Raw genomic sequence first — 144,179 nt, forward strand, 5'->3', positions numbered from 1 at the left:
ATGTAGCTATAAAAAGGAAGGTTCGCCAAATTTCTAGAATAAAAATATTATGTACGCTAAGTAAACAATGATAAGCCCTTTCCATGTGGTTTATAGAAAATGTACAAAGAAGCAATGATTAAACTCGTGGACACCATATGCAAGCATCCACACACCGCGTGACACACACACCGCGTGACACACACACACACACACACACACACATATATATATATATATATATAGAGAGAGAGAGAGAGAGAGAGAAATGGATACGTGCTAAATTGGTTTTTCTGTTTTGGTATTTTTTTCACAGTTTTGACCTTATAAATGTGTTGGACATGGTCGATTTACAAGGAATTCACACTTGGATCATGTGTTGTCGATGGAAAAAATGCTATTTAGAGCCTAAAAATTTTACAAAGATTTTGGACCGTTGATTTTTTGAAGCTTATAAAAATCCACCCATGTGTCGGAATAGAAGACTTCAAGAGCTGATCCTTATAAAATCAACTACATAGATCACATCTGTACTGTCAGAATTTAAAAATAAAATGAAAAAAAAATCCTGAAAAACTCATTTTAGCACATATCATTTAGCATCTATCCCTTAAAATATATATATATATATATATATATATATATATATATATATATATGTGTGTGTGTGTGTGTGTGTGTGTAAACGTCCATAGAGTGCACACAACACTAGTTTTTTTATGTTCAATCAAATGTTTTGTAAATCAGACCACACAGATGTCATGATCTCTATATTAGAAGATTTTTATATCTACACAATTATAAAATAATCTAAAAATTGATGGTTTATGTTGCATCTAAATTTTGCAATAAAAAATTTCAGGCTTTCTTATTGAAATAATTCCAACCAAAGCATGTTTGCCGGTAAACAAGCAATGATAAAAACATACTCCGATTCAGATTAAGCAGAAACTGCCCATATATAACATTGAAACTTGAGCCTTCTGCACATTTCTCCATGAAAGTCCTCAAGAGGGTGCTTGTTCCACGCATCATGAGGACAATAATAAAGCAAAGGTCAGGAGAGAAACTGTGGATGAATATCATATTTGACAATAATTATGAAGCAAAGGTCAGGAGAGAACTGTGGATGAATATCATATTGTGAAGGGCAGCACTACAGTGAGTCAGTGACAATGGTGGGGACATAATGTGGCGATTGAACTGCAGGATTAGATTCTTTGCTTGGATTCCTTGTCATCCTCTAGTGACAGCCGGTCACAGTTGATGGGCATTCATGATTTCATGCAATCTTTGATCTGTGTCCATATAATTATTGAGCACCAATCAGGTCAGAGTGAGGTCATCCTGATGCCGTTTTCCCATGCGACGAACGGCACCCATAACACCATGGGAATTGGACTCAGCATCTCCTGATGCTATAGATGAACGGCATCTAGAGCTTACAAAATGAACCGCTGAAAACATAGTTCAGCCATTGTATTTTGGATGCCGTTCATCGCATGGGTGACCTCTGACAGGTTACTGTCAGACCTGATAGGCACCCATAAATATTTTTCTTCTCCAGACAAGTTTGGCAAAAACTGACAAGGCTGCAATGTACTTGGTAGTGACTGCAAACAGGGATGAAACTGCAAGATGTTGCTTCCTTGAACACCATATGACAGAGCTCGAAGAACGAGGCTGAATGTGTGTTGTACTTTAATTTGCCGTTGTTGGTGGTGGTGGTGGTAGTCCTATTTGCATCAAAGAAAGGTTAGGACAGCTCCTTACATGCTCAAGCACGCTGGATTGCATAAGAGGGTACTTGGCTTCCAAGAATAGGAGAAAATATGATTATCAGCTTCATTCCCTAAAAAGCAGACTCTGAGCGTACACATCCATTCGATGCCTGCAAAAGTAAAAGGAAGTTTCTGGCTTTCTAAAACCCCAACAACTTGTTGGAAAACAGGAATATCTCAGACTTTCTGGATTTTTGTTAACGACCGGGCATGATTCTTTGCAGCTGTATATTCAGAATTTTCAAGATTTTCGATGCTCCCACTAGTGACGGGATTGGAAAATCAGGGAACCTGTGGTTTTTTTTTAGTTGTGATCTAAATGCGTTTAATAAGATGGATTTATGTACTAATCGTTCTTTGTAGTCCTCATCTCGATAATAAGGAGGGCTTATATGATGGGATTTTCATGTTGTCGATTAGTAGGAGTAATACTTCTTCCAATGCCACAATTGGTACTAGTATAGCACCACTGGCATGCAACACAGAACCTTCAGATGCAACCTTTCAATCAGTACTAGAGATTCTGTAGCAAATAACAATAACTATTTGGAGTGAAACCTTTGATGGGTAATAACTGAATCATCGTTTAACCAAGTCTCCTTTAGGGTTTTTAGATAAATCAGAACGGCCATTTAGGCTCTCTTTGGGAGCTCAAGGGATCTTATGCTCTTTTTTTTTTTTTGATAGGCAAGCTGGTGATAATCCCGTAGATTCAAACTCGAGTCCCCTCTACTATGATAGTGCAATCTAACCATCTAGCTATCTTATTCGACCCAAGAGCTTATGCATTTGGAAAAGTGAAAGCTATTGATTCTCAGAATTGGACTTTTTTTTTTGGATTTATATCCCGAAGAAACCAACACCCAGCATGAAGACCTGGTCGTACTGGCTCAGCCTGACATACCTAAGGTCATCATGTCGGCAGCATAAAACTCCGAAGCTAGGACCCTTGCCCCCAAGGCCTATGCTACATGTTAGCTTGCTCAGAGGGTAGACCCTCAAGAGAATCAAACCTTGACTGCCCGTCTAGCAGCCAAGGCTCCACCCCACTACACCAACCCCCTTGGGGCCCAGAATTGGAGTTACAACCGGTTAGGAGATGGCAGTCACCAAGCGCAACTTTGAGAGACCGTCTCACCTTCTTTCCCGTTTCCACAAATTACCTTCTCAACTTCACTCGCCCAAACAACCACCACCATAGTAGTCTAACCAAATTTCAACCCAAATACTCAACTCCCATCCCAGCTACCAGCTTCCATTTAGAGCCTTTAGTGTATCGACGAGTTGTTGTCACTTTTGCATTGGGTTCCCTCAAGGAATCATGACCCTCATCCAGTGGGCACCAAAGGTCGCACCATATCTGTCCACTTTCTGCACCAAACCTGCAGAGGCCGCTCCTAGTCTCATGTTGTCCAAACAAGAAACTGAAGGGTTGGCACCTCTTGGGAAAGAAAAGTAATACGTTTCATCACCTCCAGCCAAAAATACATTGTAAAGCATGGACTTTTCTTTTTTCAAAGCCAAGGGGAACCCCCATCACCAGCCGCAGATTGGTAGGTTGGTAAAACCCTTGAGTTCCCTCCTGCCCACCGGGACCTTGTGGTAAGGGACACCCTTGTGAGTTTTGAACTTGTAACGTCCCGTCAACTTGGTGACATTCACAAGTAGCCCCTACCAGATCAGCGGAGTCCTTGTGGGCTCGATAAGCATGCCTTGATGATACACAACATAAAACAGGGGGCAACCCCAAGTCCATATTTTGCCCTTCCAATTCACGCAACTCAAAAGCATTACATGAATGTCGAAACACACACGCACACACACAGAAAACAAAATTGCATGGTACAACATTGAAAGATAAGCCATGCGCAATTATTCACCTACATCAGGTCACTTGGTAGCATCAAACTCCAGATTTTGAGATAAAAGGAACAACTAGATTACTCCGTTTTACAACTCACAAAGACCAGCTATATGCAATTCCAAAAACACCTTTGAACCATTCTACCCCGGGCACTGGGAAAGGCTTCCAATCAAAACCCACACTTACATAGGATTAGAAATTCAAAAAGAAAAAAGATAATGCGCACAAAAACTCACTTAAATACAATGCCTACCTGAGACAAGTCTGTCATCATGTAGCCCTGTACTGAGACCAAGACGATGATATGAGCCATCCACTAGAGCATGGGTCTTCTACGATGAACAGTTATTACCAATAGATATGTCCATTCTCTTCAATGATTCCCGAGGCTGCCTATACCAAACAAACGCGAACCAAAGTATTCTCCACAGTCCACCATTAGCAAAGTGTGGTATAAATATGCGCCCCCAGTATGGGTAGTATGGCCCAAGTAGTTTGAGAAGCACGAACACAGCTGCAATGGCTAACAAATGCCATGGCAAATCTCCTTCCTGGCAATCAATTAATGCAGGATAAGTTGCTTTAAACTTGGACAGCAATAGTGTGAACATAAGAACAAAAACCACACAAATTATCCTGACCTCAAGATCTTGGGAAACTTCAACCATCGAATCCTTCAAAATTCCTGCTACGACAGCCCCAGCCAATAGCGGTATAGGTATAAGTCTCATTTTCTTCTCATGCGCACAGTATGACATTTCACTTAGTGATGAAATAGCAAGCAAGGGTACACAAAGGCACTTGGTCACTACATAAACAAGCCCCAAGATGAGATGCAAATAGTTGACAAACGCTTTCTTCCATGGAAAACTCTTGACAGGTTGTGGGCAACTTTCGCACAGATTTCTCACTGCATCAACTGCCTGACTGAAATTAAATTTTTCAGGGCCTTCCATTGGCCCTAAAGCAGAATTTATTGCACATGGCACGGTGCACCTCAAGTTCTGGAAATACAACAGTGACGAAGGTTCCCTTGATAAAAGCCTTTGAGATGTCAAGGACCGCTCCTGTTAGAATAGGTATTGCCCATAAGTTACAAGAACACATGAACTGACCATATGCATGACTAAGTTTAACAGTGATGGACTAAAAACTTCCTTTGGTTTTGCTTGTTAACCTGCAATATTTCTTTTTCGCAGATATTTTAGACTTTTGCAACCCTTAACTGCTAACCTGTGCATGTATTTTTACTCAAGGGTCAAGGGTACTCTGTTCTTCATTGCTTCCCTATATCTAAATAAAGGCTTAAGCTTTGGTCATGAGTTAAAAGGAAGTGCCCTCATTTTGAATCCTCGCACCGCATGATATGGTACTAAAGCTACAGATATATTCAAGCATCATCTGAAGCACGACCAACTCATAAACTTGGTTTACCATGTTCTGCCAAAGGCACACCTAAATGTTCATGCCATAGCCTTTGTTATCTTCTCAAACCCTGAATCTCAATCAACCATTCACAGCGAGAGTCAGTTAGCTTATTTTTCCCCTGTTGTAGTCATATAGTTGCTGATGCTGCTAACCAATTTCAAAAAGTTATTAAAATAACCCAATTATTATTTGAGTTCCAACTATTCCATATTCTTGCTTCTTCCATATTTTGACATCTTTGTTAGCACACTTGAAAGTGTTTACTTTGGGCTAAGTGTACATGTCAGTACTTCTGGTAGACAGTACACTTGGGCTTCGTTTGTTTCATTCCCACCAAACTACCATGGGAAAGGCAGTCCATCATGGGAAGGTCATCTGTTACGGTCCAGAATATGACACTAGATCCAGATTCAGTGATCAAGATTTAGACGTCACATCCAGAGCCCTATGGGGGGTCACTTAGCATAGTGCGGGTCTCAGGTTGATAACATGGTAGCTGACATGACTTCCCTAATAGGTGATAAGTCAAAGATCCAAAGTCCAAAGCAAGACAAAAAGAAGCATGACACGTGTCAAGCATAAGAGACAAGTCAATTAAGAAGTGGGGTCCACCTAAGGGGCATGGCATACTAGAGAGTTCTTTAGGACATCCCTTAATTCTAGAAACTGATTAGAGTTAATTAAGTTAGTTAATTATGAAAAAGTCCTTAGATGATTTGTTCTTGTGAGGAGTCCCTATTAGAGAAGGAGTCCTGTCAGAAGGACTTTAGAGTCTTTGTTTTATCTTTATTTTTCAGTAGGATTCTTTGTGCCTTAAGATAAAGTGATTGTATAGAGACTATAACTCAGGTGTCTCACATATAAACAGAGGTTTGAGGTTCCTCTTTATGCATTGATTAAGTGAAGTTCTCATAACTCTCACTCTCTCTCTCACGTCTATCTCTCTCCCTTCTCTCTTTCTTGTTTCTCTCTCTACTGTCTCTCCTCTCTCATGACCTCTCTAGTTCTCAACGTACCAGACCTCTTAGGGTTGGACGTCCAGCCTCCTTTAGGAGCCTGAGCTCCCACAGTGTCCTAGATTGTGTGTTTTTGCTATCCCGACGAGCCGAGTAATATCTCTGCATTGTTGATCGTGTGTTCGAGTTCCAGAACGTGGGAAACTCTATATCAGCCTGCTACAAACCTCTAAGTTACCTCTACAACTCTTTCTTAGCCTTAGAATAGCTTCCGTTGAGTTCCTAGACCTCAAAACCCAAAATTGCATCATGTCAAGTACCCGACATACCCGAATTCTCTAAACTGATAACTCCTGACAATCAACAGCCTCTCTGTGTATTTAAAACATATTTCAGACACTTACACATGTTCCTAGGTGATCTTAGAACCCCTATACAAGGTCCTTTCAATTCTTGACCGAAACTGCACCAGAAACGCTTACCGAGTCCAAACTGCACCGACCTGATTTAGCTGTTTAACCTTGTTTCCACTGTTTTACCCAATCTACAACTACGAGAAATCTCGGACTTCTTCCCCACCGTGTACAACAAGATTCATCACCTCTGACAAGTGTACCACAAGTCCCACGATCCAAGAATCTCAGGTTCGATCATCTTGAATCCTTCATGCTTAAATTGTAATTCCCGTCCATTAAAAGTGAGCCTCATTTAGAGGATCCACAAAAATATATAGTATATCCCATGATGCATACCTTTCGAGCCTTCTTCCGAACCAGCTACTTCGGAAATTTTGAAGGGTCTAACACCATCTCATGTGTGAAAAAATTCATACGTAAATCCATTCGCAGTGGGGTGGTGTGAAATGATTTTCGTATTAAATGCATGGACAACGTGAAAAGAAACGCTTGTTGACTATGGGCCCCACAGAAAAATGGAGTTGGCATTGGTTTCAGTTCGTACAATATCAAAGACGAACTTCCTATAAAAGACACCAAAGCATATCCATCCATGAACCCAATATACCCACAAAAACGCCCTTAAAAGGAAAGCAAAAAGAAATAAAATACTGAATTTGTAGAATCTACAATGAAAGGGATCAGCCAATGAATACTAACTAGGAAAATGACGAACCTTGAGCCTCCAAAAACAAATGCAAGGGGTTCTTGAAGATGTTCCCGTTGGAAGTCTACAATGGGCCCAACCAGGCATATACAGTGAAGGAACTGGAACTGCCATTTTTACCAGTATCGGGCTTCCTACACCTGTAACCAGGTTCAGTTTTCAGTGCATACTGCTACAGTTAACAGACTAAATTTTCATTTTATAGACATAAGCTGGACTACGACAAGAAATGTAACGCCTAAAGAGATAACAGACTGTCAAATCTCAGAGTAATAAACAAGATCGCATAATACAGACTTTTCATCGTGAAGAGAGAGAGAGAGAGAGAGAGAGAGAGAGAGATGGGATTTACTGCTCTCTAGTCGACAATAGCAAGTTTCGCCTTATTGGTTTTGAAATTAAAGTTAGAGAAGAGTGCCTTCCCGTTGTGAGAACTTTATTTATCTGATCTAAATGTCAGATTTTCTTTCTTTCCAGTACATTTCCACTTTATCTCAAAATAAACATGAAATTTCAGAGAGAGAGAGAAAGGGATCATAAATAAAATCTCTTTCAACTTCTTGATGGCTACTCAAATCTCTGGAAGAAACTGAACAAGCTTAGCTTAATCACACAAAATCCGACCCAAAAAATTATAAGCAAACAATTCCATCACTCATGTTTTTTCATCTCAAGCGTAGAGTTGGCTATCATCAAAATAAATGGCTGTACATGATTCCCAAATCTCCGTTTCGACCAATGCTGCATCCCAACCACAGCATGCCACCGATTGATCATGGCTTACTATTGTTCGCCCCACAGGAAATGTTAGTCCGACCGATGGTAATCACCAACACAAGAGGACAAACTCTCCCCAAAACTTATCTGGGAAAACAGACACTTAACGAAACCTCGTCCAAAACAATACTTGGCCCTAACCATCAACTATCAAAACCAAAAACAGAAAACAAATAACCATTCCACATCGCCATGTTTGTCTCAAGAATTTCATCGAACAAGTAATGTGCACCAAAATGAACACACAAAAACATTGGGGGGGCTCCCCACGTCTCAGCACTACGTTGGTGCACAAAATCTTGAAATAAACAAAGATGCTCCAGCAATTAAACCATAAAATCACAGACACCCACATGGAAAAAATAGGCATATTGGATTAAATTTAACAAAGAAGAGGGCTATTCACCATGGTTATGTTGCAGCACGGTACCTTAGCAGATAGAAGTGTTCCCCTCCAACTCCTCCGCTCCTCACAACCAAGATGAGCAACCCCTCGGTAGGCTATACATAGTGTGTCCGTTGCACCACCACAGACCCTGTTGGCTCGAGCCCAATTGCCTCGTTAAGTCTCTTCCCGGTCCCAGTCAAGTGGTCGCTGTTTCGCTTTATACTTTATTATATTAGGTCTAAGTTCTAACCATAAAGTGTTGGATTTTGGATGCCAATGGTTTGGATATTCAGCCGAAACCGAATCCGTTTAGTCGAATTCGATGGAGTAAACAACGATCTGCATAATAATCGGGTTTGGATTCGGTATGGAGTCTTATATCGGAGTGTAACGGATATTTGAATCCGATTACACATAAAATGCATATCCACAAACTTTTTTTGAGAAAATATTGGTTACACTCATGGGTTCCAAATTCCCTAGTCGAAATTCATAAAAGCAGGTCATTTTGACCAAATCTGACTCCGTGGATGTGTTAGACGTGGTAAAAATGGTAGGAATCAACCATTGGATTGTATTTTTTGACTTAAAAATATGATTTTCCATGGTTACAAATTTAGTACATTGTAAGCCGTTGATTTTTCAACTCCAAGAAAATCTGACATACACATCGGAAAAACATGATCCAATGATTGGTTTCTACTAAATCAAACATATTGATTACATCTACATGATCAGATATGCCAAAATTTTAAAAAAAATAAAAAGATTACAATTTTTCACTCATGGGATTGCAACCCACGAGTTTAGCCAACATTTTTCCACTTTTTTCATCTGAATTTAAGTCTTTTCTTTGAATCCAATTAAACAATATCCCATTAGGTCAGATTTAGTAAAATGACAAAAATCTAATTCAGAACTAAAAAAACCATTTTGAGGTTATATTCTGCCCTGAACCATATGTGCCCTGAACCATATGTGCACAATATTTCAATGCACAAATGGTTATGTATTATATAACACTTCCCCAATAAAAATTAGTGGTTTGCAGCACTGTCAGCGGAGGGCCTTAAAACATGGTTTTGCAAAACATAAAAAGTTGTACTCACACTTAAAAAATAAACTATGTGCATTGCACTCAATAATATCGACACTTAAAGAAACTATGTGCATTGCATTCAATAAGTTTGAATATTGGCATTTAAGAAATTACTAGAGAACTGCCCATTCTTGGGAACGGGTCACATACATGCACATAAGAAACACTCACATACATTTATACACACTCTTTAATTTGAAGAGTATATGTAATTTAACTGATTTTTTTATTAATAATCGGTATATTTGTTCTCTCTCTCTCTCTCATTTGCAAATCATAAACACCTGATTCAAAATATTTGTATTATTAAATAAGTTATATAAATCATATTTATAGGGCTTAATAAAAAAAAAAGGTTCAAAAAATCTTCAGTGACGTCTACTAGACAATATCGTACTCAACATTATAAATATATAGTAGAATGAACGATTAACCATTTGCTCTCGCACTTCCTTTGGTCGGGAAATGCATCTCACAAAAAGACCTCACTTGTTTCTTGGCAACAGATCGTTCTCTCGAGGCATTGAGGCGGCTTGGAGATTCCAACTCAGAGAAAGAGGAGTATCATTTTATTCTTGAAGTGGGCTTGGGTCGCTTCCACATCTCCATCTCCTTGGGCTACGTTTGTTAGGGAAAAATATGGTAATCTACCTGACTCCCTTCTTTCGATGCCCAGTTCAGTGTGTCATTCGTTCCTCTGGTTTGAGTGGCGGAAGACACTTCGCTCCTTCAGTGGCAGGGATCTTAGGCCTGTCCATGATCGTTTGTGGCTTCAATGGGTCATTGTGAGCGGAGATAGGTTCTCCATTAAGCAAGTTTATCATTCCTTGTTGCCTTTCGGGATGGACTGGTTTCCCACTAATTGTATGTGGGGTAAGGGGCCCGCTCCAAGGGCCAAAGTTTTGGCGCGGGAAACGGGGGATATTCAATTTCTCAGCATGTGTGTTCTTTGTGAGAAGGCAGAAGAGGGCACGACTCACCTATTTTGGTTTTGCTCGATCATTCTAGACCTATTTTTTTAAACTTGGGGTGCACCGTCTGTTCAAATTCGTTCGAGTTTCGTTATTCAGGACCTCTTGCTTGGTCCCATGATTTTTACGACACAAAAATAAAGAGAGATTATTGTGGTGGGTATGGTTGTTTTCAGTATGGTGGGTGATATGGACTGAAAGAAACAACATCTTCTTCAGGGGCATCAAATTCGATTTTGGAAGGCTTCGCCAGCGGGTTATGTCTGATGTGTATCTGGCTCTTCAATTATATAGTAGAGACGAGGGTTTGATCAGCTTGTACTATGAACTGTACGTGCACAGTCACCATCTAGATTGTGGTTGTCTTACTCCTATGTTCTCTCATCCAATATTTTGTTGGATGTATTTTGGTAATGTTGAATGTTCTCTCTCTCTCTCTCTCTCTCTCTCTCTCTCTCTCTCTCTCTCTCTCTCTCTCTATATATATATATATATATATATATATATATATATATATATATATATATTGATAATTCAATATCTACATATAAATAACTTTCTAAACTACCTAATTCTCTCTCATATATCCATAGCATCCTCTCTCTCTCTCCTGATGGGGGCATCCTTATCTCAATAAAAAGTCAAAAATAAATATGTAAATGACATGTATACCACAATGCATTGCATGTTATATATATATATATATATATATATATATATATATATATATATATATATATTGCACAATGATGCCCTCCATCTATCTTTAAGAAGTATTATTAAGTATTATTATTTGCATTCAATGACTAAAATTTCTTCCCTCATGGAGAGATATCAGTTGATAAGCATTGTCACTATCAACTGGCAATAAGGTATCAACTTCAAAGAATCCTAGCAATGTGGAAAATTAGAGGAATCCCGTTGACCCCTTACAATCCTTGTCAAAACTTTGGCTCTCATTACATGAAGGGTTGGCAGGAGCAGTTAGTGCACGTCACCTTGTGTTGGGATTCTAATCCCAATGGCATATGGTTGTATAACGGGTAGGGGTGTGCCAAACCCTAACTTTTTATATCGAAAAAAAAAAATCGACTCTCATTCCTGTGAGCATTTTAAAAAATAGTAATGTGTACAAAAAATGCCAAAAACCAGAAAATCCTACACGCACAGCTATATTTTCTGTGTTTTGTGTCTGACAGATCACTGGATCTGCAACATTTAAGAAATTAAACCAAGCTAGACACGTTAAATGAGACTCATGTGAACCGTCACTAGAGGACAGATTCAGTGATTGGACCGGTCCACGGATCTCTTAACTTGACCCCAGCCAATCATATGACAGCCATGGTGAAGCGGATTTTTTTTTTGCATGAAATGCAAACTACATTGTTGATATTTAATGCTTGTATAATTGCAAGTTGCAACATTGGTTCCATAATACATTATCAATCATCATCCTTGAGGATCAGGGAGCCTCACCATACGCCCTTATCCCTCTTGGCAGATACATCCCATTGGAAGGAAAAAAAATCTGAGTAAGAGAGCAGGAGGGGATGGAGGCAGCAGCTAGAGTCATGATGGTGGTGGTGGCGCAGTAAATTGAAGAAGTAGTGCTCACAGTCTCAACAGACAAACCTAGTTGATTCTCAATGAGTGCATAACTCTCACCTGAAAGTTGCTCAAGGAGAACGGGGCCACACCATGGCTCTGTCCAGAATGAGTCCATTTGCTATATTACAAACTCGCCAGGAAATAGCATGTTGAATAGTCTTTCAACTCCACAAAATACCCTTCAAAGATATTTGACTTTAATAAATCTACACCTTTCAAAATAAATAAATAAATCTGCACCACAATGAATCATAAGGACATCGCAACCCGAGAAGGCCAAATTTGCCATGTTAACTTCAATCAAAGAATAAACCCGGACGTCCTTATGATTCAAAGAGTAAACCACCCAAAAAATCGAGCAAAGTGCTTCACTAGTAAAAGAGTTGATGAAAAAAGGGATGAAGAGGGATTTAAAGGGCCATAGAAACGATTGTAGCACATATATATATATATATATATGAGAGAGAGAGAGAGATGCATAGCTGCTCACTCGTTAGGTGCTCAAATGGAGGTCACTCATGCGCGACAAATGCTGAACGCCAACTTTCGTAAAAATATCTTCAAAGCGTACTAAACTTGTGTGCCAGTAAAGGTCTGAGACATTTTGCCCGAGACTTTTACTGTTTTTAATGCGCCACTAAAGGTGTAAGATCTTTACAGGCGCATACTTTTATTGTACCAGTAAAGGTCTTTTGTAGAAATTGATGTTGAGCGTCCATCACATCCGTTTGAGCACCTACCAATTTTTTTATATATATTACTTCATGGGGTTGGACGTGCAATTTCATGTCCTGATGGTAACTATGCATCTCAAATATGTGATCATTCTTACGGGCTCAGGCGGACACAACTAAAGTTCAAGTGTACATTGACCAAGAAGGAATGGTGGGCACTTGGGCTTTTGTTTGCATCACTCTTTTTTTTTCTGGATAATTAGTAAGGTGTTATGCGGACTCCTACCAATATGCATGAGGATAAATATAACCGCACGAAAACCAAAACTACAGTTCCTCTGAGCCAATAGCATTTTCCCCTAAAAAGATGATGTGCATGGAGCACTGTTCATCTTTGAGATGGTTCACTTGGGCGGTTGGATCCTGAGGTCATCCTCTTTGATTTGAGATCGTGGGTGTTTTTCTATCTCGAGTATCTGGTATCTTTTGTTATGGTTTGTTTTCTCTAGTGTTTTTTGGATTTCTTATTGTTTAATTTGTTAATCTCGTTTGTTTAAATTATATTGATTTGGGTATCTCAAAAAATGGGTTGGATTGAACCAAATGGTTCGTAAACATGGCTACCGCAAGTTGTTTTTTTAACTACGTAAAATGGTCATATTGTACGATAAAATTATACATTTCATGAAATGTCTTGTAATTTTTTAAATCTACCGGATGTCCAAATTTGTACATTTATAGATTTAAAAATACCTTTTTACCATTCAGACAAACAAATTTCTTTCAGATACGAGAACTTCCTCCCAAATATGAGAATATGTCAAATTTATCTTAAATATGCGAATTTTTTTCTTATATATGTGAATTTTCTCTCAAATATGTGAATATACAATTTTTTTGTTAAATATGTGAATTTTCTCTTAAATATGTGATTTTCTTCTTAAATATGCAAATTTTCTCTTGAATATGTGATTTTTTTAAATATATAATTTTTTTCTTAAATATATGATATTTATTTAAAAAATACAACAAAATAAGACATATAAACATATACCTATGAATGTCCCTTCTGCATTCACAACCATGAGCTATGATGTCCCCAAAATGTATGCGCTTTTTTTAACTAAATATTTTCACATTTTTTAATGTCTTGACCTTCGCACGTGAATGTCTTCACACATTTACGAATGCCAGGCAAAAAACCTAAAGGGTGCTGCTAAAGTTTAAAAAACCTTTAGCGATGCTTCAAAAGCACTAAGTCTTTTAGCATGCAAGAGTCCACTAGGATATCGCCAGGTGAGTAGTACGCAACTGCCACTATATATATATATATATATATATATATATATATATATATATATATATATATATATATATATATATATATATATATATGACCATACTTTTTGGCTGAGAATATCTCTAAAATGTGTGAACTTTCTTTTACTATATACTATCATATTTGTGAATGTCTTCACACATATGTGAATCTCCATAAAAAAATTGAATATTCTCATTTTTGAGAAAAATTTTGCATATATAAGAGAAAATTTATATATTTATGAGTAAATTCACATATTTGAGAGCAAATTCACATATTCTCATATTTGGAAGGAAGTTTGCATATCTGAAAAAAAAAAAGTTTGTGCAAAGGGTAAAAGAGTCTTTTTAAATTCAACAATTTATGAATTTGGGCATGGGAGATTTCAAAAATTATGAGACATTTGTAAGAACACATCATTTTTGACATATAATACAGTCATTTTCTATTTTAACAATTAGTCTATTGTCTTTGAGAATTTTGTAATTGAAGATTATCATTTGGATAATCTTTGATTCATAAGTGGGGTTGATCAAGAAGAGCATGACTTGGTTAGGATGTTTGATTGGTCCAGACTGGCATTACTGTCAGGTACCCCTGACCTGATCTGCTCTCATATAGGGGTGGGCAACTGGCCCGGTAACCTGATGAGCCAAGCTAACCCAGCATGCCATGGGCTGAGTTTGAGTCATGATTTTAGGCCTGAGCCTGTTAGGTAAGCCAAAACCAGGCCTATTATATACGTGGGCCAGGTTTGGGCTGGCTCACGGTCTACTAGGCAAGTCAGATGGGCTTAAGTTATTTATGATTTTTTTAATAATATAACTTTTTTTAATTAACTATTACATAGTAACTTGAATAACTATTCTATTTTACCTAATTAATTGCATGAGAACTTGCTATTTGTTAATTATTACTATTTATCTAATTAGTTGCCTTAAAACTTGTTATTCTCTCGTTAACACAAAATTTCAATCAAGCATTTATGCATTTTAAGATTGGGTAAGGCCAGACCTGGCTCGCTTCACATAGGCCCATTGGGCCAATGGGCTGGGCCATGGGCTTCTCTTCAAACCTGAGCCTGTTAAGAATCGGGCCAGCCCAGTCCGTTTGCGGGTCAGGCTGGCCCAATGCCCACCCCTACTCTCATATTGGTGGATAATTGAGTTCAAATGGTACACGAGTTTCTTTCTTGATAAGAGACTATTTCTAATAATAGGGGCATCACCACCACCGGGGTCGCCCATGTGGGCAGCGGGGTGGTTGTGATGGTGTTGAGACGAAGGCACCAGATCAAACCCCACAGACACACGAGTATGTCCTTAGCTTTCAGAGGTGGGCCACATAAAGCAAGGTGGTCAATGGGTTTGGGTCGGACCTATGCATAAATAGGTAAATTGAGACTTGGATCAGACTAAGAAGTGATGGTACTAGGTTTGAAACTTGGCCCAATCTACACACATACACACCAAAACTTGTATCATCTAACGATGCTCTGACGGATGGCCACGGGCCGCACATCCAAAAAATGCCAAAGAGTCTTGAGCAGTGTTTCTTGACCGCCGCTAAATAGGGTTTTTCTGCCTGGTCTTTAGTGGTGGTCAACACTGCCACTAAAGATTCTCTCTCTCTCTCTCTCTCTCTCTCTCTCTCTCTCTCTCTCTCTATATATATATATATATATATATATATATATATAAACACACTAGTCTATAGACGGTAGAATAATAAAATTTATGTTTTTTTACATTGCATATCTTAATTGAAACTCGGGTTTAGTATGAAATGTCATAAACCATACCCAACTGTGTGTGGCTTCAGGGGCTCAGCTAATCTGGTAGAGGAGACTTGTGAATGTCACTAAGTTGACGGGACATTACAAGTTAGAAACCCGTGGATGGCATCCCTTGTTGCAAGGTCAAAACTGGGTGTACTGAGCTGTGGGTAAGGAGAACATTTAAGGGTTTTACCAATTGGAGGCCAACAAATTAGCAGTTGGGTCCCCTTGGCCTATAAAAAAAAATCTCAGCTCTGTGTAATAACCGGACCTCACGGGTCTCACTTAGATATTTAATCAGACTCCTTAATTACAAGCCCTGACCCTACCGGATTCGATGAGTTGGGACTGAATCATACCGGACCCTTGAAAACCCGAATTTCTATTCAACACTACAGTATGCTTGTTTAACAATAGAAAACAAGCAATAAAGATATTACATTATAATAACAGAAAAGACTCAATGGCTTGTCCCCACTTAAATGGACCTATGACTGGACCAATCACTGAAAGATTACTGTCAGGGGTCCCTCTAATGCCACCTCATCCTTTTGATGAACATTTCAAAAACAAGTGTTTTGAGTTTATTTTCACTTGTCCCTATGTTTTAGATGTCATTCATCTTCAACATCAACATCAATGGCTCTAAAAAAAATGTGTGTGACCCATCTAAGATATATATCTCACAGATGAACGGCATCAAAGGGACAGTTGACGGTAATCCATCAAGGGTGGCCCCGATCTAATCTGCTCCTGTCTACAGGCACTTTTGAATGCAAGAAAACTTTTCATAGGAATCTTTTTTTTTTTGCCTATGAGAAGTTTTGGCGAACACAGATGAATTGCAGAGGCTTTGAAGAAAATGAAATCAAGAAGGGCTGTTGGCCCAGATGATATACCTATCGAGGCTTAGAAATGCTTGGGAGAGAAAGGATTAGAATGGTTGACGAATCTTTTTAACAAGATTTGGCGGACAAATAAGATGCCTAATGAGTGGAGGAAGAGTACTTTGGTGCCTCTATATAAGAATAAGGGTGATATACAAGATTGCACAAACTATCGTGGTATAAAACTCATGAGTTATACTATGAAACTTTAGGAGAGGATGATTGAGTCTAGGTTGAAGAAGGTTGTCATGATATCGGAGAATCAATTTGGTTTTATGCCTGAAAGATAAACTATGGAAGCTATACATCTTCTTAGACAACTTATTGAGAGAAATAGATAGAGGAACAAAGATTTGCATATGGTTTTTATTGATTTGGAGAAGGCATACGATAGAGTACCTAGGAACGTTCTCTGGTGGACAAGGATGAAGAAAGGTGTTTCTCTCAAGTACATTAGTATAATTAAGGATATGTATGAAGGAGTAGTAACCATTGTCCGCACTTGTGGAGGGGTGACAACCAATTCTCCTATAACGGTTGGGTTACATCAATGATCTGCTTTAAGCCCTTTTCTATTTGCTATAGTGATGGATGAGCTTACGCGATCAATTCAAGAAAATGTGCCGTGGTGTATGTTGTTTGTTGATGATATTGTTTTGATTGATGAGTCTAGAGCTGAGGTTAATGCTAAGTTAGAATTATGGAGACAGACATTGGAAACAAGAGGTTTTAAGTTGAGTAAGATTAAGACAGAATATAAGGAATGTCGGTTTAGTAAGCAACGAAGTAGTGATGGGAGTGTAGTGAAGCTTCGTGAGCAAGAAATACCGGTGAATGATTGTTTCAATTATTTGGGATCTATCATTCAAAAGTATGGAGAAGTTGATAGAGATGTAAATCATAGGATAAAGGTTGGGTGGATGAAATGGAAAAGTACAACTGGAGTGTTGTGCGATCATAGAATGCCATTGCGGTTGAAGGGAAAGTTTTATAGGACGACTATTAAGTCTGCTTTAATATATGGTACGAAATGTTGGGCTGCCAAGAGACATCAAATTCAAAAAATGAGTGTAGCTGAGATGCGTATGCTTAGATGGATGTGTGAAAATACAATAAAAGATAAGATTCAGAACAATGAGATACGTAAGAAGGTAGGCATTGCACCCATTGAAAATAAGATCAAAGAAAATCATTTACGGTGGTTTGGACATATTCAACGAAGGCCTAATGATGCTCCAATTAGAAGGATGGAGAAATGGGAAACTATATTGGTTAAAAGAGGTTGGGGTAGGCCTAGGAAGACTTGGATGGAGATGATAGGAAAGGATATGAAGGCTTTGAACCTCACCGAGGACATGGCATTGGATAGAAATGATTGGAGGAGAAGGATTCATGTGGAAGACCCAGAATGATTTTCTTTGTTGGTTCATATCGCCGACCCCAATTGTTTTGGGATGAAGGCGTTGTTGTTGTTGTATGAGAAGTTTTGGTATGATAATTTTTCTAAAAATGAGTTTTTTTTACTTGTTTGAGTGCATGAGAAAAATAAAATGGAAACCATCCCTCTCCTTTTTCTTAATCTTTCTTCCTCCTACTCTTTTTCTTCTCTTACTCATCCTCCAATTGAGGTTGGTTGGACACCTCTTTCTCGTTGCAGTTAGCCCAAGAGATGATGGTCCAGGAGCTCGAGAGGCTCTACAAGGCCGACAATCCGGTGCTCTGGAAAGTCGGGCCAGGAGATTCTCCCAGGTTTGGATCATCCGACCAGCCTGTGTGCATCGCGTACCAAGGCTCCTCTCCTCCCCAGGCACCTCTCTCTCTAGTGTGAAGCTGGTTGTCAGCCACCCATAGGCGCTCGATCACTACCAGTCTTGGATTGATGCCCTCGACATCGAGGTCGAGGAGGTGTCCAACTCACTGAGGTGGCCTCGTTCCTCTAGGTGATGGTGAGATGGTAGAAGGGAAGGTCTCAAACAAATGAGAGTAAGAGGGTTATGTTGAACTCTCCCCTTCTTCTACTCAAAAAGAGGGAAAACTTTTCTAGAAACATTCCTCCACACTCCCTAGAGAATGTTTTATGTAAAAAAAATGTACATTTAGACAAACTCTCTCAGAGAGAAAATTTCTATTGTTTGAAAGGGTAAAAAAAAATGTCATTTTTTTTTTACTTTGTATCACTTTTCCTACATCTTTCTCACTTTCAAACGCGCCTTAAGGGTGCATTTGAAAGTAAGAAAATTGTAAAAAATATGCAAGTAAGAAAGAAAAAAACTGCAACTTTTCTAAGCATTCCAAAACAAGAGAAAAATTTTGAAAAAAAAATCTAAAAGTGTGATTTTTATAAGAAAATTTCTCTATGATGGTTTTTTCTATCAAAAATTATTTTTAATTAAGGCAACCATTCAACCACAACATGTCTCATCCCATCGGCTGCCACAAGAGGAGTTTCCTTCATCTTCCTTCCACCCACCACCATTTTCAGGTCTCTCTCATTTTTTCACATTTTTCATTATGTTTTTCTAATGCTACACAAACAAGTGAATTTTTTTTATTTAGAAAAGTTATTATATCAAAACTTCTCATAGCCAATTTTTTTTCTTGCAAAAATTTTCTCACTTCCAAACATACCTTAAGAATAGCCTTATGAGACCGAGCTAGATACCAAAAGGGTAAAATTAAAGATCAAATGGCTAACCTACTATGCTACCATGCAAGAAGAGGCCAATTGCTATTTTGAATTTATAACACGAAGAAACCACACCTGGCATGAAAACCTTGTCACACCGGCTCAGCGTGACATACCTACGTTCATCATTCTGGCAGCGTAAAACTCCGGGGCCAGAACCCCTGTCCTGGGGCCTATGCTATGCGTTGGCTTGCGCAAAGGGGTGACACCCATGAAAATTGAACCTTGATTGCCCGTCTAGCAGCCAAGCCCCCCCCCCCCCCCTTTGGAGCACCAGGCCAATCGCTTGGGCTTCAAAGTTGAGCTTGAACCTGATCTGACTAGGCCTAATATGGTATCAAAGGCCAATTGGATAGTGAGTGGGGTCCAGATCCATGATTTAATTTTCTTCAAGCCCTTCACTTACTATGAACTGCCACATGGCATAGGTGCAAACAAATGGGATCAGTTTGAATCATGTGACCTGAATCCAAATCTGAGTTGTATGCAATAGAGCCACATTAAAGCCCAGATCTGATAAAATAATGTTGAATCCAGATCCAAACTGTAAATAATCATAAATACTGGATCCATAAACGACGACTGGAAACAAGTAATTTTACATGGAACAATTACAAATTGAATTGGATTTTAACCGATCGAATCCGTGCATAAAACTGACATAAAATACTGATCCAGATTTGAAATAATTTGATTAAGCCGATCTGAATGGATCCAAATTGACACGTAGTTCTTACTTAGGGTGATATGATCTTACTCCCAACTCTCTCTCTCTCTCTCTCTCTCTCTCTCTCTCTCTCTCTTTATATATATGGTCGATTTGGACGCAGTTATAAAGGTCTTAACGACAATCAATAATTCAATGCCTTTTCTGTTAGGTTTTGTTTTAGCTTCTTTAGTGGTTATTGCTTCTTGGTAGCTCAACACATGTACTCTTATCAGAGCAAACCACAAGAAACAACTACATACAGTATGACATTTTTGGCACTTTTTAGTAAATCTAACTCTAAAAATGTCTCCCATGGTCTATTTGGTAGGAATCTTTTTTTTAACAAACTATTTGGTAGGAATCAACACTTGGAAATCTTTTTTTTTAACAAACTATTTGGTAGGAATCAACACTTGAATTGTACTTTTTTTTATGCTTTAAAATTTGCAAAAATTGTGAATTGTTGATTTTAAAGCTCTAAAACATCTGATCATATTTTGTAATTGGATAATCTAAGAGTTGGTTTAGACAAAACCAAACATATAGATTACATTTGTATGGTCATATTTGAATAAAAAAACCTAAGAAACTACTAACATAATTATATATGTGTGTGTGTGGGTTAATATTGGCTACTAATGAAGGTACCTAACTAATGAGCTAGAAATCATAGGTGCAAGTTGTAATGCCTTGAGATTTAAAATCTTTTGAAAAATGAGTAAAAATTTTAAAATTTTATTTTCTTTTAAAGTAAATAGCAGAAAACGTTTTAAGCTTTGGTTTAAAACATCGGGTGAGTTACATTCTATAAACCACAATATAAAGAAAGACATAATTTAAATTTAAACAAGCATTATATACACAGTCCTTTACACAAGGTCCAGATAATAAAATATTTAGGATTAAAATTTAAAACAAATCCTAAATTAATCTCGAGATCTTGAAAATCTGAATTATTCAATGTCACTCATGTCTAATATCTACTGCAACATAGATTACTCCACACCTAAACATGTATTCTCCATAAAATGGGGTCAAACTTATGACGGCCTGGTAAGTAATTACCAATTTCAAGTAACTTAAGATATCAAACCATATTCAGGAATCTTGATTTAATTCTACTTATACAATTCATATTCAAGTCATAAAAATAAGCATAAATGTATTTAGTATCATGCAAATAATCACTCATATAAATAACATTGTCCATTGTTTTACAAGTAGTTATTCAAATTTTTGAGTTTTTGTTTCGATATTTATTAACCCTGTAGGTACTCGCAGGCCACTAATCGTCGTACAACTGAGATCATCTGAGGGTTCATTATGTCATGTGTATTTTAATTACCCCAAATGACTAGTGTACGGATCCCAAGGAGAATGGTTTGCAACCAAAAGAATTCTCCCAAAGGCCACTATAATGTTGCTTCAAATGCATCTTGAAACCTTTGCAAAAGTTTGGACAGTCACTTATCCCGGTCTTCAAAACTTGTGAGTGACTCGAGACCCATGGGAATCCATTGTTCTCAAAAATATTTTTACATGTCACTCAAAGCTTGTAACACCTACCCTTTCCAAGGTAAGCCACAACTATATTATGTCATGTTTTTTTGTTAGTTTTTTCAACACATTCAATGTTGCTCTGTATATATAGGCACTTCGCCTATGAAGACAGAAAATCACTTTAAGTTTATGTGTAAGCATGATTCATTTAACAATTAATACATAAGAAAAATTTTAATACAATGATATTTTTCAATAATAATCACATGCTACACACTCATCAATATGCTTCATGACAATAAATGTCACTCGAACCTTGATCATAGCCTAGTCAAAAAAGTTTATTTTATACACAATAATTTCAGGCATTTTAATTCAAAGCCTATAGGGTTTCATTAAACCCTTATCTTATTATTGAACAACAATCTTTATAACAAGTATTCAAAGCATACTAACCTAAATGAATACATGTAAACATGATTTAATGTATGTGAACATGGTTCAAAGCATGCAAATATGGAATAAGGTATGCATATTGTTCATGCTAACATAATTCATATTTATAATTCTGATACAAGTATCTAGAATATATTTAATATTTTAAATTACAAGCTTTTGATATAATAACTTACATTGTTTTTTGATATTTTGAGGTAGAACAAAAGATCACAACATTCTTCAATTTATTTTGGTAAATTTTCTATTATATTAAACTATATTTTATATTAAATTTTGGGCAGTATCTGCCCTATAAAAACTAAAGAATTTTTTTATTTTTAAAAAAATATCTAAAAACTATTTTTAAATGATTTTAAATCTTTAAAATTTTTTTACAAAGTTTTCTCTGTAATAACTTAAATGTTTAAAAAAGGTTTTGAACTTGAATTTGAGTTATGAAAATTTTGACATGACTTTACGTCATAAATATTTTTATAAAGCTTTTTTAAAGAAATTGATTTGAATATCTAAAAAGGATTTTAAATTTTTTTTGATAGAATCTCCTTTATAAAAATTGACATTTTTAAAATTACATTTTTTAAACATAATTCCTACTAAAATAATTCAAAATTTTTAAAATGTTTGAAATTTTTTTGCCTTAACTTTGATTATAATAATTAAAAAATTCAAAAATCTTTAGAAATTTTTTGCTAGAACTACTGCTATACTAATTCTAATTTTTTGAGAAATCTTTAAAAAAAATTGCCAGAACCTCTGCTATAGTAGCTCTATTTCTCAAAAAAATTATATATATTTTTTAAAACTTTTGCTATAGTAATTATATTTTTTAAAAATCTTTAGAAGAATTTTGCCAGATCTATTGTTATAGTAGTTCTGAATGCTAAAAAATATTTATAAAATTTTAACATAACCTCTCATGAGTAGAAGCGGGGTTAGATTAAGTTTTGGCAAAATTGTCTCAATTTAAATCCAACTTAAGCAATGCTTTCATAGTACTATTTTAGAATTTTTGCTAACTTAAGCAGAACTTCTGTTGGCAATACTCAAGAGGCCAATTCTGGCCCGTCAAAACTCCTTCAAGGGAATGAAGACCACCTATGAAGAGAGGGAAGTAGCTAGAAAGGTTTGTCATAAAAAACTTTGGGTTTCGATGGAGGTTCAAGATAGAAAAAATAGAGAGAAGGGCTTGGGTTAGAGAGAGAAAAATAGGCAATTTTTAGGAGAGAGGGAGAGTTAGAGAGAAAATGAGAGTGAGAATTATGTAAGAGAGAGAGGGGGGAGAGGGATATTTATAGAGGAGAGAGGAGGTGTCGCCCCTCTGTGATAGGGTCCCACTAAAATTAGGGATCTTTGTCACGCTTCAATGTGCATGCAGGCACTAGTTATAAGTCTTCGCTACTCAGCGCATGCAAGCGCCTTAATTGCAATGACAGTTTATGCACACAGACCGAACACTACAGTCGTTCGCACGACACAGAGTAATCAGTTTGCTTGAGTTGTAGTGAGTAACACACACCAGTGTTTCGAGCACTTAGTCTTTTGCAATAGACAAACATATGGAAGCCCTGAAGCTCCAGTACTTGACGTTCTGCTTGTAATTAAAAGTAATCATCGAACTACAGTATGGACAGAGGAATCTCAGTCGATGATGCACTTAGCTCATTTGATTGTAACAATGACTGAGGTTAACTCAATTCACTGATGCATTTGGATGTTGTTCGATGTGAATGCAATCAACTGAAGTGCGCTACTTGCTATTTGATTCTCAGTAATTTCCTGCACGAAATCACACTTAAACTAGAGCTTAATATAAAACTCATAATCATTGAGAATGCACTTAGTTGAAACACTAAATCAGTGCATTAGACAAATTATAATGTCATCGAAAGTGAAGACATTCAACTCAAGCATGATCCGGCCATAAACTTCTCGCTGATCAACTTTAGAAGAATGAAACTGAATTAAATTCGATTGAATGTTGTAGAAGATCGACGAAGCAATCTAGGTGAATCTTCATTAGCTTGTGGATGAGCTAAGAAGCCTGTCCTCACGTGGAAGACTCTCTAAATCTGGAGCCAAAAGGGAAAATATTTTTTTATTCCTAGAAAACCGAACTTCACAATGATCAAAAGTGCTCAATACAAAGTCAAACATGTATTTATAAGCTGAGTTGAAGTGTGCGCCAGCTCATTGAGCGGCTTTCACTTCAAGTTCCACTGTGATGCACTTATTCTCTGGTTGCAAACCACCTAACTTCTGTTGTTGATGAAAATCTTTCTTGTTGATTGGGCAGACCTCACTAACTGCACATGCATTGCCAGCTACAATCTGAACCCTTAGTTGTGCACTCATTCGGTTGCTCTTGTTCCTGCTAGGGAAGCTCCAATTAGGCCCGTATCAATCCCCCCTTCTTGAAATGATCCTAGTCCTGTAGGATTAAATTCAGGATATTTGTTCTTCATGTTATAATCCCATTTCCATGTAGCCGATGCTTCTCCTTCATCATCTCATTCAACCAAATATTTTCTAATTCTTCTTATACCTCTATGCACTAATTTGGATTTTAAAATGCTCGTGGGTTGTCTTGTGATATGCTCAATTACTTCTTCACTTGGAGGATGTCCATGATATGGCTTCAATCGGGATACATGAAATACCGAATGAATGAGTACGGTTGGAGGTAATTTCAACTTATAGGCTACCTTTCCAATTCTTGCCACAACTTGGTAAGGACTAAAGTACTTAGGTGAAAGCTTAGTTATAGGGTTTTTGCTTAATGAGAACTGTCCATGAGGGATGCGCTTAAGCCATACCCAATCACCAATTTGAAATTCCCTATCCTTCCTTTGTTTATTATAAACTTGTTTCATTCTATTTTAATCATTCTCAATATTTCTTTTTAAGATCCTTAAAATCTCATCTCTCACTCTCAACTGCTTGTCAATTGCAGGTATATTGGTCGTTCCTTCTTCGTATAAAAGAGTTTGAGGAGGAGGTCTTCCATATACTGCTTCATAAGGTGTCATTCCCGTAGTGGTGTGAAAGGAGGTATTGTAACACCATTCTGCCCATGGTAGATATTTCATCCAATCTTCTTGCTTCTCACTTGTGAAACATTTCAAGTAAGATTTAAGAGCTCTATTGACTATCTTTGTCTGCTCATCTGTTTGAGGACGACTTGTTGTACTAAAACACATTTTGGTGCCCATCAACGTGAAGTACTCCTTCCAAAACCTACTAAGGAAGGTTGGATCTCTATCACAAGTGATGGTCTTAGGCATTCCATATAGCCTAGCCACATTTTGCAAAAATATTTTTGCTACCATTTTTACTGTATAAGTACTTGGTAAAGGTATAAAGTAAGCACTCTTAGAAAGGCGATCCACGACTACAAGAATTACCTCTTTCTTTTGTGAAGATGGTAATTTTTAATGAAATTCATACTTAAATCCGTTCATGTATGTGAAGGTATAGGAAGGGGTTGAAAAAGACCGGGAGGCCTAATTCTCTCATATTTGCTTGCTTGACAAATTTGACACTCCTTCACATATTTCTTTATGTCTTTTTTCATACTGGCCCAATATAGTTCATTTCTCGCGCTTTTTCAAGTTTTATGGACTCCTTCATGGCCTCACACTCTCGAGTCATGGAAGTATTTCAACCTCTTTGATAAGTGAAGAGTCATAAGGTATAACAATTTTATCCTTGAAAAATAATTTGTCTTCCTTTACCATGAAAGAAGGATGACAAGTCGGGTCTTCTCGCAACTCATGTATGATCGTTTGGATCTCTTCATTTTCTATTTGCGCTTGACTAATTTTTCCCACGAAAGAACAAGCAACATTAGAGATGACCAAGAGAGTGTCATCTTTCATTCTTCTTGACAAAGCATCGGCAACCACATTTTTCACCCCTTTTTTATACTTGATTTCAAAATCATAACCCATAAGCTTGGTAAGCCACTTTTGTTGGAGAGGAGTGGAAATTCTTTGTTGCAAAAGGTATTTAAGGCTTTGGTGATCCGTTTGAATTAGAAAATGCCTTTCAAGTAAGTAAAGCCTTCATTTTTCCAAGGTCATGACAATAGCAAGGAGTTCTTTTTTATAAGTCAAAAGGCTTTTGCTCTTTCCGAAGATGGCTTTACTCAAATAAGCCAAAGGATGTCGTTCTTGCATGAGCATGACTCCAATCTCAATGTTGCAAGCATCAGTTTCTAAGACAAAGACTTTGTCAAAATTAGGTAAGGCAAGAACCAGTGCCTCCACCATAGATTGCTTTAGCTTAAGGAAAGCTTGTTCCGCTTCACCATTCTAACCCCAAACATTCTTCTTTAACAAAGTCGTGAGAGTTTGAGCGATGACACCATAATGTCTAATAAATCGGCGATAGTAGCTGGTAAGACCCAAGAAACCTCTTAAAGCTTTAATGGTGTGGGGTGTTGTCCAACTAGCCATAGCTTTGATCTTTTTTGGATCGACACTAACCCCTTCACTTCCAACCATGTGCCCAAGGTATGACACACTTACTTGCCCAAAGCTGCATTTACTTTGCTTAGCTAAGAAAGTGTGTTCTCTTAAGGTTTTCAACACAATTTTGACATGTTTGAGATGTTCCTTCCAATTAGCACTATAGACCAAAATATCATCAAAGAAAACTAACATGAACTTCCTTAGGATTGGTCTAAAGATGTCATTCATGGTTCTTTAGAAAGTAGTCGAAGCATTTGTCAACCCAAACGGACTAAGAATTCATAATGACCATCATGTGCGCGGAAAGCGGTCTTATGAATGTCTTTATTTGCCATTCTAATTTGATGGTATCCGGCTCTTAAGTTAAGCTTTGAAAAGTATTTTGCACCATATAGCTCATTCAATAATTCATCAATAACCGATATCGAATGTTAGTCTTTGTAAGTCACATCATTAAGTGCTCCATAATCGATGCAAAAGTACTTGTCCTTCTTACATACAAGAAGAACCGACAAAGAGTAAGCACTTAAACTAGTGCGAATGATGCCACTCTCAAGCATCTCTTGCACTAGTTTTTCAATTTCGCCTTTTTATACAAAAGCATACCGATATGATCTTACACTTATCGACCATTGTCCTTCCACAAGGGGAATGTGATGATCTTGGGATCGTAAATGAGGCAGCCCTTTAGGTTTTCCAAACACATATTGGAATGACTCAAGTAAATTCTTCATTTCCGGCAGAACTTGTTCTTCTGACTTGGGCTCTTCTTTAGAAGTAAGTGGTTGGGCCAAACATATAAAAGCCATGTGAGTAGCCCAAAAAAATTTTAATGCCTCTTGGCTATCCACAAGTTCTCCATCCAAAGTGTTATTAGCTTTTAAACTCGTTGGTTTCTCGGCTTTGGAAAATGTCATTTTCATACTCGTGAAATTCCATGTGATACTTCTAAGTGAACATACCCAACACATTCCAAGCACAACATCGGCCCCATGCATTGGTAGAGCAAATAAGTCTAACTTGAAATGAGAGCCTTGAAGGTTAAGCTCAACATCAATGCAAAGGTGAGCACACTTGAGGTGGCTCCCACCTTCAACCATCACATCGAACTTCGGATGTTCATGAGGCTTGAATTTAAGTTTAGACACGAAGTCCTTTCTCACAAAATTGTGTGTAGAGCCCGTGTCTATGAGTACTTCAACTTTCTTGCCACTAAGAATACCGAAAACTCTCGTAGAGTTAAGAGAAGCTTTGCTTCCCAAGGCATAGCAATGTGCAATCGTTCCTTGACTTTCGTCAATTTCCTATTGTTCCACTTCTTCTAAGGAATCATCATCTTTCAAGTCACTTTCTTCTTCTTGTGGAGTTACAATCAAACACTTAAGTGCCTTGCATTTGTGATCGGGCATCCAATTGCATTTGCAATTAAAACATAGCCCTTTCTTGTGTAGTTCATCCATCTCTTCTCTAGAGATACAATCTACTTTGGACTTGGGAAAATCTCTAAACTTGATCCACTTGTTAATTGGGGGTTTTTGAAAAAATTTGAAGTTGGAATTTGAATTCCATGAACCCTTGAGCGTCCCATGCATCCTCTTGTGTTTTTTTTCAATAATTTAAGCTTAAAGATAACATTCTATAAGTGTAGTGAGATTTTAAGCTAGGAGCTTATGTCAAATCTCATCTTTAATTCCTCTAATGAAAGAGCTCAAGAGTGCTCCTTCGTTCCACTCTCCACATAAGGAACATAAGTCCTTAAATTGAGCTTAGTACTCTTGTACGATTTTCATTTGGCAAAGTTGTTTCATCTCAACCCCATGGTTGATGAGAGGTGTAGGACTAAACCTTTTTATGATTTATTGTTCAAGAATATCCCAAGTTGGATATCTATTCCTTTGATCAAACCATCAAAATAATTTAAGAGCTTCTCCCTCAAATCTCATAATGACACAACTCACCATGTGCTCATACCTCACATTGTGGCTTATGAAAAACTATTGTGCCTTGTAAAGCCACTCTATGGGATTCTTTCCGGAAAATGTAGAGAAAGAGAGCTTTACCGACCTTGGGAAATTTGACTCATTCCAATTGTCAAAGTTTGTGTGTGCTCTCCCATGTCTTGCAAACTCGGTTGCATGTTCGTAAGCATGCCTATCCACATCGTATGGAAGATCATTGTCGAAGTTTGCTTCATTTGAAGAATTTGCATCTACTCGGTTCCTTTGCCCACACTCACCCTGTCCGCGTGGGCTGTGCATGACTACCATGAACAACAAAGGTAGGCTCTGCTCTACCAGTCGCATGTAAATCGCTGTGAGCGTTATGCGGTGGTGTTTCACACCTCTCAGCCCATGGCACTAAACCTTCTTCCGTGCAAAAAACACCTTGCTCATCACGCGTACCATGCACATCACGACCAGTTTGCGCCATGCGCATGCCACGCACGCTCGACGTAAAGTGTGCTTCACGCAACTTAGTCGCATTTCTTCTGTCGCATGCGTTAGCTGCTTCATGCTTGCTGCGCGCGCCAATTGCATAGCGCTCACCGCGTGCGTCATGCGCATAGTGCTCGTAGCACGCACCGTGCGTGCCAGTCATATAAAGCGTGTTACGCGCGTAGTGCTCACCACACGTGATAGTCGCATAGTGCGCATCACGCACATTACCCGTGTAGCACGCGCCACGCACATCAGCCGCATAGTGATCATCACGTGCGTCACCCGTGTAGCACGCATCGTGCCTACAAGCGTCGTACGCTTGTCTCATCGATGTGCCAACTGGAGGATCCTCACCCGGTGCATCCGACTTTTTGAATGCACCTTCCGTCATAGGCTGTTTTCCCACAACACACAGTTATAACATGATTTCCTCTAGCTTTGTTGTCAGATCCCGTTGTAGGCTGGACAACTTGCTGTCGAACTCTTCCAATTTTCCATCAACCGTGCGGTATGAGCTGTGATCAACTCATGCTTTTCATCCAGGCATTGTTGAAGCTATTCCAGCACGTCCTCTTTGAACGACATCACTTTAGGCAACATTGGCTCTGATACCAGTTGATAGGGTCCTACTAGAATTAAGGATCTTTGTCATGCTTCAACGTGCACGCATGCACTAGTTACAAGTCTTCGCTACTCAGCGCACACAAGCGACTTAATTGCTGCGACAATTTATGTGCATAGACCAAACACTATAATCGCTCGCATAGCAGTGAGTAATCAGTTTGCTTGAGTTCTAGTGAGTAACACACACCAGCGTTTCGAGCACTTAGTCTTTTACAATGGACAAATAGATGGAAACCTGAAGCTCCAGTACGTGACGTTCTGCATGTAATTGAAAGTAATCAGTGAACTACAATATGGACAGAGGAATCTCAGTTGATGATGCACTTAGCTCATTTGATTGTAACAGTGACTGAGGTTAACTCAATTCACTGATGCATTTGGATGTTGTTCGATGTGATTGCAGTCAACTGAAGTGCGCTACTTGCTATTTGATTCTCAGTAATTTCCTGCACGAAATCACGCTTAAACTAGAGCTTAATATAAAACTCAAAATCATTGAGAATGCACTTAGCTGAAAACACTGAATCAGTGCATTAGACAGATTCTAATGTCACCGGAAGTGAAGCCATTCAACTCAAGCACGATCCAGCCATAAACTTATTGCTGATCAACTTTAGAAGAATGAGACTGAATTAAATTCGGTTGAATGTTGTAGAAGATCGATGAAGCGATCTAGGCGAATCTTCATTAGCTTGTGGATGAGCTAAGAAGCTTGTCCTCACGTGGAAGACTCTAAATCTGGAGCCAAAAGGGAAAATATTTTTTTTATTCCTGAAAAACCGAACTTCACAATGATCAAAAGTGCTAAATACAAAGTCAAACATGTATTTATAAGTTGAGCTGAAGTGTGCACCAACTCATTGAGCAACCCTCACTTCAAGATCCACTGGTGACACACTTATTCTCTGGTTGCAAACCATCTAGCTTCTGTTGCTGGTGAAAATCTTTCTTGCTGACTGGGCAGACCTCACTAACTGCACATGCACTGCCAGCTGCAGTCTGAACCCTTAGTTGTGCACTCATTCAACTGCTCATGTTCCCGTTGGGGCTGCTCCAATTAGGCCCGTATCACCTATGGGCCCCACACCCAGCTGGGTGTCCTATTTTCAAAGAGAGAGGTGATGATTCACCCCTCTCTCTGCCAAGTGTTGGCAAGAGAGAGATGATGAGTGTCACCTCAAATCTATGGTTTTGAAAAACCATGTCTGGCCATATAAAGTTTTGGGTAGATGGTTTTCTCAAAACCATGGGTTGGTGAATATTATATATTAAAATAATATTATATCTTATTTTAATAAATAGTTTTTATACTTAATTTACCCCTATCTAGGTCCCATGTTTCAAAAATGCCATTATAGAAATAAGAAGGTACTCGTTTTACCCTTTAATAGTTCAAAATTTTACTGGACTTGCCATTGGGGCTTGGCAAATTACTGTTTTATCCTTGACAAATTATTATTATTTTGAAAATATTTTTGATATAAAAATTACCTTTTTACCCCATATAGTTGAAGAATTTACTAAAAAATACCATTAGAGTGGCAAAATACTATTTTACCCTTGATAATTTAATTAATTACAAAAATATCTCTAAATTTTGGATTCTAAACAATTTCATGTTTTGATCCATCTAGAGTTCATATATGAGTTCAGATCATTGTTTGGATCTATTAATTATTCAAAAATTAGGGTTTTTAGACTTTAAATCATATCCAAACTGCTTCAGAATTCATCAAGAATTGATTTTCAGAATTTATTAAACAATGAAAATTTTCGAATGTTTCACAAGTTGTATCGACTTAATCTAACCACATAGATGTGTTTAACATGATTTTTTTTTTTGCTAAGGATCAAGCCTTGGATCATGTTTTTATGATGAAAAAAATGTGATCTTTTGAGTTATGAAATTTTGGTACATTGTGGGTCATTGATTTTTGGACCCTTTAAATTCAAAACAAGTTTCTTACTAAACAAAACATGTACATCATAGATGTAACATTTGATCGAAAAAAGTAGAAAATTCTGAATTAAAAATGATCTCTATATATGCAAACATATGAGCAAGACTGGTGATACTATTGAGGCAGACTTGGGTAGTTCTCATGCTATTTGGTTTGTCGCCTACCTTTAAGTGGGCTAACTACTAAAAGGTGCAAAAAAGAAACATAAAACGGAAGTGTACGTGTATCGGCCGGTCTGAAGCCATGCCCGCGCCCTCTAGACTGCCATGCAGACTTGGGTACCATCCAGGATTACCGGAAACTTCACTTACATGTAAAAATACTCATTTTTTGGGAAACCAATTCGGAACCACAAACCATGTGATTCTAAAACTTGTGGGATTCAAAAAAAATGGTTTCCCTTTGAGTGGGAAAACCTTTTCATATCACATGAAAAGCTTACTTTATATGGAAAACTTGTTATCTTTATTTGGGAAGCATGTTTCCATGCATTTTTTCAAGTTTTTCTTAAATAAAAGTTTTCTTCAATGAAAAGTTGAGATTTATGTGTTATTCAAAAATTTAATTACTTGTTTTAGCTGCAATCAGTGTAATCATATATTTTATAAAAAACATATTAACCCTTACTATTTATCATAATATTAGTAAAAAGCTAAAATTTACGTAAACTTATAATATCCTCCGTCCATATTGGACATTTGCACTTTTGCTCGTACACAAAAAACTATATATATATATATATATATATATATATATATATATATATATATATATATATATATATATAGAGAGAGAGAGAGAGAGAGAGAGAGAGAGAGAGAGAGAGTAATGCGTTGGTGCTGCCCCTTTTCTCATTATGCCCTGTTAGTACCTTTAAGAATTTGTATTTTTTTGCGATTTTTCTCACATCTAACACAATAGATGTGATCTATAGGTATGGTTTAGTGGGAACTGGCTCTTGTATCAATGGAATCTGACCTGTATCCAAGGTTTTTGGTAATCCAAAATCAATGGCTATGAAGGCATCAGTTTTTTCTGGATCATAAAATCACATTTTTTGTTGAAAAAAACATGATACAAGAGTCTATTCCCGCTAAATCCAGCATGTTAATAAACACATCTAACGGTTCAGATCTATCATAAAACACTTCAAACTATGGAGCCTAATGGGGCAGAACAAGAAAAGTAGGCCTAATATGTTCAGTTCTCATATATATATATATATATTGTTATTGTTTCGCATTTCACGTGAACTTTAAAAAGTATGTTTCTGGTTTTCGTTTTCTATAATCCATTCTAGCAGCTCAGTTGATGTCAGCCCATCTACAATTGGGGTTTGAACCTGCAACGTCTCACCACAAGGCCGAGTTGGTCAGCCCATCAATAACATGATAAATAAATCTTTGTAGAGTTTTATTATCACTGTTTAAGACCAAGCGAGCTAAGCACAAGAGACTATCCGTCTTCTTCCGTTCACAAAGAACAATATTTTTATATACATCAAACATGGTTGGAGTTGGCTGCAGCTCTCTTACCTAATCCCTTTCATTCTAGTAGCAAACCATAGTTGACCAAGAGCACTAGAGACCTGACTGTGACATTCTTTATTGGCGTTGTCTTGGATGGACTACCACCAACCCCTTCGACTGGTCGATCCATCCCTACCAGGATCACTACCTATATTCTTCAAATGATCACACCACAATCATACAGACAATGACAATTTATAATATGATAAAGGAACCTGCCTAGAAACATGAGTCATTTAACGAGACCCATCTTAGATAGTAAACCCTAAGGAAGCGTTTGATTTGTAAAACAACCCTGGACAAAAACACCATGTCCTGTACTCCTCTGCCCTGTTATGTCCACAGACAGCCCTGAACAAGAACACTCAAAATCACCTTTTTTTTTTTTTCAAAAGTATTCATGGTGTCTTGTCCTCCCCTGTTCTAGGGGAGAGGCAGACAAGAAAAAACATCACTGTGTCTCGCCCATCTGCTCATCCCGTGTTTATGTTGGTGCACATAGGCATTACACATTGCACGACGGACACCACCATCTACACAATCAAACACCCCTTAAGTGAATGCCCTTGCTCACAAAGGACACCCACCGGTATGATTCATGGAGAGTTGATTATAAGAAGAGGTTTACTGTCTTCCCAAGAACCACCCTAACCATTTGGACATGGGGCAGACTATCTTACCAACCTTATTTTATAACCTACGTATAAACACTTTGCTAAAACAAATTTTTTCCTTGAGAATTACTAAGGAAAACATAGAATATAAAATATGGTTAAAATTGTTTTAGCACAAACAATTTTAAATACAGTCTTAGTTCCATATTCTATGTTTTCTTAACTACTTATTTGCATGATTTGAACAAATTATTGAAGTCCATTATTGGAATACAGGTGTGTCCCTCGTCATAAAAAAAATTGAAAAAAACATTTTATAGAGGAAAGGAAAGTGGGGTTAAGAGAAGACAAGGATGGTCATGTCCATTTTTTTATTTTTATTTTCTATTGAAAAGAGACAATTTGACAGTGATTATCATCTTGTACATGGCCTAATTTGTCCAATTCATGTGACAATTTTGCATATTCTTGCTAAAGATAGGTGAGTACTGGGTGGACCAAAAAGACCCATGAGCTAAAAAACTTAATTTTCTATTCCATGAGCTGAACATCACCATGTTTAACCAACCCCCTTGTCTGGTAGGAGCAGCTAGTGCACTTCACCTTGTGTTGGGACGTTGCAGGTTCAAAACCCAATGATATAGTTGTATAACCGGTAGGGGTCTACCTAACCCAGCTTACCTTTCAAAACAAACCATCTCTAATGTTGTCATGGGCCCGCCCGGGGGTTTTCTCGTTTTCCGTAATCAGAAAGAAAAAAAAACATACAAGAGATTCAAGGGCTCAACATATTCCCTTTCTCCTAGTTATCACTGACATTTATGTAGGAAGATTAACATAACGAATTAATCAACACCAAGTAGGGAAGTAATGTTGGCCTTCTTGAAGTGATTTAATTGAGATTTAGTTTCTACCTTTTGTCTCATTTTTTATTTTTCTCAAACGAATCATGGTCTACAATTGTTTTTGACATCCATTTGCATTAGTGAATCTTATGATAGTGATGAGTTCGATCAGGGGTGGATCCAGGGAAGGCGAGGAGGGGCTCGAGCTCCTCCTAAAGTTTTGAAATCTTAGTTTTGAAAATCCCCCCCCCCCCCCATACAAGTATCATGGTCATCCACAAGTTTTAAAATTTTAGTTTTATATTTTATTTTATTATACTTTTTTTTGCCCCCTTTAAGCAAAATATAAAATTTTATATTGCCCCCTTTATATTTTATTTTATTATAATTTTCCCCCCTTTAAGCAAAATATAAAAATTTATATTGCCTCCCTTTATGTTTTAGTTTTATATTTATTTTATTATAAATTTTTTTGGCCCCCCTTTAAGTAAAATATAAAAAATTATATTTCCCCCTTTATATTGTATTTTATTATAATTTTCTTTTGCCCCTTAAGCAAAATATAAAAATTATATTACTCCTTTTATATTTTAGTTTTATATTTTATTTTATTATAATTTTTTTACCTCCTTTAAACAAAATCCTGAATCCCCCACTGAGTTCGATGATGACTCATGGATAGAGGCTCTATAACAAATATTGGTGATATTCTTGAAATATCACGCTTTAATTACATTAAATTCATAAATTAAAATTATCTTGAAAAATCGCAACATTAAGAAAGTATCATGCAGTTTTGGATTTTATTATTTTATTGTAAGATCAACACGTTAATTGTTTTTTAATAATTTTGTGTTTTTACAGTTTTTATAATTTCATTTATAGTAATAAACTGAGGCCTACCAATGGGGGCTCTGGTAGGAGTAGCTGGTGAACGTTAGCTTGTGTTAGGACGTTGCAAGTTCAAATCCCAATGATATCGTTGTATAATTGGTAGGGTCTACCTAAATTGGGACCCACCACGAAGCCCTTGACCGCCAAAAGAATTCAACCGTCCAGATCAGTCGAGATTTCCATGATATTTTATTACACGTCGGAATCCAAATCAAGAAAGGGTGATATTGTAATTTAATCTCAACACGAGGGCATTCTTGAACATCTTTGTTACCCGCAGGCCGTCGTCTTCGTGAGGGGCGTGCGTATAAAAGGCGCTACATTTCAAGCGGGAAAGGTCCCTCTCTTAAAAGTTAAAACCCACAAAAGAAAAACAAAAATCTCGCTCTTCCACTCCGTAGCCTTCAGAGGAGCGGAACCGAGCAGAAACCCTAACCTTAACTTGATCGGGAGGCAGAAAATCGATCGTTAGATTGTATTCTTTCTCTTTATTCCTGCGAATTTCTGAATTGCTCGATTTGATTTCAGCAGAATCGGGACAAAAGTGCGTCTCTGATTGCGGAATCCAATTCTCCAAAGGTAATTTTCTCCGCAACCTCCAATCTAATGGCTAATCCATCATGCGATGCCAAGGTTTCGGATTTTGTTGGGAATTTTAGGATCTAAGTAGGCATAGGAATCGATTCTTACCGGAAAATTGAGAGCAATACCGTTTGTTCGTTTTGGATCTTTTAAAACTTCTAGTGAAATCGAATAATTTCCGTTTTTCTGAAACGATTTTTCGTGCATTTTGATTTTTCTTGGAGTACGAATCTTTTGGATGAGGAGAGAGGGCTAGGTTATCAGAATGTTCGAGTGACTATAAAAATATATCTATGCTTCTTTTTGGTTACTTTTTCGGATGGGAAGAGTTTGAGAAAGTGTTGTTGAGATTGAATCTCTTGGATCTAACCTAGGGGTTTTCGTTGCAAATTGCGGAAATGAGCTTTGTGACGTTCGGATCGGTTCGTTTGGACCATGGATGCACATGGAAGGTCGGTATATGAAAATATCATTCGCAGGGTCCTGTGCTTTCTTGTGATTTTTTTTTTAATTTCTGCATTATTTTTTAAGTTTTTGCCTGTAGTGTTCATTTTCTTTTCCATTTACGATAGCAGAATGAAGGGAAGGGTTTTGGCCGTTTTGCACTTCCAAAAATTGGGAAGCGGAATGCAAACATGCTCCTTGTGAGAGCTTCAGTAGCTTCGTCTTCACTGACCTTCCCCTCCACAAATCTAGAAAGTAAAAGATCTGCAGAGATAGTTCGGGTGGGTGTGCTCGGAGCTAGTGGATACACAGGTTCTGAGGTAGGGTGCTCAAGTTTTTTCCTTATGCAATTGATTGGTCTCTTATGCAGTTACACAAAAGCGGCCAACTAAATTGCAATTGCTAGACTACAGTTTGGAATTTACCTTTAGTTTCATATATTTTTATCATCTAGATTACATGCTTTTCTCAGGAAATAAATATGTCGATTGTGACCAAATAAGTGTTGTCTTTAAATGTGGCAGATTAGCAGCCTATATTATGCTTAGATTAATAAACGAAATAACCTAAATTGTTGTATTTTTCTCAATAATCAGGAAACGGAAATGATAAACAATCAATTCCGAATATTTTACAATGGTTATTCTTGATTTTTGGTGATTGGGTACATGCAAACCAGGAATTTACCACTATCGGTTGTCCTGGGCTGTGCGTGTCTCGTATTAAAAGAACTAGTTGGGATAAGGCTTGACAATGACCTCTCTCTGACACACACACACACACACGAAATAACCTAAATTGTTGTCTTTAAATGTGGCAGATTAGCAGCCTATATTATGCTTAGATTAATAAACGAAATAACCTAAATTGTTGTATTTTTCTCAATAATCAGGAAACGGAAATGATAAACAATCAATTCCGAATATTTTACAATGGTTATTCTTGACTTTTGGTGATTGGGTACATGCAAACCAGGAATTTACCACTATCGGTTGTCCTGGGCTGTGCGTATCTCGTATTAAAAGAACTAGTTGGGATAAGGCTTGACAATGACCTCTCTCTGACACACACACACACACACACACACACACACGTCCATATTGGAGGTGTAGGGTTTTGTTTTATATTTAGCTATCAAAGATATGTTCGTATTCCAATACAAAAAATTCCACAAGGCATTGGCATATCAATCATCCTTTTCTCCAATATACATTCTTTTAAAAAAAATTATCGAAATGATTGTAATGAAGTTTTTGAATAGGAAATGGTGCAGCTTAAGTGAGGTTAAGTTGCCAGTTGTAAGAGGCTACCGTATCTATTCTTGTTTTGGCTCTTTGTGACATGCTTCTTACAATTGGGTTCTCAGCTTTTGTCTTTTATTCCTTGTCATTAAATTGGATTATGTGAATGCAATATTTATTAATTCTAAATAATTGTCTAATTCTATATTTGTGATTGTTTCTCAATATTTGCTTCCATTTGGATGTTTTTGTTTAAACAGATTGTGAGGCTTTTAGCAAACCATCCAAGCTTTAGGATCACACTTATGACTGCTGACAGAAAAGCTGGTCAATCGCTTGGATCGGTCTTTCCTCACTTGATTACACAGGTAAGAGCAAGTCACCATGCAAGTTCTCAATTTTTTTGTTTCATGTTTGGGATGGGAATTGGATACTATTGAAACTAAGCTTAGACTTCATTTTTGTTGGGGCTAACAACCATGAATTTTATGTTTTATTTTTTTCCATATTTACTTCACTAGTTTTCTTTTTTACAATATTTTTGTCCTTTGTTTGTCTGCTAGTTTATCTGATTGATTTCAAATTGTAACTTCTTGCTACTAGTGTTATTGAACTGGTTGGCTTGCCTGTGTTAAGCTTTATAGTTTCAAGTAAAGGCATGATTGCATGCAACAGGAGGAAACGTTCTCAAATATATGCAATTTAAACTAAAAAAAACTGGGAATTTATGCCTTTTGTTTTTGACATAGTAGCTGGAAATTGAGACCTATATTTTGGATAGGCTGTTAAGTATGGGGATTCTTGTAAGTTATGGTTGATTTTGCTAGTGTAAGGAGTCAACTTGTCGTTTCACACTCAGGACATTTGTCCTTTGCAGTGTATAAGACACACTTGCATCATTTGTGTGTTGTATATGCAGTAAGTTACCCTCATTTCAACTAATATATTCTGATACATGCTCAAGCTTCCAATATCTATACATCTGATAAATGCCATCTTTTATGAAAGTAATCAGCCTCAGAATATAATTTTGTTTGACCTAGGGATTCGCGACTACCCAGATCTATCACTTGAAAAGTGTACATCTTCATGCTTAAGAGAATAATGCTTAGCTACTTATTGATTAAAACTGCAGGACTTGCCAGAGCTAGTCGCTGTCAAAGATGCTAACTTCTCTGAAGTTGATGCTGTATTTTGTTGTTTGCCACATGGAACAACACAGGTCCTTTTTCATTTCCCCCCCTACTTTATGGTGAAATTTATGAAAAAGGAAAATGATTATTTAAAGAAGTATCTTGAAATCTGTTTTTTTTCTTCTTATTGATCCTTGTGTTTTGGCTATTAACTGATACAATGAAATGGACTGTTTTCATTGCTTTCTTACTATAGGAGATTATTAAAGGTCTTCCAAGGGAGATAAAGATTGTTGATCTCTCAGCGGTACACTTTGTTTGCAGCTTCTATTGAAAACATTTCAAATTTCTTATTAGATTTTGGTCATTGAACTTTACTGTGAGGTTAAGATAGTAAGATAACACTTTGCAGGATTTTCGACTCCGTAATATTGATGAATATGAGGAATGGTATGGTCAGTCTCACAGAGCACCAGAATTGCAGGTAACTGTGCTCTTTCTGGCTTTGTTTATAGCAAATAAAGGGATAAATGTATTTGGCACCACTGATAATACCATCCTGTGTAGCCAAAGGTTATATTTGGAGGTGTTTTTTGCTTAATCTGACCCTTTAGGTGTGTGTTATTGTTTATTTACTAGAAAACATGCTTTCAATCAAATAATTTCAATGAAAAAACCCGATACCTTTTGCTATCAAGTTTCGGTGCAATAGGGCCATTATTTTTAGATTTCTTTAAAACCTGCCTAAACATTATAATTTGATAATCTAATACATGTTTTCTACTAAATAAACTATATAGACCATATCTGTAAAGTCTGATCTACCAAACAAGCAATACCATATTAAAAAACTAAGGGGGCCTACTAGAGTATATTTGTTATCAATAACACAAAATATGTTCTTGCATATTCTATGGTTTGTGACTAGGATTCAGCCCTAGATAGAAATGATTGGAGAAAAAGACCTTTGCAAAGCCAATGCCTTGTATACAGGACAAGGCTTGATGAGTTTGATGATTCCATAGGTTGATCTATTTTTAGTGGATTGTCTTTTTCCTAAAACTATAATTTTGGAGGATATTTAGTACTAGTTACCCTTCAACTGAATATTTCCCATCTATAAGTAGTAGTTGGTTTCATTTTAATATCGTGCACAACTGCACATCCATGCATGTGTGTTTGTGAACTCTATATTTTCTCACCAAAATGTTTGAATTGTGTTTAAGGAAAAATTTTCTGTGGCATATCTTTTTCTTTATTAAGGAGTGCTGCTATATCTTCAGTATTGCAACTGATATTTATCTCAACTTGGTATGCATTTGGTACTTTTCTTTTATAGGGAGGAGCTGTAGGCAAAAAATCAAGTTAAGTCGCTAAGAGTTTCTAATTCACATTTTCTGTACCGTATTGTATCACAGCATTCTATTCCTTAACATTTTTCTCTGGTGGTGAACACTGCAAATCTTATTTATTCTGGCTGGTAGGCTTGTTGCTTGAAAAGCTACTGATATTCTCTTTGTTTTGTTTTATTGGTATGGGTATGATTTTAATTATCAGAAAGAAGCTGTATATGGATTAACAGAGATTTCAAGGGAAGAAATCCGAAGTGCACGTCTGGTTGCTAATCCTGGTTGCTACCCAACATCTATTCAGCTTCCTCTTGTTCCTTTGCTAAAGGTTCTCAGTCCTTCCTTCTAAAGCACTATATGACTGCCTAGCGATGATAATGCAAACAATTATTCTGCATCTTTTTTGCATTTCATTACTTCTCCTTCAAATTCCAATGCTAGGTTGAAGTAGAGTTAATCTACTATTAAAAAAGGGATTTGGAGTATAAAATTCAAGCTTTTTGTCACTTTTGCATCTTAGAAGTTAGAACTCAATAGACAACAAAATCTGCATGTGTGTGTGTGTGGGGGGGGGAGTGATCTGATTGCTCAGGTTGATATGTTCGTTGATCAAGTTTTCTCTGCTCTGTTTTTGTTTTTCTCACTTTTTTAGGAGACAATAAATAAATAAAAATGTCTCATTTCAAATGAATAAATAAGTGAGCTTAGTTTGTAGGTCTGTCTTAAGAGTATTAGAATATACGTACCAGGGTTTTGTCAATGAAAAAGAGGGAGAAGGTGCATTGAGCAAGGGGCGTCAGCTGCTGAAAAACAATCCATGCACGCTTTGTCGTGCCCTATATTTCCATATTATATATGTTACAATTTGGATCGGGTTTGTCAGATCCAGATCGGGTCTGGCAGACCCAATAATGACAGCAATGAATAAACAACGTAAACAACGTTCAGTCTCAATACCCTCCCTCAAGTTGTGCATGGCCTTGCACCATGGACAACTTATTCTTCAAGAACCAAAACCGTATGCTTGTAAGCCCCTTAGTGAACAAATCAATCACCTGATCAGTCGTCGAAATGTACGTTGGTTCCACTTCTCTATGTTCTACCTTTTGCCATATGAAGTGTTGATCAATTTCTATATGCTTTGTGCGACTGTGGTGAATAGGATTTAAGGCAATCTGTATGGCGCTCTAATTATCGCATAAAAGGGTAGTGGGTAGAATATTTTCTCCTATTTCAGTCAAGAGATGCCTCAACCATGTAACCTCTGTTGTAGCTGCTGCCATGGATCGATATTCAGCCTCAGTGCTGGATCGTGCAACCGCATATTGTTTTTTGCTACTTTATGCTATCAAGTTTCCATCAATGAAAACACATTACCCCAAAACCGACCGTCTATCATCTGGATCTCCAGCCCAATCGACGTCTATATATACAACAAGTCGATGTCTCTCACCGTTAGATTTAGACTGATGATAGACTAGGCCATCTTCAAGAGTTCCTTTTAAATATCAAAGAATTCTCTTAACTGCATTCATATGTCCTGTGCATGGGTCATGCATGAATTGCGAGACTTGATTCACTGCATACACAATGTCTGGTCTAGTGAAGGTGAGATATTGGAGCATACCCACAAGACTTCGATATTGCCTAGGATCTCCATATGTCTCCCAATCCTATGAGCTGAGCTTGTGATTAAGTACACTAGGAGTGGACAATGGTTTGCAGTCTTTCTTACCTTTCTTATCTAATAGGTCTAATGTAAATTTGTGCTGAGTTAATAAAAGATATCTGTCATGCCAATCGACCTCAACCCTCAAGAAATAACGCAAAACACCCAAATCTTTCATCTTAAACTGCCGACTCAACAAGTCTTTTGTAGCTTCTATATGTTCAGTAGAGTTCCCAGTAATAATAATATCATCCACATATATGAGAAGTAAAGTGTTCACCTAATGATTTTGGAAAATGAACAATGAATGATCAAGATGAGACCTAAGGAACCCGTGCTGTTGAATTTCGAATGAGAAGCTATCAAACCACGAACGAGAAGCCTGTTGTAACCCATAGATGGCTCTTCGTAGTTTACAAACATGTGTACTGGGATTATGTTCCGCATAACCAGAAGGCTGCTCCATATACACTTCTTCTTTCAGGGTACCATGCAAAAAGACATTTTTTACTACTAAACCGATAAAGACAAGATTAATCGAATGGTTTCCATCTTGACCACAGGGCTAAAAGCAAGGTTTTAAAACCCGTGACTTGGAACTCGGCTCGTTCTTTATTGACTCGTGACTCGGCGGGTCAACTCGGTGACTCGGACCGGGTTTTGTTAACTTTTGATTTTAAAAGAAAAACAATATATAATTTGTCTCAAACCATGTTTTTCAGTAAACATATAGTCTAAAGAGTTGACAATAAAAAATTGCAAGTTCAGAGTAGAAAAAGTACAAACTTCTTCATAACAAGGTCACATGGAAAGATCAAGTTACATGAAGAAACTTCTTCATAACAAGCATATCTTTGGTATTCAATGAAGGCTCCATGTAACTGAGTCTAGAAACATACTTAAACTCAAGTTTCTAAATAGAATGGTTTAGGAATTTTAGCTAAACTTCTCCAGAAGACACCCTAGCTTTTGTTAGCTTTCCTTTCTAGTGATTTCACCTCATTGAGAACAACAACACATCATCTTGCATAAAAAGCCAGATTGAATTAGTTGCAACAAGGTAAAACAACAATAAGAGAATGAATCACCAGAAGAAATTCCAATTATGACCAAGGGAAATGCTGTCACATGGATACATGTACAAGCATACTGTACAAGATCAGCACAACTGGTATGATATGGGTGTTTTTGTTAGATCTTTGAATCATTTTTTTTGCCAATATGTTTAATCAACACATAAAGATTGATAGATTATTGTATCTTTGAACTGGTTTGTCTTGTAATTTATTATTTATTATTAAACTGTTATTTTGAAATACCCAAAAAATCAAATTTCAAATATCCCAGAACTCGGCCGAGTCAGGTCGAGTCAAGGCCGAGTCAAGGCAAGCCGAGTTTACCCTGCTGGGTTGACTCGCTGGAGGGCCGAGCCGAGCCGAGTCAACCGAGTCACCGAGTTGACTCGGCGAGTTTTAAAACCATGGCTAAAAGTCTCCTCATAGTCTTGTCCATATTCTTGAGTAAACCCTTTGCTACTAGTCTCACCTTGTAGCGCTCAATAGATCCATCAGGTTTATACTTTATCTTATAAACCCATTTGGACCCTACAACATTTTTGTCTGAGGGTCTAGGGGCAATCTCCCAAGTCCCACTCTCATGTAAAGCCTCCATCTCCTCATTCATGGCCTCCACCCACTTGATTGACATAGAAGCTTGTGCAAAACTAATGGGTTCATCCTGTTTTTTAACCTGGGAAATGAACAATTGTAATTCTGTGGAAAAGTTGTCATCACTTACCCATCTTTCAATGAGATGATGAATCCTATCAGACTTTCTAGGCTGCACATCAAGACGCTGAGCATTATTCTTATTCTGTCGCACGTAGACAACCCCTTGATACCTTGTGATAGCTAGGACAAGAATATGCATAAAATATATAAATGACTAAAATACCCCTACAACTAATACAAGAAATGTATATATATATATATATAATATATAAAAAATACATTGTCTTATGAATTACAATTTAACACCCCCCTTAAACTTAGTGCATAATGACCAAAAGTTTGCCAAGAAGGACGTTGAATCGTGGAGAGCACAACGATTTGGTGAAGAAATCTACCAATTGATATTCTGAAGTTACATATGAAAGATCTATGACTCTTTTCAGATATGCTTCTCGGACATAGTGGCAGTCCATCTCAATGTGTTTGGTCCGCTCATGAAATGTGTGGTTTTGACAATATAAATTGCACTCTTGTTATCACAGCATAGCTTAGTGGGTCCTTCTACATTAATCTCCATATTTTCTAGTATATGATAAATTCATACAATCTCTATGGTAGTAGTCGCCATGGCTCGGTATTCAGCTTCGATAGAGGATAACGATACCTTTTATTGTTTCTTACATCTTCATGAAATTAGTGTCTCCTAAAAACACACAAAAGCCAGTGGTGGAGTGACGGTTATTTGGATCACCTCCTCAATCAGAGTCAGTATAAGCTATTAAATTTAATTCAGAAGAAGAAGATAAAAATACTCCCTTATTCAACGATCCCTTTATGTATCTGATGATCTGCATAATTGCACTCATATGAATGAATGTTGGTGTATGTTGAAATTGACTGACAATATGAACTGCATGTGAAATATCTGGTCTAGTAATGCTCAGATACATCAAGGAGCCTACAAGCTGTCTGTAGGGGGTGGGGTCCTTGAGAAGAATTCCATCATCAATTTTCATTTTGGTTTCTACCAGTGTTGTGAAAAGCGTTGAGGCGTAGCGAGGCGCTCCACCAAAATCTGAGGCGAGGCGTAAGCCTCAAATTTTTTTTATTAAAACTAAAAAAAAACTATAAAAATTATCTAAAATTATAAATAAATAAGAAATGCTTTATTGATGATGCAACAACCAACAAAGAATAAAAAATCTCAAATACATAAGGGAAAAATATGAACTGCAGCATAGAATATCAGTAAGCATCCTTGTGGACAAAAAACAAACGAATTATTCTTTTCTAAAAAGAATCAAAACTGTCCTAGAACTTAACACATAGATCACTTTCTCTCAATGTGCTTAATAAAAAAATTCAAAACTGTCATTAGGCTTAATACATCTATATCCTGTTATGGAACTTAACATAAATAAATTTTTGTCAATATCCTTAATACAAAAATTCATCAAAACCGAAAACATGCAAAGTAGGGATTTCTACGTAATCATTCTTTTTGTCAAACACACGTATCAAATTATTAAGCCTATAAAAAAATTTTAATGCTGAAAAAGCATATCAGATAGACTTGCAGATTATCATCACGCAGATGTAGGGATTTTGACTTATTATATATTTTTTCCTCAATGTCAAATCCGCATATCAGAAATTTTCCCTAGGCTGGTAATGCATATCAGGTGTATTTGCAGATTTTCATTAAAAACAAAAACACGTAGATGCCGCAATTTCAACATATTATATCTTTTTCACTGTCAAACACGCATATCAAAATTTTCCCCAATGCTGGAAATGCATATCAAGTGTATTTGCAGATTTTCATTAAAAACAAAAACACGTAGATATCACGATTTCAACATATTATATCTTTTTCACTGTCAAACACACGTATCAAAATTTTCCCTAATGCTGGAAATGCATATCAGGTGTATTTGCAGATTTCTAGCAAAAGCAAAAACACGCAGCTGCAGTGATCGTATCCATTAACATACAAAAAAATTAACCATCTAATGAAACATAAAACACAAACATTTTTTAATGTAACACCAGGTTTCTGTACATAAAAGAAAACACAGGACCCCTAGCAGAAACACGACAGAATGTATTTGGCACAGAATCATCCTGACGAAAATAAATAAAATTACGCCTCATAGCAAAGTGCGCAGGTTTCTAATCTTTTGCTTTTCTTTTATTTTCAGATGCATATTGAGAATGCCGAGCACATTCAGAGGTGTATTGAAAACGCAGAACACCTTTGGATGTGTATTGAAAACGCAAAACATACTCGGAAGCATCTTGAAAACGCAAAGCACATTCAGAGGTGTATTGAAAACGCAGAACACATTAACCGAAAACAAAAAGAATAAATTAGAATAGTTGAATGCATTTTCTGTGCATGAACTACGACAAAAAGAGAGACAAAATCTGTGCATCTGTGCATTTTTTTGTATCACGCGAGAGACAAGAGAAGAGATAAGAAGAAGAGGAGAACGAGAGAGCAAAAAAAAATCCATACTTGTTTCGGGCTCCACCACGCGAGAGAGAATGTTGTGAGCCTGTGAGAAGGCTGTCGTGAGGGAGAGAAGGCTCCGAGAAAAAAAAACAGAGATAGGGGGTGAGAAAAAAAATAAAAACACATAAAAGGGGTCGGTAGGGCTTTGTTTAAGCCTTATTTTTTTGGTCGAATGAGGGTTTTGACCCTCATTTGATTAAATAAATCGAGGCGTGTACGCCTCAGTCCGAGGCGTGTATGCCTCAGTGTTAAAATATAGTATCCATACGCACGTTAAATAGAACACGCTGAATGATGTTTCATTAGTGGCAATGTTGTAATATCATCCCATTGTATTCGTGCTTATGTTTATATAAGAATTAGGGCTTGGAGGTCGCGTGAGTCCTGCTGCCCCAGCTTTGTGCTTCTCTCTCTGTTTTCTGTGCAGGTGAGGCGTGAAGCAAACCTATCTCTCACTTGTTTTCTTTCATGGTATCAGAGCCACGGGTGTGGAACCCTACCAGCCACACATTCAACGAGATCTGAAAAAGCAGCCGTGAAGACTTTTTCAGCCGTGAAGACTCCTTCATCCTGTTCTTCGGCTGCGTCTCTTCCTTCTTTCTTTAACATCGTCTGTCAATATCTTCTTCAACATCAACATCTCTTCTTCTTCACCATTGTATGTCAACATCGTCTGTCAATATCTTCTTCAACATCGGTTGCATCTCCTTCTTCTTCTTCTTCAACATCAGCATCGACTTCTTCTGAAATCTTCAACATCATCATCTGATTGTATCTCCTTCTTCGATATCACTTCCTTTATCCTCAACTGCACTTACTGTGTTCTATACTTCTTCTGAAATCTTCAACATCATCATCTGACTATATCTCCTTCTTCGATATCACTTCCTTTATCCCCAACTGCACTTACTGTGTTCTATTTAACATGCATTAATATTTTCCTAAGTCTGTGCTGTGAATACTCCTTGATTCATACTATTTTGTTTATTTTTCATTGCCATAGTCTAGCATTCACCATCGTATCAGATTTTCTTGAATTTGTTTTGATGTTTTCCATCTTTTTCAATCAACAGTGAAATCAGAGTTTTCTATGCAACGTCTATAGGCAGACTGTAACAGATTACATTCTCGTTCTAAAAAAAAAGGAATTCTCTTTCATGGTATTGGTTGCACAAGTACATATTCTTATTGCAGCCTTGTTGATTGATTAAGTGATCTCAACTCAATTTGCTTTCTTCAATCCTTTTTTGTTCACCTATTCATTGTTGCCATCGATATGGATTCATACTCGTCATCCAGTCCCTCTGCAAGTTTCTTAAATCAGCTTGTTACAGAAAAACTTACTCATTCTAATTTCTTAACATGGAAGAGACAAATACTTCCGTTTATACGGAGTCAGGATCTCGATGAACATCTGGATGGTTCCATTCCTGTACCACCACGATTTATTTTGCAGGAAACCAAGGATGAAAGGGGTGATGCATTTACCAAATCTATTAAGAATCTGGAGTATACCACTTGGAGAAAACAGGATCAATCTTTGGTTGCGTATATTACGTCAACAGTCTCTCAAGAAGTGTTTGCTACTCTTTCAGATGATTGCACTGCGGAAGATTTATGAAGCTCTCTCAGACATACTCTCAGATATCAGAAGCCCGAGTTATGTATTTAAAGAATGAGTTTCAAAGTTTAAAGAAAGGCTCCATGACAGTTATGGAATACATAGGCCGCTTGAAGCGTATTACTGACCAATTGGCTGTTATTGGGAGTGCTATTTCAGATAAAGACAAAGTACAACAACTCCTTAATGGGTTGGGCTCTGATTTTGACATGTTTACCACATCTTTGACATGTCTTCATCACTTGCCCAATTTTGACGATCTTCAAGCGAAACTTCTCCAGCATGAGATGATTATGAAACAAAGAGCATAAGGAAATGAATCAGCTCGTTCTCATTCAGTTTTGGCTATGGAGACTTCTGTAGGTTTTGGACGAGGGAATGCAGGGCATCAAGGGGGCAGTGGTCGAGGCCGCTTTGGACAGGGAGGACGTGGTATCTTACCTACACCTAATATTTCGGGTGTCTCTAATGCAGGGAATCAGAGGAGAGTGCCCACTTGTTTCTTATGTAACAAAAGAGGACATGTGAAAGCCAATTGTTGGTTTAACCTGCAGAATAGAGGAAAAATAAACAAAATTGAAAATAAAACTTCTACTGTGGACATGAAAGCGCCATCTACAGATATGCAACAACTTTTGTTATCAGCATTGTCACAGATGACGATCAAGCAAAATGAGCAAGGCGAGTGGTACGTTGATTCTGGTGCTGCCACTCATGTCACGGATAATGCAGGTAAGTTATCTCACTTATTGCCTTATTTTGAAAAAGTTAGTATAGTTACGGGAGATGAAACTTATCACTCCATTAGTCATACTGGCATTGCACATATCCCTATGTCAAAGTCCTCACTTCATTTGTCTGATGTCCTCCTTGCCCCTAATATTAAAAAGAATATTGTTTCTGTGGCTAAACTTGTTGATGATATGAATTCTTCCGTCGAATTTACTCCCTCTTCTGTTTATGTTAAGGATCTACGAACGAAGGAGACGTTCGCTAAGGGGGAGCGTTAAGGAAACATGTACGTCTTCAAGGAGATTCCCTCAGTGTCTTCGTCTTCAGTCCCAGTTCTCCAGTTGAAGTCGTCCAAGCATTTTTCAGTGTCTTCGTCTTCAGAGCCTTTGTTTTTTTCTTCATTGAAAGTTTTTAATTCATCATATCATTGTAATAAGCCAGACATTTGGCACAGTCGCTTGGGACATTGTAGTCGGGGCTTTGTTGAAAATCTTGTATCTGATGGTCTTCTTCTAGAGTCTAGTTTATGTTCGTTTTTAGAAAGTAATAAATGTTCCTCATGTGAACTCTGCAAAAGTCATGTTCTTCTGTTTCATATCATTAATAAAAGAGCTTCAAGGCCATTTGAGATTATTTGTTCCGATGTTTGGGGACCTGCACCTATTCCTTCTCTTTCTGGCAGTCGTTACTATGTTATCTTTGTTGATTCTTATTCCCGTTATACTTGGATATATTTCTTGAAACATAAGTATGAAGTTTTCCAAATATTTTGGGAATTTCATTCGATGGTCAAAACCAAGTTTTCCTGTGATATTGTGCATTTACAATATGACGGTGGAGGAGAATATTCATCGAACGAGTTTATTGCCTTTCTTCGGGATAAAGGAATAAGTCGACAAGTTTCTTGCCCTCATACCCTTCAACAAAATGGGGTTGTGGAGAGGAAACACAGACATATTGTCGAGAGTGCGATGAGTATGTTACGTGATAGCAATGTGCCCGTTACTCTCTGGACAGAAGTTTTTCACACATCTGTTCATATCATAAATCGTCTTCCTATGGCACTTCTGGATCAGAAATCTCCCTATTATACTTTATTTGGGCAACATCCCTCTTATGATGAGCTGCGTGTTTTTGGTTGTGTATGTTACGTATATATTGATTCATCACTGCGAAATAAGTTTCAGGATAAGGCCGTTAAGTGCAGATTTGTTGGGTATGCGGATGAATACAAAGGCTATCGATGTTATGACCCTACTACAAAACATATTAGAACCTCCAGGAATGTTGTTTTTGCTGAACAAAATTTTTAGATCAATGACTCCGATGAGTTGCCATCTCGAGAATTAGAGGTATATGATCCATGGATGAGCGCATATCTTGTTGCTAATACAGGAGAATCATGTCAGGCGAATTGTCCTTCCTTCGGCTTGAGTAGAGAGTTGGATGACTCACAGATGCATGTTGAACCATCTCCAGTTGAGCCACCTCCAGTAGAACGCTTTTCTGGACAGATATACACTAGGAGGGACAAAAATACAGGGCCCAGGAATGTGGAAAGCATCGCCAATGATCCAGCTCAAAGGTTGTCACGCACTAGGCATCCTATTCAACGATGGGTGAGTTATGGGACCTTTTCCCTTGACTTCCAGTTGTTTATGTCTCAACTCACAAAACAGGAGGAACCCACTTGTTTTAATCAAGCCCTTCAATCTCTTCATTGGACTAAAGCTATGAATGAAGAAATGGAAGCACTTCATGAGTGCCAGACTTGGGAAATAGTACCTCGACCGGAAGGAAAGAATGTTGTTGGCTCAAAATGGGTTTATAAAAAAAGTATAAACTCGAAGGTAGTATTGACAGATATAAGGCGCGACTTGTTGCTCGAGGGTTCACACAACAATATGGTGAAGATTACGATGAGACCTTTAGTCCGATAGTCAAAAAGGGTACAATTCGTGTCATCATATCCCTAGCAGTCGATCGAGGATGGAGGCTTAGTCAGATGGATGTTAAAAATGCATTCTTGCATGGAACTTTAAAGGAGGAAGTATATATGGAGCAACCACCTGGATATGCCGAGAAGGATCCTACTGCCTGGGTGTGCAAACTAAGGAAATCTCTGTATGGGTTGAAACATGCGTCTCGTTCTTGGTTTGAAAGTTTCTCTATGCAAATCCAAGGCTATGGTTTTAGAAGATGCTCTCTGGATCACTCGCTCTTTATTTATCAAAAGACAGACATCGTTATACTTTTTCTTATATATGTTGATGACATTGTGATCACTGGGAGTTCAGATAACATGTGCAAGACGTGAAGCAATTTTTAATGAAAACTTTCAAGATGAAAGATTTAGAGGAGCTGAGGTACTTCCTTGGTGTGGAAGTTGACAGACAACAGGACACATTGACACTCATGCAACAAAAATACACTCTTGATCTTCTGGAAAGAGCCGGGATGACGAATTGCAAACCAGTCAGCACTCCCAGTGTATTACATCAAAGGCTGAGCTCTGAAAATGCCCATCTTTGTGTCAACCTTACAACGTATAGAAGCCTCATGGGGATGCTGCAGTATTTGACCTTTACCAGACCTGATATAGTTTATGCTGTCAATCAGGTATCCCAGTTTATGCATGCTCCAACAGAAGGTCATATGAAAGTTGTGAAGCGCATTCTACATTATTTAAAAGGAACTATAGGAGACAGCCTTGTTTATCGCAAGAACAATAACCTACATAAAGGGCATGAACTCATCACTTATACAGACGCAGATTGAGCAAGAGATCCAGATGAGAGACAGTCTGTCTCTGGATATTGTGTATATATTGAACACAATTTGGTGTCCTGGAGCAGCAGAAAACAAAAGGCAGTGGCACAATCAAGTACAAAGGCTGAATACAGGTCGATGGCTGCAGGCACGACAGAAGCTACATGGATTAGACACTTATTGAGTGACCTTGGAGAGACAATTATTCGATCATTTCTTCTATGTGATAATCAAAGCGCAATAAACATTTCGTGTAATCCTGTTCAACATAGCAGAATGAAGCATATTGAGATTGATCAACATTTTATACGGCAGAAAGTCGAGATGAAGGAGATAGAACTACGTCATGTTCAAACAGAAGATCAAGTGGCAGACTTGTTTACCAAAGGGTTAACAGGATGCCAATTTTGGCTATTGAAGAGCAAGTTGTAAATGCTTCAAAATCACGTACAACTTGAGGGAGGGTGTTCAAATATAGTATGCGTATGGATCTGGATCCAGATCCATACGCACGTTAAATAGAACACGCCGAATGGTGTTTCATTAATGGCAATGTTGTAATATCATCCCATTATATTCTTGCTTATGTTTATATAAGAATTAGGGCTTGGAGGTCGCGTGAGTCCTGCCGCCCCAGCTTTGTGCTTCTCTCTCTCTCTGTTTCCTGTGCAGGTGAGGCGTGAAGAAAACCTATCTCTCACTTGTTTTCTTTCATTAGTTCGAGGCACGCCTCACCTTAAGGCATGCACCTCAAGGCCTATGAGGCGCACGCCTCTAGGGTATTGCGTTTCAAGCCTGCACCTCAAGGCACAAAGGCCTTCGCTTTGAGGCGAGACACGCTTTTTGCGTCTTGAGGCACGCTTTTAACAACACTGGTTCCTACTATAGCAAGAGTTTTACAAATTTTATCATCAGTAATACCTGACCTGTCAAGAATCTGAGAAGTAAGTTTAGTTTGAGATAGAAAATAACCTCTATGTGAATATGCAACTTCAATTCTTAGAAAGTAGGTCAAAAATTGTAAGTTAGATATTTTAAATTTATCTTTTAAAATAGATTTTATGCTCTTAATTTCTTTAGAATTGCTTTCAATTATTAGCATATCATCGGCATATAAAAGCAATATTACTATTCCTGCATTGGATTTTCTGACAAATAAAGCGGTGTCAGTAAAACATGAGAAACCATTTTTCAACATTATAGAGTTAAATTTGTCATGCCAAGCCTTGGGGGCTTGTTTTAGTCCATAAAGTGCTTTCTGGAAACAAAGTACTTTTCTTTTAGGAGTCTCCATTCCTGGAGGAGCATCCATATACACTTCTTTATTAAGATTGCCATTTAAAAAGGCGTTTTTGACATCCATTTGGTAGATGTTTCATTTTTTAATAGAAGTGATGGTAATAAGGCATCTGACAGTAACCATCCGTGCAACATGGGCAAATGTTTCTTCATAGTCAATCTTGTATTCTTGACTATATCCTTTGACTACTAGACAAACTTTATATCTTTCTAGAGATCCATCGCTCTTGGTTTTGACCTTAAACACCCATCTACACCCTATAGTTTTCTTACTCTTAGGAAGGTCTTGAAATTCTCAGGTCTTCGCTTTTTTGAGGGCTTTAAGTTTATTCTCCATAGCTTCTATCCATTCAATATTTTTTTTGGCTTCTTCAAAGTTCTTGGGTTCTACGTACGAGTGAATGACACTAAGGCAAGCTCTATGTTTAGGTGTGAATGAATCATAAGAAATGAACCTAGCATGGACTTTTCTATTTCTCTCAGTTCTTCGTGGATTTTCTTCATTTGAAGAGGTAGTTTCACTAGATTCGTTATATTTTTCTATTGCACTTTTAAAATTATTTTTATTTCTATAGGAATATGTGATAGGATCTCTAGATGTTTCTTCATCAATAGGTTGATAGGTAGATGGGTGTAGTAAAGAGTTATTTTCCTCAAGTTCATTATCACTAGAGTCATTACGTGAAAACTGTTAAAATATATGTAATACCTATATATATATATATATATATATATATATATATATATATATAGTTCTCATTCACTACCCGATAAGGGGTAGTTTTGTAATCTCGCCCAATAGGGGCATTTTAGACTTTTTCCTTTTCTTCTTTTTTCCTTTTTCTTTTTCTATTTTTTCCTTTTTCTTTTTTGTTTTTTTATTTCTTTTTTGTGCATTTAATGCACAACCATTGGGGGCCCCAACAAAGAGTCGTTGGGCCCCCAACGGTCACAATTGTGACCGTTGGGAGCCCAACGACTCCTTGTTGGGACTCCCAATGGTCCCTCTCTCTTGCTTTTCTAACTCTCCCTCACTCCTCTCTTGCCTATAAATAAGTGGGGTCTCCCCCTTTGTAATGTGTGGCTTCTTCAAGCCCTTTTGTGCATTTATAAGATTTTATGCTTTCTAGCCATTATTGGCTTTTGTGTACGTCCTCTTTTGGACTTGTTCTTTGATTTCTATGTGTGAATGTCCATTGTAGGACATACATTTCTTTTCCGCATATTTCATTACATGGTATCAGAGCCTTGGTTGTGCTCTTGATTCATATTGCTAGTTGTCTTGTTTTATCTCTCTTTGTTTGTCCTCCATTCTTGATTATATAATGGAAGGAGAACAAAAGATTGATCTCTCCTTCAAGCTCAATGGTACTAACTACATGATGTGGGCCGCCGCCATGGAGAACAACCTCAAAGGTAAAAAGCTTTGGGGATACGTTATGGGCACAATTAGGGAACCTCAACTTCAACTTACGAAAATTGATGGTGATCAAGAAAAAGCTCTAGAAGGAAATGCTCGCATGGAAGCTATTGAAGATCACCAATCCAAGGTAGAAGATTGGGAAAGTAAGCATGCAAAAATTCTTGCATGGTTCATGAACAACGTGGAGTTAAAGATTTGCGCCAACATTGCTAAATTCCGCCAAACAAATGAAGCATGGTTCTTTATGAAAGGTATGTATACCCAAAAAGACCTTGCTCGTCAATTCTTCATCCAAGAAAAAATTCGTACCATTAAGCAAGGTGAAATGAGTGTAAGAGATTACTATAGCACTCTTGGCCCTTTGTGGGATGAGCTATCCCTTCTTGAACCCAAATGGGTATCAACTGAAGATGTTGAAATGAGGAGAGAACAAATGGAGAAAGAACACTTTTTCCAATTTTTACATGGGCTTAGGCCCGAATATGAACAAGTTAGGTCCTCCCTTATTCATAGATCCAAACCACTTCCATTGGAAGATGCCATAGCCGAAATATGCCAAGAAGAAACACGTCTTGGCATGATTAAAGGAGGAGATGAAGTTCTTGCCGTGTCTAAACCCGGCAATCATATGAAAGCATATAAGCCTCCACACTTTGGGAGGCAAAATAACTATAATGGCAATTATAGGAAAGCCATTTGCCATCATTGTCAAGAACCGGGTCATATAAGACCTAATTGTCCAAAGATAAATGAACCTCCAAAAGGTAAAGTTGCTATTATTGAAGAAATCCCATAAAAGGAGGAGACAATGAAAGGGAAAGAGTCCTTCTCCCTTGCTCAACTATCCGAAGCACTACAAATTCTACTCAAGTCGCCATCAACTTCGGGAGCCGCCATTGCCTCTTCTTCTCCTCCAGGTACGCCTTCTTGGATCCTTGACTCTGGAGCATCTTTTCATATGACCCCTATTGAAAATGGACTATCCAATGTATGTAGCAACTCCAAAAATTCCTTTGTTTCCACCGCCGATGGTACCTCTTTACAAGTTAAAAGTTTTGGAACCTTAGATTTTTCAAAAGATTTTTTTGTGCCAAATGTAAGAGTAGTACCTCAACTTAATTTAAATCTTTTATCGGTCTCCCAAATATGTGATCATGGATGTGAAATCTCCTTCTCAACCAAGGATTGTTCTATACAGGATCTCCAGTCCGGGAAGCGGATTGGGCAAGGCCATAGGAGGGGAAATCTCTACTACATGACCCACTTGAAACTTCCTACTAACTCATTTTGTAATCATGTCCAAGATAAAAATATAGAAACTTGGCATCAAAGACTTGGACATCCAAGCTTCTCAAAAATGTACTCCTTTCCCTTTGGAAAGAAATTTTGTAATGAGAAACATTTTGTTTGCAAGAGTTGTATTTTTGGAAAAATGAAATCCACCCCATTTCCAAAGAGAACATTTGTGTCAAAAAGACCCTTTGAATTAGTTCATTCGGATGTTTGGGGTCCTTCTCCGGTCATGTCAAAAGGAGGATACTCATATTATGTTACTTTCATTGATGATTTCACTCGATATGTGTGGATCTATTTTCTCAATCTAAAATCCGAAGTTTTTAACTTCTTTAAAAAATTTCATATGATTGTCAAAAATCAATTTTCAACTAATATCTCCATTCTTCGATCCGACTCCGGTGGAGAATATCTATCAAATGAATTTCAAGAATATTTGGAAACCAATGGAATTTGTCATCAAAGGTCATGTCCTAGGACTCCCCAACAAAACGGTCTAGCCGAAAGAAAGCATAGACACATCTTGGAAACCACTAGGACTCTTCTTATTTCCAAAGAAATTCCAAAATGCTATTGGGCCGAAGCCGCCTTAACCTCCACTTATTTGATAAATAGAATGATATCCTCATCCCTACAAAATATATCTCCATATGAAAAACTTTTTGAAAGAATACCCGATTTTAATAGATTAAGAATTTTTGGGTGTAAGTGCTTTGTCCTTACACATAAAAGAGATAAGTTATCTCCAAAAGCTATCGAATGTGTGTTCTTAGGATACGGAGAAAATAAAAAAGGTTTTAGATGCTTCGACCCCAAAAGCAACAAACTATATATATCCAAAGATGTTACCTTTTTAGAAAATGAGAACGGCTTTGAGAAAAATAAAGATATTGATGAAAGCGAAAATGCTTTCTTATTTGATCTTCTCTCTCAAGAAGATGTGACTCCTCACGAAGAGGAAGTTCCTAATGATTTAGAGGATACTCCTCTTAGTAATGTTGAAAATGAAAGTAATAATTTTGAGAATAGGTCAATTCAAACCTATGCTAGGCGTGGTCAAGAAGCTCCCATAAGTGCTTTAGAAAAATATTCTCAAAATTCCAACATAGAAGAAACCTCTTTAAGGAGATCTAGCCGAATCTCCAATCCTCCTAATAGGTTTGTTTCCTATGAGTCCCTAACACCTAAATATAGGGCATGCCTAATTGCATTACACTCTTATCATGAACCATCACACTATAATGAAGCCAAAAACATTCCTCAATGGGTTGAAACCATGAAACTAGAACTTAGTGCCCTTGAAAAGGCTAAAACTTGGAAAATAACTTAATTACCCACTGGAAAGAAGTCTATTGGATGTAGATGTGTCTTCAAAATTAAAACTAAAAGTGATGGGTCATTAGAACGTTATAAAGCTAGGTTGGTAGCCAAAGGATATGCTCAAGAATACAGAATAGACTATGAAGAAACCTTCACTCTCGTAGCTAGAATGACTAGTGTTAGGACTCTTATTTGTTAAAACATATGTAATAATACCATAATACCCGATAGGGGTATTATGGTCATTTCACAAAGTACCCCATAGGGGTACTTATTTTGTTTCTCGTATTTCACTATTTTTTATTTTTCTTTTTATTTTTGTATTTTTTGGATACCGAAAAGGGGCCCCACAATGGAGTCGTTGGGCCCCCCAACGGTCACATATGTGACCGTTGGGGGCTCCCAACGACTCTATTGGGAGCCCCTTTGGTCTCCTCTTATAAATAGGGGGAACCCCCCATGTATGTAGTATTGCTCTTGAGAGCTCCTCTTCAATAATAGTGATATTATTTTTCATGTGTGTAGCCTTTTTATAAGGCCCTTTGTATATCCCTTAGTGGATTTTCTCTCTTGTGCTTGTTGCATTTGTCCGTGTGGGACATAGTGAATGCTTTAGCATTCTTGGTTTTTTCCGCTTATTTTATTACATGGTATCAGAGCCATAAGATCTTCTAAAGGTAAAATCTTGTCTCTCTCTACTTCCTTTCTTTCTCACATCTTCCTTGTGTAGCAATGGAAGTCAAGATCGATCTATCATTCAAACTCAATGGAAAAAATTACATGATGTGGGCATCCGCAATGGAGAATAATCTCAAAGGCAAGAAGCTTTGGGGTTATGTAATGGGAACCGTTCCGGAACCCCAACTTAAGCTCACAAAGATGGAAGGAGATCAAGAGAAAGCACTTGAAGGCGATGCTCGTCTCAAGGCCATTGAAGATTATAATCATCAAATGGAAGATTGGGAGAGCAACCATGCAAAAATCCTTGCATGGTTTATAAATAATGTCGAACTTAAGGTATGTGCAAATATTGCAAAATTCCGCCGGGCAAATGAAGCTTGGTTTTTTATGAAGGGTATGTTTACCCAAAAGGATCTTGCAAGAGCTTATTTCTTGCAAGAAAAAGTAAGAACCACAAAACAAGGCGACATGAGCATACAAGATTACTATAGTGCTCTAAATCCTTTGTGGGAGGAATTGACTCTTTTAGAGCCTAAATGGGTATCTATGGAGGATGTGGTTCTAAGACAAAAACAAATGGAACAAGATAGATTGTTTCAATTTTTATTTGGGCTTCGTCCCGAATTTGAACAAGTGAGATCCTCACTTCTCCATAGATCCACGTTTCCTCCCTTAGAAGAAGCTATTGCCGAGATTACTCAAGAAGAGACTAGGCATAGCATGGGTAAAAGCATAGAGGAAGTTCTTGCCGTATCTAAACCCGGCAATCATGTTAAAACATACAAACCACCTCATTTTGGTAAGCAAGGGAGTGGTGGAAGAAAAATGATTATATGTCACCATTGTTATGAGCCGGGACATATTAAACCCGTTTGCCCAAAGCTAAATGGGGCATTCAAGCCAAAGGTGGCTTCCGTTGAAGAATCCACCACCAAAGAAGATGACGGCAAGAACGGGGATCTCAAAGACACTCTTGGACAAATCTCCTTGGCTCTTCAACAAATCTTAAAGGTCACTTCTTCCACCTCCGGTGCCGCCATTGCCTCATCATCACCTCCCGGTACGTACTCTTGGATTTTAGATTCCGGAGCTTCTTTTCACATGACCCCTCATGAAAATGCATTAACCAATGTGCACACCAATTCAAAAATGTCTTGTGTCTCTACGGCCGATGGAACTTTTCTCAAAATAAATGGTGTTGGAACTCTTGATTCTAAAAATGTTCAAAATTTCCTTGTTCCAAAAGTTAGAATAGTTCCAAAATTAAATCTTAACCTCTTTTCCGTTTCTCAAATAGCCGACCATGGATGTGAAATATCTTTCTCATCCCAAGGGTGCTTTGTGCAGGATCTCCGGTCCGGGAAGCGGATTGGGCAAGGCCATAGGAAGGGAGACCTTTATTTTATGGATAATTTAATGCTTCCAAATACCTCATTTTGTACTTATGTCCAAGACAAAAATATTGAAACTTGGCATAAAAGGCTTGGACATCCAAGTTACTCTAAAATGTATTTTTTTCCTTTTGGACACAAGTTTTGTAAAGAAAAAGATATCAATTGCAAAGATTGCATTTTTGGCAAAATGAAGTCTACTTCTTTTCCTATTAGATCCTTTGTGACAACAAGACCTTTTGAATTGGTGCATTCCGATGTTTGGGGGCCATCTCCGGTTCTATCTAAAGGTGGTTATTCATATTATGTTACTTTTATTGATGATTATACTAGATATGTATGGATTTATTTTCTTAACTTTAAATCGGAAGTTTTTAACTTCTTTAAAGAATTTCATGCAAAAATTCAAAATCAATTTCAAAGTCAAATATCCATTCTTAGATCCGATTCGGGTGGAGAATACTTATCAAATGATTTTCAAGCATATCTAAAACAACATGGCATTTGTCATCAAAAATCTTGCCCAAGAACTCCTCAACAAAACGGTCTAGCGGAAAGAAAACATAGGCATATTTTGGAAACTACTAGATCCTTACTCATTTCTAAAAATATTCCTAAAAATTTTTGGGCCGAAGCCGTGTTAACCTCCACCTATTTAATCAATAGGATGCCATCTTCAAAATTGAATAATATCTCTCCTTATGAAAAACTTTTTAATATGACACCCGACTACAATCGTCTTCGGATTTTTGGGTGTAAATACTTTGTTCTTTTACATAAAAGAGATAAATTGTCACTTAAAGCAATATAATGTGTATTTTTAGGATATGGTGAAAATCAAAAAGGCTATAGATGCTTTGATCATAAAAACAATAAGTTATTTGTCTCCAAAGATGTAACCTTTTTAGAAGATGAAAATGGATTTGACATATTGGAAAAATCAAATGAAATTGATTATATGTTTATCAATGATCTTTTAGAAGATTCAAATGATGACTCTTTGAGTCATCCGGAAATTTTAGAAAATACTCATGATTCTCATGATGATGATGTATCACCAACTAATGGTGACAATCTCCAAGTATACACTCGGCGTGAGGAAGCCCAACCTATTAGTGCTTTAGAAAAATTCTTGCGGCTTAATGAACCCCTAGAAGAAACCTCCTTTAGGCGTTCTTCTAGAGAATCAATTCCACCTAATAGGTTTGTCTCATATGAAACTCTTTCACCTAAATATAGAGCTTGTCTAATAGCCTTGCATTCTTACTATGAACCCTCCCATTATAATCAAGCAAAAAGTATACCTCATTGGGTTGAAGCAATGAAAGTTGAACTAGATGCTTTAAATAAAGCTAAAACTTGGGAAATAGTTCACCTTCCTCCAAATAAGAAAGCTATAGGATGTCGATGGGTCTACAAAGTCAAAACAAAAAGTGATGGTTCCCTAGAGCGCTATAAAGCTAGATTAGTTGCTAAGGGATACTCACAAGAATATGGCATCGATTATGAGGAGACTTTTGCTCCCGTGGCTCGCATGACAAGCGTTAGAACTTTAATTGCGGTAGCATCATCTAAGAAATGGCCTATATTCCAATTAGATGTTAAAAATGCCTTTCTTAATGGTCAGTTGAATGAAGAAGTATATATGGATCCTCCGCCGGGAATCAGTGTTAACCAAGGTCAAACCCTTCGGTTATTAAAAGCCTTATATGGTCTTAAACAAGCCCCTAAGGCTTGGTATGATAGATTTAGTGCTATCATGTTACAATTGAGATTTCGCTCATGTTATACTGACATTGCTCTTTTTGTTAAAAATGCAGGTAATAGTATCATCATCCTTCTGCTTTATGTTGATGATATGATCATCACTGGCAATGATGAAAGCGGTATTCTTAAAGTTAAAAATATGTTAAAACATAATTTTGATATGTCTGATCTGGGTTTTCTCAGGTACTTTCTTGGCATAGAAGTTGCATACTCTCCTCGAGGGTATATACTGTCACAGATGAAGCTTGCTGCAGACATATGTTCCAAATCTGGGATTTCAGATGATAAAAAGGTGGAGACTCCCGAGGTTATCAATGCTAAACTACGACTGGAGGATGGAGTTCTGCTGGACGATCCTACGCCCTACAGGCAACTCATAGGCTCCCTCACCTATCTGACTATCACCAGGCCCGATATTGCTCATGCTGTGCACTCTGCAAGCCAATTTCAGCATGCTCCTACATCTGTGCATATGAGTGCTGTGCTCCGGATCATTCGATATATTAAAAATACTTTGACTAAAGGGCTATTCTTATCCTCAATCTCTTCCTTAGATTTACTAGCTTATACTGATGCTGACTGGGGAGGAAACCCAAATGATCGAATCTCAACTACTGGCTTTTGTGTATTCCTAGGAGATTCGCTAATTGCTTGGAGGTGCAAGAAACAGCAGAAAGTCTCATTGTCTTTTACTGAAGCAGAATACAGGGCTATGGCAACCACTACAATGGAGCTGGTGTGGCTTCGAAGTCTTCTTCAAGATATGGGAGTCGAAATTACCGGGGCTTCGAAGCTTTGTTGTGACAACAAAAGTGCTATCTACATTGCCAGCAACCACACTTTCCATGAGAGGACGAAACATATTGAAATGGATTGTCATTATGTACGTGATGAATATCTTCGTGGGACAGTAACACTGCCATATGTCACTTCAGAATATCAACTTGCTGATTTCTTCACCAAAGCCCTGCCTGCTCCTCGCTTCTTGTTCCTCCTTGGCAAACTTTCGGTCATTCCCCCGTAAAGTTTGAGGGGGGGTGTTAAAACATATGTAATAATACCATAATACCCGATAGGGGTATTATGGTCATTTCACAAAGTACCCCATAGGGGTACTTATTTTGTTTCTCGTATTTCACTATTTTTTCTTTTTCTTTTTATTTTTATTTTTGTATTTTTTGGATACCGAAAAGGGGCCCCACAATGGAGTCGTTGGGGCCCCCAATGGTCACATATGTGACCGTTGGGGGCTCCCAACGACTCTATTGGGAGCCCCTTTGGTCTCCTCTTCTTATAAATAGGGGGAACCCCCCATGTATGTAGTATTGCTCTTGAGAGCTCCTCTTCAATAATAGTGATATTATTTTTCATGTGTGTAGCCTTTTTATAAGGCTCTTTGTATATCCCTTAGTGGATTTTCTCTCTTGTGCTTGTTGCATTTGTCCGTGTGGGACATAGTGAATGCTTTAGCATTCTTGGTTTCTTCAGCTTATTTTATTACATTATTGTGGTTGCATCAGTTAAAAAATGGCCTATCTATCAATTAGATGTTAAGAACGCATTTCTTAATGGTGAATTAAGTGAAGAGGTTTATATGGATCCTCCACCAGGAGTATCTATTGGTGAAAATAAAATTCTTAAACTTAAAAAGACACTGTATGGGTTAAAACAAGCTCCAAAGGCTTGGCATGACAAATTTAGCAATGTAATGGCTAGCTTAAATTTTCGTTCATGTTATACTGACACTGTGTTGTTTGTGAAAAGTGCAGGGTCCTCAGTAGTTATTCTACTACTATATGTTGATGATATGATCATCACTGGAAGTGATAAGCAAGGAATCCATGATATTAAGAAAATTTTAAAAGAAAATTTTGACATGTCTGACCTTGGTTTCTTAAGATATTTTCTAGGTATTGAAGTTGCATATTCACCTCGAGGGTACATCCTCTCTCAGATGAAACTTGCTGCTGACATCTGTGCCAAGTCTGGAATTTCGGATGATAAGAAGACAGAAACCCCTGAGGTTATCAATGCAAAGCTGAGACTGGAAGATGGGACACTTCTTGAGAATCCTACTCCCTACCGTCAACTCGTTGGGTCTCTGACATACTTATCCATCACTCGGCCAGACATAGCTCATGCAGTTCACTCCGTCAGTCAGTTTCAACATGCACCTACAATTGTGCACATGAGTGCAGTCTTAAGAATTGCCAGATATATTAAAAACACCATAACTAAGGGAGTTTTTCTTTCCTCTTCATCATCCCTTGATTTAATTGCTTATACAGATGCTGATTGGGGAGGAAATCCCAATGATAGAGTCTCAACCACTGGTTTTTGTGTTTTCCTAGGTGACTCTATGATTTCTTGGAGATGCAAGAAGCAACATAAAGTATCATTGTCCTCAACTGAAGCCGAATATCGTGCAATGGCCACTACAACAATGGAGCTTGTGTGGCTTAGAAGTCTCCTCTGTGATATGGGCATCGTCATCTCAATTCCTTCGAAGATGTGTTGCGATAACAAGAGTGCTATCTATATTGCAAGCAACCACACCTTCCATGAGCGTACTAAACACATTGAGATGGATTGCCACTATGTTCGAGATGAATACCTAAAAGGAACCATAGCACTGCCCTATGTCACATCCGAGTACCAGTTGGCGGACTTTTTCACCAAAGCTCTTGCTGCTCCTCGTTTCATGTTTCTTCTCAACAAGCTTTCCGTTGTATCCCCGTAAAGCTTGAGGGAGGGTGTTAAAATATATGTAATACCTATATATATATATATAGTTCTCATTCACTACCCGATAAGGGGTAGTTTTGTAATCTCGCCCAATAGGGGCATTTTAGACTTTTTCCTTTTCTTCTTTTTTCCTTTTTCTTTTTCTATTTTTTCCTTTTTCTTTTTTGTTTTTTTATTTCTTTTTTGTGCATTTAATGCACAGCCATTGGGGGCCCCAACAAAGAGTCGTTGGGTCCCCAACGGTCACAATTGTGACCGTTGGGAGCCCAACGACTCCTTGTTGGGACTCTCAATGGTCCCTCTCTCTTGCTTTTCTGTAACTCTCCCTCACTCCTCTCTTGCCTATAAATAAGTGGGGTCTCCCCCTTTGTAATGTGTGGCTTCTTCAAGCCCTTTTTCTGCATTTATAAGATTTTATGCTTTCTAGCCATTATTGGCTTTTGTGTACGTCCTCTTTTGGACTTGTTCTTTGATTTCTATGTGTGAATGTCCATTGTAGGACATACATTTCTTTTCCGCATATTTCATTACAAAAACTCATCATCACTAGCATCATCATTTCTAGATAATAACTCAAATAAAAGAGAATAATGCATATTTTCTTTGTGAGGTTCACATTTTTCAAAGCCACTAACATTTTCCATAAACCTCACATTTTTTGACACATATAATTTGTCGTTTTTAATATCATAACATCGAAACCCCTTTTGAGTTTCGGAGTAACCAAAAAAAGCACATGTGATAGCTTTTTGGGAAAGCTTGTCATTCTTGTCCATAAGAACAAAATATTTGCATACAAAAATTCTTAACCTATTATAATTAGGTTCTTTTGTGTACAACATTTTAAAAGGTGAAATTTTGTTTAAATTTTTGGATGGAAGCCGATTTATGAGATAGACAGATGTGAGAGCTGCCTCGGCCCATAATTTTTTTGGTATGTTATGTGAAATGAGAAGGGTTCGAGTAGTTTCAATGATATGTCTATGTTTTTTTTCGGCTAATCCATTTTTGTTGAGGTGTTTTCGAACAAGATTTTTTATGGAGAATACCATAACTCTCAAGATATCTTTTGAATTCATTTGATAGGTAGTCTCCTCCAGAGTCGGTTCTAAGAATTTTTAAGTCACTATTAAATTGGTTTTTGATCATCATATGATATGTTTTGAATGTCATAAAAACCTCATGTTTGTGCTTAAGAAAAAATATCCAACAATGTCCAGTGTAATCGTCAACAAAAATCACATAATACGAAAACCACCCCTTTTGATAAAACAGGTGCCAGTCTCCATACATCCGAATGGACAATTTCAAATGGTCTTGTTGTAAACATAAATCTTTGATTAAAAGATAAACTTCTCATCTTTCTAAGAGTAAAATCATTACAAGTGAAATCACTTTTACAAAGATATTTAACAAAAGGTAAATAAGAAATTTTAACAATATTGGGATGTCCAAGCCTTTTATGCCATACATTAATATATTTATGTTGGATAACATTACAAAAAAGGGTTTTTTGAAATTTGAAGGAAGTTGACATAGTATAGATCTCCCTTCCTAGAGTCTTTCCCAATCAACCCCCCAGACTGACGATCCTGTATCCAACATTTATCAAATGAAATTTTTATATCACATCCATGGTCCGAGAGTTGAGAGACCGAAAATAAATTTAAGTTTAATTTTGGTATAAATCTAATTCTTGGGATAAAAAAATCTTGTTTTTCAAAATTTTCAATTCCTTCGATTTCAAGAGAAGTTCCATCCGCTGTTGAAACAAAGGATGGAGATAATTTTTTTGAATATTCGGAAAAAGAACAAATACTTAGAGACATATGAAAGGAGGCACCCGAATCTAAAAGTCAAAAAGTTTTACTCGGAGGAGAGAAAGTTAACATGGCGACTCCGGAAATTGCCCCTTTGAGAAGCGGTTGAAGTGCTTCCATAATTTGATGCAAATAAAGAGCTCCATTTGAAGAAGATGGACTTTCTTCCTTTTGGGATTGCGATGTAGTAGCCATGACCAGTAACTTCTTCCATTTTGGACAAACCAGTTTGATGTGCCCCGGTTCCTTACAAAATTGACACACAACTTTGCTATAATATGTTTTTCCGCCTTGCCTACTATTTTTCCTTTCTCCTTGATTTTGATTTTTGAAGTGGGGAGGTTTCTAAGTTCTCAAATTGTTTCTCGGTCTTGAAACGACATTAACACCTTCACCTTCTTTTTGGTTGGAAGGTGTTGTAAGAACACTTGAGTTATTTTTGCTTATACCCATACGAGTATCTTCCCCACTTAATTTAGTAATTACATCCTCAAAAGAAGGGGAAGTAAAGGCGGATAAAAAAGATGATCGTATTTGTTCAAATTTGGGTCAAGCCCATTTAAAAGTTGAAAAAGTGACCATCTTCTAATTGTTTATGCCTAAGCTCAATGGCTTCACCACTCCATTTGGGCTCAAGCATTGCAAACTCATCCCAAATAGAGGACAACTCCGCAAAATACTCTCTAACAATCATTTCGCCGTGTTGGAGGGTCAAGGCCCTTTTTTTAAGATAGTACTTGTGAGACAAGTCTCTTGAAGTGTATATTTTTTTAAGATATTGCCATGCTTGAGAGGTCTTTTTGAATTTGATAATGTTGGCATTGATTTTTGTTTCAACACATGAGAAGATCCATAATAGGATTTTAAAATTTCTCATTCTCTCTTCGCCTTCAAGAATCTTTATTTCTCCTCTTTCTACCAAGGTAATTATTAGTTTTGGTTCCGGTATTGAGCCTTGGACATATCCCCAAAGCCCTTTACCCTTGATATGGGCTTCCATATTACCATCCCAGACATGATAATTTGAGTCATTGAGTTTGAACCCAAGCGAGAAGTGAGAGTCTTTTTCTACCATTTTGAGAAGAAAGAAAATATAAAGTGAAGAGGATCTTACCACAAGCGAGTCTTTAGAGCCTACTTGATGTGGTATGATTCTTTCGATCTATATTGCAAGGAGTCTCCAAGTCGAAGATCAAGAGAAAGGTAGGTGCATGCCTTTCGAGGCACACGATCTTCTTCAACAATCACCTTTCTTCTTCAATAATTCCCAACGGCTTTGATGTGGTATGATTCTTTCAATATATATTGCAAGGCGTCTCCAAGTCGAGGATCACAAGAAAGGTAGGTGCACGCCTTTCGATGCACACAATCTTCTTCAACAATCAAGTTTTCAAATAACTTGATATTTCAAATGATAGCATAAAATAGCATTCAAATGCTTTATACCACAAAAGAAAAGAAGTGCACTAAATGCATTGTTTTAATAAATGTGAGGAGACAAAACTCCTCTCTCAATTACACTTTACAATGGGCTCACATAGCCCTTATTTATAAGGCTTACAATCACTTAAAGATAAAGAGTCGTGGGGCTATTCCCAACAGCTCTTCAGCCCAATGTCTCTAATTTCAGACAGTGGCTGACTGTTGTACACTGTACACAGTCAGCTACGGACTGTGTACAGAAATATTACATAAAAAGAGAACAAAATTAAAAATGAAAAAATTACAAAAATAAGAAAAAGTAAAAAGAAAGAATTACAATCATATTAAAAAACATGAATATTCGTAAAATGTAGAAATGACTAAAATACCCCTACAGCTAACACAAGAAAGAAATATATATAGAAAATACATTGTCTTATGAATTACAATTTAACACAAACAACGTACAGAGTTCATGGTTAATGTTACTAGTAAAATTTAGCAATTGTTCACTTGGCTGGAGCTTACAGTATTCCACTGACTCATTGAGATTGATGCCACACATTCAAACATCTGTTCCAGTTTTGTTGTTTAACTGAATCTTATTAACATTTGTATGCAGCAGGATATCAAAATAAAGAGCATTTTGTGTTATATTTGGGGTGCTCATCTTTGACATTGATTTTTTTTCCTTCTGTTGCTTATGCATGACCACAACATTGTTATCCTTTAAAAGTTTTTTGAATGGAAGTGTTGATCTGGTGTCTACAACCTACAATAACTGATTGAATCACTCAACGTATTGTTGCACCTGGGCAAACCTTGATTGCTTGTTCTCATTGTTCTTGTCTTGCTTTTGTGATTTATCTTACCTCATGTAGCATAAGTGTTAATGGGAGTTTATTTTGTTTGATTTTTTCATTGGTTGGTCTTTTGATTCTCTCCAGGCTCGACTGATTGAAGTGAGAAATATTATTATTGATGCAAAATCTGGAGTAAGTGGTGCAGGTAACAGTCAATTTCCCACTAATCTAGTTCTATGTTTTGCTTTTAGATACTGTAGTTTTTTTTTGTTTTTATTATCATGTTTTATTAGATGCTTAAGGTTTTACTAGTAATGTGCGGGTGCTCTGCACCAAACTAAGAACAGGAGAGAGAGAGAGAGAGAGAGAGAGAGAGAGAGAGAGAGAGAGAGAGAGAGAGAGATTACCTGCCGGAACTTTTCCCACAGAAAATGAAAATCAAACAGATTGTGTATGTAAATCTTTATATATATATTCTCAGCCTGACCTGGCCCAATTATGCTCACAGACCTAATGGGTGGGCCGTGGGTTGAGCATTTTCTAGTGGGCCGGGGTATGACATGGCCAAGCCAGGTCAATGGTCTGATCCATTAGAGGGCAGGGCTGGCTTGTTGCCCACCCCTAAGTGAAGAGTAGCACAGTGCCATCCATGCAGTGCCACATTCAAAATAATGATCACAGAGTTTGGTAGGACTAACCACCATGCCATGATCAACAAATCAAACCACTGCTCAGTTCCCCTGAGTTTATACAGCTTGAACCACAAAATGCATCCATATTGATCTCTATAATCTACTGATCACTGCTAGAGTTCCAAACAGAACATCTGGGACCCATAACAAGAATTCATGAACTCATTGCATGAAAAATCACAGCCCCACCCAAAGCCCCCTGACTTAGTGTTACGAAAAAACCCAAAGCGCACCCTAACTGTCCTTGAACCACAAAAACTCACATGATAGAAAACACACACTCAAGTAGCCCATACCCATTAATCTGGTGTAAGTGGTGCAGGTAAGGGTCAATTTTCCACTAATCTAGTTCTATGTTTTGCTTTTAGATTCTGTAGTTTTTATTGGTCTTTGCAATCATGTTTTATTAGATGCTTAAGGTTTTATTTCCCTTATAATATGTGTTTGATACTTAATAGTTTCACTTTTCTTTGTTGACTATGCAACCTTTTTTTAATAAACTTACAGGATTGCATTGTGGAACATTCTTGTAGGGCGTGGTGCAAAGGAGGCAAATTTGTATACTGAAATTGCCGAGGGAATACACTCTTATGGAATCACTAAGCACCGTCATGGTATGCATGGTTGAATTCACATTAGATAACATTTTTCAATTTTGTAGTTGCAGTGCCATAAACCTTCTTCCTCACTTTTTTTTCTCTCATGTGTGCATGCATTTTTTTTCATTCCATTCAACTCTCACATAGGTTATGCTATATTGAGTTACTAGCTATTGCTTACACTGGCATGTTGAGTCCAATTAAATGGATTTTTTCATGGTTTATGTATCTATGTATGTATGTATGTATGTATGTTTTGTATATAGTTTTTGTTGAAGATGAGTGCACCACAAATTTGTTTTTGGAAAGTATAATCTCACTAATGATTTTTTTATGTAGATATGACCATATACATGGGTTTATCATGGTTCATTTACCATGGAGCAGGCTTTGAACCAATAAATTCAAATATTAAAATATATTTTGATAAGCACACAGATGGATGATCCATATTGTGTTAAAATGTGACCATCAGAAAAATGACTTTGCATCCAATTTGCTAAATGGGAAACGTGATTGAAATGCTACTCATTCAATGAAGTACGATCATTTGCATTGTACTTCTAAATCCTTCTGCAATCCATAAATCCATTTTGCAGCCTCACCCTTTCCACATTCACTTGTGGAAATTTAGTAACCTTCCATTGGAGAAGACCTAATGTGAGTGATGTTGCACTGAAAGCTAATAATCTACTTCATACCCATAAGTTTGTATACCTTTCCAGTTGGGGCCTAGTGATATTGTAATCATATCACCCTTATTTTCATAAATTGCGAGCCGTTGATTTTCACTGTCTCAAAAGTAGGATCCTATGATGTATTAGACATGATAAAACCTTCTAACATATTAAATAAACCATGCTAAACATATCTGTATAGATCCACCATTTGATGGCCGGATCCATGCAAACAAGAGTGTGTACCACCGTAAGGTATATGGTATAGAACCACCATATATCTCCCCCCTCCCCCACCACCACCACACACACGCACACACGTGTCTGTAAAGCAAGATTATTCATAACTGCCCAAACTTGCATGATTCTTACACTGTTCATTCCTTTTTAGTTTTTATCATAGATCAGGGCTTCAAAATGTTTGAATTAATTGGCTTTTATTTATCGTTTGCATTCTAGTATTCTACCTTTTCAGATCTTTGTTAGTCTTTGTTTGTTAGCTGCTAAATATGTTTGTGAACTGCTAATACGTCATCTCAAGGTTTGTTTGGAAAATTGATTGCTTGCATTATCCATTTCAGTTCCTGAAATTGAGCAAGGGCTCTCTGATGCCTCATCTTCAAAAGTAGTAGTCAGTTTTACGCCACATCTAATGCCAATGGTAAAAATTGCCTTGAACACTGGGTTGTTCAATATGAGTTGAAATTGCTTTTCTTTTCCTTCTTAAGCTGTAATTTTAAATTTCTATACTGCAATCTGTGTTATAATATTTTGATATTTCATCAGAGTCGTGGCATGCAGTCAACCATATATGTGGAAATGGCTTCTGGAGTGACAACAAAGGACTTGTACCAATGCTTGAGTTGCCACTATGAGGTAGTTTTTCTCCTGAAATGTTTTCTTCTTTCCTTGTGTTCTCTTTTGCTTTGAATGGCCTAGCAATTTACGCATCACAGTAATCCTTCAGGTCCCTTTGCCTCTACTTTTGTCAAGGATGGGCAATGGGCTGCCCAGCTTGTCAATGGGCTCTGGCCTGGCCAAAGTTTCCTGTCAATTTGGAGGGGCCAAGCTTCTGGGGCTCAGAATCTGGGTCAAGGCCTGGCTGGCTGAGCTATGGGTGGCCTGTAGCCTGCCTGCTAAAGGCAAGTCCATGCCAGGCTGGGTCCCCTAAAACCCCGGGAATGGACTGGGCCATGGACTGCCTGGCCCAGTTCCTAGTGCTACTTTTGGCTAGATGGTAATTCATATTTTAGAAACATGTATCTGACTGTGAGAACATTTCAAATCCATGGATTCTTCTGGAAAAGTCCCATTCAATTTTAAAGTATAGGCAACATTTATGCAAGAGTAAAATGTGATGGTGGTATGTTAAACATTTAAGCCTGCTTTATTGACAATTTTGAAACTCAATTATTGTCAATATATTCTATGCAACGATGAAAATTTCTGTGAGCTGTTCAGGCTATTTTTGGTAGCAATATTTTGGAGTCAACTTTGTCTTGGCCCCAAATATCCTCTCTGCTTCCAGTTACCAATTGATTGGGTGATTGACCAAATCTATGGAGACCTGAAACCAAAATTTCAATGTGTGCCTGACCAAGTCCATTGTGATGAAAGCCACTGAATAGTAATCTCACCTGTCCTTGTAGTGATTCTTAACTCTCAACATGAGTTTCAGTTTGGGTTGTTGGTTGTCGAGTCTCTAATAGGTCATCACATGAGCCAAACTCTGGCTGTTACCTGGACTCTATTTTAGCTCGAGTTTGTTAGGAGTAGGCTTGGGTTTGGCTCAAATTCAACCTAGTTAAGCTTATTATAAAATTGTATTTAGTATTCTCTATACACGCCCATGTGCACACACTTAATGAGCTTATTTGACTCTTAAGTCTTAACAAACCTAAGGGGTTTTTTGTTTCATGCTATTTTCATATGAAACAGCTCTGGTTCATATGAAAATGAACATTTTCTGAGGCGGATGAAACAAATACGCTGAAGCTTGGGATTTGGTGGGGCTACCGTTGACTGTGGGTTTCATATGAAATACATTCCATTTGACCCCCACCTCCGGATCAAATTTGCCACCATCTTTTCTGACAATGGCGTAGCCTACTTTTTTGCATGTGGGACCCCATTAAGTTTGTCACTCTCGTTCAAAATGAGTGCACCTCTCTTGCGGTAAGTCATAATAAATGAAAAAAGTTACTTTTTGCATGTGGGTCCCACTTTACCTTGTGAGTTTCCCATTTAACATGAAACAAACAAAAAACAAGTTTGTTTCTCATGAAAATTATTTGACAGGAATCTACCATCAGTGAAACAAAAATTTCATGACATTTGTGTTTCTCTTTTTCACGCCTGAAACAAACGCCCCCTAAGAGTTTGCTTACTGCAACAAACAAGCTTGAATAGCACTCATATCAAACTGAACTCAGATAGTTCTCCAAGGACCCAGTTTGTTGCTCAACTATAGTATGAAGCTCCTATGAACCTCTCAACACTTAAAACCAATGTGGATTTTATGGAAAATATGAGATGTTAGTTGCACTTTGCTATACTCAAAAGAAAAAGTACGAATATATGCCAAAGGTTATCTTCCATATTGTAGTATTTACTACCCATGGATCCTTTTAGGCGTGCCTTTTCCTTTTGTGACGTATCGTTGATTACATTGTATTTGTCATGCTTCAATGCATCCAGAGAATTTGGCAACTGTCTTTGCTTACTGAATTAGAAAGTTTACATCATTAAAAGTGTATGGCATGGATAACGACTTTTGCATTTCATTCCTAACATGTTTCAGAGTGAAGAATTTGTTGTTTTGTTGGAGAAAGGTGCTATACCTCATACTCGAAATGTCCGAGGATCGAATTACTGCTTCATGAATGTATTTGATGATCGGATCACTGGAAGAGCAATAATAGTGTCTGTTGTAAGTTGATATATTGTTATCCAGTTGCAAGTATATTTGCATATCTGAAGATGCATAAGAAGTCAACCAGTAGTTTGGTTTCCATGTGTTGTAGTCATGTTTGACTGAATTTTGCTCAAATGCAGATCGATAATTTGGTGAAAGGAGCTTCCGGGCAAGCACTCCAAAACCTTAATCTGATGATGGGATATCCTGAGAGCACCGGACTACGTTATCAACCATTGTTTCCATGAGATGATTTATTTTAGACTTTACATGATGTAGGTAGGCTGAAATTTCTGCCTTCTGATTCTCATAACTGTCTAATATCTTTACTTGCTGATCTCCTTTCTCTGGATAAGCAGCAAATGAAGGGGTACAATAAGTGCAGTACAAAGGTAAGCGCACATGCACCTTCCAAGAGGCTCACGGGGAAAAAGTGGTTGATCTGGATAAGATCTGCGGTCGCAAAGTCTTTGGTTCTTCAGTCAAGAATTCTGTAGATTTTTTCTTGAAATTTTGTTGTCTTAGTATTTGAATGGTCGTGTATAACTTATCAAACGCTTAGTAAAAGGGACTTGTACACGAACTGGGAATGTTACGCAGAAGCTGCCTGCGTTATGAAACTCAATTCTCCTGGGTGGTTAGAGAGAAATTTAAGAAGGTATAACAGAGAAAAAAGACAACCGTACCGCCTTAAAATTATTGGTGCACATGCTTAATAATTTCCTGGCCGCCTTTTTTTGATAGGCAAGCTGGGGTTAGGCAGATCCCCACCAGTCATGCAACGATACCATTGGGTTTTGAACTTGCAACGTCCCCAACACATGGTTATGTGGCGGAGCCCCTGTTGGTATCTCCTGGCCATCTTATTATGCGGGATAGGTGGAAACTCTGGTTAGATGGATCTGAGTCCTTGATGGTTCATGTTTGGGTCTCCAGGATTTACGATTGAGCCATAAAAGTTGGTCAAATTGTTCTTCCAGTTGTAAACCCATGATCTGAGCCCTTAATTTCTGTGGCTAAGATTATACTGGTATATCAAAGCCTAGTTCGTCTTATGTGAATCTTCACGTAGTCTCTAATGGGGTGGAAGTGCCGTCTGCTAACTCTCTCTTGGGTTATGTAGCTCCAAGGGGTTAAAACTGTATTTTACCAACACAACGTAATCACAGAAGTGCACAATGTCAATACACGTAATGAATTCATGTCGGTAGTAGCTTATTGCTAGTAGGAGTTAAAGAATTCCGAAATCAAGCTTTTGTTCTCAGACTAATCACAGGTTTTGTTTCCATTTTATGTGAGATTATTATTTCTTAAAATAAAATGATTTCTAACAGACCGTTTGGCTTTTCCACATTTTATTTACATCTCCATACAAGGCTCTGTTTGGGAGCCGGACTGGAGAGGGTGATGGAAATTCATTGATTCGCCTGCTGTTGTTCAGAAGCCCAGATTTGGGACATTGGCCTCCCATCTTCCTATTTTCGACTACATCCTCATGGGGATGTAGTTGATAACTCCACTCCCATCACCCTTTCATTTGTGCTCCAACACTGGCTCCCAAACAGAACCTTATTTTGATGGAGGATTTTAAATTCAGTGACTCGTTAAAGGCAATATGCATTCCATGTTCTGTAATTACCTTGAGAAGAACTTGCAGACCACAGCCTTTCGAAAACAAAACTTGCAGACCACGCCCACTGATGTCAGACCAGCAAAAAAGACATACGCTTAATAGTCTTGACAAGTCTCTAAATAGAGACTGACAAAAAAGCATTATTTGGTGCTCTTTTTCATTCAAATTCTTGGAAGATATGAAGGCGATTTGCACCTTTTCCATTGCTATTGGATAAGCACGAAAGTAGATCCGCTATCAAACAAACGAGAGAGAGAGAGAGAGAGAGAGAGAGAGAGAGAGAGAGAGAGAGAGATCATTCACCATTCAACATTACCAAAATACATCCAACAGAATATTGGATGGGAGAGACAAAAGAGAAACATAAGAGCAAAACAACCACAATCTAGATGGTGATTGTGCATAGATCAGAGTACAAGTCGATCAGCCCCTCCCCCCTACTATGTAACTTAAGAGCCAGATACACATCAGACATGACCCATTGCCGAAGCCTTCCGAAATCGAATTTGATGCCCCTGAAAAAGATGTCGTTTCTTTCGGTCCATATGACCCACCATGCTGAAAGCAACCAAACCCGCCACAATAATCTCCATTTTTTTTGTGTCGTACAATCCTGGGACCAAGCAAGAGGTCCCGAATAACGGAGCACGGACGAGTTTGAACAGGTGGCGCACCCCAAGTTTGAAAAAATAAGTCTAGAACGACCGGGCAGAACCAAAATAGGTGAGTCGTATCCTCTACAGCCTTCTCGCAAAGAACGCACATGCTTGGAAATTGAATCCCCCGTTTCTTGACATTAATTTGGGTTTGAACACGGTCCAGAGCCACAAGCCACGCCAAAGCTTTTGCCCTTGGAGCTGGCCCCTTACCCCACATACAATCACTGGGAAACCAGTCCATCCCGGACGGCAACAAGGAATGGTAAACTTGCTTAATGGAGAACCTATCTCCGCTCGCCATGGCCCAGTGAAGCCACGGCAGGCCATGGACCGGCCTAAGATCTCTGCCACTGAAGGATCGAAGTGTCTTCCGCCACTCCAGCCAGAGGGACGAGTGACACACTGAACTGGGTGTGGAAAGAAGGGATTCATGTAGACTACCATATTTTTGCCTAACAAACGTAGCCCAAGAAGATTGAGATGTGGAAGCTTCTCAAGCCCACTTCAAGACTAAAACGATGCTCCTCTTTCTCAGAGCTGGAATCTCCAAGCCGCCTCGTTGCCTCGGGAGAACGATCTGTTGCCAAGAAACAAGCGGGTACTTTTTGTGCGACACATTCCCAGACCAAAGGAAGTGCGAAAGCAAACGGTTAATCGTCTGCTCTACTATCGTCAGTATAATAGACATGCTCATTCGAAACTCTGGTAATCTGGCTAAAACATGGCGAATGAGCGTCACTCGTCCCGCAAAAGATAAATATCGAGCCTTCCAAGCCTGCAATCTCCCTTGCATCCGCTCTATGGTAGACATCCAAGTAGAAGTTCCTGCTGGCTGCAGAGAGTGCAACGATAGACCCAAGAAATTGACAGGAAGGTCAGATATTGGGCAATTGAAGATCCTTGCAGCAGCCGATTGGAGAAGAGGATCAACATTGAGTAAGACCAGAGCGCACTTACTCTCGTTCAGGCGAAGGCCTGAAATTGCAGCGAAGACTTTAATAATGAAGCACAACCTGGACATTTGATTAACATTCGCATGTCCAAATATTAAAGTATCGTCTGCATATTGAATTGTGTGACCAACAAAACCAGGAATGCCCAAGGATTCCAAGCCTGTTTCTTCTGCCCTTTTCATGAGAATAGGTAAACCATCTACCGCGATATTAAAAAGGATAGGTGCTAGAGGACAACCCTGTCGTACACCTCTAGCCAACTTGAATTCTTCCCCTCTCATTCCATTGATGCAAACTGATGATACAGATTTTGTGACCAACTCCTTAACCCATGCTATAAACCGGCTGCCAAACCCCATATTTGTTAGAGATTCAATCAGAAAATCCCATGCCAGACTGTCATAAGCCTTGTGAAAATCCAATTTTAGCATGAAGTGCGGTGATCCAGTCGACTGTAAAGAGTGAAGAACCTCAGTTGCACAAATAAAAGATCCTTGCAAACTTCGACCTGGAATAAAAGCACTCTGGTTCGGAGAAACAAGTTGATCAATGACAGCGCGCAATCGATTAGCCAACACCTTAGATATAATGCGATACAGAGCACCCATCACCGAAATCGGCCTGAAGTTGGATATGTCTGACGCCCCTTGCCTCTTAGGAATCAAAGAGATGACTGCCACATGATATGGTTTAGGCAACCTCGCATTACGATAGAATTCATCGAACAAGTGGAGCAGGTCAGTTTTAACACTTGACCAAAATGCTTTAAAGAAGTCGATGTGAAAACCATCAAGGCCTGGTGCCTTCCATCCCGATAATTCGCTAATAGCATTCGAAATCTCCACTTCAGTGAATCTAACCTGCAAAGAAACTGATTGGTTTGCCGCCAACCGCTTATAGCCCATATCGCCGATGACACCCCCGACGCCTAAGTCGGCCGAATACAACCTGGAGAAATAAGAAGTAATAGCTGGCAGGCAATTGTGCGGACCAAACTGACATCCATCGATCTCGATCGAGAGTATCCGGTTCTTACTGTATTTATTTGATGCGTTTATATGAAAAAAACGTGTATTATCATCGCCATTAGCCAACCATGCAACTCTAGCCCTCAACTTCCATCTAAGCTCATCTCGTGCTCTCCATTCTGCAACGAGAGCAGAGAGTACGACGATACGCTCCTGCAACTGAAGCACTTACCCTCCGGTACACCAACAAGATCGACCTGACGTTGGGCCAAATCGGAGAGCTCGACTTCCCACTGGCCGATGAACCTAAACTTGTTCAGGTTATTAAAACTTAGCCATTCCTTAATACGTTTCCGAAGACGAAGAAGCTTAGCATGGATGCGGATGGCCACCCAAGATCCCGTAGCAGGTTGAGCCCACGATTGACCTACCAACTGCTGAAAGTCTGGCACCCGAAGCCACCATTCCTCAAAGAAGAACCTACGACATGCCTTGAAGCCTGCGCCCCACGAAACAGTCATTTGTCCATGATCGGACATGGTCCGTGGCAGCAGACAAGCAGTGACATCCGGAACTGCGTGAAATAGTTCTGGGGAGAGAAAAACACGATCAAGTATCCGCAAGCAAGGGCGAGACCTCATATTTGACCACGAGAATTTCTCCCCCACATGAGGTACTGAGTAAAGTTGGTTCCGCTGAACAAACTCCTGAAACCCCCTAATGGAGGGGTTGAGAAGAACCGGTAAACTAGAATCCTGCGTGGACAACAGGCAATTGAAATCCCCTCCTAAACACTGAAGAGCTCCAAATGTAACCAGAACTCGATCTAAGTCAGCCCAAAACATTGGTCGCGAAGTAGACACGACAGGACCATACACAAAGGTGAGAACAACATCTTGCAGCGACGACAACAAGTTTGCAGAAAGGGAGATTGAATAAAGACCAATATCTACTATCGCCACCTTAAGAGAAGCTTTCCAAAGAACCAGGATTCCCCCAACAAACCCAATGGACGGTTTAAAAGCATATGCCGCACCTCTCCATAAGAAGGATACCACTGATAATGGAATATCCTCCATTTTGGTTTCACAAATTGCAACGACATCCAGACTTTCATACCTAATCCAATTAGCTAAAAACAACCGCTTACGGGGGCAATTCATGCCTCTAATATTCCAAATACACATCTTCATGATAAATAATCAGACAACACCCTAGTACGCCTTTGCCCAGATTCAGGCAGAGAGAGAGAGAGAGAGAGAGAGAGAGAGAGAGAGAGAGAGAGAGAGCACTAAGGCAACTCAAAACTAAATAAGATTTTTTTCACGTTTTCTCATTATCCATTATGTACAAACCATCAGAAGCCGTAACCAGTAGAGACAATTAACTGAGCATGGTCGGATATCCAGTTTGAAGCATCCTCTTGATCATATCCATTCCGAATGAAGAGTCCGAGGCGCTAGTTATAAGGGAGCATAGAGTCAGCATATCCTCAACATATGATTAAAATATAAAGTTTCCACATCATAAACATATATACTGGGGAAAAAACGTTCTTGAGAGAGAGAGAGATCTAAAACAAGTTCATCTCATTTTATAAATAAAACAAATAATTATTGATTAGATAGACACATGTTTTTGTTAAGACAGCGAAAGCTTGAACAAGGAACAAAGAAAATGACTTCATTCTTTATACTGTCTAGAGCATCTCGCTATAGTGAACCACCACACTGGGATGGAAAAGGGTAAACGCGAAACGGAAAAAGAAAAAGGTGCAATAAAAAGCGGTTATGCATAAAGGGCTTTGTTACAGAGATAAAGGTAAGAACAATAATTAGATCATAGTTCATGCATACATAAACAGAAAAGTGGCATCACTTTAAAGCATTCAAAGCTAATAGCCCAGAGTAGACCCAGAAGCATAAGCTGCGTCTTATTGACTGAAGAAAGATAGACAAAAAAATAGTGTAGACCTAACCTCCCAAGAACAGGAATGTGACAAGTATACAAGGTGACATGCATAAACACCAATGATCACCTACCGCGAGCAGCACAGTCCCATCAGATTAACATGAAAGAAAACCAATCATAGCAATGAAGTTGCAAAAAACATGACCACCAACAATCATAATGGGAACAGATATATCGAAGAGTTACCTTGGGAGTGTAATTTCGTAAGGAAATGAGACACCCTCCAAACTTGGAACAGAAGGAATGTGATCCTTCTTTTCATTAACAAATTTTATAATTTGAAACAACACTTCACGAAGGGATGTCTCTAAAGAAGCACGGTGTGCAGTTCTTTCTTCTGCACTCTCTGTAGTCAAACAAACAGGAAATATGTCAGTTGACATGAAGAACTATCTATTAAATAATTCAACTGAAAAAAAGCCTTGGAACAAAAGGGCATGTCATACCATCTGAATCTCTACGAGTTTTGGCATGGTGAGATTTTCCAGTATGGCATTTTGATGGTACTACATTCATACAAATAAACCACTGCTCCCAATACAAGCGCTCAATTTTGTTACTGAACCATGTCGCCTGTTTGTTTTTTTATCTCATAGAAGGATAGAAATATCTGCATCATTCAAGACAAGTTCATTATAAATCTCCTGCATAAAAGTTAAGTTGGATCAAATCCAATAGTAAGAAAAACAAAAGAAAAAAGGAGACAATTGAAACAAGAAATAGCACCAGCTATGCATTAAAGCAAAAAGAGAACAGGATAAACCCACGACTGAGCTTTCAATGTCCCCCCATCTGTTGATGCTTGTTTGTCATAGAGTCAAGTTGAAAATAATAAAGGATGATGATGATACATAAAAAGAGAGAACAAATGGACAATAGGGAAGGCCATCTTCACAACTGAAGGTCCACTTCATAATATAGCATTCTCAAAGACAATCCTCTACTAGTTAGCTAGTTTTCTGCATGTATGATTCACAATGTTCATGTCATCTCCAACATATAATCCTGTGACTAAATTATTCGGCTTCTTAAGTATAATAATGAAGAATCTGCTAAAGAAACCATGTGCAAAGCTTAAAGGACACAAAAACATGGAGGCAGCCTCCAACAACAAATACGAAGTCTCTGTGAATCTCAAACCATTAGGTTAACTATCACTACTCCCCTTCCATAAGAAAAGACAAAAGACGAAAAAAGAAAAGCAAAAAGGTTTAATGTATGTGCACTACCGCTGTAGACCCAGGTGTCAGGCTTGGTGCAAAAACTTGGTCAAGCCTGCAGATCCCAGGCTGGGAAACATAGCCTCATGTTCACCCCGAGGTTTTCCTGATCAAAGTTGAAAATTGCACTAGACGGCATAACTAGACGGGCCTGTCAATCATTATTTAAGATGCCTATTGATCAATAAATAAGCATTCATTTTCTGAAACTCCTCAGACATATTAACTGAAAGAGACAGAGTCAAGCTTTATGAAAAATGTTGTCAACACTAAAAGTGCATAGCTTCTCATTTCTCAGCAAGCAGCTAAAATTTAGTTATCATTCAGCAAAGCAGCATAATGAAATGAAGGAATTTTGAGAATCCAAAGATTGAAGAAAATTGAAAATGCAATGTAAAGATAACAATAGGACTCACCTGGCTTTTCTTGTTTGGGTGTTTCTCCACCCATGCAATGAACTGATCAATCTTTTCCTCTATCTTCTTTTCCAGGTCGGCATCTCCACATTGTACCTTAATTGACAAGGCAAGGTTACATTATTAAAAAACGCAAAGAAAACCAGACTGTAAATAACACTAACAATAGACATGAGAAAATGACAGACATGAATCATATAACCAGCTACATTAAGACGGGACAAGAAAATGACAACCGTTTCATGAGAAACTCATGGCAAGGGGAATAGATATCTAAGAGATCTTGAAAACCTTTTTTCTTGGAAAAAAACTCGGTAAAAAAAAAAGAGGAATAAGAGCTATTTGGATTAAATTATTTCATGTTCCCATAATTGGAAACATATGTGAAATTCTCAACATATTATAGAAGTATCATGACAACACACAATTTCCTTCCATTTGTGTTGATGCTGATTCAAGGTTGATGTTCAGTTATCCCTACTTCCATGACATAAAATGTATGAGCTGGTGATACTAAAAAATGCACAGTGATATTCTTGGATTTTCAGAATATTGGAAATATTTTCAAAAGAAATAACTGCTCAGGTCAAGAAATTCATGATACACAAACTGATACACGTAGGCTTCCTTGAAATCTAGCTAATTTAATTTTTTTTTAGAGTTCATGATATACACAATACCGTCCAATAGATCTGAAAGCCAGCAACTTTCTTTCTTGCAGCAGTTTACATCACATTTTTTTCCATATATCAGGATGCGAACAAGTAAAATAAATGAACTAGCTTTTAGATCAAGCACACAGAAATGTGCAGGGCAATATGAAACTTACATAAGTAATATCAAAGAGTTCAGAATCAACATCTTTTGGCGGAACAAGCCCTAAAGCTCTATGAAACACAATTGTGTGAAGTATACCTGCAATGGATTTCATACACATTGTCATAACAGAATACTAAACAATGAGAACATACATTAAGTAAAAGCACTCCCCATATATATAGGGCTAATGATGGGACTGACATCGTAAAACTTCTAGGATCTCAACTGCCTCCACCTCCTATAAACACAGATCAAACATTTCATAAAGTATTCCATGCATACAGCATATGAGCACCATTGCAAGAGTCTACAGTAAGAAATAGACAGAAAAGAGAAGAATCAGAAAACTTTAGACATCTAAGACATACTTGCAATAATGCAAAGCGTCTTGTTCATACAGATAGAATAAGCTAAAGTTGCAACTACCGCCTCTTCTCAGACAATTGTTCAACTACCACCATTCTCTTATGAAAGACAAGTACCTGCAATGAATAGAACTTTATGCTAAACATCCCACCAAACCTCTCCCTCAAATAAATATGATTGTGTTCCCAATCAAAGATTCAATTTGACTCATCACTTCTTCTCAAACAACCATTTTTTTATCGCATTCCATGCTAGAAAAGATACACACATTATGACTAAAACTTCCAAGGAGACTTTCCCTCCCACCCTGACGGGCCTGACCCCCCTATCATAAAATCGCAACTTTCCGTACTAATCTTGCTAAGTTTCCCTCTTTTCTGGCGCATCCTTTCATCAACACAACCATCAACCTTTCTATCTACACGAGTGCAGTGTTCAAGCTCTAGACACCGAATGAAAACCAAACACACTGCCGCTGCTTAATATCAACGCCAACTCCAAACATCATTAGTACATGATAAAGCTAATGATCCTATACCATGCCTTCAGAAGTTGGAGATGTCCCCAGTCCCCCCAATGGTATTCCAAGATCCCTTGGCTGGTGCAACTTTTACCAATCCAACTATCACATTTGACTCTACTATGATGATATCGACAACGATAACAACTATCTAAATATAGAAAGGCCTATTACAAATTCAAACCTGGACAAGTAACACATGTATATACTTTAGTCCTCTTTTATTCGTGGAACTCAAAGCCAATTCCGTGGGATCAGAATTTTGTTTTGGCACACGAAACTCCTGTTCTTAAAAAAGAGGGAAGAAGAATCCTTAGCGAAAACAGGATGGTGCTCTTTCTTCAAAAAATTTAGATTATGGGCTTGGTAATTCACAACAAAAGCTTGAATTGCACGGATCAATCACGCTATGCATTGAAATTTATGGGAAGCTTCACATTCCAGTGATGTTAATTGAACCCTAAATTGATTGCTTATATAATCAAATTCATGATTTGGGCTAAGTGTCCGATACACTAGCGATACCAGAATTTCGATTATTACTTTCTTCAGCAATTAAACGTAAGACCATTCACCATTCAACAACCAGGACCAACTTCACCATTCAACAACCAGGACCAACTGGCGAAGACGAACACAAAATCAGAAACTCAAAAAATCCATGGATTTTCGACATCTCGAAATACCCACAAATATAACTCCCAAAACTTCATGAAAGAATGAGAAGAAGAGGAAAAAGAGAAATTGATCCGCGCCGTACCAGTTCTTTAAGATGGCAAACCTCACAATTCATAGCTCCCCACCTCTCTCTAGCGATAAAAAAGCGAGAATTCATGAGAAAAAGGATCAAGTGGAAAATAAAGCGAACTTACCATGGAAATCCAACACGGGGAAAAGCAAATAAGGGAAAATTTTACCCGAGAGAAAGCAAGGGATGGGGAGAATATTCCGGCGGGAATTGAACGGGAATTTAAGGGAAACACGATCTGCGAGAGAGGGGAAAGCGAAGGAGAGCTCTATTCGGCGTTTGGGTCGTTGATTTTTCCCAAGAATTGCAGGCAACTCACTTTTACTTTCCCATTCCATCATGGCATTCCAGACATAAAATAGCCTTAAACTTTCCCATCCAAACACCTTCCCATCAGAAATGCTTGGGACCAAAGGCCTTTCAGGCCCTAAGAAGGGGCGCCAAACGCAACCTTAGATCAAAATAGTTGTTGATGCAAATGGGTCATCGTTTATATGCACACTTGTAACTAGAGGTGGTCACAGCCCAGTAGGTCCACAGCTCAGGCCTGGACCATTAATTTTGGATAGCTCCTCGGTCCAACAACTATATATATATATATATATATATATATATATATATATATATATATATATATATATATATATATATATATAGAAAGAGAGAGAGAGAGAGAGAGAGAGAGAGAGAGAAATATGCTAAACTAAATATGTTAAGTGATTTTTTCTGCTCTTCCAATGTTTTTTTTTTTTTTGACCTCATAAGTGTATTGGGCATGGTCCATTTATGAAGAATCCACACATGGATCATGTGTTTTCCACAAAAAAATGATATTTGGGGCCTCAAAAATTTACAAAGATTTTGGACCGTTAATTTTGTGAACGTTATAAGGTATTGAAATCAAACATTTCAAGACCGATCCCTATAAAATCAAGTATATAAATCACATGAGTACTGTCATAATTTAAAAATAAACCCAAAAAACCTGAAAAACTTATTTAGCATATTTCATTTAGCAATTTCAATTAGCATGGACTCATTACTCTCTCTTACACACACACGCGCATAGGTGATGTTTGAAAAGCCGTGCAATGGCACGATGTGGCGGCGAGGCTGAGAACCATATTTCTATTTGTCTTGTCGATCTTTGAACTTTTGTGTATCTCAGGTAAACTGAGATGTTTTGGATTTAATTTAGAAACTTTGTTTAATTTATGAACAACTGATATGATTTTGGAATGAATATGTTTTTCCTTATAATGTGAGTGGGGGTGGATCCGGTTTTATGTTCTAGTAAAAACTGGATCCAGTTCAATTCAACTTTTCATTTCGGTAACCTGCCCAAGGTTGACCAACTTTTAAAACCAAACTATTTCTATTGTGTTATATAAAAAATAATTTGGGTTGAAATTTTTACATATCTTAAGTTGAAAATTTTGAGGTGTTATGCACACTTAGGCCCTATACAATAGCTATAGGTACGAGGCCCGAGCGTGTGTAACACCTCAAATTTTTTAACTTAAGATATGTAAAAATTTCAACCCAATTTATTTTTTATATAACACAACATAAATAGTTTAGGTTTAAAAGTTAGTAAACCTTGGGCGGGTTATAGAGATGAAAAACTAAACTGGACTGGATCAAGTTCTTATTAGAATATGAAACCAGATCCATCTCCACTCACATTATAAGAAAAAACATATTTCTTCCAAAATCATATCAATTGTTCATAAATTAAACAAGTTTCTGAATTAAATTCAAAACATCTTAGTCTAGCTGAGATACACAAAAGTCCAAAGATCGACAAGACAGACATAAATATGGTTCCCGGCCTCGCCACTACATCGCGTAATTGCACCGCTTCTCAAACATCACCTGTACCCCATGAAACAAGGTCAGACTCTTACGAAAAAGTAAGATAAACCACAATCATGTAGATAATTAATAATACCAAAACATCTATCATATTATGCTAACATGGTCTTATAGTTTAACAACTACATAAGCAAGATGAATGCATAAAGGAAAATAACTATCTACATATATTACAATATGAGATCAACTAGCAATGAATATCATATCATGGAGATCTACTAAAATAGATATAACAATCATTGAGGTCAAATAGTTAGCAGTATTAATATAAACTTTGTTTCTCTTGATTATGCTTTTGGGTATGCAAAGAATGTCTTCATTGTATTTGTTGAGAACACAATGGTGTTTATTATGCTATTTAATAAATGTTGTCATAGTACCTAACAAATTGGGACTCTGCCATAAGTGAGCGCTCTGTGACCGAGAGTTTTCTACAAAGGTTAACTAGATTGCAATCTATACTATTGTAGTAGATGATGTGTATTGCTTTTGGATAACCTCGACCTCCCTAACTTCGAGTGATAGATGGTCTAAAGACGTCATTACTCATAAATCCAAGTCAGTATGACATGTAGATGAAATCTACATGCGAGATTGTCACTCAAAGTTGTATCATTCCACCCTCTTCAATGTAGACCAACACAGTTTGAATGGGTTATTGGGCTATTCTTTACATTCTTAAGGTGGATACCAGTCCATGCCCCTCGATTCATGAGGTGAACAGAGCTCAGTGGCTCAAATACCCCTTTGAGGATAGTATTCATATCATGACATGGTTTGTTGGTATGGCCAAACAGGGTTCGAACCCCGATTTGATGAGACTTGGCCTGATCCGATTTAATTCTTGATCAATTAAAAGGAAAAAATTATATATGGGAAACAAAGTGAATAATGAAACGAAATAAGTAAACATACATATTTAGTTCTACGTATTGCATAAGTAAGCTTTAATTAACATACTTATGTTGAAATCCATATGTATAGGTATATATGTTTATGCATTCATGATCAGATGAAGTATATGATAAAAAAATGCATATACGATGATGTCATAAAATTTACATATTATATCATGAAACAAATACATTGTAGATAATGGTGCATGTCTTAAGCAATAAAGTATGATATGATGACGTACCTTATGAAAGGTACACATAAATAAGTTATGCCATAGAGTAGATATAAAATGCTATGGTAGTTAAGTAGCATAACTTGATAATCACGAAATGAATGCATACATGAATATGCCATGAGATATATATATGACATAACATGAACAATTTACATTATAATTTTGAATAACATGACGTGAAGATGTACACTACAAATGTAATGCTTGTTTGATCTTGTTCCTAAATGCATTGTGCCATGGATTCGATGTAACTTTCTATGGTTATTTGAAAAGCGTGATACAATGATGCACATCATGAGTTAAATGCAAACATGAGTATGCTATATGTTAAATATGCCATGATATGAGATGATGTATGTTCATCATATTAATACTCCTTGAATAAGAAACCTCATGAATATCATTGCCTACATGTGTGGATTTTTCTGTTATGAATATTAATCTTGCAATATATAGCTGGTTGCATATGAGTTCGAGTGGGATATAAACCCACAGAGTACGAGAAGAAGTCTCACACCTCTCATGCATACATCCACACTAAAAGATTGTTGTTATTGCCTTCACAGGCAAGGTGCTCATATGGGCTAAAAGCGCTAGACCACATGATTTTTATTTTAGAAATCCTTAGGTAATTTTCATATTGAATCCTCAATTAAATCCAACTTCAATTAGATCCGATTCAACCCAAGCTTAATTTATTTAATACTTAATATTTGTCTTCATCAACTATAGTTTACTTAATTCATCTAGTTAATACTTATGCTTGAAGGTTAAAATCAAAACCCGTGTGTGGATGAAGGCGGGGATGGACTTACTCTTTCTCCCGCCCCGCCCTGCCCCCATCCCATCCCCAATCCTTCTAAGGGATGGCAATGAACCAAGAGGACTCGCCCCCATTTGAACCGGGGATGGAGGTTAAAATCCAAACCCACGCGGGGATGGAGACAGTGATAGAGTTCCAGATTTTGAGACGGGGTGGGGGTGGAGACCTTGTCCCCCGCCCCCACCCATTGCCATCCCTACATACAGGGGTGTCAACGGGTCAGGTTTGGTTCAAACCTAGGTGAAACCAGACCTCGTCTCTATTTTTGGGTACGGTATCGGGTCTAATCAGACTCATTATAATAGAAACCATACCCAGACCTGATGAAAACTACATGAACCACTCCGGCCATACCCGATAAAATAATATTTTTTTATCATTTTTACATTGAAAAATTATGGATCTTAATAGGATTGGTTCCAATTCTGGTATAAATTTTCACAAACTATACTCGGATCCTTGTATTAATCGGACCTTCAGGTATGAACCTGGGTCTTAATTGAGTCTTCTTAAGAGCAGTCAAATTTTGAAAGAAAGAAAATATTTACTGTTCCGGGATCCCATGGTTGGAATTCATACAGAGAAGTTTTTTTTTATCAAATCGGCTCTTATGGATGTGTCTGTCTATCATGGACAAAATAAAATAAATTCATCTTTGAATCATATTTTATCCACATAAAAATATTATGTTCTGAATGTTGAAATTTCAATTTATAGTAGATGGTTGATTTTTAACCATAAAAATACATGATCCAAGTGGTGGTTTCTATTAAATCAATGCAAAAAAAAAAAATTATAAATTTTCAAGGGGTTTCTTAGCCACGAGTGTAACAAGCAATTTCCCTTTTGAAACAGCTCCAACCGTGCATTATGAACTAATCCAAACCAAAAAATCGGAAACTATAGGAGTTCAGTTTCAGGAATTTAATTTCTAGAATTAGATCCAACCCAATTCTCCGAATCCAAACCATTAGACTTTCTCATAAACAAACCATGCTGAGGTCACATCCATTGGATAGATCTCATACTTTATTACTTTTGGCCAGAGACTTTCACGTACCAAATATAATCCCGATATCAGATCCAATAGCACCATACAAATCATGGATCCGATTTTAAACATATTCCGTCGGATCTATTTCATGTTTGGATTCCGGCTTACTGCTTAAAACTTAGATTCATACCGGACCAACATTTGTCTGAACCATATCTTGTCTGTTCTCACCTCTGCTAAACCCTAACTTAACCCGGATGATCCAGATCCATATAAAAACATATGCCCATTCGGGTCTAGGACGGCTCCCATAGTCACGATCCGGATCCGATCAATCCAAAACCCATCGCATCCCACCGTCAACCATAATTGGCAGCTGATCACCCACGCATGCGCGCACGCTCAGGCCCCGTACCGCTGCTGTCTGTGCGAGTGGTCTCGCCGGTCCCCGCCGGAAATCTGATCGGAGAAAGAAAGAGAGAGGGGGAGATGGTGGCGTGGTTGCTCCTTCTCTTTCTCGTGGCGACGGCGACGGCGTCGATCGCCCTCCCGCCGGCTTCGAACTCGACGGCCGGATCCTTCCCATCGCCGACGGCGACCCTCGAGCCCTCCCCTTCTCCTCCTCATCTCCTGAGGGTACGGAAGAAACCGCACTCGTTTTTACTGTCTAATCAGCAACAAAATCGCGATTTTTTGTTGTGTCGTCCCCCGAGAATCTCGATTCGTGTTTTTCTAATCGGCTCTTCTGAAAACCCTAGATCGTTTTCTTAGTTCTTTTCAAGGAAAACCCGAGTTTTCATCGGTTTTTCGTTGTTTGGCTTGATAAAATCACGTTCTATGTTCGAATTTTTTGATCGATTGCGTTTCTGTGCGCATATTTCTTTGCTTGATTTCTTATTTTCTGTTTGGAGTTTATCATCTCCTCGGTTATACTAATATCTTTTGGAGTTTCAGCTTGCTTCAATTACAATTAGTTTCGTGAAAGGGAAAATGCTAACGGATTCATTTACTCTGGCTTGAAATCGCTGTATTTGTTGAGTAATTTTTTGTGTATTCGTCGGTCGGGCTAATTGTATGACGATATACAGGAAATTTTGAGGGCGATCTCGATCAAGGAAAAATGGGGAGCGGAAGACACGAGCTTCTCCGATATCAAGATCAGGAACACTAGAACTGGTGTGTCTCGGCGATATGAATTCTACCTTCGGGTTGGGCAGACCGTCATGGCGATCAAATTCGCCGATGAAGTTGCGTCGTGGAAGCGGTCGCAGAGAAAGTGGTCGACATTGCGATCCGGATCGGGTTTTCTTGATCTGGTTGGTTCGAAGCCTGTGCTGGAATCTCTGGAGTTCGAGGGTCCACTTGAATTAGCCATCACGGGAGAAGATGAAGTGCCTCTGATTCTTCCGGTAAGTTTTACTTGTCCTTTCCACAAACTTTCTTTGGTTGAAAAAAATTGTGAAGAAATCTGTTTAACTGGAAGGAACAATTGAATGCACTTCATTATACGCATGTTAGTATGCAACACTGCATAGGATTTTTTTTTATAGTTGGCAACTTTGTTCTTATCATTTTGTATATATTACAATCATGTATTTTTAAGAAAAAAATTATCTGATTCACAATTTAAATTAGCAAGCTTTGCGGGGTTTTGCAGTGTTAACTAGAGGGTGTTTGATTGAACACACCCAGTAGTCCAGGAAAATGAGATAAGTTGGAATATTGAATTTGTCCTCATAATGATATCCAAACTAATTTTGATTTGGGCGATGAATAATTTGATGACCCAATTCTAAATGAGCTTGTGTACTGCAAAAAAGAAGGTTCTTGTTTATATATATATAGGCAAGCTAGCGGTGTAGCTCCTGTGGGATTCGAACCTGAGGCCCCTCAGTTTTGATAGTGTAACTATAACGTCTAGAGGATAGAAAGTTATGTCCCGGTTTGGCTAGATGCAACTTTTGAAAGTGATTGCAGGGTAGTTAATTGCAAAATGGCTGCATATTGCTTGCCTTGCACAATAAAAACTTTCCTCCATCTTTTTTGTTCCATCTGTATCGAATAAATAAATAAGGGAGTTTCAATGTAGGAGACAAGTACAACTTGATTTTATGGCTAGGTTTGCGTGTAGTAGTAAGTTCTCTTAATTTGATTAGATTCTACATAGAACAGGTGGCAGGTTTCATACATTATCCAAGTTACAGTAGCTAACTGTTTTTACAATAAAAACCAAAATTCCTTATTTCAACTGAAGAAACATACCAATGCTTATAAAGAAACATTTTCAATCTTTCTTAGCCTTCTTGAATTAACACCTCTCTCTCTCTCTGTGTGTGTGTTCATATGCACAGTGGTATACAAGCATAACCTCTCCTGATGCCTTTATTTTGCCAAACAACCCTAACAACTTCCATTATTAAGTGCCACACAAATTGCACAGCAGTTTATTCTCTTATGATGTTTGTATTAAGAACAGCACATTTATGCTGAGTCATTGATTTAGATAGGGGATTCTCACAAAATTAAATGATTCTGGTGAACAGGCAACTGTGTCAATAAGAATATTGTTGTAGATCTCGCTGAATTATTTGTTTATTTACCCAGATTTTAGGAATATTATTAGATTTCAGTGTTTCTTTACTTGATTTTCGGTGGTTGCACCAGCCGATTGCATGGACAATGGTAACAGTCTAGTTTCCAAACATACAAATAAGTGTAAGAATTGGCCATATCTTCCTGAGCTATAATCCTTTTCATCATTTGCAGAAGATGACTATCAAGCCCTAAATTCAATACTATGTGAGGAGAGAAATTTGGTAGAAAAAGGTTGATGAAGAAATTCGAGAATGGGCTGTGAACACCATATATATACATCAAGAACACAAAACTATGTGCGAAGTCCACATATGCCACTAGGGTACAGAAAATACAATTCTTGTTTCCCCGATCAGTGTACATAAATGAAATATGACAGTAAAGAACATGGATTCACATAGTAGAGATCATCAATCTGTTTAGAAAACATTGGCAGCATTGTAAAAGAACGATGCTGGCTGACAGTTTAAACCTCCAAATAAATGTTAACTTTCTGTACATATAGGGATGTCAAGGGATCGGGTTTGGGTCGGATATCCGACCGAACCGAACATGATTAATTGGGTTTGGTACAAAAAAATTGAATCCAATTAAGAAATCGAGTCGGATTGAGTTTTGTACAATTGAATTTGGATTCGGAGTCGGTTTTTTACCGTGATCTGATCGGATTCTCAAGGGCACTGCCATTCATATATATTTTCAATAAAAAGGAGACACCAATGAAAGTTCATGAGTCATTGACTGTTAGTGCATTGTTAGGTGAAAATGTCTTTATTACTGTTGTCAAAGACGCATTTGTGGAAAATGTCACTGGAAGCTGAAATGAGATGCGCATGTTCATAAAGATTTCAAGCGTGACTAATAGGCGTTTTGGGGAACTGAATGAGAATCACATAAAACTTCCCATGGAGCAAAAGATACAGCCCAGTTGGAGTTGTGAGAACTATATTCAAAATTGCAACTCACCACGGCCACTTTGAATAACTGTGGCTTGTGCTACCAGTTTGTAATGTGTGTGTGTAGTCCTTTTCACAGTATGGTGTCTGATAAAGTCCAGAAAATCACAGGTCGTGTTATTTGCTAGGAATTTCAGATATTTTGAGTAACGAGTATTATAGATGACCCAAATCTGTCCTTTTCTTGCAAAAATTTTCAATGGTTTTGTGTTACTGAAAATTTCAAGTCTTTCATGTTCGATATTATTGAGTTTCTTATTTCAGTAGTGTAATATTCTTCAAATTAAAATCAGTTCCTTTGATTTTCATTTTTTGTTGGTCTGGTGTTCAGATGAACACCACTTTGACAGGTTTTAAGCGCCTTCTTGTTGGGGAAGGAATTACTGTATCGATACAAGGTGCTCAACAAGTGAGCCTGGTTCATCCGTTCAACTTTGGCATGCCATTCAATGGAGGCTTCTTTTCTGCTGAAGATCAAAACAGTTGGCTCTGGTCCTTGGGATACTATGCTTCGTGCATTTCTTTACTTCACCTGCAGATTGTAAGACCATCCTCCCTCTTCGCTTATAAGACCTTATATACCAAGGGTCACATTCGAACAGCATTTTTGTCTCAAGATACAGTTGAGCTTGTATCAGAGAAGTGCTACACCGGGCAGCCACACAATGGCTTAAGGCAACCTACTCAAACTCTCAAGTCAAGGCTGGTTTTGCTGGACAAAGTGCTGAGGAGTTTTCTTGGTGACAGAGACTACCGGAAAGGTGGTTTTAGGGTATGGAAAGCGAAAATAGCAGCATCTTCCTTAGTTCGGTTTGAGTTGGAACTGGAAAAAGAGGTGGGCAGTGATGACAAGTTCCTAGATTCACTCCCGGCTTGGAGAACCAGGCCAAGAACAAGGCGCATTTGGTTTGATGTCATAGCAAGAGTTGAACAGGATCAGCTGAAACCGGTGATAATTAAGAAGTTGAGACCATTTGTTGGAGTGGAATCTGTTTCATGGAGTAGTTTGTTGTCCAATGAATCATTAAGCAGGTTTTCTTCTGTCAGGGTTTCTCAAGAGTCTTTAACATTAAACGTGAAGTGGTAGTCTTGTGGCGTGCTCCACAGAATTCACGATGGTACTTGACATGAAGTGACGGTAAAAATGATCTGTTGTCATATAAGTTTTCTGCTTTCCTGGAAACAGAATGTGGTTGAGAAGAGATGCTAAGGAAGCAATGAGGTCTGACGGAAAGAACAACCCAATCCGTTTCATGGAAGTGATGTTAGTCTCTTGTAAATGAAAGCCATTAGAAGTGATGAAAAACTTTTATTTCTTGTTGGGTGGTGATGGAGAATGTAATTCATTTAGTTAAAGCTTTGCTGTCAAAGAGTCTTCAATGGCTGTCTGTATTTGGGATAAATAAGTAGGCTTGCACTCTGATAGCTGAAAACAAAATTAGAAATGGAAAAACAGTGTTTGGAGTTCTCAAGTGCTCATGGTTGGGTTACTACCCTGCCCTATGAGTGATCTCCAGCATCCCAAAAATGAAAAAGAAAGGGTTATGGTGTTGTACTTTATCAGCTAAAAGTAAAGAGGCGTTGCCTGTAATAGTTATCTGCTGTAGAGTCGTTACTAGTTAACAGTCGGTCATAATTTTTCTGTGTTGGGGGCGGGCAGAGGGGTTTTGTGATGGAATGGTTTCTGAGCACCAGCTTGCTTGTTGGTTTCATGCTTGGCAGGGTTCGGGTCAGATCCAGTTAGGTCCTTTAAACTCGGATTGTAAACGGTCTGGGCCGAGTCGGGTACCCAACCCAATCTCCACCCCTAGTTAGGTATCGAATGGATTTTGAATTTCTCTTTACTTTGTATCTTGAAGATCGGACTAAAAGGAAAAAAGAGGAGCTGGATTTGAATTCAGCAGTTAAGCAAAAAGGTAAAGATTTAGGGTACGTTCTATTATTTCCCTTCTCGGGTTGAGGAGATCTGATAGGCTACAGTTTCAAACTAGCTAGACTTGAAATCCTGTGCTTTATGAGAAAGTGTGGGACAGGGTGGAGAGAGTGAAAGAGAAACATGAATAGGAAATTTGTCTCTGGGCCAACTCTTCTGCCTCAGGCCAGATATTCATGGGGTATGGAAATATTTTCTGAAGGATCTTGTGTTAAAAAATACCAGGGATTTGCCGTTGCCTCATAGGATGTGTAGTTAAGAAAGCTTCTCAACGGTAATTTTAGCATGTTCAAATTTGGCTCTTATAGGAAAGGAAATGACCGTTGGTTAGGACTTAGGAGGACCCAATAGAGATTATATTTTAGGGTTTCTTGTGAGCGAGGGTGTTTTTCTCTCTTTTTCTGAGAGTAGATAAAGAGTTTTTTTATAAGGCTTTTAAGAAAAAAGCTGCGTGATTACTCTTTTGGCTCTTTGCTTGAAAAGTACCAAGTTCTACTTTTGATGAGGTGTAGAAATTATTTACAGTTTTTATTTTGGCATTTTGATCTCTTATTTTGGAACCTATTATGATGAATAACCGCTCCGTTCTAAGATGATTTAACACTGGTTCATCTTTTGTATCTTGTATAATTTGATACATAATAAAATGTTATTGTTGTTAGTGTTCTTGGGAACGCAGTAACACATTTTCGTGAACCATTTAAGCTTGCGTTCCTTTGATGGTTTGTTTCTCTCTTATTATGCATTGTTGGTGAATGTGAAACTGTTGTAATCCCATTCCTTGTTTTTCATATACCATTTGCATCCTCTACAAAATAGTTGCTCAATTTCAATTTGTGCTTCCAGACTCTTGAAATCAAGCCATTTTATTCATGTTATACCGTGTGTGTGTGTGTGTGTGTGTGTTTTAGAGAAAATGTTATACCATGTGTCGGTGCTAAACAAACAGCAGATCACACATGAAGTTGTTTTGCATTGACACTAACAAGCTTTATAAATAGAGTTTCATCTTCTTTCAGTAGCTATGGGGTTTCAGCGATATGGAGGAGGTGATGGCAAAGGTCAAGAGGCTTTGAGAACATGGGCATGTGATCAGCACCTTCAATCTCCAGTACCACCTGATCCACCGGGCTCTTCCCTATCATCCAACACTGGAAACTCGCCGTGTACGCCCATAGTTCACCTCGGAAATGAAATTCTGGCTGGAAAGATCTCTGTAAAATGGTGCTACTCTCTTCAGTATTGCTGCCAAAGTGTAGTCCTGCAGAGCCCCAGAAACCATTAGGAGACTAATATTTTGAACCAGTGGTCCAAATGGATTTAGCTTGATATCTAGTATGCCTTGGTTGGGTCCAAATGGATTTAGCTTGATATCTTAAGGCTGTCAATGGGTAGGGTACCGGGCCGACTACCTGAATAGTCGGAACTGCATGGGACCATGCGGCTGTCATGCATTATTTGGTTGGCCCAGTTAGCACATGGGTTAGGTGGTCCAGTTAAAAATTCAATATCAAGCCGATGACACCAACTGCCAATACTTAAAAAGTTAAATCCAACATCCTGGGAGGAGAGCTCATCGGGTTAACTGATCCAATATGTGGCCCAGCCAATCACATGACAGTATTTTTAGTGGAGCCTCCATTTTATTTCTGTGAAGCCCATGGAATGCTGTCGTGTGATTGGCTGGGGGCACATAAGGGATCAGTTAAGAGATCCTGGATCCCCTCTACAGTTCAGTAGGCCACCTCCATGTGCATGACAACCAACTTGGGATACCTCCAGAACCCAATTACACCAAGAGATTTAATGTTGTCCTGAATTTTGATGCTAATAACAGATCAACAGAGAAAAGGTCATGGTTAACTTGTTTGTACCTATCACTAAACGTCAACCTTTTGTGCACTCCAGACACGGATCTGACTTTAAGGTACTGTACTGGGTCTGATCAGGTCCATCATAAGAAAAAAAATCCCTGGGTCTTACAAAGATTACATGAACCAGACCTGGTCAGTACCCCATAAAATAACATGTTTATCTTCTTTACATTGCAATGCCAGATGGGTGGCTGTCAAGCAGTTCGCTGCAGCGACGCTGCATTTGCATATAAAGGAAAAATGATCACACCTCATCATGCCCTGTTTAACCATGAACTTACTGCCTTATTCCAGATCTTTGGCTTTGTTTTTGCTTATCTACTCCTTTCCATTTAACCTTATTATTATTATTATTGATGTGATCAGAGAGAGAGAGAGAGAGAGAGAGAGAGAGAGAGAGAGAGAGAGAGAGAGAGAGAGAGAGGGCTCCAACCTTCTCATGAACAAAACTGCTTGAAACCAAACCATTTTATTTTATGCTGCACCCATACAAAAGGAGTTTTCATTTTCATTAATTCAGTAGCTCGGGGGTTTCAGCAATGCGGAGGAGGTGATGGCAGAGGTCGAGAAGCTTTGAGAACATGGCCATGTGATCAGCACCCTCAATCTCCACCACCTGATCCACAGGGTTGATCTCTATCATCCAACGTTGGAAACTCTCCTTCATTATTTGGTCATCTTTGCACACCACGTAAGCTTGCCTTGTACGCCCATAGTTCACCTCGGAAACGAAATTCTGGCTGGAAAGATCTTCTCTGTAACATGGTGCTGCTCTCTTCAGCATTACTGCCAAAGTGTAGTCCTGCAGAGTCCCAGAAACCATTAGGAGCCTAATATTTTGAACCACTTTGGTCCAAATGGATTTAGCTTGATATCTAGTATGCTTTGGTTGGATCCACGTTTAAGAGTGTCAACCACTGTTAACCGAAAATATGTGAACTTTTGTGTGAACCAAAATTTTCATGAGCTTTTTTGAGTTATTTATTTACTTTTTTGGTAATAATTCTAACCGTATGGATGCCATCTGCATGTTCTCTTTTTATAAGAACCGGCTTTTGAACCATCCGATTGCAACGAGTAAATGAGATTTTTTAAAGATTTAAATCAACGGTTCAGAATTCTTGTAAAATATTTAAGCATTCAAAAGTTGTGTTTTTTCTTTGAAAAGCACGATACAACACTTGATTTCTAGCAAATGGACCATGCAAAAAACATCTGTAAGGTTTGTTTTGCGAAAAAAATGCCCAATTCACACCATTTGTGGTTCACTAGTTGAGAGAGCTAGAAAAAATTCACTGAACCCAATCCCAGTGTAAATGGTGCAGTAGGGTTCCAGTTCAAAACCATTTTTTTTATGTCAAAGGAAACCCTCATCAAGAACCAGGTCACTTAATGAGCCTACCTCCCTGCAAAGTAGTGCTAAGAAAGCAGCGAGCAAGAGGATATCAGGTGATACCAAACAAACGAGACAGGAGTTACGTGGCTCGGCCAATTGACCTACGTCCACGGGCAAAGCAGAAGGATACTCTCTTATTATTTTACAGAACCCATGTACAGAGATTAAATACATGTGTTGAGGATGAAAAAGAGGAAAACCGGATAGGTATATAGAAACCGTTCAACAGAATCAGCAACTACCAAAAAGGCTCAGGGGATAACAGGTAAAGAAAAAAAAAAACGGTTGATGGGTGAGGGTAACAATGGATTTGGATGGGGCGATCCAGCAGGGATACGATCTTGCACTATGAGCAAGGATACGATTTTCCAATACTCCCCCTCAAGTTGAGCGGCAAATATCTATTTGCTCCAACTTGCTAACGTTCAGACGATGTTTTTTCCGAGCAAGGGCTTTAGTGAAGATATCAGCAACTTGGTCTTCACTTCGAACATGAGGGGTCCAGATTTCCTTCTTTTGAATCTTCTCACGAATGAAGTGGCAATCAACTTTTATATGTTTGGTTCTTTAGGGAAAAACAGGATTGGCGCTTATATATATGGCTGCTTGATTATCACATTGCAGCTCCATGGACGAGTTAACTTCAAATCCCATATCCAGTAACAATGCTTTTACTCAGGTAAGTTCACAGGCACATAATGTCATTGCTCTATATTCGGCCTCCGCACTGGATCATGCAACAACGTGCTGTTTTTTATTTTTCCGTATGACTAGGTTGCTTTCAACCATGATACAATACCCTGAAGTGGATCTTTGATCATTCGGATCTCCTGCCCAGTCCACATCAGTGTTTCCAATCACAGTGAATAATTGACTTCTTTTTAACAGAATGCCCTTTCCAGGAGTCCCCTTAACGTACTTTAAGATTCTATGAGCAACTTCAAGGTGAACGGTGTGAGGTTGATGCATGAATTGGCTAATGGTACTGACAGCATAAGTAATTAATGCCAGGTTTGGTCATAGTCAGATAAATGAGACGCCCAATGAGTCTATGGAAACTCGTCTTATCCTCAAGAGGTTGCCCTTCTTCTTTTCAAATCTTGTGGTTTTGATCCATATATAGGGGTGTCGACATGCTTAGAGTCAAGCATATTGGTTTCTTTGAGGAGATCAAGAGTGTACTTTCTCTGACAAATAAATATCCCTTCCGTAGATTGTGCAACTTCAACTCCTAGGAAGTAACGAAGCTTGTCCAAGTCCTTTATCTCGAACCTTTGATGAAGAAACTCTTTAACATGTTTCATGAATAATTCATCATCCCCTGTGAGAATAATATCATCCATATAAGCCAAAAAAATGGTAGTATCAGTATCCTTATGAGCAACAAAGATCGAGTAATCACTAGTGCTTTTTTTAAAACCAATTTCTCTGAGAGCTTGACTAAGCTTGGAGAACCAAGCTCGCGAGGACTGTTTGAGACCATAAATGGCCTTTTTCAATTTACAGGCCATACCTTCTTCCCATCTACAACCAGGAGGCAACTCCATGTAAACTTCTTCTTCTAACTCACCATGTAAGAAGGCATTTTTAACATCGAGTTGATGAATTTGCCAATTTTTGTTGGCAGCAATAGAAAAAAGAATTCGTGTAGAATTCATCTTGACAATCGGGGCAAAGGTCTTGTTATAATTGATTCCCTCAGTTTGGGTATAACCCTTAGCAACGAATCTGTCTTTATATCTCTCAACAGTCCCATCATTATGGTGCTTAATTTTATAGACCCAACAACATCCAACAGGTTTTTTTTCCTTCGGGCAATGCGACAACTTCCCAAGTCTTATTCTTCTTAAGGGCTTCGAGCTCCTCTATCATGGTTTTTCTCCAACTGGGGTCAGTTCTGGATTCTTGGTAGGAGTTGGGTTCACGAAGGGAATATATTTTGGCAAGAGTGGCAACATAGCTTGGTGAGAAATGATCAAGGTTGAGGTATTTTTTAATAGGATAAGGAGTGGATGTTGAAGCACTATAGGTGTAAAAATCCTTGAGTCAAGTGGAAGGTATGGACACGCGAGTGCTTCGTCTGGGCTCGATTTGGTTTGATGGTGAAATGGAGTCCAAGGGATCAGTATTAAGGGTTTCACTATTGGGAACGACGTCAGCAACACTATGAGTGTCAACATTATGGGAATCAAGTTCAGAACGACCATTGGTATTAGGCGGCTTAAGGAAGGTAAGGATGTCATCTAACGGCTGAATGTTGGGTAGTGTTAGATTGTATTGATTCCAATATGATCTACACTCCCCCTTACCATGACCGGGTTCAAAGAAGGCTTCTCTTTCAAAGAATCTCACATCTCTAGATATGTATACTTTGGAACTTTCAGATTCAAGACACTTGTAGCCCTTTTTGATGTTGGAATATCCTAAAAATATGCGCTTAAGGGTTTGCTTTTCAAACTTATTTCTCAACTCTGCTTGAATATGTACATAACATTTACATCCAAAGACTCGAGTATGAGATAGGGATATTGGCTTATTAATGAGCACTTTCATAGGGATCTTATCCTGAATATTGTTGTTGGGCAGACAATTTATTATATAACAAGCAGTGGCAATAGCCTCCGTCCAATAAATAGAGGCGCATTCATGTGAAACATCAATGACCAGGCTACATTAAGGAGGTGCCTATTTTTGTGCTCTGCCACTCCATTCTGCTGGGGCGTCCCAGCACAAAAATTTTGAGGAATAATACCATGTTCTTCCATAAATTTTTTTATAATGAGGTTGATGTATTCACCACCATTGTCTGAGTGCACCTTTTTAATTTTGCCATCGTACTGCACTTGGACCATACAATAGAAGTTTTTGAAAATTTCAGGAACTTCATTCTTCCTTTTTAAAAAATAGATCCATGTCACTCGAAACTTATCATCAATAAACGTAATATAGTATTTGTAACCCATGTAAGAGTCAATGGGTGCAGGGCCCCGAACGTCGGTATGAACCAAATCAAAAAACATGACATGTGTACTTTCAAATAATTGAAAAGGCAGCCTAGTAGATTTAGCAAACTCACAAGCATCACAAACATGCATCATCAAAGGTAAAACAGGAAATAAACTATGCACCATACGGTTAGATGGGTGCCCAAGTCTAAAATGCCATAAATCAACCATGTTTTCTCGAATTTGGCAAGCAACCATTCTTCTGTCAGGTGGATCAAGAATGTATAGCCCATTGCATTCATATCCTCTACCAATCTCCTTCCTCGTCAGGGTGTCATGAAAAGCAACACCTTTAGAAGAAAAAACAACAATGTAATTTAGATCTTTAGTGATCTTGTTGACGAACATTAAACTTGAAGGAAAACTTGGCACATATAAAACGTCCGATGGTTTATCATGGTGCAAAAAATGTGAAGTTCTGATTCCTTGAACAGGAACCGATGTACCATCGGCTATAAACACGGGTCTATTAAGGGATAATTCAATATCAGTAGCATGTTTAAGCCTGCCCGTCATGTGATTGGTGGCTCCCGTGTCAACTATCCATCCCTGGTGTTCTTTTCCAGTAAGAAGGGAAAGATAGTTACCTGTAGGGACATCCTTATCAATGGTTTGTAGCTGCATAGAGGCTAAATGGGCTTTGCTCATTTGTTGGAAAAATTTTGCAAGTTCTTCCATTGTAACGGTTTGGGCCATCTCACGCTTTGTGCTTTGCATATTATCATGTCCAAGTCTTCCCGTGAGCTCCCAACACCTATCGCGGGTATGTCCAAGCTTCTTGCAATAGTTGCACTTGAATTTGGATCACATTTTTGCTTTTTCGGTATTGTTGCCTTTCTCCCTTTTGTTGTGGACTATAGCAGCCTGCACTGAGGGATTACTGGAAATCGAATTAGCCTGAAACACCATTTTTTCTGGTTCATTATCAGTTACCTTAACGCTGGGTTGCATGACTTTTTGTCTTGCTCGCTCTCGCTGGATGATAGAGCAAACTGTGTTGAAGGAGGGTAATGGTATGGTCATAAGGATCTGGCTTCGGATGACATCATAATCATCATGAAGACCAACAAGTAAACCAAAAACTTTATCCTCCTCTACATGTTGTCTTGCAATGTTAGGATCATGGGTAGTTGGACGACACTCGGTTAATTCATCCCATAGGCCTCTAAACGTACCAAGGTACTCATGGAAAGGCTTGTCATCTCATTTGAGAGACGCAATCTCACGCTGAAGTTGATATACTCAGGCCAAATAATTCTTCGCGCCATAGACTTCTTGTAGAGTTTCCCAAATCTCTCGAGTAGTTTCTAAAAATAGGAAACTCTCGGCGATGTGCGGATCCATGGAGTTCAGTAACCAGGACATCACCAAATGGTTTCCTGACTCCCAATCTTCATATTTCGGATCTTCCTTGTTTGGGGGCTGAATCTTGCCATTGACATAACCTAGTCTAGATTTTCCACTCAAAAATAGAGTAACAGCTTTTGCCCATCCAACGTAATTGTACCCATTCAAGAGGACCGCAGTGATTTTGAGGGTTGGGTTCTGTTATGCAACAAGAACCTTGGTTGACTCATCGTGAACTGAGTTGGTATCGTCTGCCGTGGTGAACAGGGAAGCAGATGATCAACAGGCTTAATGTGGCTCTGATACCATGTTAAGAAAGCAGCGAGCAAGAGGATATCAGGTGATACCAAACAAATGAGACAGGAGTTACGTGGTTCGGCCAATTAACCTACATCCATGGGCAAAGCAGAAGGATGTTCTCTTATTATTTTACAGAACCCATGTACAGAGATTAAATACACGCGTTGAGGATAAAAAAGAGGAAAACCGGATAGGTATATGGAAACCGTTCAACAGAATCAACAACTACCAAAAAGGCTCAGAGGATAACAGGTACAGAAAAAAAAATGGTTGATGGATTAGGGTAACAGTGGTTTTGGATGGGGCGATCCATCAAGGATACGATCTTGCAGTATCAGTAAGGATACAATTTTCCAATAAGTAGAACTCCAGGTTAGGTGCCCCAACAGTGATAAAGCAATGACAACCCCCATGTGCCAGTGGGGATTCAATCCTGGGCCTTCAGCTTGACACAAGACCCAGTTGAGACTTACCGAATGAGTTTTTTTTTTAAAGGCAAGCTGGAGTTAGGCCGACCCCTACCAGTTGTACAACTATACTATTGGGTTTTGAACCTTTTATGCCTCAACACAAGGTGATGTGCAATAACTGCTCCTACCCCTTTTGGTAACCACCAGGGGGGTTGTTCAAACCAATTGTTAGATATGCCATTCATCTAGTTTATCACTAGAACCATGTATTCCTACCTTTTCATGGCTCTAGTGATAAACAAAATGAATGGGGTAAAACACGTGCTAGTTTTCCTTCAGTTTTCAGGTTGTGTATTGGTTGCCGCAAAGCAGCAGACTCTTTGGTATGTGGGCGAAGGGGCAGCCGAGAGATTTTAACTGCTTGGGTAGGAAGCAGATCAGGTCATGCTGAACATGAGCTTTTTGCTCATGCCAACATCGTGGCTGTCTGTTTACATTTTTAATGAATGCCAGGTAGCATATAACTGTACTGTTGACTTGTTAACTTTTCAAAATACAAAACAGACTGCCATGATGTTGGCATGAGCAAAAAAGCTCATGTTCAGCATGATCTGCTTCAGCTTGGGTAGGCCATAAATGAGTTTGTGACATTTCTCTCTTCGACCTACCACCTAAACTGAGGTGTCAACTCGTTAAATATAAAAAAAACAAAAGGTTTCCATTTGACTCATGCATTTACTGATCTTCTACTAAAAGATGATTGGCATCTCTTTCTGGCCAAACCTCCTTAATTTGATTGGTTTTTGTTTCAATTATTCTGGTTTAGTTTTTCTCTAAAGCTAAACATGAGTTTTGCGTAAGCAGATTAGGTCATGTTGAACATGAGCGCTTTAGCTCATGCTGACATTGTGGCCATCCGATTTGCATTTTAAAAAGCTCAAAAGTCAACAAAACCACGTGACATTCATCCAAAATGCAAACAGACGACCACGATGTGGGCATGAGCAAAAATGCTCATGTTCAGCATGACCTGATCAGCTTTCGAGTTTTGCAGTGGAAAAAGTTCAATATCAAGCAAATGAGCTTAGTGGGATGGGGCCAAAGCAGCTAGACAGGCGGTCTAAGTTCAAATCTCATGGGTGTCACCTCTTGTTCAAGCCTAAGTATGGCAAGGCCTTATAGGGCAAGGGGTAAGCCCACAAAGTTTAAAGCTGTCATAAGAAAAGCAAAAAGAATCAACGTCTCTAATATGGGAGGCAGTTTCTCCATGTAAATATTAAAAATTAAAAAAGCAAACACCAACTGCCAATGCTAAAAGCCACTTAACATCTTTTATGGGAACTTAGTGGTCTTAAAAGGATCATAATTGGGCAGCTCCGTGTGCATGACAACCAACTTTGGATAGCTCAGGGGCCAATTGCACCAACATTGTCCTCACTTTATTTTAGACTTTACAAATATGCATAATATCCTTAAGACTATACATGTCTTTAAGGTATTTTCATGCATCACTAGCGAAATCAAATTTTGCCAAACTAGAACATTTGTGAATGTATACACTATTGATCAACCGTATAATGGTCATAGTTAGAGTTTGACCAACTATATGACGCCTGTCAAACACATGACAACATTGCACGGGCAGTCGCATCCAAAGATTATAGGCTCAACATTGAATGCTGTCATGTTATTGGCTAGTGTCACAGCCGATCTCTTGAACTCTCCCTCATCCATCTCCCTGTAACTAGGCATCAACTTTTTAGGCAGATTCGATGTCAAATCCACTCGATTGAGTGTCTGGTTTCCGCATGTGTTCAAATTTGCTTAATAGTCATGTTGTTGCTAGAATCATTTTATTATTATTGTTTATTTATATTCTTTTTCTTTTTTGCAGTTCAAGTTAATCACTACAATATTCGGGTGCCCCCAAAGGCTATGTTCATCTATTAAGGGTAATTTGTAAATGCCACCAAGTTGATGGGACTATAAATTCCAAATCCACATGGACATCATTTGTTGCAAGGTCAAAGGGAGCTCAAGAGTTTTACTAACCAGAGGCAGCCAATGTGCAGTTGAAAGATTTTCCCTTGGCCAGCCAAAAAAAAAAACTATATTGTTCATGTCACTAACATGCAAAACGAGAACGGATCTACTGCTCGGGCTGAGTACTTAACAAAGCACTTGGCCTACAAAAACTGCAGATAAATTGCTACGCATGAAACACACCCCTCACAGCCATTTTTCATGCTGAGTACTTTGTTAACTATTTTTTTCAAAGGCAAGCTGGGGTTAGATCTACCAGTTATACGATGATACCATTGGTATTTGAACTTGCAACCTCTTAACACAAGGTGACATGCACTAGCTGCTCTTAATTATCAGACAAGCAAAGCCCCCATTGGTTACTTTGTTAACTACTTGGTATCGCTATATCTTCTTCCATGCAAAAACTACCTTAACTAGGGTTACTCGGAAAGACTATGAGTACGTTTGGAAGTGAGAAAGACATAGGAAAAGTGATACAAGATGAAAAAAACGTAGGCTGGTCAGACTGGACAGTCTTGCTCATCATGGGTTCGCGAAAAATTCTATGACCTTGACAAAAGCTTTTCTTTTTCTTAAACGTTTTCCAGGCATATCACAGTCATTTCTCTGTTTGTTTTCCTTTTTTTTTCCGTATGCGCCTGCCTAGTTTCTCATTTGTGTTCCCAAAGGCATCTCCCATTTTGGTTGCCCTTTATGGCAACGTCAACAGAGACTACTGCAAGTCATTGGAGTCCTAGCCACCTGCCTATATATGTAATATATGTAAGAGACTCATGGTTAGGGCTACGGGTAGATCCCCTGATCAACACTTTTAAAGGACACTAATTCATTCTAGAGGAGCCTGATCCTGGTCTCGGACTCAGGCTTAGGCACAAATCCACAAGTGGGTGCATGTCCAAAAAACACAAAATACATTGAGAGATTTTGGCATCTCAGATGAATCTTTTTGGGTTCAACTCTGTTGACCCTTTCTGTGGCTATGTTGAAATCTTGTTTCGGCTCTCTCTCTCTCTATAGAGAGAGAAGCCCGTAACAGTGGACGAACAAATCGTTATCAAACACTTTTCTGTTGCGCAGCGATTTTTTTTTCAATTTAAAGAGGCATTAGCCGCGGTAGCCACTAATGCCCATTTTTCGCCAAGGTCGGGGGTAGTGTCCGCAGCTAATGACATTAAATCTCATAAAATCGACGAGCGAGCGTAGTTGGATGCTCGTTCGCCGTTAAGCCCGTCCAGCGTTACGGGATTCAAGTTCTTTTTTTTTTTTTGAAAAGTAGGACATTTGTTAAAACTTTTAATCGATCAACAAATATTTTCATATTTTAACATATCTAAATATACTTTTATCAGAATATTAGTAACTAACAGTTATACGTGTTCGGTCGTGCCATAGCATGTCATAGAACGTCCAGTCGTGCCTTCTTGGACACTTACCCTAAATGGCGTGTCCATATGACTTAGCTCTCTCTTTATTTAATCGTGTTTTTCAAGAAGCATGCTTCTCTTGTGTTAAAAGTAAGTAAATAAATAAATGTTTTGTCTCTCATGTAGGGATAGCAGTGGTTCAGGGAGGGTGCGAGGACAAGTTCTCCATCCCCGTCCCATCTCAAAATAGTAACCTCTATGGGGCTCTCCACCCCTGCCCAGTCTCCCAAGATTAGCCATAATTAAGTTCAGTCCAAGATTCGCGCTCTCCCACTTGTACAACAATTGCTCCAATGAGGTATATCATTCTCTCACCCACCTATGAAATTATGGCTAATCCTGAGCCTTGTGGGGGATCAGGCTCTTGTAGAAGCAGATCTAGTGTCCTATAAAGTCCAGGAGTATATATCCACATGGCACTAGCCCAGAGTCACTACATAGGGATGTTCGAGTAGAGCTGACAGACTCAGCTAGGGCTGCATTTTAAATTACTTGTTAGAGATCTGTACAATTTTTCATATGGGTACTTTTTATACAAACAAAATTAATTGCATGTTGTTGGTAACTCAATTTAACCAAGAAAAGAAAATGATAAATTTGGCAACAACCTGACTATTAAACAAATCTAAACTCAGAAAGTGGTTGCCTAATACTCAATCAGGTGGATTTGAAATTGGAAAAGCCTAAAACTTGAGTAACACTCGATCAGGTGGTGGGTTTCAAATTGGATGTTCCTAAAACTTGAGGATTAGTTATAGATAATAGAAGGATAAACATGACATGAGGAGACGTCGCCGGAGAGCCCGGATGGCTACCGTCGTCCATCGGGCCCTCTAAGGGTGTCTGGCGAGTTCATCGCCGGGGACCGGACTCATCCAGGTTCCCACCAACTCCGTTCTATCATAATCTACCGAATTCTCTGCGCAAGGCCATCGGGTCCTTTTGTTTGCTGCATGAGGGGGGTAGTCGTTGCGACTTCACATCATATCAGCCTCAGTTATCGCCCAGGCAGGTATCATTCCATTAACCACAAGCACTTCATGTGCCTTTCCACCACCTCTTATTCTTGGTCTGGAGACATTAATTCGCCTCGTTTCCTGGACCATAACCAGAACTTTGCCCCTCTTATAATTGTTTACTCTGTCGAGTGTCTGCTGGTTTCGGGTTGGATACCTGGACTGCTGGGTGCTCGGTAACCTGCATCCCTGACCGCCTTTGACATCGCCCCTGTTCCCCGAGCTGAGTTGACTGACTTTGGGCGTGGGCCTCCCTGCCTCCTTTCCCTCCTCTTTGATGTACGCAGTCGTCGGGTTCGTAAACCATACTTCATTCTTCGGTTTTGATTTCACTATTCTGTAGTTGCGCACACAACTTCATACTCTTTGGTGAGGCGTCAATTCTGCAAATGGTGTGCTTTTTGTGCATCTTAAGAGTGTTGGGCCAGATCTCGAGTTTGCATATGAATGGGTGAAAGAGTGAAGTCTTAGTCTTCAACACCGATGCAGTAACTACAGACAGCAGTAGTCTCCCACCTGTTCTAGTGTTGGAAAGGTAAGCTACCGATCTCTTACCTTGGTTTCCTTCTTGACGACCGGATGATTAGGGCACCAAACTGGTCGCCCATACTTGGATGCTCAAAATACTTCTCTATTTCACAAATTTTCCTAGATAATAGGTGTGAATTTAGGGGTGTCAACTGGTTGGACCAAACACCGGTCGCCCATTTCCTGTTCCAAGATTACGTTTGGGCATCATACGAAACATGGCCAAACCTGTCCCTGCTGCCAAAAAAATAAATAAATAGCGGAGTCCGTGAACTTGGTGAATGTTGCGCGAAGCTCAAGCAAACCCTCGGTAAAATCCTTTCAATCTTGTAGTTGTAGGTCATCAAGTGAATGAGAGTGGGGCTGCATTATTGCCTATATCTGACATGATGGGTATGGGCAGGCAAAGATTTGCCCCAAACAGCGATCCTCTGAAGATACGATTCACTAGCGTCGTCCGCGCCAAATTGCACCTTTCCCCATCGACAAAAGGGTCCGGCCCAGAGTCCCCACCAAGCAGTGTCCTGGAATTTCCCTCGCATATGAACCCCCAAAGAGTCTTGGCAACGAAAGCAAATCCAAGTATCTTTGTTTCGCTTCTTCAAAAGTGTGCATCTGAAAATTCACCAGATGAAGGGCGCCAACTCCATGCTTTGTTGCTCACCTCAGGTGTCGATCCCAGCTCTTTCCTTTGCAACAACCTCCTCTCCATGTATACCAAGTGTGGCCGTCTCAAGGATGCCAAGAAAGTGTTCGACCAAGCTCCTCATAGAACTACGGTCACTTGGAACGCCATCATTTCCGCCTTTTCTACATCACCCCTTCATGCCAGTTCTGCATTCCAGCTATACCATGACATGGGAATGCATGGTATCAGGCCCAATCAATCCACCTACATAAGCCTATTTCAAGCATCATCTTTTCTTGAAGACCATTCTAGAGGCAGCATGGTTCACTCCCATGTTATAAAATCCGGTTGCAGGGACGATGTCTGCATTCAAAGTTCTCTACTAGGAATGTATGCCAAGTGTGGAAGACTTGATTCTGCACAACTGGTCTTCGGTGAAATCAATCAACTGGACACCATAGCTTGGAATTCGTTGATCGTGGGGTTCTTGCATAACAATCAATTTCAACAATGCCTGCAGCATTTCTGCAACATGCTACTGACTGATTCTAGGCCAAACCAGTTCACGTTCGCCATAGCTTCGAACGCCTGCAGCAGATCGGGGGATAAGCTGATGAGTGAAACTGTACATGCCCAAATAATTAAAACCATCTCATTCCCAGACATTTTACTGCAGAACTCCTTGCTTGACATGTACTCCAACATTGAGGACCCTGAAGCTGCGTATTGTATTTTCACCAGCATTGCAGAACCGGATCTGGTTACATGGAATTCCATGTTGGCAGCGTATGCCCAGAGACCTGATGCACAGAAAGCAATGTGCTTGTTTGTCAATTTTCAGCACAAGCCGGCAGAAGATCCAGATGAGTATACATTTGCTGCTATTGTTGCTGCAACTGGGAGTTCAACGGCATTGAATTATGGAAAGCCACTGCATGTCCATATAGTGAAGAAAGGATTTGAATCCAATATCTATGTGGGAAGTGCTCTGATCGACATGTATTTCAAGAATGGTGAACCAGTTTCTGCTTGCAAAATTTTCAATGGGATCCAGGAGAAAGATATTGTAATCTGGACAGCAATGATAACTGGTTATTCGAGTGTAGGAGATGGAGAGAAAGTTATGGAATACCTCAGTGCAATGCAACAAGAAGGGCATAACCCTGACCAGTTTGTGCTTAGCAGTGTCATAAGCTGTTGTGCCGATCTTGCAGCACAGAAACAGGGTGAGATGATCCATTCACTTGCAGTAAAAACAGGGTATGATGCAAACATGTTTACTGCAGGAAGTCTAGTAGATATGTATGCCAAAACCGGTAGCTTGTATGAAGCAATCACAATCTTCTCAGAGATCTCCAAACCCGATTTGAAGTGTTGGAATGCAATGCTCGGAGGGTACAGTCATCACGGAAAAGCAGAGAAGGCTTTCAAACTGTTTGATGAGATGCTACAGAATAGGGTGAAACCAGACCACGTGACATTCATCTCCCTTCTGTCTGCCTGCAGTCACTGTGGCTTAGTTGAGAAGGGCAGATTCTACTGGGAGTATATGAGAGGGTTAAATGGATTATCTCCTGGGCCCAAACACTATGCCTGCATGGTGAGCTTGCTGGGTCGAGCTGGGTATTTGAAGGAAGCAAAGGAACTGATTGAGAGCTCAACACTTAGATGCAAATTAGCAGAGCAATGGAGAATTTTACTGAGTTCATGCATTATTTACAGCGACCTAGAGATGGGCTTGCATGCAGCAGAGCAAGCTTTCTTATATGAACCAGATGGTATAGAAACCCATATAATGCTTTCAAACCTTTATGCCGCTGCTGGCAAATGGGATGCTGTTTCTCAGGTAAGGAGAAGGATCAGGGAGCTAATGGTGGAAAAGAATCCAGGTCTCAGCTGGATTGAGATCAAGAGTGAATCTCATGTTTTTGTTGCTAGTGATCAAAACCATCTAAAAAAAGACGGCATCCAAGCAGAGTTACAAAAGCTAAAAAAGCATATGATGATATCAGATGGCTTCACAAGCATAGACTAACTCAAAATTGGTTCAGCAATTGGATTCAGAGTTTCGGACCGAAAAAAAAGCAAAATTACAAGGAACACCAGATTCAAACATATTTTTGCCTCCACAGAAGGGAGTGCCATAGTTAGGCTAGATCATGGTTAGCTGATTCTTTCAGCTTTTATCTACAATCGCCAAGTTCCATTTAATTGGAACCTCCATACAATGAAAGATAAAATGCATCACCAAATCCCAAATCCAGTTTGGCTTGTGAAATATAACAATACAGAAATGGGGGATTCAACTATTTACAGAAGCCTATCAAAATCCTGCTACACAAAAGCTAAAAGAAAAATCGCCAGCCAAGTAAATATGTAAATGAAGTTCTTGCTGTCACTCGAGTGGAACTTGGTTATCAGATGAGCACAGGTACAATTTGCTCTGCCCGTGGCTCATAAACAGTGTTTGATATTCTAGAAGGAGGCCAATAGCGAAGTATGGACCTACCCACAATGTTCTTTGTAGGAAGTGGGCCCCTGCAAACAACATTCGGTAAAGCCAGTTAGGTACACAGCAATTGCCATGGCTGAATGTAACATGCAAAATTGAAATTTTATTTAAACTAGTTTATGTGTAATCAATCAAGAGTCCACCAAAGGAAATGTATGAACTCGATTCCATTTATTCAGAGTATCCCTAAAAGAATAACAGCTAACCAGTAATTGAGCTTAAAAACGCACATACCAGTTATGGGAATCAAAGCTGTTGTTGCGATTATCTCCCAGCACGAACACATAACCTTTGGGCACTCTCTGCATAAAAGATGGAATTATGTCAGAAGACATTTAAGTTGCCAATGAAAAGTTTCCCCATGAAAGTGCTCATCAGTTTAAGTGCCAAGAGAACTTGATCACGACTGAAGAGACAAACAACTTTAAGAACCTTAAAGCTCAGCCGATTGTTTACAAGCAGCTGATCCCCAACAAATATGAGGGTCTGATTTGATTGCATCACAACAACCATGATGCAGCTGGCGACAAGAATAGTTGATGAAAGATGAACCTCAAAAGAAGCATCACACTGCAGCAGTCAAGTTACAACTATCTCTCCATCGTCTAGTGTGAGCTGACTTGCTCACTGTAAGCTAGTTCTCATGCTCTGAGCTAGGAGGCATAGGTCTTGGGAATAATTTCGCCCATACAAGTCAATGATGTATAGCCAAGCCAGCTAAGAGAATTTGAGATTATGCTACAATTATATAGTAAATGCTACAGGTGGAACAAGATCTGGGAGAGAAACAGTACCACTTCATCCATTTCATATGCAAGAGGCTCCAAGATAAAATCTTCTTCTTGAACAATACCATTCACCAATAACTTTCCACTTCGTACCTACAGCAAGAAAAAAGACTTTTTAACAGTGTGTTACAACAAACAGCTAAAGCCAAACCGAACATGCAAAGCGCTAACCTCCACATAATCCTCTTCAGTCGCAACAACTCTTTTGACAAATTCATCTCTAGGATTGTAACCGTTTGCCTGAGAGGAAAAAATGGTAGCAATTTTCAGGCTGTGCAGCAAAATAAATCGATTAATTCTCACAACCCACAATCTAATAAACTAAGTATCACCAGTAAGGCAGGGGGGGGCCTAAAAATCACTATGTCAGCAACTTCAGGCTTTTTGAAACAGTAGGACACCTGAGACATTGACAACCAAAATCGAATCAATTGATGGATAAACCATCCATAAAATTCCATATAGCAAGTGAGACAACTTAAGCTCTACTTGGTTTCATCTCATCATCAAACCAATAAGCCACAATGAATAGGGCCATTTTTGGAGATGCCTATGCAAAACATGCCATTGTAAACCAACACGCCAAGCAACGGAAGATAAAACAAGAACTTATGAACAAGAAAGCCCGAAAAAGATAAAAGATAATATGTGCAAAGTGCATATCAAGAAGATTAACAAAAGATGAAACAGAAATAAAAAGAAAAAGTAACTAAATTGAATACAAGAACTTCTCTTCTCTAATTTGAATTCATCACAAATAACTAACAAAAAAAATAGAGGCTTTTCCCTAAACCACCAGAAGTCTTATCTATCCAGTTAAAAGATGTTTAAGCAAACTGCACGCAACATGATAAGAGCAAAAAAGATAACAAAAAAGGGGGATTAAATTGGTGCGTTGGAAAAGAAAAAACAAAACCCAAAGATACCTTCTCTGCTAATATGCGGTCTCCTACATCAAACGTTGGGTACATTGACCACGAAGGAATCGATTTCGGCTCCGCCATACACGACCGGAACAGAAGCGACACGGTCACCGTAGTGAAGAGCAGCTTCGCATCGTCCGAGCTGAAATTCACCCACTGTGGGAACCAACTCGGCCGTTTTTGGCTCTCGGCCATGTTCTTCCCCGATTCCTTGGCTTTCTCTGCCAAAACCTCGCCATCTTTCCCTCCACTAGCATTCTCTGCGCACGCTGTTCGTGTAGAACCCTGAAAGAATTCGTTGCAAGGAAGCCATTTTATCCCCCGGAAGAAGGGAATGATCGAAGACGACTTCAACCCCGACGACACCCTGAAGACACCCATCTGAGCCGAACCAGAGCAAGAAATCCCGGATGTATTCATGGCGGAAACCAAACCAACCAAGATCCTAGACCTACTATTCTCCGGGAGGATCTCAGCGGCAAAGCACCCGTAACTCCGGTGCGCCCTAACATGATACGGGTTGCTCACACCGGAGGAACCGATCGACGAGGGCTCGAGATCGGCTCTCTGGTTGGAGAGGAGGACCCGCGACCAGCAGCAGTCGTGGAAGAGCCTAGCGTTACCCAACCTGATTCCGGCGAGCGACTGCGCGACGTAGCCTGAATAGGCATACGTAATTCTGATCGCCATATTCGAAAACACTTTTACCCGACGGCAGAATCGGTACACCGCGGTCTCCAAGGCTGGAAGAGGGGATGTGGGGGCGGAGATCAGAGAGCCATCGCCGTAGAGAGGACAGAGATCGCGGAGACGGCGACGGAGAATTTGGGGGAGGAGCAGGACCGGTAGATTCTCCGGAGGTCGGATCGGGAAGAGTAGCCGGAATACTAGGCCGGAGAGTTTTGGAGGCGAGGAATCCCGGGAAATCCCCGGCCTGAGACGTCCGGGAGGAGAGATGGAAGGAGAGGCCAAAAAAATAACAGACGCGCAAGAGCCGGCCGACGGTTTATATAGGCGACGCGCCAAGTTGGGTAGATCCATTCGACCTCACTTTGGCAGGAAATTTCGGTTACGCCACTGCGAGTTGACCAGTGGTTTTGACTCGTTTGAGGGTGAGTTGAGCTGCAAAATAATCAAGTAACGAAAACACCCTCAAGGCTTTTTGTTATTTATAAAGTTAGCCTTTTTAAAACCTAGGGAGCTCGCTTCGTCAAACTTCAAGTCCTTTTTTTTTTTAATAGAAAGCTCAGTGCTCCTGTCATGAAAATGAATTTTCTACATATTGAAACTATTTTTTAATGTTAAAAAAGTACTTTTTTTTTTAAAATAAAATTTAGGTTTCTATCGTAAAATGTATATATAAGATGAGTATTTCACGCTTCACATGTCCCAACATCTCTTGAACCCTAACTTGTTGCTTCTCGCACCTGTTTTTTTTTTTTGAAAAAAGAAAACACTCATCAACACCCGGGTCACTTATTGAGCCCCTCTGTCAAGTAAAACCCTGGGTTGAAGACATGACCACTCGGACTTAAGTGCCCCAACCATGATAAAGCAACGACAGACCCTATGCCGCTAGCGAGATTCGATCCCGAGCCTTCAACTCTATACAAGATCTCGCTGATCACATGGGCAACCACCACATTATTTTTGCGTAAATTTTCATAAAAAATATTATACATAGGAATAAAACGATAGAGTAAGGGCATGTTTTTTTAGAATGCTCGCTGCACCCACACCCGCACTTAAAAGGTGGAAAGCCTTTAGGTCGGGGCTTGGGGGTAGTTTAGACATTTAGGTGATTGCAAAAGTCTTTGGGTGACGTTCCGGGAAGATGCTTCAAAGGTTCCTCCCAAGCGGAGCGGAGATCCATCTTACGACTAGCCCTTAACCATCCACGTGTCTAAGAAGATCCAAATCAAGAAATCGTGGGCGTCGGATTGGTGCCAGAAACGGTGCCCAATAAAGTAAACTTCGAGAACTCGAAATCAAACTATTACTTGACCAAACCCGAGCTATCTCGGGTTGTCAATGAGTCGGGTTTGTACCAGATACCCGACTCGAATATGAATCTACGGGTATGAGCATAAAAGTGTCGACCCAAATAATATTTGTGTTGACTCAAACCATTCATATCGACCCGAACCCTACGTGAGCAACATGCGAGCCGGGGGTTGGATTATGATTTTTGTCGAGTAGTACTCAAATCCAATCTGAGTTTTTTGCTAGATATCCCACCCGATACAAGTGTTTTATGTGTATTAGGAAAAGTTAAAACTTCTGAAATTATACAGACCCAGGTTTGAGATTTTATTTTTGATGACTAGGTTTAAACTCAAACCCCAACCAAAAACCCGACTTGTTATTTGGGCTGGTTCAGGTGCATCCTGACCCGACCCATTGGTAGCCCTAAGCTCGACCATCTTTAAATATTGCATTAACAATACAATAAGTACTTGATGTGCGGCTAAAAATAACCTTACCTGCAAAGGACGGTTAGATTGACACTTGATGAAGATGATGTCATCATCCAAAACCTTAACAAGCCAAACAAGAATTACATTCACAAGATTCAAATATTTTGATAGTTTTGTACCATGTGTAAAATACCATAATATAAGAGACTACTTTCATGTTGGCATTTAAAAAGAATTATTTATTGATTTCCAAAAGAACAGCATTGTTTATTACGTTAGAAATTAGACTTCTTTGCCCGATCGAGTTGGTTCAAGCCAACTAAGGCTTCTATTTATGTATTTATATTTGTGCATTTAAAATGTTAGATAAGCAAATATCTTTCTGAGTGGCATAAAATGACCAGCATAAACTAGCTTAATAAAAGAAAATATCTAAGTTAAAAATGGCCACCTGATTATCTTAAAATAGGCTGCACAAGGCACAATAATATCTATACAAATACAAAACAAAGAGCACCCAGTTGGACCAAAGGCATAAAACTTGCAGCCCACAAAAGTTATATTCTTATTGAATTTGATCATGTGCAATGAGCACTTATAACAACTAACTTATAACATTGTCATGATATCCAAATGATGAAGTATGCACCAAGATTTTAGGACCATTTTTAGACTAAGAGCGTGTCAGGACAGTTTGGACCTGCCAATATGTCACCCATAAATGGGACGTGACAAATTAAAGGTAAGGTGTTAAAATTGCAAGCAGTACAATACTTTTTTTCTTTGGCAGATGTTAAAAGTGAAATCATGTTTGATATCAAACAGATTTATTGATGGTAGGAAATAAATTCAAAGAATGATAAGAGAAAGTAGAAGATATTTTAAATAATAAAATGTGAAACAAAGTCCCATTAATATGTAGTTTACTATGGTCTTAACGACTTCGACAATATGTTTTGTAAACAGGCGTTGTTGCCTTTAATATGCTGGAGTTTTTTTTAGTAAACTTGGATACTTTTGAAAGCTAACTAAGTATAACTACCACACAAAAAAAAAAATGGGAGGATAAATTTTTTGCAGGTAAACTAAATTATTTTTCTATGAGCTATCACTTGGATTTGAGAGTTAATACCTTTTGGTATGATTGAGAATTTTTATGAGTTCATATCTATTTGGGACGATGGCCCAACAGATTCGTGAAAAATATAAAAATTCTATCTTATGTAGTTCTTGATTTTGGATAATATTTTTGCTTATGAACTTATCTTTTTTGCTAAAATTACATGCTTACTTATGATATAATATGTTAATCATGTATATGATGCTGATATGTGATGTTTCATGAATATGTTGTTAGGTGCAAGAAGGGAGGGGAGAGAAAATTCCAAGAAGAAACGTGGGGTGTTTTTTTTTTTTTTAAAGTTTGGTTTTGATGGTATGGAATAATCCCATATTGATGATGTTTGAGTTTCTTGTGGGATTTATAACCCATATGTAAACTCTTACACTTGTTCCTAAGAACAAGGGGTTGGGATGACTACCGCACACACATGCGCTGCCCACCCGCCCGCCGTGCCGAGCCGAGCTCGGGCTCAGGTTCGGGTTCGGGTAATTGGCCCTTTAGGGCCATATCCAATCAAGACTAAACTGCACCGTGAGGAGGCTGCACGGTGAAGAAGGCTGGAACAAGGCTGCAGTTGTTTGAAGTTTGAAGGAGGAGGTTGCAACGGCAAGGAGGTTGCTGCAATGGCTTGCTGCTGCAACTGCAATGGAAAGCTGAGGATGGCAGCAACTGGTGTTGTTGTTGCAGCCTTCTTCACCGTGAGGAGGCTGCACGGTGAAGAAGGCTGGAACAAGGCTGCAGTCGTTTGAACTTTGAAGGAGGAGGTTGCAGCGGCAAGGAGGTTGCTGCAATGGCTTGCTGCTGCAACTGCAATGGAAAGTTGAGGATGGCAGCAACTGGTGTTGTTGTTGGGTGCCTTGAAGGTGTTGGAATGGCTGCAACAAGGAAGACCAGTGGAGAGAAAGAGGGAGTTAGAGGAGAGAATAGAAGAAAATCAACAGTCGTGTGATGGGTTACTCTAATTAAAACCAAAAATCTAGGTTTTAAATGAGAAATAGAACTAGGTTTTAGAGGGGTTAATGAGAAGGAAAAAAAACAAGAAGCGTGAAATGGGTCCAGCCGTACGACCTTATGGGATTTAGAAAGGGAGCAAGGGAAGCAAAGGGGAAAGGAGGGAAGGAAGAAAGAAAGGAAGGGAAAGAATAAGAAGGAAAGAAGAGGGAAAAGAAGAAAGGAAAGAAGGAAAAGGAAAAAAGGAAAGGGAATAAGAGAGGGAAAAAGGAAAATCTGAGAAAAAAATGTGATGCCAAAACCAAAATCTCCCTTGATGATCTTATGGTAGCCATTGTCATTGAAGAAGAGCATAGAAGTTAGAAACAGATTGTGATGCCAACTGAACAACCTAAAGTGAACATGATGACTGGATCTTTTAAGGGCAAGCGACGAAAACCAAAATCTGCAATGAAAAACCAGTTTAAACCTAAGGCCAAAATCCAGAAAAAGGCAAAGAACAAACTGTGTTGGAACTGTGGGCAGGTTGGGCACTGGGCTAAGGAATGTCCTTCCAAGAAGACCAAAGCTCATGGGACCACTGATGGAACGCCTCAAGTCAATATGGTGACTAAGGTCGTTGGGACCAGTACTGGGTATGTTTCTGTTAACCCGCAAATCTATCACGTTTATGAGTCAATTGAGTGGTTGGTTGACACTGGGGCAAATATGCACGTTTGTGCTGATAAGTTTGTCTTTGTGTCATACCAGGCTGTTGCAGGCTGATCCATGACTATGGGCAATTCAACAGCTGCAAAGGTGTTAGGGATTGGACGCGTGGATCTGAAGTTTCCTTCAGGACGAGTTCTATCTTTACACAGAGTGCACCATGTGCCTGCAGTTAAAAGGAACATTCTAAGTGGTTTATGTCTTGTTAAAGAGGGTTATGAATTTAACTTTAAATGTAATAAAGTTATTATTTTACGTTCTAGAACCTTTATTGGCAAGGGGTATTTAGATGATGGTTTGTTTAAACTTCGGGTTGAATATGTTTGCAGTGATAAATTAGAAAATGATGTTTTTTCTGATTCATTGTCTAAAGTTGCATATAACATAGAATCATCTTATTTATGGCATAATAGATTAGGTCATGTAAATTTCAATTCTGTGAAATGCATGATGAACTTGAAAATGATTCCTGAGCATTCCATGGATAAAACTAAAAAATGTGAAATTTGTGTGCAAGCAAAACAATGTAAGAAACCTTTTTATATGATTGTTAGAGATTCTAAAATACTGGATCTGGTGCACACAGATATCTGTGAGTTTAATGGAGTGTTAACCAGAAATCATAAAAAGTATTTTATCACTTTTATAGATGATGGCACTAAATATTGTTATGTGTATCTGCTAAAATCAAAAGATGAAGCTTTTAATAAGTTTCTTATTTTTTAGAATGAAGCAGAAACACAAACTGGTAGAAAACTTAAAAGATTGAGGTCTGATAGAGGGAGAGAATATACCTCTAATAAACTCGATGAATATTGCAAATCTATTGGCATAGTTCATGAGTTTACTGCTCCATATTTTCCTCAATCTAATGGGATTGCAGAAAGAAAAAACAAAACCCTAACTGACATGATAAATGCCCTACTTGAGAGTTCTGGATTACCTACCTATATGTGGGGGGATGCTCTGAATACGACTTGCCATATTCTGAATAGAGTTCCTCAGAAGCATAAGGATGGTAGCCCTTTTGAACTCTAGAGAAATAGGAAATCTAACTTAAAATACCTTAAAGTGTGGGGGTGCCTTGCTAAGGTACTTGTCCTAGAGCACAATAGAAAGAAGTCCTAAAACGGTAGATGTTGTCTTTTTGGGTTATGTAGAGAACAACTATGCCTACAAGTTCTTAGTAATTAAGTCTGAGATATCTGACATAGATGTAAACTCTATTGTTGAGCTTCGAGAAGCTATATTCTTTGATGATGTATTTCCCATGAAAGTTGGTGTATATCAGAATCTTTCTTCTTTAGATATACCTTCAACTTCTGGTTTCATTCCCGAACATGTGAAAATGATGATAGATATGGGGGTAGATCCATCTTGTTCTCATCCTAGACCCATTGAGTCTGAAGAAGTGACTGAACCTAGAAGGAGCAAGAGACCACGGATTACCAAGGATTTGGAAAGTGATTTTATCACTTACCTTATTGAGGATGATGCTTTCACTTTCCGAGATGCGATGGCTTCACCTGAAGCAAGGCATTGGAAAGAAGCCATAAAGAGTGAAATGAACTCCATTGTCTCTAATGGCACTTGACAATTGGTTGACCTCTCTCGTGGTAGTTCTACTATTGGGTGCAAATGGATCATTAAGAAGAAGTTGAAACCAGATGAATCCATTGACAAGTACAAGGCGAGACTGGTTGCCAAAGGGTTCAAACAAAAGGAGAGAATAGATTATTTTGATATCTATTATCCGGTTACTCGGATGACCACTATTAGAGTGCTTATTGCACTGACTTTCATTTATGATCTCTCAGTCCATCAAATGGATGTGAAGACTGCCTTTTTGCATGGCGATCTTGAAGAAGAGATCTATATGGATCAACCTGAGGGTTATGTGGCTCCTGGTAATAAAAACAAAGTTTGTAAACTTGTCAAGTCATTATATGGACTAAAACAAGCTCCTAAATAATGGCATGAGAAGTTTGATAATATTATTTTATCATTTGGTTTTGTTGTCAATGAATCTAATAAATGTGTTTATTGTAAGGTTAAAAGTGATTGTTGTATTATTTTATGCTTGTATGTAGATGATATTCTATTGTTTGGTTCTAATATGGGAATTGTGAAGGAGACAAAGTCGTTTCTTAGTAGTAACTTTGATATGAAGGATATGGGTGTTGCAAATGTGATCTTAGGCTTAAAGTTGACTCATTCAGTTGAAGGGATAGTCATTTCTCAATCTCACTTTGTTGAGAAAGTACTTGAGAAATTTGGCTATAACCAAGGGAGATCTGTAGCAACTCCATATGACCCTTCTATTCCTCTTCATAAGAATACGACTGGTGTTCTTATGTCTCAATTAAGGTATTCTCAGATTATTGGAAGTTTGATATATCTTGCAAATTGCACGAGACCGGATATTTCGTTCTCCATGACAAAATTAAGTAGATACACAAGTTATTCAAATCACACTCATTAAAAGGCATTGGACAAGGTACTTAGGTACCTGAAAGGAACCATTTCCTTGAGTTTGCATTGCAAGAGATTCTCTGCAGTCCTTAAGGGATATAGTGATGCGAGGTGGATAGCCATGAACTCTGGGAGTTATGGCGTGATAGGGTATGCATTTACCTTGGGTGGCGGCGCAGTCGCTTGAAGATCAGTAAAGCAGACCATTTTGTCTCGGTCTACTTTTGAGGCTGAACTTTGTGCTTTAGATGTCACATGATTGAAAGTTGATTGGTTAAAGGGACTTCTTGATAAACTTTCTTTAATGTGCAAACCAATTCATGTGATATATGTGTATTGTGACAATATGACTACAATAGCAAAGATTAAAAGCATAAAATATAATCAAAAGCAAAAGAGACACATCCAAGTCAGAATAATGTCTGTAAGGGAACTGGTGTCTTAGTTAGTGGTTGATGTGGACTATGTTGGATCCAAAGAGAACACACCTGATCCATTAACAAAAGAACTAGATAAGTCATTGGTCCTGAAATCCAGAGGGGGGATGAGACTGAAACACATCAGTAGTTCATCTATAGTAGCAACCCAACCTATCTGAGTGGAGATCCCACAAAGTAGGTTCAATGTGGTAATAACAAGTTGTAGGGTAAACTGGATAGCACCATATTCATGTGATACTATGTATCTGTGTTTGTTCCCCTGTTTACTCTGGAAAGGTGTTGTAGCTGCTAGTTAAGGAAGAGTTAAAACTCTGAATGGGTTCAAAGCCTTCTAGGTGAGATGTTAGCAGTGCATCTCTGGAGAAGCCCACCTATGTGAGTGTGACTGTGTGGCCACAGTTTAAGGAATTTGGTTATTCCTAAAGTCACTCATGAAACAGGATTCGGACGCATGGCCTTAACGCGCCGCCCCTAAAGATTACAACCAAAACCTTTATCATGTTGTTGCTAATGAACACTCCTACACCAAAGGTTCAAGTTCAAGACTTCAGTTCACTTCGTTCCTGTGGAGGTAAAGTTAGTCAACTATGGTAGTGATTCAAACCGGAAGGTACCATTACTGAAAGCATGCTATGTCCTGTTGTAGATTATCTCATCTTGCATCTTGGTTTCCTCTCGTTTCATTCTTTGAATTTGTGGGGGAATGTTAGGTGCAAGAAGGGAGGGAAGAGAAAATTCCAAGAAGAAACGTAGGGTGTTTTTCCTTTTTTGAAAAAAGTTTGGTTTTGATGGTATGGAATAGTCTCATATTGATAGTGTTTGAGTTTGTTGTGGGCTTTATAACCCATATGTAAACTCTTACACTTGTTCATAAGAATAAGGGGTTGGGATGACTACCACACACACACGTGTGTGCGCGCGTGCCGTGCCAAGCCGAGCCGGGTTCGTGTTCGGATAATTGGCCCTTTAGGGCCATATCCAATCAAGACCAATGTATCATTTTGCTCTGATTTTCTGTTTTTCCTTGGATTATATAAAGAAAAAGAGTCATGCCTTTTGGAACTGGTGACTCTTGGCAGAGTCACACTTGTTCAAATCTGGTAACTCTTTGCAAGGATCATGTCTATTCAAAATGGGCAACTCTTCAAGAGTCATGTCCTTTCGAACAGATCTCTTCTACATCTATATAAACGTGGTTAGAGAGGTTCCAAGGGGACGAATGTACACTCTATCATCTCTCTCTTTCTTGCTTTGCTAAAACTGTGAGGTCTGCAGTTGTAGTTCCTGAGGTTGTTTTCGAATGATGATCTACCATCGACGTGCACCGATCCAGATCGCCGAGGCTATTGTATCCTGGGGGAAGGACGCCGGATCCTGTTTGCACTGTATGTGGGGGCAAATCTTCTCTAAGGAGAGTACTTTCGTACGCCTTAGCCTTTTACACAATATTAACATGCTTTTGTTGTTTTTATTGTGTTTTATGCATGTGTTTGTTCATATGCTGCTGTCTGCATTTTGGTTTTATGCAGAAACCGTCATGCTTGCTCTCTGTTCTTGTTTCGATCGACTGTCAATCATGATTTCCATACTGCGGTATTTTTAGCTTTATGTCATGATGTTGATTGTGAAACTGCGTGATCCGAAATATGATCCAACATATGTTATATGTTGAGTTCAGTTTGTATCGAGTATTCAACCCGATCTCAACCCAATACGAGCATGAAAAGTGTCAACCTGAATAATATACATGAACCCGACTCAAGCAATATACAGGCCGAGTTTGGGTCATGATTTTTGTCGGGTATATGACTCGAACCATGTTTTTTTTAAAGACTCGACCCAACTAATATATATATATATATATATATTTTTTTTTAATAAAAATAATTTTCTAAAATTATGTAAGTCCGGATTTAAAATTCTTTTTTTGTGACCCGACGAAATCCAAACCCGGTTATTAGATATATGAGCGGATCCAGGTCAATGTGACTCGACCCATTGACAGCCCTGCTGTTGCCTATTGAAAATTCAGTCAGAAATTTAAGCCACACCAAACAAACAACTTGGTCTGTAAAATCAACATCACAAGTTGAGTTAGTCACCGAGTTGACAATGATACAAGAAATTGGCACGTCTCAATTAACTATCCATAAGCGTCACTTTTTAATAAAGAGCATTGACTGCACATCATGCATTCTGGCATTTTTAATGACCCCTTCTTGTTGAATGAGGAACATGAGATTTTTTATGGTTCAAACTTTCTGGTTTTCTGTGGGTCATTTTACGGATCAAATGTGGTCCACTAATCACCAAAAGTTTTCAAATTTGCATATCCAGAAAGTTAGGTTATCCATTTTGCATAGTAACCAATCTCTTCTAAACATCCTCCAAAGGAAGAGTTTCCCTAGTCAAAATTGATAAGTTCAAAAAAGGTGAAATTTCCTATGACATTGTGCAAGAGACAAATTCTCTTTAGGAACAGAAAAGGTGTTCCCCAATCGTTTAACCTGTCACATCATTACTTTGAAATGGAGGAGAGACAGAAATCCAAATTAGGGTGGGCATAAATGCGCGTATATATATATATATATATATATATATATATATATATATATATATATATATATATATATATGTGTGTGTGTGTGTGTGTGTTTTAAGCCACCTTATTTGTTAGGTCGCGTTAGGTCCTTTTAAAAATCATAGTTTCAATCATTTTTTTCACATTTAACACCGTAGATGTTATCTATAGACTTTGTTTAGTGGGAACTGACTTTTGGATTGCCGGATTCTGACCTGTATACAGGTTTTTTCGGTGATTCAAAATCAATGGTTATGAAAGTACCAGTTTTTTCTGGTTCATAAAAATGTTTTTTTTGTCAAAAAAACATAATCCAAAATCTATTCCCACTAAATAGGGCATGATAAACACATCTAACGGTTCAGATCTATCATAAAACACTTAAAACCTATGGAGCAAAACTAGAAATGAGGCCTAACATGCTCAGCTAATATATATATATATATATATATATATATATATATATATATATATATATATATATATATATATATATATATATATATATATATATATATATACCTACTCCCACCTCATAGAAGCATTAGATTGTCAAATTTCTAAAACTTTTTAGCTAATCAGACCCTATAAATATGATCTATAAGCAGTATTTAGTTGAAAATATGTTTTGGATCGTGTCATTATAGCATATATGTATGTTTTTTTAAGACCATTAAAATTCAACGGCTCACAATGTATCAAAATTTTATGACTTAAAAATTCCTACTTTTATGTCCGAAAAACATGATTTAAAGCATGATTCACATCAAATAAACTATGTTGAGTACGTCAGTAAGGTTTAATTGAGAAGATACAACATACAACCATGGTTTTAGTACGTGGAACTAGGTACTCCTATAAGATAGGAATCATGCTTTGGATTATGTTTTTGACATAAAACTAGGATTTTTTTAAGCCATGAAATTTTGATACATTTTGAGCCGTTGATTTTTAAAGGTCTTAAAAAATATACATGTATGCTATAATCAAATGATTTAAAACTTGTTTTCTACTAAATAATGCTTACAGATCATATCTATAGGGTCTAATCAACAAAAAAAAGTTAAAGTGATTTGAAAATCTAAAGCTTCTATTAGGTGGGAGTAGGTACCCAGAGAGCACCTTAGAATTACCAATATATATATATATATATATATATATGAGAGAGAGAGAGAGGGCATTTCAGCATGCATTTGGGTCAGGATGATGTGGCTCTATGCCTTGAATCCTCGGAGGCTCCATACTCTCAATGGATCAAGCTTGAATATCCGTTACAGTCTCAGTCAAGGGTGGCATATGGGCTTTCGAAAGCACCATGCACATTTTGTTGAGACCAGATGCTTCTCTTGGGAAGTGATGCAGGAGCCGAGTGAAATACGATTGATCCGTTTGAACCCAATTTGATTATTTGGATTTTTTATGCAATTGTTGGTTTGGATCTTAGTTTTGGATTTTAATTTAGATTTGGATCTATCTCAAATCCGTAATATAATTAGGGTTTCTCTTTGTTCAATATAAATAAGCATTGTATGAAGGAAGAGATGGATTGATTGATAAATTGATTATTGATGAATCTTAATTATTATTTTTTTAATTTTACATTATTTTTCATTAATTTTTTGCTTTCTTTTCTAGCTAAGGTTTCTATATGCCGTGTTCAAAAGTGATCCTCCTGTTCACTACATCAAAAAAGCAGTGTGGAAGTCAGAGAGTGGCATGGTTGGGAGCTAAACATCTTCAGAAAGGACACCAACATTATTATGGAAAGCACACCAACCCCTCCTAGGGATGGCAGTGGACCGGGGTGGGAGCGGGGGACAAGGTCTCCACCCCTGCCCCGTCTCAAAAAAAAAATCGGAGGCCCTGGCCCTGAACTCCTAATATTAATAGGAGGCCCATTTTTTCCCTCAGCCTCAGGCCCCATAAAACACAGGTACGGCTCTGCTGGTAGGAGTCCACATAAATAAATAAATAATATATATAGGAAAATTAAAAGATATCCAACCTATACCAGATGGGATTTTTTCAAAAAAATGATGTTTTTTCGAAATTCTAACCTTACAGATGTGTTCTACGTGTTTGTTTTCATAGGAATCTGGTCTTGGATCATTTGATTCCAATGCATGGATATGTTTTCATAAGGTTCTAAAATCAATGGTCTATAATTTTTTAAGATTTTAGAGTCTCCAAAAACCATTTTTCATCCAAAATGCATGATCCAAGAGTTGATTCCTATGAAAACAAGCATGTAGAACACATCTGTAAGGTCAGATTTTTTGAAAAAAGTCCATCAGCTACAGGATTGGGTCGTGTGTGTGTGTATAACCAGCCCCAAGCCTACAGAGATGAGAGTAAATTGAAGCATGTGATGCAAGTTTTGGTATTCAATTGGCTGGAAGTGATTAGATACCAACATGAGAATGAGCACTGGACTCTAAATTCCTTTGTTTAAGGCTCATTCCACAAAGATAAAACTTCCACAGCTTTCTTTTGAATTCTTAAAGCAAAGACAAAATAGCTTATAAAGTCACCATTGTAAAGGATATATATTTTGTTACAATCGGTTGTATGTACAAATGACTTGACAAATCTTTTTTTATAATAAATCTGACCTCATTGGTGTGATCTACGTACTCCATTTAGTAAGGATTAATATTTGGATCGCCAAATTTTGACATCAAAGCAGCTTTTTCAATGATTGAAAAATTAACAGACCTAAATGCATGAAAGTTTCCCGACTCAAGAAAAATATGTTTTCTCGATTGAGTCAAAACTTGTATCATCAAATCCCAACTAGATTGTACATACGAACAATTGTAGAATATATAGGCACCAATTTAAATAAACATTTATATAGGAAACTATTGTACCGCCTATAAATGTGGGTCAATTTTTTTTTTTTTTTTACCTTTTCAATGTTAGTCACGTGAATTCACATTTCACTCTTGTGAATTTACATTTACTTTTGTCAACACTAAAACTAAACCCACCCGTAATCAACCAAGAGTGAGAAAGCCATACGTATGACAGCATAACCTGAGAAGCTAAAGTGGGTAGGCTACAGTGGGTCGTAAGTATGGTCACTCCCATCCAGAAAAGTCCTTAAATGAGCATCCTTTCATCTGGCAAGGGGCATTATGTTCCTTGCTCATGCCCAAGCAAGGAGACTCCCTTGAGGCAAGGGGTGCCCCACGGGTTTACACCTGTACAGCAAGCATAGCCAGCGCAACTAGGTCTCTGATCCCGAGGGTGGTTTCCCCATTCCTTATGAAAAAAGTGTACCTTCTTTTTCGCACATTGCCAACGCAATGCAGCGGTGTGCTAAAGGTGCAGCTCTACTCCTGCTGACTATCTATCTCAACATTTCTCAAGACAGACACTGCACCCAAATGCCAGGACGGATGACTGTCAAGCAGGTCACTGCATCCCACCATGCAGCGATTCCGAATATAATGTACGTCATTATTTAATATTACACACTAGTTTTTCCAGCATGGTGCCACGCTATCCGTTTCCACCCAAGCTGATGTCCAATGGCAACTGCTGAATGAAGTTTTTTTGCTTGTTCAAGCAAACTGTAAAATCAATCTGACCATGCATACCAAATACATGTTAGTGCTAGTTTTCAGCCACGGCAAAGATTGATGGAGAGAACACCGTCTTTCAAAATAGTGCCAGCACCTCCAGTTTCCAGAATCGCCATGGGCAGAAACAGCGAGAGTAATAACTTGGTCTACTCACACAAACTACTAACATCCAGAGAGCCTCAATTAAAATTGTAAGGTATGATACATGAAGGAGAAAGAGATGGATTTCAAATGGGTGATTCAAAGTGACCAGACACCTTACACATGAGCACTGTTTCGTTCAGAATAGAACGAGGCAACTGCATGAGTCAGCAGGTAAGGCTGCATTCATGGAAGAAAGGCAGCCCCACTGAAGCACAGTTCTTAAGCCAAAAGATGGTTCATATGGTCGATCATCGGGGAAAAAAAACCAACAAGCACCGTCTCTTCAAGATCTGGGAATGAACTGATATATTTAGATTAATGTCACAGTTTTAATGCACACATAACAACGTCATTCTGTTAATCTGGATTAGCAAGCTCAGTCAGTACTTGGAAAGGGTTATTCCTCATTTGGCTTGCAAAGCTTACAAACGCCCAGCGCATGATAATGAGACTTTTGAGGACTGAACGCCAGGGACACCAGGAGAGTTGAAGAATCAGTGCCGACTTCTGGAAGAGGACATTCAAGATTCAATATTCCTCATTGGAGGAAGCTGCAGAAGCAAATCACCATGGAGGCACACTACATGCTCTCTCTCTCTCTCTCTCTCTCTCTCTCTCTCTCTCTCTCTCTCAGGGTAAGACTACAGGAAGGCTTGCTTCTGCAGCACAAAGCTGTAGGCAAATGGACTAGCGTCGTGTCGTTCTACTTTTAGCCTTGGAAGTTCTCTGCAGTCAAGTGAAACCAAAATAAAAATAATTAATCACACGAAGCTCCACAAAGAAGAAAGGACTCACGGCACATCTGGGTATCAAAAATTCATGATCAAACTTAGCTACGTTCCGTGACCTTGCATTTCAGGGTGACATCCAGTTCCACACACACACAGGGGCTCCACTTGTCTGGTAGGAGCAGCTAGTGCACGTCACCTTGTGTTGGGATGTTGCAAGTTCAAATCCCAAAGGCATCGTTGTATAACTGGTAGGGGTCTGTCTGACCCCAGCTTGCCTTTCAAAAAAAAAGTTTGAGCAGTTTAACTTACTGTGCCTGCTCCAAAACTTGCACCAGAGCCAGTTAAAGCCCCTGAAAATACATAAAAAAGGGTGATTAGAAGTCCAGATATTGCATTCGCAAATCAAATTAACCTCAAAGAAAGCAGCCTCAAACAAATATGGTCAAGGAACTGAAATGTCCTATGTGAGACTGGTCAGTTACAGGAAAGAACGGGATAGTATCCCCATTTATTGGACTAGACTTGCAACAAAAGTATAGGCAGTATTGTACTGCACCAGGCGTAACTCACCGGTAACTTTTGGAAGATCTACTATAACTATCTCAACATGGAAGTGGTCTTCTACGAGCTGCTACCTATCAGCCAAACCTCCCAGTTTAGCAATAAAACGAGGATACTAATGTGGCCACATTAGACACAGATATCATGAGGAGGCCAAGCAAATGGCAAATCCAGCTTGTGCCTTTCAAAAAAGAACTGGTAAATCCAGCTTGTGATTAAATCCAAAGCCATATGTAAGAACAGAAATGTAATAAGGTTTGGACAGAAATCCAAGAATGAATCAAATCAGGGATTTCAGTTAGATTTTATAACAGAACCCAAATAAAGAAAATGGAGCACTCTGAAATTTGATTTCACCCATCATATTACTGGAATCCAACTCTCATGGTTTCCTTTAATAGAAACAATGCATTAGTGTTTTCTGTTATTCCTGCTGGGGAATATAAACATCCCTACATAGAACTAGCATGAGGCTAGTGCTAGCCAGTTACCAGCGAACAGTAGCAGATGGAAGAGTTTCACTAGAAAAAACTAGAGTTCGAGAGGTGTGTGAAGGACAGGGCTGAGGAGAGCTGTAAGTCATCCATTTGATTATGACATATTCTCTAGAATCCAATCCTCTTAACTCTAATCACTCTTAACTCATTCCTTTCCTAAAGGGAGTGATAAGAAGCATAGTAACAAATCTCGGCGATATTTTGAATTTATGGCCAAAAAACACACGATAAATTCAATAACCAAGAAATATACGAATTAAACGCCATATTTTGAATATTTCATTTGAATTCAATATATCACGTATTTTTTGTGGTATTAAAAAAAAAAGTGAAAACGCGTCTTCAAATGAAGTCTTTTTTTCACATGCCTACACCTCTTATAGAGGCAAGGCATTAAATATTGCTTGGCTGCCCCATGTGATGGAGCTGGCAGGCACCTTGAAACCTGACAAAAGAAAAAGGGAGGGAGGCTCTCCATTTATAGACTTGGGGGAGGGCCTTCCCTCTCCACACTCTTCGATGAGACTAAAATCCCATACCTGCCTTCTATGCTTACCTCCCACCTAGCTTTCTCTCTTTTCCAACCAAAACAATCTACCGCTCTCTCATTTTTTTAAAATACCCTGAGATTTTCCCTTACCAAGGATATTCCAAGAACAAGATTTGTGACTATGATAAAGTCATGCTTAAAAGGGCAGGTTAAGAAGTTATGTATCCATGAGATTTCAGTAATACTCCATATCCGTCCCTTGGTTTTCTGATATACACCTCAACCTCTGAAGTTAAATTCAATACCCCAGAAAAGCCCTTATTTTTAACAAAGGAGAAGAAGAAAGGGGAGATGTTAGACATGGAAGACTCTCAGCCCCAAATGATTGTCAATTTGTGGGGCACCAAATTAAGGACATATTTATATCATAACCCTGATTATTGTTAGCAAAATTACAACATTTTAGATCCTCATTACAATTGTGCCATCATTAGGTGGTGTTTTATATCCATACATATATATAATTATTTTTATATTTATAGTTATATATATTATATATGTGATAAAACTGCCACTTGAGGGTGGCTTGAATCCCAAGTATCATAGTGTTTACTCACAAAAATGGATTTTTAAGAAAATAGAGGTAATATGTAATCAATATCTAAATGAATGCACTTTTACGACTCCAACACATTCATCACTACAACAAACCGACAGTTATTGGAGCATTAGTACAGTCAACCTTGATCTAAATCCCCTCTACATATAAATCAATGAAAAGAAACTCTAGGGCACCCCAATTCAAGAATAGTGTTCAAACATGGCAAAACCAGTGGTTATAGAGTCATGCAGCATAAACTACCTGACACGTGATTATAAATCAATAATATGAAACAAATTCATAAACAAACACCTATATTCTAGCATCTACCCACACCAAACTGAAGGGATTTTGGCATGGTTTCATTGGCAATCAAGGATGATAACCACTGGCTATATCAATTCAAGGTCAAACAAAACAGAACCACATGAAGCAGCTCCAACCATAAAGTTGTTTACGAATGAGAACATCTATTGTTATATCAATTCAAAGACGACCAATAATTTCAACAATTTTGCAGAGTGTCCATACAGATCAAGCTCTCAAAAGAAAATAGAATAAAAAACTCATACATAGTAGTTTTCACCTTTCACTTACTATCATGTGCACACACACACACACACAATATTGTAGGTGAAATACAAAGAATGTTAAATTTTAATGATGAACTAAAGTACCTTTGAAACTGAAAATCTTGGTCATGCATGACAAACTCATGGAATAAGAAGGCAGTATTACTTACCAAAGGATGGAGTAGCAGAGAATGGAGAGCTTCCAGTTGCCGGGGTGGAGCCAAATAGTGAATGTGTTTGTGGGGTTCCAAAGAGAGAGGATGCTGATGGAGTTCCAAAGAGTGATGTTTGCTGAGGAGAGCCAGACGTGCCAAAAATGGTAGATGTTGGTGTAGAAGCCGAACGGGTGGAAAAGGAAAAAGATGAAAAAGAGGGCGCAGAAGTAGCAGAAATTGATGGAGTGCTGAAAATAGAAAAGCCACTGCTTGATGAAGTTGAAGTTCCCGCAGGTAACTGAAGGGCAGGAACCTGTGCAGAGGCTCCTGAGCTGGAAAACAAGCCAGCAGCTTGAGTGGAAGGCTGGGACAGAGTGGGTACATGCAAAGTTGGATGAACTCTCCTAGCAGCAGCTTCTCGTTTTGCTATTTCCCGTCTGTCTGCCTCAAGAAATGGATCATTTTCATCACCTCTGAGTCGTTGGTCAGCAAGATAAGCAGTCCTCATAGATTCAATATGCTGATGAAGAGTTTCAACCTGATAAAACAGGCAAGTTGCAATAAAATTGTTTACAAAGGATGCATGATGTAGAAACTATGGGGATGTCAGAAATTTCTGAAAGCATAAAACAGAGATAACTGAATGTAGAAAAAGAAGAAACTAACTACATAATCAGTGATGGTTAGAATGCCACACATTGACAAAACTTGTTATTTACCTTGGCAGCCACGTAGACAAAGAAATCATGCACATTTGACATCACTGTCGGCAGAGAATGCAATAATGCCATATCAGAGGTGGCAGCCCTTCTCTCATCGGTATCCAAAAGAAGCAGATGCTCTAACTTTTCAATCCACTGGCAACACTCAGCAATACACCTTTCAAATCGGAGCACAGTTTGTTGCAAAAATGCAGAAGGCCTTTTAGGATAACCACTGTAAAACTCCAAAACAGGCACGATAGAGGTAGGCTTTGGCTGGGAAGCTGTATTTGGAAGGATGGTAACCCCTGAAATCTGAGCAGAAGTGCCACTTGAAGTGGCTGAAGCACTAGGATGAACAAACCTAGGTTGAAGCATCATAAATGAACGGACAGCAACCTCCGCATTTCTTATCATACTTTTTGCAACACTCATTAGCTCGTGAAGTGTAACTTTTTCTCTTTCCATAGCAGTGCTAATCCCTCCAAGTTCCTATAACAGAAAAACAAATTTCATTAGATCCAAGTAACCAGTAGATGGCAGAGAAAAGAATATATTTATGTAGAACAAAGAAAAAGCTGTGCACCAACCCAACCAGAAAATGATAAGAATGTTTTCATAGAGCAAGAACAAAGAAAACAAGTTCAAAACTTGCAACAACCAGCTTTGCAATGCACTTAACAGGAAGAACATAAATCTATAAAGCACAGCCAGTGATTTTACCGGGAATGAAACCATACACATACAGAAATGAAATGCAGCAATGGCACAGCTAAGCTTAGGGTTCTAAACAGTTGAACAATACCCCAACAATAAATAAGGTAAAAAGTGGCTGAATTGGAAAAGCTCTCAGTTCAATCTTATGTAATCAAAAGCACTGACTAGTCCTCTTAGTCGACCTAGGCGTAAGTAAAATGCCTATTGCAATTCCTAGGTGGGTACCTTAAAAGGTAACAATTTTGCCAACTAGGCATCGACTAGGGCACCTAGTCAGTGACTAAGTTGCCATTGCCTATGCACAAGGGCAGTTTAGTCATTTATTATTATATATTAAAACTTATATGAAGAGAGGCGGGTTAATTCTAAATGATTATGTTTTTTTATATATGTGTGTTAATTTGTTTCTGATGAATTTTTCTGCTAAAGGCTGAGATCCAGTTTTATATACTAACCCAATTGGATTTTTATGGGTTAAATGGTTATACATTGGAAAATGTATGGTAAGACCTGAAAGGCATTTAATGAGGTAGGATAAAATATACCCTTGCCAGCGTGAAAGTGCATTAAATGCCCTCAATGTATAAAAATAACAACATTACCCTCATGCATTCAATATATTCTTGATAGCAATAACACCAATGTAGAATTTTTTTTAACAATAGTGTCCAATGCCACATCATTTATTAATTGTTCCCTTTTGAACGTTGCAATTCAAACTATTCGTACTTAAAAAAGAAGAATTAATTACATTATTCGGATTTGGGTCGGGAGACTCGAGTTTCGGAACTCATTATATTAGTTGGATTCGGATTGGGTTGCAGTAATTTCACATCAAACTCCGAAACTGATTAGAAGAAACCCGTTTTTGATTACATAGGTTCAATCAGTATCTGTACACATTACAAACTTTGCAAGAACATTTTTTTTCCAACCAGGACCTCTATCAGAAGAACCATAAAGAAACCTGCTCCAATCTATCAAATATCTAATGCTGGTTTAGAAAAAGATTTTCAGATGCATGACTGACTTTGAGTGGTCAACTCAACATCATTCCTAAGTGATTTGTTCACCTGACTTATTGGCCCAAGAGGTGAAAAAGATTGGATGTAAGAGTTGTAAATGTATCAGTAGTTCAAACAAATTTTGCAGCAATCCAGTGGATACAAAATACCGGTGAATATGTTTCCAAAACATATTTTTAGAATCATTAACAAGTTAAATCAACAAGCTGAATTTACTAAAACTCAATCCTAGTAAATTAATTCGTTAGAAGGGAAGGTCCTAATCAATCAACAATTTGCTTAACATTGTATCTTTATGTTTAGCTTGATTTGAATCTATGAACCGCTTCGCGAATTCAATTTATGTTGGTGATGACCCTAGTGCAAAGAAGTCAGCATCCCATAAGTGAATTCTGTCACTATAGCATACAATATCATAAAATAGTAATTGATAGAGGACCAAAAAATTAATTGCATTACAAGTTTAGAAGAAGAAAACGAAACCAGAATGACTTTAATGAGTGTCGATCTAAGAAAAAAATTATTTTATCATATTACAAAGAATAGTGTTTGAACAAAGAGATAAGAGAAATATTGAAAAGAAAAGGCATGAGCTACAGATGTTACTCAGTCTCCATTTCAGCCAACTCAATTGTGAACATGTTGTGTCAAATAAGGAGGAGAGAGATCTAAACATCCCTCAACTTCTTGCCACCATCTCATAGTTCATGAATCCCACATGAAGTATATGAACTGTTCACATTTGAATTTCAGCAAGCATTTGGACAAAAAGAGAAAAAGAAGAAAACATCATAATATAGAACTAAATTATGATCCCCCTTTCTTCGTCTGAGGTGAACCCTTTCCCTTATCCAAACAAGGGATCTCTTTGCTATAAGGTCCTTCTATAGATATTTGGTGTGTCCATTGATCACAGTTCCATCAAGTCAATACACACGCATCAGTAACATGGCCTTCCGACAAATATGGCATTGTTGACTACACTACAGTCCGGAGTTGCATCAGCTTAGGATATAGAAATGGCTAAGGAACGGAGTCTTCCACTACGGACCAAGACTACACTAAGGAACAAGGAAGCTCGACTGAAAAAGAAGTCAAGGAATGATTTCTCCACTGATAGCCGGCCCGTTGAACAGGACAAAGGGATTATTCAGTCGTTTTGTGCTCAGAGCTACCTTTCTTCTTGGGTTATTATATAACATAAAGAGGGGATGTTCTTAGGAAGAGTGTCTGAGGTTGCTCACCTACAATTCGGGAGTCAAGCCCCAACAAAGAGGAGTTTAGGTTAACACTTACATATTAGCCAGTGATACAGGAGTCATGGGTGATCATTGGTCTGATGCGTTGGGCGAAACCAATTCCCGGGGTGTGACGGGCAGTGCATACAGTGGCATGCTAATCTGCCATTACTAGCGATTAACCATACAAATAAATGAACGCACAATAGCCATCAATGTGTAATACACAATAAGTACTATTGGAAAAATAGATGTATGCTTCATGAAATGGCGTTCAAAACTTGCATATGCACATTTTCATCATATGAATCCCAAACAAGACAGAGATAAGCTATTTAGGCTGCTCAAGTTATGCACAAAGTTGTCAAGTACTTACGTCTCGAGGTGTGAAGTGCACACTTCAGAGGCGAGGTGATGCTTCATGACTTGAGGCGCAGCACAAAGGCACAGAGGACTAAGCGTGTGCCTGAGGTCATGAGGCGTAGGCTTGGCTCTAAAGGTTGTGCCTGAAAGTGAGGCGTACGCCTCACTTGCAAGCTCAAATGAAGGGTTGATCCCTTCAGTTTGACTGTGTACAAAAGCAAGAGACAAAAAAATAATAAGAATAATGGTGAAAAAAAGATAGAAAGGGGGGAGGCGATCCATGCCTTTTTTGGCTATGACCCTTTTTCTTCCTCTTCTTCTCATTATGGTCCTTAACATAGGAAGCATGTCTAGTGGCCAGTAGGAGAGGCGTGGTTCTTTTTTCGAGAGTGTTCGACCCTTTCAATAGGAGGGCAGGAGCTTTTACCGAGGCATGGTTAGGTGATCTGGACCGAGTAAACAAAGTATTCGGGTCACACAAAACATAGAAAATCATTGTGCATGTACCGATTTTTTGTGTACAAAAAATTGCTGTGCAGAAAAATGCTAAACACGCAACAATTTTCTGTGTTTTAGTGTGGCTCGAGTACTTTACAAAGTACTCAGGCCCAATCACTGTATCTGTTCCGGCTTTTACCAGCCACTTACAGTGGGATGTTGGCTCTCTCTCTCTCTCTCTCTCTCTCTCTCTCTCTCTCTCTCTCTCTCTCTCTCTCTCTCTCTGTGTGTGTGTGTGTGTGTGTGTTGGCTGTTTCATTCTTGTTCCAAACAAAGTGTTGGGTTTAACTTCATGTTTATGCTTAATTTTATCAACTTATGAGAAGAAGTATTTGGCTTAACTTAGTATCTAATTTCTATGTAGGTCTGCATATAGCAATTATCTTTAATCATAGCTCAAGAGTGGAAAACCAAATTGATTGTTCTCAAACTTGTATTGTTTCTGTCGTTTATTTTGATGCTTGGTTTGGTTGTGCAATTATTTCCTTGCTTTTTCGTTGGTGTATCATATTAGAGAAAATAGTTTGAGGTAGTCTGATTCATGCATGCTCTTTTTGTTTGTTCTTGCATGTCATTTATGTTAAAATGTTCGGTTACTTGCTTATGTTTTGTTTTATTTCGTATTTGCTTGTTTTTCTTGTTTAACATCATTAGTGGTTTTGTTAAGTATGTTTCAATGCCTCAATACACACGCTTCATTTCCTGGGGCCGTAATGCTTCGCCTCACCTCAACACTTCTAACAACCTTGGTTATGCAACCACATAATGTACACTATCAAAGGGTTACCATTCCTTTCATCTATGCAACTTGGGCATCAATACAATACGCAGATGCAAAACATCGGACCACTACTTTATGAAAACTAGGACACATGGCATGTTAATATGCCCACTTCTTTATATTACATATGTTATGTAATACACAAAAAGATAGCGGTAAAAAAATTATAGTAGTCAGTAAGACTAAAATTCCCAAATCATAAATATTATATCCAAATTCAAAACTTAAGAGAACAAGAGACACCAACAAAGTTCCACAAATCACAAATCCTAAAAAGAAAAATAATATCAACAACGTCCAGAGTCATGATAATAAGAAAAGGATGAATAAAGTCATGGACATGGTAATAAATATGTCTAGCAGCATCTGTATTGGGCCTTTTTATGTCACCACACGCGTCAGTGACATGACCCTTCATGCTAAACTGGTGTCATCATGCAAGTGCACACACACACAGACACATGAAAATTATGTGATATGGAATTTGGCAAGAGTCAGTTAAAGTAAGCATGGACATTGGACAACAATGTCCTCCCACAAACAGAACTGTTTCACATCAGATCAATGGACTCGTGTATACCAGCTTTGCCACACAGGCACTACATTTAAACACCAGTGATAGGTGATGTTAGTGAGAATGGAAAATGACTTGACAACACTGCCCTCATTTTCCTTTCTTAATTTCCGTTTTTCATTGGCCTTTTGACTAATAATAATTTTTTGACAATTACTAAATAGGTTTACCAGTTTGGCCTTAACAACAAGAAGAACAATCCAAATGTGGATTTATTTATATAACCTTTTAAACATTAAATGCAAAAAAAAAAAAAAGTGATCCCCACTCCCCAAATAAACCCTTTTTCTCCAAGTTTGTGTATAGGGATTTGGTGTGGATGACAGAGTAAACCAGCAGCAAACAGTTCACAATCTCAAAGACATAATGAAATTTTCGAAGATACATAACTTTGCATCACCTAATGAGTAAAAGCAGTGCAAGCTTGCGCAGTGTGGAGGAGTTGGGAGGAGGCAGGCTACTGCCGTTAATCTAAAGTCAACGGGTCATAATTTCAGAGACATTCTCTGATTCTCAAAACTTACCAATGTGACACAGAGCTTCGCATCACCCAAAAGATGAAAAGTTATCTTCAAATAAAAAACAACAAATTTACACCAAAGCTTTCTGCATTCCAACATCAGCCAAATGATACCAATAGAAGATTAGAACAAAAAAAATTAAAACATTGATATCCAGCCTAAGTAGTCCTACACTTGACAGAGATGCTAGAACTGGAAAAAATAGCAAAAGCTTTTCAAGTAAGAACAGGCAGGATCAAATAAAGTACCAACCTGCACAATGCGACTAGCATCAAGCTCAAATCCATCATTGGAGACTGATGTGTCAAAAAGGCGGGCACACTGATCCAATCTTTGACTTTCATCCCGATACTCCAATATCCGTTCCCTACAATTTGTGCTTTAGGTAAGCAAAATGAACTAAATGCGTAGCAGCATAACAAAACATGGTAATCGCCATATCCCTTAGGAAAGCAAATGAAACAAGAAAACTGGTAAATGTTAATTCAATTAAACATTCTTAAAGTCCAATACTTAAAAGATTTTGAATTCCCCAGCTACAACATTCTCTCCAGCTCACATACAGAAGCACGAGATATCCAACCAAAATCATAGGCCCTTAGTGAGATCTAGAGCATCCTAAAGTCGGGTAATTGAGACTTCCCAACATAATTGCCTACAATTTGGAAAACACAACACCCACAATAGCCGTTATTTCCTTCTATTATCTAACCAGAAGTCTAGTCTATCTCTTGGATACTCATATGTCATCACGGTAAAGAGAACGCACCACATGCGAAATTTGATAGTCCATCATAGAAGCAAAGAACATTAATTAACATCACCGGATCGTCATTGCCACTCATCCACCTTATTCAATTGCCGCATTTGTCTATGAGCCTGATGCTGTATCAGGAAACCCCTTCCCCGGCTAATGATTCTCACAATTCTCATCAACCGCCCACTTATCCAATGATAAACAAAACAAATCCCTTGTTCCCATTATCAGAAGTCCTCAATCGCCCGCAAAATCATCCCCTAACAGAGGCAGTACAACAAGCAGCACCATGAACTAGATAAAGCAACTGCTTTCACTCCGATCATAAACAGAAAACCCTTAAATTTCATACTCACAGCGGCTCAAAAATAAGAATCAGAGAAAAAAGAAAAGAAAATAAATTTTCCACTGGAATAAAAGATTTCAATCGCAATTCCGTCCAACATATTAAGCACCGACCCTCCAGATCAAAAAAGAAAGAAACCCCGCTTCTCCAACAAAGACGCAAATCTATCACAATGAATCGCCGGATTGCGACGTCCCGAAAGGAACGCGATGAAAGAAAAAGAGAAAGGTTAGGGGTTTGGGAGGGGGCGAAACGTACTCGATCTTGAGGAGGAGGTTCTGGGAATCGGGGTGGAGCTCCGACCACTTGGTCTGGTAAGTGGCGGGTGACTTCTCCGTGGTGAAGAGGTAACGTGTCTGCTGCTGCTGCTGTTGCTGTTGTTGCTGATTCTGAAGAAGAAACTGTAGCTGCTGCTGCTGCTGCTGCTGCTGCTGCTGATTCTGAAGAGACAACTGTAGCTGCTGCTGCTGCTGCTGTTGCTGTTGCTGTTGCTGTTGCTGTTGCTGTTGCTGTTGCTGGAAGGGGCTGGGTGACTGGAAGAGAGGCTGTTGGGGTTGCTGAGGGGAAGGGCTGAAGAGGGGAAACGCCATCTCTTCTCTCTCACTCTCTGAAAGATCGGAGGAAGGAGGGATTCAAATTTGAAGAGCGCTCCCTCCCTCCACCTTGTAAACCTCTCTCGTAAACCCTAGCGCTCTCTGTATGATTGTAGCGTTTGATGGACGAAGTAGAAGCCGGTGTATCATGTATTGGGTTGAATGGTTCGGATCTAGGTAAATACTGATCCGAGACAGAGTCCACGGACCTTATCCGTGTTTCATGGCTCGAGGACAGCGTGAGGTGCGACTGTCGTCGACGGGTTGGTAGGGGTGTCAACCGGCCAGGTTTGGTTCGGACTCCGGTGAAATCAGACCCAAACCTGATTTGAGATTATGGTACGGGTCCGGATTCAAGTCTAATCTGACCCACCATAAGAGAAATCATACCTGGATCTTATAAGGATTACCTGAATCTGACCCGACCAAACCCGGTAAAATAATAAATTTTTTATCATTTTTATATCAAAAATTTGTGGATCTTAATTGGAACTCGGGTCAGGGTCTGGTATAAAATTTCACAAACCATACCTAGATTCATATATTAATATGACCCTTGAAATCTGATAAGAATTCTAATCGGGCCTTCTTATTTATCACTAAACCCTGACCCTATAGGGTTTGGTACTGGTTGGGTCCGAGTCAAACCCGATCCATTGACACCCTTATGCGTTGGATTTGGTCCTACTCCAAAAAAGTGCTTTGGAGTACTAAGGTTGCTAGAAAGGAGAACGTAGACGAAAAATGAGGTTTTTCAGGTGCATGTGAAAGCGATGGAAACAAACCGAGATATGGAGAATGGATGAGAAACGTTTAACAAGAAAACAAATACCAAATTCAAGAAACATGTATCCCACAAAAGGAAAACACATGAAAAAAGTGTGAGAAACACATGGGAAATATATTTCCCATTATATGAGAAACTTGTTTCCCACACATTTTCGATACACATTGTTTCCCGTTAAAATAACGGAACCTATTAGGGCAGGGCATCAAGCATCAATTTAAGTGGTGGTGGGTTGGAATTTTACCGCTCGAATTTATGTAAATCTCCTCCTTTATTAATCAAAATATTTACTAGGCTCCTTTTGAATTGCCTTTGGGACGATTCATTCTAATTCAATCGATTCAAGCTGATTTTAACATTTGTCGGTTGAGTTGGGCTTAAGGTTAAGTCAAATTGAGAAATTGAAAACTCACTTATATAATTTGGGGCAATTAAAATATGTAAACCAATCAAATATGTAAATTGGTATAAACCGAGAATTGCATATGGTTTTTATTGATTTAGAGAAGGCATACGATAGAGTACCTAGGGACGTTCTCTGGTGGACAATGATGAAGAAAGGTGTTTCTCTCAAGTACATTAGTATAATTAAAGATATGTATGAAGGAGTAGTAACCAATGTCCGCACTTGTAGAGGGGTGACAACCAATTTTCCGATAACGGTTGGGTTACATCAAGGATCTGCTTTAAGCCCTTTCCTATTTGCGATAGTGATGGATGAGCTTACGAGATCAATTCAAGAAAATGTACCGTGATGTATGTTGTTTGCTAATGATATTGTTTTGATTGATGAGTCTAGAGCTGGGGTTAATGCTAAGTTAGAATTATGGAGACAAACATTGGAAGCTAGAGGTTTTAAGTTGAGTAAGAGTAAGACTGAATATATGGAATGTCGGTTTAGTAAGCAACGAAGTAGTGATGGGAGTGTAGTGAAGCTTGGTGAGCAAGAAATACCGGTGAATGATTATTTCAAATATTTGGGATCCATTATTCAAAAGTATGGAGAAATTGATGGAGATGTAAATCATAGGATAAAGGTTGGGTGGATGAAATGGAAAAGTGCAACGGGAGTGCTGTGCGATCGTAGAATGCCATTGCGGTTGAAGGGAAAGTTTTATAGGACGACTATTAGACCCGCTTTACTATATGGTACGGAATGTTGGGCTGCCAAGAGACATCATATTCAAAAAATGAGTGTAGCTGAGATGCGGATGCTTAGATGGATGTGTGGAAATACAATAAAAGATAAGATTCGGAACGAGGAGATACGTAAGAAGGTAAGTGTTGCACCCATTGAAAATAAGATGCGAGAGAATCGTTTACGGTGGTTTGGACATATTCGGCGAAGGCCTAATGATGCTCCAGTTAGAAGGTTGGAGAAATGGGAAAATATATTAGTTAAAAGAGGTCGGGGTAGGCCTAGGAAGACTTGGATGGAGATGATAGGAAAGGATATGAATGCTTTGAACCTCACCGAGGACATGGCATTGGATAGAAATGATTGGAGGAAAAGGATTCATGTGGAAGACCCAAAATGAATTTCTTTTTTGGTTCATATCGCTGACCCCAATTGTTTTGGGATGAAGGCGTAGTTGTTGTTGTTTGTTGTTGGTATAAACCGAGATTTTTATAGGTTTTTTATTTTTATTTTTTATTTTACTATATGGATGTGATTTAGATGCATGGTTTTATAAAAACAGACTCTTGGATTATCATGTTACGATATATAAGATGAATCTTTTAAGGCTTGAAAATCAATGGCTCAGAATTTTCATAAATATGCAAGCATGCATAAAAAATCAATTTTTTTGATTCAATAGTCGATTCCAAGCAAATGAACCACACCCAATGCATCTGCAAGGTTAGATTTGCAAAAAAAACTTTTGCAAAAAAAACTTTGCAAATCTCGGTTCATACCATTTTATATATTTTACTAGTTTACATATTTCAGTTTTTCATATAATTTGAACAACAAACATATATTCATTTCAAAAAATACATATAAAATACTTGGATAGAATAGTGTCGAGAACCCAGGTTCGATGAGAGCTGAGCCTACACTCCACGACTCTGCCATGTATTAACGGTCAAGATCATGGCCCAGTTTGGCCAAGCCTTACCGGATCTGGGCTGAGTTAGGGTAGTTTGATAGCCACTTGTTACACAGTAAAAACTAGAAAGGGCGAGATTGGGGTTGGCTTGTGAGGCATGTTTCGAAGAGAGAAAGATGTAAGAAAAGTGATGCAAAATTGAAAACCCATACGGATTTTCCGATCCTTCCAAAAGAGAGTGGAGAGTGGAAGAATGTTTCATATCAAGAGAAATTTTATTTTTATACTACCCACCACCCATCTCACCACCATCCATCTCACTACCACCCTCTTCATCCTCTCTCATATTCACGTTTTTCCACTATGTTTTTCTCATGCTATACAAACAAGTGAAAAACTTTCTTTTGAAAAACTTCTCATATCAAAAACTCTCATAAGTAAAACTTTTTTCCCTATGAAAGTTTTTCTCTCTTCCAAACGTGCCCTTTATGTAAGGAAGGATGAAAGGAGGCCGCCACGGATTTGTTTTTCAATGGATCTGCTTAACCCAAAGATACGTGGATTCGGGACCAAGCTAGGATATAACCCGGGTACTCGAACTTTTCTACAAAGCCATCAAGTCTGACCAGACAAGGTCCAACTGTAGCAAGTGTGGTGACGTGGCTAATTTTAGACCCACGATTGCAAACAGATTGGATATATTCAGATATATGATCCAATTCCGCCATGTTAATTTTGGATCTAAATCCTTAAAGTAGGATTGTATTCAGTTTTGCTAAAATGGATTGTTTTGGGATTCACATCAGTATTTTATTCCGATCTAATTTGGACAATCCTATCCAATTGTGTTTTTCACATGTAAAACACTTGTTTTTTAACCTTTTTATGCGAGATCCAGTATTGCCTTCTAATGTTTTGAATACAAATTCAACCCTACCTCACTAGATCATGCTCTGATCTGGTTTCAGATCCAAAGTCAGATTTGTGATGATCCGCCCCACATCCCATCGGTTGGCCACCTTAGTTAGACCAGCCAAAAACGTATTGCCTTGTCCATTTTGCATACTTCCATGCATAGAAAGACCTGTGGCAGTTGCAAACGTGTTCAGCATTTAGATAAACTGCTGAAACTAAAGGTTGTAGATGGTGTTTTGGCAGAGGTTCGTCAAATGGATGACATCATAGGCAGTTTTGACAAATATTGTCCGTATTATATCGTATAAGTATTGTATACACTATGATACAGATCATTATTTTTTAGAAAAATGACACAATATGTATCCGATAGTCTTGTGTACCATACACTTTAAAAAGACTTGAATAGTAATTTTTTATTTTTGGGTTTTAAAGATCTCTTGAAAACTGACTCTTTTATTTATGTTAGAGGTCATTAGAGATATATTCTCACCCTAAGAGCTGTGAAAGCGATTTGGGGGTAGGGATGGCAGTGGGGCGGGGGACAAGGTCTCCACCCCCGCCCCGCCTCAAGATTTTATCCTCCATCCCCGGCGGGGAATGGATTTTATCCTCCATCCCCGCCTTCATCCCTCCATCCCCGGTTCAAACGGGGATGAGGCAGGGATCGTGGCCGGGACAGGGCGGGGAAAAGTGCACGTCCATCCCTGCCTCCACCACCGGACGGGGATGGATTTTAACCTTCGTCCCTGCCTCCATCCCCGTTTCATACCCTTCATCCCCAGTCCAAACGGGGCGAGGCGAGGCGGGGCCCGCTTTCCCCCGGTCCACTGCCATCCCTATTTGGGGGTCGATCCTTATGCAAGAGATATGACTGCATTTTCATTACTTTTTATTTAAGAAAATGAATTAAAGTAAAAAAAAACTTATTTTTTACTTTTTATCAAGTTTTTTTGTTGAAAGATGATATCAAACGATCCGGTATGACAATGTGGTACTCGAGTAATGAGTGAAAACTGATTTTGTGGTTATATTTTGTGCATTTTATCATTGTTTTGAATGTTATGAATTTTTAAATTTTATTTTTTTAAAATATTTTATTTTTATAAAAGTTATAATTTTCTATGATACATATCTTATTTTGAGCACGACAGGATATTTACAACCTTTGGTTTTGATGGTATGCCTTTAAATTACACGTATTTAAAAAAAAAATTAACTCACATTTTAACAAAGGCAGTACCTTCGACACCAGGGGCTCCGCATGGTTGGTAGTAGTCGTCAGTGCACGTCTCCTTGTCGTTGGGGAGGTTGCAGGTTCAAAACCACATTGGTACGTTGAATGATAACTTAGGTATGCCTAACCTGAGCTTGCCTTTAAAAAATGTTGCTAGGGCAAGCATTTAACTGTAAAAAATAACACACATATATCCATCTAAGTGTCGCGTCAATCCTCTTTGTCACCTCGTTGATTTGGGCATGATACGATTTTTCAGATCTGTGACATCACGTATTCTGGCTGGGCACAGGAATGCATTTGAGACGTTCTCAAGAGCCAAGACTAGGGGTGGCAATCGGGTCGGGTTGGCGGGTCAGCATACCTCAACCCGAACCTGACCCTTTTATTAAAGGATCGGCTGTGGCAAACACTAACCCGACCCATTTAATAAATGGGTAACCCGACATGATCCGCCAACCCGTTTAATAAAGGGGTTGGGTCGGGAAAACGGGTTGGCGGGTAGCGGGCGGGTTGGTGGGTGGGTTGGCGGGTCGGTGGGCAGGTTGGCGGGTTGACCTGCCCGCCTAACCCGTTTATTAAACAGGTCAGCCGGGTTGGCGGGTTGGCATAACCCCAACCCGAACCCGACCCGTTTAATAAACGGGTTAGGCGGGTCAACCCGAACCTGCCTAAGAGGCGGGTTGGCGGGTCGTGTCAGGTTTTGCCACCCCTAGCCAAGACTCTCACCTAGCCCTAGCTAGTTGAAATCAGACTTAGGGTATGGTACAGGATTAGGAGCTAGGTCTAATCGGGTTCACTATAAGAAAAACCATATACATGAACCAAAATTGAACCACACTTAGTAAAACCCTATTTTTTATCATTTTTATGTTGAAAACAGGTCTTGAAACTTGAGTTGAGTCCGGATCTGATATAAAATTTCACAAACTATACTAGGGTCCATGTATTAATCAGACCTTCGAATTCAGATCTGGGTCTTCTTATTTATCACCATGCACGGACCCTATAAGGTTTGGTTAGGGTAGAGTCCGGGTAAACCAGACCCATTGACACCCCTACCCCTGACACGCACGAGTCATGCGTGCTAGCCCCTGCCATAGTGACAAACGTTTTTATCAGCAATTTCTTGTTTTTCAAAAACTCAGGAAAATTTGAAAAAAAAATCACAAACCTTGATTTTTTTTGGCAAAATCTCAGAAATAAAAAATTTAATTAAAAAATATATAAATTATTTTTATAAGAAAATATTAATAAAAAATATTTTAAAATAAAAATACATGATTTTTTGCGATAAATAGCTGTTTAAAATGTAAATATCGCATTTAAACAATGGTATTTATATTTTTTTCATAAATCTCATGATATTTTAAAAATCTTGCAAGAAATTGCCGTTTTAAACTTTCAGGCAATTTCTTGCGATATTATAGCAAGATTTTCATAAATCTTGCGATATTTGTCACTGGCCCCTGTCCCTGCACAAATGTACAATACGGGACATTCCTCGAGAGCCCTATCATGGGGTTATATCAATAGCCCATCTCTATGTTCTTTCGTACCATATGACAATCTCATAATGCCTTATCATTCAGACCATATAACCCAACCTATAGCAACTAGCAAGCAAGCACCATACTCTCTCTCTCTCTCTTAAAACCTCTAACCCTCACTATGAACGGATCATTTTATATTTCAAATATATAATTGTCCATAAATCAAGAAAGGATCACTATGAACGGGTCTCCTACTTATAGAGAGTTTTTGTGAGGGTCCATAATGAGTCTATAATGGATTCATAGGAAACTACTGGAGGTCCCTAATAAACATGAATGGACAGTTATGAACCCTCAAAACCCAAGAGACACACCCATGTATGTCCCTTCATGCGTCCATATCAATATGAGTCACATCCAATTTAGATTTGATTCGATCCAAAATACAACACTTCATCCATTAAATTCATGGAATTTTAGCCAAAGTGTATAATAACAATATAAAAAACATGTCAGATTCACTAAACATTCAAAATAAAGTATATATATATATATATGAAAAAAAACTTACTAATCCTTGCAAAAAAATAATTTCAAAGGACCAACCGACAAATACCTTGGTAATGTGCTCCAATACTCTTCATTGAGCGGTTCTTTCAGTTGTCCTGACACTTTGATCGTAGAATTGACTAAAGATGGACCATCCAAAGTCTCAATTTCTTATTTATCTAATGAACCTACCAAATGATCGATTCATTTCTATCCCGGCTCGCTCTTATT

At 38.5% G+C, this 144,179-nt stretch overlaps 6 protein-coding genes and 1 pseudogene across 10 annotated transcripts; 3 read left to right on the top strand and 4 right to left on the bottom strand.

Moving 5' to 3' along the window:
* Nucleotides 1-3,600: 3,600 nt before the first annotated feature.
* On the bottom strand, nt 3,601-8,483 carry LOC149841842 (uncharacterized). 2 transcript variants are annotated; one of them, XM_090001185.1, is made up of 4 exons: nt 8,338-8,483; nt 7,140-7,270; nt 4,266-4,691; nt 3,601-4,175 (listed from the first exon to the last, which is right to left on the bottom strand). In XM_090001185.1, exons 2-4 carry the CDS (start codon nt 7,242-7,244, stop codon nt 3,957-3,959), a joined length of 750 nt encoding a protein of 249 aa, XP_089857311.1. In that variant the 5' UTR covers nt 7,245-7,270; nt 8,338-8,483; the 3' UTR covers nt 3,601-3,956. The 2 variants fall into 2 exon arrangements, with proteins under 2 accessions (XP_089857311.1, XP_089857310.1); XM_090001184.1 differs by having other exon boundaries at nt 8,314-8,403.
* Nucleotides 8,484-35,699: 27,216 nt separating this feature from the next.
* LOC149841843 (putative N-acetyl-gamma-glutamyl-phosphate reductase, chloroplastic) lies at nt 35,700-72,643 on the top strand. 3 transcript variants are annotated; one of them, XM_089998730.1, is made up of 15 exons: nt 35,700-35,942; nt 36,320-36,397; nt 36,521-36,709; nt 37,891-37,998; nt 38,766-38,852; nt 39,020-39,070; nt 39,176-39,247; nt 40,321-40,440; nt 67,257-67,317; nt 68,338-68,418; nt 69,662-69,741; nt 69,867-69,956; nt 71,881-72,009; nt 72,135-72,273; nt 72,354-72,643. In XM_089998730.1, exons 2-14 carry the CDS (start codon nt 36,344-36,346, stop codon nt 72,240-72,242), a joined length of 1,230 nt encoding a protein of 409 aa, XP_089854856.1. In that variant the 5' UTR covers nt 35,700-35,942; nt 36,320-36,343; the 3' UTR covers nt 72,243-72,273; nt 72,354-72,643. The 3 variants fall into 3 exon arrangements, with proteins under 3 accessions (XP_089854856.1, XP_089854857.1, XP_089854858.1); XM_089998731.1 differs by having other exon boundaries at nt 72,135-72,269; XM_089998732.1 differs by lacking the exon at nt 40,321-40,440.
* A 4,888-nt stretch (nt 72,644-77,531) lies between these two features.
* Nucleotides 77,532-81,094, bottom strand: LOC149841844 (autophagy-related protein 101-like; annotated as a pseudogene). The gene is made up of 8 exons (XR_016430968.1): nt 81,060-81,094; nt 80,916-80,940; nt 80,835-80,871; nt 80,644-80,729; nt 79,815-79,910; nt 78,625-78,788; nt 78,365-78,524; nt 77,532-77,666 (listed from the first exon to the last, which is right to left on the bottom strand). The product of XR_016430968.1 is annotated as an autophagy-related protein 101-like (transcript).
* A 6,395-nt stretch (nt 81,095-87,489) lies between these two features.
* LOC149841845 (protein TUNICAMYCIN INDUCED 1-like) lies at nt 87,490-92,030 on the top strand. Its single transcript, XM_090001186.1, has 3 exons — nt 87,490-87,727; nt 88,180-88,500; nt 90,974-92,030. Exons 1-3 carry the CDS (start codon nt 87,581-87,583, stop codon nt 91,727-91,729), a joined length of 1,224 nt encoding a protein of 407 aa, XP_089857312.1. The 5' UTR covers nt 87,490-87,580; the 3' UTR covers nt 91,730-92,030.
* Nucleotides 92,031-104,831: 12,801 nt separating this feature from the next.
* On the top strand, nt 104,832-108,593 carry LOC149841846 (Pentatricopeptide repeat (PPR) superfamily protein). Its single transcript, XM_089998733.1, has one exon. The coding sequence runs from the start codon at nt 106,308-106,310 to the stop codon at nt 108,582-108,584; it is 2,277 nt and encodes a 758-aa protein (XP_089854859.1). The 5' UTR covers nt 104,832-106,307; the 3' UTR covers nt 108,585-108,593.
* A 46-nt stretch (nt 108,594-108,639) lies between these two features.
* Nucleotides 108,640-111,813, bottom strand: LOC149841847 (thylakoidal processing peptidase 1, chloroplastic-like). Its single transcript, XM_090000536.1, has 6 exons — nt 110,776-111,813; nt 110,182-110,250; nt 110,021-110,089; nt 109,856-109,942; nt 109,296-109,363; nt 108,640-109,087 (listed from the first exon to the last, which is right to left on the bottom strand). Exons 1-6 carry the CDS (start codon nt 111,811-111,813, stop codon nt 108,967-108,969), a joined length of 1,452 nt encoding a protein of 483 aa, XP_089856662.1. The 3' UTR covers nt 108,640-108,966.
* Nucleotides 111,814-125,486: 13,673 nt separating this feature from the next.
* Nucleotides 125,487-137,019, bottom strand: LOC149841848 (hydroxyproline-rich glycoprotein family protein). Its single transcript, XM_090001187.1, has 6 exons — nt 136,582-137,019; nt 135,473-135,587; nt 129,522-129,995; nt 128,818-129,340; nt 126,236-126,276; nt 125,487-125,921 (listed from the first exon to the last, which is right to left on the bottom strand). Exons 1-6 carry the CDS (start codon nt 136,911-136,913, stop codon nt 125,883-125,885), a joined length of 1,524 nt encoding a protein of 507 aa, XP_089857313.1. The 5' UTR covers nt 136,914-137,019; the 3' UTR covers nt 125,487-125,882.
* Between the last annotated feature and the right edge of the window lie 7,160 nt (nt 137,020-144,179).

This window comes from Nuphar pumila, chromosome 3 (assembly GCF_984573655.1).
Source record: "Nuphar pumila chromosome 3, dmNupPumi1.hap1.1, whole genome shotgun sequence".
Classification (NCBI taxonomy): domain Eukaryota; kingdom Viridiplantae; phylum Streptophyta; class Magnoliopsida; order Nymphaeales; family Nymphaeaceae; genus Nuphar; species Nuphar pumila.

Excerpts from the sequence above, each read along its gene's own strand:
- LOC149841846 (XM_089998733.1), top strand. The coding sequence starts at position 106,308 with ATGATGGGTATGGGCAGGCAAAGATTTGCCCCAAACAGCGATCCTCTG.
- LOC149841845 (XM_090001186.1), top strand. The coding sequence starts at position 87,581 with ATGGTGGCGTGGTTGCTCCTTCTCTTTCTCGTGGCGACGGCGACGGCG. Across the intron at positions 87,728-88,179 it reads CTCCTCCTCATCTCCTGAGG|GAAATTTTGAGGGCGATCTC; the intron begins GTACGGAAGAAA and ends GACGATATACAG. Across the intron at positions 88,501-90,973 it reads AAGTGCCTCTGATTCTTCCG|ATGAACACCACTTTGACAGG; the intron begins GTAAGTTTTACT and ends TCTGGTGTTCAG.
- LOC149841843 (XM_089998730.1), top strand. The coding sequence starts at position 36,344 with ATGAGCTTTGTGACGTTCGGATCGGTTCGTTTGGACCATGGATGCACA. Across the intron at positions 39,071-39,175 it reads AGATTGTTGATCTCTCAGCG|GATTTTCGACTCCGTAATAT; the intron begins GTACACTTTGTT and ends AACACTTTGCAG. Across the intron at positions 67,318-68,337 it reads ATCTGGAGTAAGTGGTGCAG|GGCGTGGTGCAAAGGAGGCA; the intron begins GTAACAGTCAAT and ends ACATTCTTGTAG.
- LOC149841847 (XM_090000536.1), bottom strand. The coding sequence starts at position 111,813 with ATGGATCTACCCAACTTGGCGCGTCGCCTATATAAACCGTCGGCCGGC. Across the intron at positions 110,251-110,775 it reads ACCGCATATTAGCAGAGAAG|GTGTCCTACTGTTTCAAAAA; the intron begins GTATCTTTGGGT and ends TCAATGTCTCAG. Across the intron at positions 110,090-110,181 it reads GGCCCCCCCCTGCCTTACTG|GCAAACGGTTACAATCCTAG; the intron begins GTGATACTTAGT and ends TTTTCCTCTCAG.
- LOC149841842 (XM_090001185.1), bottom strand. The coding sequence starts at position 7,244 with ATGGCAGTTCCAGTTCCTTCACTGTATATGCCTGGTTGGGCCCATTGT. Across the intron at positions 4,692-7,139 it reads TTTGTTTTTGGAGGCTCAAG|GAGCGGTCCTTGACATCTCA; the intron begins GTTCGTCATTTT and ends CTATTCTAACAG. Across the intron at positions 4,176-4,265 it reads AAGTTTCCCAAGATCTTGAG|GAAGGAGATTTGCCATGGCA; the intron begins GTCAGGATAATT and ends ATTGATTGCCAG.
- LOC149841848 (XM_090001187.1), bottom strand. The coding sequence starts at position 136,913 with ATGGCGTTTCCCCTCTTCAGCCCTTCCCCTCAGCAACCCCAACAGCCT. Across the intron at positions 129,996-135,472 it reads ATGCTAGTCGCATTGTGCAG|GAACTTGGAGGGATTAGCAC; the intron begins GTTGGTACTTTA and ends TTTCTGTTATAG. Across the intron at positions 129,341-129,521 it reads TTGTCTACGTGGCTGCCAAG|GTTGAAACTCTTCATCAGCA; the intron begins GTAAATAACAAG and ends CTGTTTTATCAG.